Source organism: Amphiprion ocellaris, chromosome 21, assembly GCF_022539595.1.
Source record: "Amphiprion ocellaris isolate individual 3 ecotype Okinawa chromosome 21, ASM2253959v1, whole genome shotgun sequence".
Classification (NCBI taxonomy): Eukaryota; Metazoa; Chordata; class Actinopteri; family Pomacentridae; genus Amphiprion; species Amphiprion ocellaris.
Window position 1 is genome coordinate 22,428,984 of NC_072786.1, and position 133,551 is coordinate 22,562,534.

General features: G+C 40.1%; 3 protein-coding genes across 4 annotated transcripts; 1 reads left to right on the forward strand and 2 right to left on the reverse strand.

Annotated features, from left to right (window-relative positions):
* Positions 1–7,164: 7,164 nt before the first annotated feature.
* Positions 7,165–17,080, reverse strand: optn (optineurin). 2 transcript variants are annotated; one of them, XM_023299770.3, is made up of 13 exons: positions 16,938–17,080; positions 15,139–15,263; positions 14,644–14,852; positions 13,205–13,348; positions 12,866–13,050; positions 12,499–12,601; positions 12,237–12,352; positions 11,450–11,599; positions 10,658–10,742; positions 10,375–10,533; positions 10,037–10,179; positions 9,221–9,303; positions 7,165–8,124 (listed from the first exon to the last, which is right to left on the reverse strand). In XM_023299770.3, the coding sequence occupies exons 2-13, from the start codon at positions 15,257–15,259 to the stop codon at positions 8,012–8,014; spliced, it is 1,611 nt and encodes a 536-aa protein (XP_023155538.2). In that variant the 5' UTR covers positions 15,260–15,263; positions 16,938–17,080; the 3' UTR covers positions 7,165–8,011. The 2 variants fall into 2 exon arrangements, with proteins under 2 accessions (XP_023155538.2, XP_054862843.1); XM_055006868.1 differs by having other exon boundaries at positions 13,154–13,348.
* A 3,641-nt stretch (positions 17,081–20,721) lies between these two features.
* ccdc3a (coiled-coil domain containing 3a) lies at positions 20,722–32,857 on the forward strand. The gene is made up of 3 exons (XM_023299776.3): positions 20,722–21,474; positions 21,983–22,160; positions 29,926–32,857. Exons 1-3 carry the CDS (start codon positions 21,068–21,070, stop codon positions 30,229–30,231), a joined length of 891 nt encoding a protein of 296 aa, XP_023155544.1. The 5' UTR covers positions 20,722–21,067; the 3' UTR covers positions 30,232–32,857.
* A 4,470-nt stretch (positions 32,858–37,327) lies between these two features.
* Positions 37,328–119,502, reverse strand: camk1da (calcium/calmodulin-dependent protein kinase 1Da). Its single transcript, XM_023299756.3, has 11 exons — positions 119,179–119,502; positions 79,920–80,051; positions 75,116–75,190; positions 61,832–61,970; positions 61,320–61,446; positions 55,999–56,074; positions 48,554–48,666; positions 47,249–47,327; positions 47,022–47,109; positions 46,262–46,523; positions 37,328–44,883 (listed from the first exon to the last, which is right to left on the reverse strand). The coding sequence occupies exons 1-11, from the start codon at positions 119,274–119,276 to the stop codon at positions 44,759–44,761; spliced, it is 1,314 nt and encodes a 437-aa protein (XP_023155524.1). The 5' UTR covers positions 119,277–119,502; the 3' UTR covers positions 37,328–44,758.
* Between the last annotated feature and the right edge of the window lie 14,049 nt (positions 119,503–133,551).

Here is a 133,551-nt window from a genome sequence, read left to right on the forward strand (position 1 = left end):
AAGTCTACTAGTAGAAGGCATCGATCAAACTAATGTTACCTTCTGATCTCCACGAACTTTACTGTTCAGTGAAGAGAATCAAAGTTTGTTGAGGATTTCTAAAAAACCCACAGGTGAAGGTCTGAGAAGAACTCAGATGGATGGTCTAAATGTGAAATCAAGACTCATGGTCACAACTTTTAAGGCTTCTGTTAACCAGAAAGTTCAAACTAACAGAGAAGTACTGAGAAACTTTGAAGATTTCAGTCCTCAGACTGTCTGAAGGTTTAAACGAACAGAGAACTACTCAGGAACTTAGAAGATATCAGTCCTTGGACTGTCTGAAAGTTAAATCTAACAGAGAACTACTTTGGGACTGAGAAAATTTCAGCCCTCAGACTGTCTGAAGGTTCAAACTAACAGAGAACTACTCGGGAACTTAGAAGATATCAGTCCTTGGACTGTCTGAAGGTTCAAACTAACAGAGAACTACTGTGGGACTTAGAAATTTTCAGCCTTCAGACTGTGTGAAAGCTCAGGTCCTGAGGACTCGGGAGGTGTGGAGGCTTTGGAAAGTCTTTGGAAGTGAGGGTTCCACCCTCCAGCACAAAGGCTGAAGTCCAACCTCCTGAGAAAAATGTTCGACGAGACCCGGGTAAAAAAAAAAAACTCGAAAACGACAAAAATTAGATGACAAATGCGCAAAAAGAAGAAGAATTAGTATCTGAGCGAGTAGCTCAGGAGGATAAGAAGAAGACTACCAACTGGTAGGTTGCAGGTTCGAGACCCGCCACCGGCCTTTTTCTTTCTTTGTCTTTGTCAGGATTTTGATAAAACTTAAGAAGGGTCTGGTCTTGAACCAGCGACCTGCAGCTCCATAGGCAAATCCTTAACTCACTGAGCTACAGATCAGATGAAAAGAGATAAATTCGTCGTCCCTTTGGCATCGTAGTTACTGAAGTCACCACATGGGCTGGGCCAAGGCGGAGTCTGGGTGGAGTCAGGGCGGAGAGTAGGCGGGGAGGTGGGTGGCGGCCTCCCCCCTCTACTCCCCCACCTCCCACCACCACCCACCACACCTTCCCCCGCCCGACGAGTTCTTCGAGTCTCCACGAGTTCTTCGAGTCTCCACAGGTTTTCCCGAGTTTCTGGAGTTTCCACCAGGTCGGAGGCACAAGTTGTCATGAAGAGGTGTTGAAGTCGGCCAGGATGGACTGACTTTTTACAGCGACTAGAAGGAAGACGACCAGAAGAGCAGGTCTTTAACCACCATCCATAAAATCCATGGAGTCGGTTCCAGAGAAATGAAAGAAGGTCAACTTTTATCAGCCTCCATCCAGATGTTCAACTTCATATCTTTACTTGGAGATTTTTAGCACCACAAACCTTTAGTATCACATTTTATTATCATTTATTAGGACTTTAATGGAATCCACCAGCAGATTTAGACTTTGTTGACAAACTTTAGTCTGGTCATCGTGGGACTGCAGTATTTAAAACTGTTCCTTCTATTTGACCTCATGTTTATTAGTTTTAGTGGAGAAAGTTATTTTAATTGTCCATTAGTCTCTTAAAAACCTAATAATAAATTGGATTAGTCAAGAGGTTTAAATTTCTTACTTTTTCATATTTTAAATATGACAAAAAAGTATAAAAATAAAGCATCTTGGGACAATTTGACCTGTAATTGGTGTTATATAAATAAAATTGAATTAAAATTGTATGTATCTTGTAATGTTGGAGTAATTCAGCCATATGTGTTGGAAAACACATTTTCTTTGTCCATTAATCGGTTGATTGTTTTCTCCAGTAATTCATTTCTTGTTTTGGACTATAAAATGTCAAACCCAAATATATTCAGTTTACTGTCATAAAAACCAAAAAGATTTACATTCATGATGCAGGAATCAGGCAGTTTTTCACTTTTTATCTTAGTTTAGTCAGAAAGATAGTTGATAATGTGTGAATTGTTGCAGCTTGTGAGCTGTAGAAGGTTTTAATCTTTGGGGCCGAGTGTCAGAAAACATTTAGAAACCAACATCAACAAAACACTCAACAAAGATTTGAACATCATTAAAGGGAAATCCAACTTTTGCATGACAATGTCTAATTAAAGGACATTTATTTCCAATGTAAATGTGTGATATTCATCCTCTGGAGCTTTCTCTTCACATCGTCTTCCACCTGGACTGGTTTGGTCGGGAGCATGTGCAACAACATTTGAAAAACTGCACTTTAACATCAATGAATGACACTGAAGTTTAATCTCTACATAAATGAGACTGAGTCTGGATGTGCTGCTCTGTCATTAACTTCTAAATTTAGGGAAAGTTCAAGCAAAAGAGGACAGTTCAGATCAGACTTGAGAATGAGCTTATTTTGAACAAACATCTCAGACTTTCTGAGCTTCAGCACCTCTAGCAAGATATTTTAAGAACAAGCAACTCAAGAGATCCAGAAGTTGGTGAGATTTAGCTTTAGCTGAGCCAAAGAACATGTGGGACGCTAACCTAGCAAACATTTCAGACTTTTCTCTGTGAATTCTGAGAAATAATTTCCTATTTAATGAGAGAGGTACACATCTTAACTCAGTCTCATGAAAACAGACTCTAATTCAGTGTCATCCATCCATATTAAAGTGCAGTTACCCAAAATGTTTGTTGCATGAGCTCCAACAAAACCTGTCCAGGGAGAAGGCCACTTTGACAAACAGGAAGTGGAAGATTCCAAGCAGATTTATAGAAGGGGGAACCAGACTGTACTAAGTGTGGTCGAGTATAGAGGGGTGTTTTGTGGGTTTTTAAGGCTGACAATGATTATGAGTGAGACATTTGGAGAAGATATTTATTTGCGGTAAATGAAAGTATTTAAAATCTTGGAGTTAAACTTAGAAGAACACAAACTAACAGAAAACTTTGTTGTTACCGTGTTGTTTATTCATGTTTTACAGATGTTAAGGTAAAGGAGACTGTTTGTGACGTATAACCAATCATATCACTCCAGAAGACAGAGCGACCACAGGTAGATAAAGGTTCAGAGCCAAAGTAAATGTATTTATTACCGGTAAAAAATACCAATAATCAGAAAATCAGTCAGCCCACAATTACTACAATTCTACAGTGTATGTCTCTTTGCTTTGACTTGTTATTTATACAATATACTATGTATATTTTACACTATGCTACTATGTTTGTTTTCTCCTCCTCTGTTGTTTTCTGGATTGTACTCAGCTTCATGCCTTCGTCCACCAGGCCTCCGTTGACTCGTCCCGCCTGCCGTCTCTGGAGCTGAAGCTGGATTGGAACAGACCAAAGTACAGTCCAATCACGATGCCAGCTGCCTCTCAAAAGTTTCCTTCATCTGGCAGGTGGCGCCACTTCTTCTGAGGGGAAGCTGAGCTGGACCTGCAGAACTTTGGAGATGTATTCCAGTGGTTGGTGGATGTCTGGGGAGATAGAGAGGGACCTTTGAATTGTTCACAAAGGAAAACAGGGAATCCATTGGTAGTTTTAGTTTAGGTTGCTACTGCAGTTTGTTTTTGGGTTTTAAGAGGTGAACAGGAAGAGTTTTTTTTGTATTGATTGTCTTTTACTTTGTTCCTGGGTGGAATGCCCATCAATGTCAACATGAAGTTCACTTTTAGTTCTGGTTATTTATTTTTATTTTACTAACACCCATTTGCTTTTAACCCCCTCACATGTTGTGTTGTTGTAAACTTTTTCTTTCAAATAAATACTCGTCTAATCCTCTGGAAACCAGCGTTTGGACTGTTTTTGTGTTGCTCCTCACCTACTTCAGACAGCCGGGACATAACAACCTTTTGTGGACCAAAGGCTTTTCTACGACGTTTTTAGAGCGACATGCTATACTATGACGTTTTTTGGACAACATGCTATACTATGATGTTTTTAGAGCGACATGCTACACTATGACGTTTTTAGACCGAGATGCTATACTATGACGTTTTTAGAGCAACATGCTATACTATGACGTTTTTTGGACATGCTATACTATGATGTTTTTAGAGCGACGTGCTATACTCTGATGTTTTTAGAGCGACATGCTATACTATGATGTTTTTTGGACGACATGCTATACTATGATGTTTTTACAGTGACATGCTATACTATGGCGTTTTTTGGGCGACATGCTATACTATGACATTTTTTGGACGACATGCTATACTATGATGCTTTTAGAGCAACATGCTATACTATTGACGTTTTTTGGGTGACATGCTAAACTATGATGTTTTTAGAGCGACATGCTACACTATGACGTTTTTGGTTTGGTAATAAATTAAAAATCTGAATTTTATTTAATTTTTATTAGTAATAAAATACAATAATTTCACTCTTATATATTGTAGTGTCACCAAAATCACTGGAGCCATCAGTTGGCTTCTGCTGGTCATACTACAACTCTTGGTTTGATATAAAAACATTTTTTAAAATAATTTTAATGAATTTTGTTATTTTATTATTATTTTTATGAGTAATACAATTCAATAACTTCACTCTTATCTAGTGTACTGTCATCAAATTCACTGAAACTCTTCCTTGTCATACTACAACCCTTGGTTTGATATGAAAAAAAAAATCTGAATTTTAAGGAATATTTGTAGTAAATAAAATTCAATCACTTTACTCTTAAACACTGCAAAAAAAATTAACTCCATCCAACCATCAAAAGGTCGTACTGATCATACCTTCAGGTTTTTTCTTCCAAGTATTGTCCGTACAGTCCTTAACTTGGAAAATATTATTAGCTGTTTAACCTTATGGTTTAAATGAATCAGTTAACGCTGCAGCCTTGTAAGAAGGCATCTTATTGTCTTTCTTCCCAATCGTCAGTACTTGAGGAAACAGTCTAAACAGTTTAGTTTGGTATATTGGTGTTATCTGATCCTCTCTTTGGTGAGGATTCCAAGTTCCATTACTATTCAGTATCATGTATTTGGACAAACAGGTGCACTGTGGATCTAAAAATATAGCACCACATACATCAAGAGAAGAGCCATCAAAGCTAATTTACTCATAATCCTTAAACTTCACACACAAGCATGCACACTAAATAGTGTGCACAACTTCACATGGCAATAAACAACCCAAATAAAATAAAATTCACTTACTTTTGGTTATTAATGTTCCACAATCTACCAAAAAAAATGGATGAGCACTTTATCTGTTACAACAAAAAATATTTGAGATATATAACAACAATTTCAATACTAATAAAAAAAAATCCTTAAAATCATGAAAAATAGTTAAATATCAAACCAAGAGTTGTAGTATGATCAACAGGAGCCAACTGATAGTTAGACAGAGTTTAATCTTTCTGCAGTACATAAGAGGGAAGTTACTGAATTTTATTACTAATAAAATAATAAGAAAATAAGAAAAAAATCCTTAAAATTCAGATTTTTAATTTATTACCAAACCAAGAGTTGTAGCATGACCAGCAGGAGACAACTGATGGCTCCACTGATTTTGGTGACACTACAGTACATAAGAGTGAAGTTATTGAATTTTATGACTAATAAAATAATAAGAAAAAAAGAAAAATTCATTAAAATTCAGATTTTGTATTTAGTGTCAAACCAAGAGTTGTAGTATGACCAGCATGAGACAATTGATGGCTGCAGTAAATTTGGTGACACTACAGTGTATAAAAGTTAAGTAATTGAATATTTGTGTAGTGTCTCTTCGCTGTTGCAGCGGTTTTGCTATTTGCAGACGGTCCCTGTTCACTCGTTGCACAGCCAGCTGCTCATAGACATCAATGTTATTTCTGTAGCTTGAAAGACAGCGACTTTTGATAAAACTGGGCTTGTAGCACATTGTCTAGCTTACAACGATGGGAAAGAGGCATTGTTTATGTTATTACAACGTATATCTCATGAGTTATTGATGCCGGAAGTCCGAATCTGTGAATATCTTAACAATTTTATCTAACTTACATATTTTAATACCTAATAGCGATAAACTGCAGCCATTACAGGGTCGTTCACAGGACTAATATACGATAGCTAGCGAACTAGCATTAGCTTACCCTCATATCATAGTTCATATCCTCTTGTCTTCAGCTTGATGCTGCTGTATCGCCTCCCAAACTCTCCTGTGTGTCTCCTGAGTGTTTCGACTCGTCGCTCTCAGCTTTCTCCGACTCTTCTATTACCTTGAATCTGACAGAAAGCCACAGACCGAGCAGCAGGTGAACCATCGCCTCCATGTCTATTGTTGTGTTGCATTTGTGTCGCACACAAATGACGGTAAAGGACCTTCGGTCCGCCGTGCTATGACGACTCCACCCACGATGAGGTGGTACTCAATGTGATGGAAAAAACAACTAAACCGAGACGAGCCGAGTCCAGTACAGTAGTGGCGAGCCGTACCGCGCCGATAGGTGCTAAAGGAAACGCTAAAGGAAATTTTGTCTTGCACTGCGCTGTATCAACATTTGGGCCTTCAGCTGGCTCCTGTTGACACCAATGTTATTCCTGCAACTTGAAAGACAGCTACTTTTGATAAAACTGGGCTTGTAGCACATTGTCTACCTTATAATGATGGAAAAGAGGCATCATTTATGTTTTCACAACATATATCTAATGAATTATCGATGCTGGAAGTCTGAATCTGTGAATATCTTTCCGACTTTACTGAACTGTGGCCCCGAGGAGCCGTGGTGGGTGTCCTTTATTTTCATTTCTGAAAGGTGGCAACCCTAGCACATACCCAGTTTGGAAAAGCACTTGAATTTCTCTGCACAAGGTCAGCAGCAAAACATATTTTCGCCACTAAGTAATATTTTGTTGCTTAAGTTGCCATCAGACAACCTGTTCTGCCAGAAAGCACCAAAGTAACACGATGAGTGTGGGTCAGGACATACCCATTTTCCATTGGATTTGGGTCGCTTTTGACCCATGTTGCACATCAAGGTTAACATTGTTTAACCTCTGAACTGCTGAGCTGGTTCATACCAGCCATCATCTACTGGAGGTAAAACACTGATCATACAACCCCACTTGAAAAATAAACAAACTTCCCCTTTAATGTGCAAGATGTTTAGGCATCACTTTGTTGAAGTTTAGTTCAGGTTAATTTTATTGTCATTAGATAAAATATCAGTTAAATATTTTAGTAATACATCAAGGTTCTGTTGAATCACACTATGATTAAAATCAGACAAATTTGAAAAGACTTTTATTTACTTTCACAGATTTACAACATGGAATCAGAAAGACTCCACAACGAGCCTCCTGCACTACAATAACAGGTTGATTAACAAGTTAAATATATTGTGTACTAACTACTGGGTATCATTGCAGAGTTCAAACAAAATATAGATCTTCTTATTAAAGTGCCTACATGGTGCATGCTCCTTGTTTTCCCCACCAACACCAAAACCCCAATCAAGAGTTAAATATCCTTACTGAGAAAAAATATAGAAGGAATTTTCATCTTCATTTGAAAAGGAAACCTTCAAAAAATATAAAAAGCCTTCAGCAATCAAATACTTAGTAAACAAAAGCAACTGGGAAAGGCTTAACTTTGGTTGATTAATTAATGTGCAAGTGACAGACAGCACCGAACTGAAATCCTACCCAAGGGTTCGTGCAGTTGCTGTTCCAGACTTGTTTTGTCCTGAAGAATTTCATCCTTAGCTTGTTTCCAGTCACTACAGCATCAAAGAGACTGTGCCAGATGGCATGGACCCAAAACATACAAGAGGACGTGTCCTATGATATATTTTAGAATCTGTTCCAAATACAGTTTTCAAATGTACAACAAATTAGAACAGACAAACTCTTTTCACATGCATTTCCAGACTCCAGACTTTTGAAATCCATCTGCTTAAATGCCTTGAAAAGCGAAGTGTTCCCATCCTAGAATGAATATTACGGACCTTACATGGGATCTGTGGAGTGACGTCACAGGGATCAGATAGAAGAGGTACAGGTCAAAGCAGAGGAAGACTCAGATTAAGGTGCTAATGCAGCTGCTGTTGTTGTGATTGGTGTAATGATGGCGGTCTAGTTGATGCAGTCCATGATGTGGATCTGCAGGGAGTCCAGGTCGGGTAGGATCTCATTACATTTAGGACAAGCGTGTTCAGGAATATTCCCCTGATGCTGCCAGTCAGTACCTGAGAGACAGAGACACTGATCACAGCTCTGTTTTACACAACATGTTCCACCAGTCCTGTGTCTTATTTTATGCCCTATGGTTAAAGCTGCACCTGTCAACAGTTACACTAATGTTCACCAGTTTGGGGTCACTCAGAAATGTCCTTATTTTTGAAAGAAAAGCATTTTTTTCCCAATGAAAATAACATTAAATGAATGATAAATCCAGTGTAGACATTGTTAATGTGTAAATGACTATTCTAGCTGGAAACGGCTGATTTTTAATGGAATATCTCCATAGAGGTACAGAGGAACATTTCCAGCAACCATCACTCCTGTGTTCTAATGCTACATTGTGTTAGCTAATGGTGTTGAAAGGCTCACTGATGATTAGAAAACCCTTGTGCAGTTATGTTAGCACACGAATAAATGTGTGGGAACTGCCTGGGTGTCCCTAAACGTTTGAATGGTAGTGTATAAATACACAATGGGTCAAATAACTAAGTGTAATGTAAAAGTTGGCACTAGTATTGAGAAACCCACACACTCTACAGCTGCCCTCAACTCGATGGAGCATTTTAGTGTTTTTTAGGTCATTGTTTTGGTTTCACAGCCTGCAACTGTGCTGTTTTGGTTCACATTCACTGCCCTTTTTTTAAGATATCTTCAGTGAAACAAAGTTCTGATTAATCCTTGGTGCATGACCTGCCCAGCATTAAGCTGCTAAAGACACAAAGTGTTTTAAGGAGATAGTGGAAGCTAAATTACAAATTTGCAAAACAGGGAGTGAGGTTTCATTCAGATTAGTTAAATGTCAGAAATACAATTCAAAATAAATGCCAAACTACGTTTGTATCTGTTGGATGTATCAATAATTCACTGACAATTTATTAAAGATGCAGCTTATAGACCTAGAAATGTTTAATTTTCACTACATCAAGTTTGTAAGGTGATACCATGTCTTACTTCTCTGATGTACCCAGTGATCAAAAAAGTCCTCCCATCTAAGCTGATAGTCTTTCAATAAGGCAAAGAACATGGGATTTGTACGCTGCCTGGGAACCTAGAAGGTCAGCCTGTGGAGCCTACACTCAGGGCAAGAAAAACACACTATACCTCTTCCAACCAGACTTGCCCCTGCTCCGTGTGGATTTCCTGCTGGTGGCACGTGTCTCCTCTGCATCTCGTTCAGTGAGCGTCTGCAAAGAAACAAATGACTGATAAAACATTTCAGATAAGCCAAGGAGGACATTGTACTAATGTGCCACGTCACAGTTAGAATATAGTAGAATATGTACAGGGTAAAGTCTGGACACATAGGAGATTTCATTAACTATAATTTTTTGCCTCCATAGATTAAATATGGCTTTGTTGAAAGATTAAATTCATCCGCTATCTTTCTATATGTCCATCCTTCACGTCCACTGAGAAGAACCAGCTCAACTCTTTCTTCTTTCAACAAAGCCGTATTTAATCTGTGGAGTCAAAAAAAAATAATCATAGTTAATGAGATGTCCCATGTGTCCAGACTTTAGGGACACCCTGTATTTTCCAGTGTGCTCTGGGTGGCCATCATTGCTGTGTGCCACAGTGTCTTTGTGTCACGACCACTAGGAGTCAGAAATTTCTTTTTTTTCTGTTCTGCTTCTTTTGTTCTGGTGTGAAAGCCATCATTTGACGTACACTGTGGACAAAACTACTTATCTAATGCTAAAAAAGTTCGGTGTGAACTCTGGTACTGTTTGCAGGTGGTGTGAAAGCAAAACAAACCAAACACAGGTAATGTGTAGAATTTTTTTCCTTGCAGCCAATTTGTTGAAAAGTACGTACGACTTCAGTTGATTTTCTATGAACTATATAACAGCTTCTTCTTCAGTTCAGACCAACTGAAGTGAAAAGAAAGCAACCTCTGTCCTCTGTTTGACTGCATACCGGCCCAATGAGTCCATCTCCTCCTGCAGCTGGCTGTTCTGCTTCTTTATATACTCCAGCTGAGCAGCCAGACGCTCCTTCTCTTCGTGGAGCTTCTCCCTCGCTGCTCGCTCTGCATAGAAGTCTGAGGAGTAGACCTCGGCCTGCAGAGAGCACAACCAAGCACGATGAGGGGAGTCATGTTGTTATGCAAGGTCAGTAGGAGAGGAACTATGCAGATCCTTAACAAAAATAAAAGTACTAACTGGAAGTCCTATGGGAATTAAAAGTATGTCTGACTAATCAGGAATACTTACTGTAATAAAAATAAAAGTGCTCACACATTTATACCCACTAACCTGAGCCTGGAAGACAGATATGGTCTCCAGCTCCTTCTCCTTCTGGAACATCTCCTGCTTCATGTCATCAATCTTGTTCTGTTTAACAGCCAGAGCTTCTTCAGCAGCGGTCAGCCGTTGCTGCAGCTCATCCACCACGTCCTTCTCCACCAACTGAGCCTACAGGACCGGTTAGGAGAGGAAAGGTCAAATACATCCGGCTCACAGGTCTCATTTTTTATGATTTTATGGATACCAGTGTGATCTGTACCAAAAAATACAACATAACACAACATAAAGCTACCTCTCGCTTCTTCCTCTCATCCTTAAGCTCAGTGTAGTCTTCAAACAGCTTGGTGTAGGCGTCCTTCAGCTGTGCCAGGTTGTTCCTGTTAGGGAAGACATTAAGGATGTTGCCCATGACTCCATGTCTGTATATGTCTAAACATACACCGATCAGCCACAACATTATGACCACTGACAGGTGAAGTGAACAACATCGATCATCTTGTTATAATGCAACGTTCTGCTGGGAAACCTTGAGTCCTGACATTCATGTGGATGTTTGACATGAACCACCCACCTAAAGATAGTAGGTCTAGAAACTGCCCAACCCCCTATGACAACAGCAGTCCTTGATGCCAGTTTCCACCCTCAGCAGGACAATGCACCCGACACACCAAAAAAAGTGCTCAGGAGTGGGCTGGGGAACACGACAGAGCAACGGTGTTCACCCAGGTTCCACACTCCCAAGATTCAAATGTTATTGAGCATCTGTGGGATGTACCAGGATAAGCCTGATCTAGGCAGGTCCCACCCTGTAACCCACAGAATTCACTGCCACCATCCCGGTGCCACAGGACATCCCCAGAGGTCCTGTATCCATGCCCCACTGGATCAGAGGAGCTTTAGCAGCATAAAGTAGACCAACAGGTGGTCATCATGTTAAACCTGATTGGTGGATTGTAGCCTAATCACTGCTGGGACGTGGGGCTTTCCCAGTGTCAAACAGTTTCATACAATATGTTTCTGCACCCTGGAGAGCAAAAGCAGTAGTACATTAGCACATAATAAGTTTCTGTGTGTGTAATCTGACCTCTCCTCGCCAGCCTTCCTCTGCTCCATCAGGCTCTGGGCCTGCATGCTGCCCAGCTGCAGCTTCAGCCGGTCGTTCTCCGACTGAACGGCCTGTTTCTCCACCAGCTGAGCCTTCAGAGTCACAACATCCTGCTCCACCTCCCGACATCTACACAAGAAACACAGCACAGTAACTGAATGAATCAAAATGATGACATGTAGGAACAACAGATAAAAAAGGTGTATGTTTTTTCAAATATTCAAAATCTTCCTATGCTTTTTTATTAGTAGTAGTTCAAGGTCAAGGTTTACTTTATTGTCTCCTGTGGGAGAAATCTGTCATAGACGAGGCAAAAGCAAGCTGCACTGCACACATAAAACAGAACACATGCTACTAAAAACATATAGAATACGTGACATATAATAAATAAGATACAGTAAGTTAAAATAATACAAAAAAACAAACAAAAATATAAACATACCCCCATACATACATCCCTATGTACACAACCTCCTTTTGGTAGCTGCACCTAACTGCTCATTAATGAGATTGAGAGAGGGATAAAAGAGTTTTTAAAACGGTTGTGCTGCACAGCGGGATTCTGTACCTCCTGCCTGAATTCAACAGAACATAGTGAACAGGACATGTGATGGATCAGCAAGAATACTGTTTGCCTGCCTGATGGTGGCCTGTATAAACAAGTCTTGTGGCATGAGTGCACAGACTTAAAAACATCTAACGTTTGATTCAATTAAACTTTGGATGTTACGACTTCACAGTATGTTTGTGATGGTGTGAGCCTAACCTGTCCTGCAGGTTCTTCTTCATGCCTTCAGCTTCATCCAGCTTGCTTTGGGCCTGCTGCAGCTCTTTGAAGAGCGTCATCATCTGAGATTTCAGATTCTCCACCTCGGAAGCTGCCTGAAATATTTTATACAAACATTACAAAGAAAAGGAAGGAAACTATTCAACTTCGTTTCCTGTAAATCATAGCAACTACAAAAACAGTAAATAGCACTGCTGTTGGCACAATTAATACTACTACAGTTACTCAGCTAAAAAAATACCTTGTCCTCCTTCCTAGGATCCTCCTTGGTCTCTGTAGTCTCTGGCTCAGCCGTCTGGGTTGATTCCTCTGTACTAAGCTTCCTTTCTTCCAGCTCTCTAATTCTGTTGAATGAATCAAAAGAGGGTACATTAAAATGCAAACAAAAAAAATAAAGGAAAACACAGGAACATAACCAAAACCAAAAATGTAAAAGCAGCTGAATTTCCTCCTATTCAGGTCATTTAAACCACTAGTTTTGTTCACTTTCCAGAAAAAAAAGCACAGGGAACAACAGGCAGCCTGGCTTAAATGCAAGTCATTTCCACGTGCCTTGGTGAGAGCAGATCATTGAGTGATTAACTGTTCCTGTAAGTGCTGTCCTCTACCTGGCAGCGCACGCCTGCAGCTCTGCCTGCAGCCTCTCGCCTCTCTGCGTCTCGTTCCTCAGGGACTGCAGCAGCTGGCTGACCGTCACCTCCTCGCTGTCCATCCGGGACGACGTCATGCTCAGGTCTGGACGTCTGCTGCGTTCAGCACCACATGCTTCATTCAGACCATCTATGCCCCCATCCTAAGAGACAAAACACACTGTTACATCCCAAATGTCAGCGAATACACTGAGTTTTTATTTAGAGTCCAATCCATTTTACTTTGATATGGCACGTAATAATCACAGAATACTGCTGCGTTTCTTTTTTTCCCTCGCCGTTCGTAAATATCCTCACCGACACTTTAATGATTTCAATAAATGAGTCCTCTCGGGAGTCCTGCTCAGCTTTTAGCTGCAGCTCAGAGTTCAGGGCCACCAGGTCGTTCTTCTCTGCCTGCAGGCGAGCGAGCTGGGCACGCAGAGCATCCATCTCTGCACTCTGGAGAAGACATCACATCACAGACACAGAAGCAGCTGAAGTGTTAATGCACTCACAATGCATAATGGACAGAAGACTAAGTCTAGTACAGCTTACTGGACAACAGCCTTGAGCAGTAACATGTTGCTCAGTTTTTAAGTACTAAGCAGTGTTTCCAAGATACCAATTATATTCCAGTAAATAACTCAAGTAACACTGTATTTACACTACCGTTCAAAAGTTTGGGGTCACTTAGAAATGTCCTTATTTTTGAAAGAAAAGCAGTTTTTTCAATGAAGACAACATTAAATGAATAATAAATACAGTCTAGTTAATGTGAGAAATGACTATTCTAGCTGGAAACGGCTGATTGTTAATGGAATATCTACATGGGGTACAGAGGAACATTTCCAGCAACCATCACTCCTGTGTTCTAATGCTACATTGTGTTAGCTAATGGTGTTGAAAGGCTAATTGATGATTAGAAAACCCTTGTGCAATTATGTTAACACATGAATAAAAGTGTGAGTTTTCATGGAAAACATGAAATTGTCTGGGTGACTCCAAACTTTTGAATGGTAGTATATGTGATCAGCTTCATTGGTCCAGTTTGTTAACACATACAAAGAATATGACTCTTTGCTTTCTTAGTACTTACACAAAACAAAACACACATACATTTAAACAAGAGCAACAAGTTACATCAGGAAATGAGTGTTTAACTACAATGTATGAGAGATACGTGTAAAAGAGCACATTCAATTTGAAACTGAGTTTCAGTGACAAATTTCAGTGAACCAAACTATAGTTTTATTTATTGACACCTTATATACGTGAGGTAGATGGAAAATAGTGTAATGGAACAGAGAGCAGGAAGACATGCTCTCCAGCTAAATGAGAGGAACTGGATTCAGAGAGGACACAGAGGTGGAGGGATGTTAAGGGACAAGATGGGAAGAACTGCAGAGGAGATGTTACATGTAACACAGCTGGCTTACAATCACTTTAATACACTACAGAGAAAATATCCAGCAGAAAACAATGAGCGACGTTTGCTGGCCACCTTAATAGATACTGTAATACACGGTGATGGAAACTAACCTGAAGGCCGCTCTCACAGAATGTAGACTTTGATTCTACCACAGTTAACAACGAAAGCTGTATCAGTGTCTTTGCTTTGTAGGAAGGAGGACAGAGTTTGAAGTAAAGTCATATCACTACTTTTGAAAGAATGAATAAGTAAAAAGTAACTTATTACTCTTCCTGAGTGACACTGAGGGACAAAAAAGGAAGCTAATTCTCATAGGACACCCCACCTGCCGTCCTCCCGGGGCTCCTCCTGCCCTCTCTGACTCCTCCAGCCTCTTGCTCAGCTCCTGGTTTTGGAGGCTCAGCGTCTCCATTCGGCCCCGAGCCTCCTCCAGCCGACCCTCCAGGAAGTCTCGCTCTTGTTTCTGCTTCTCCCGCCACACAGAAAGTCCCTCGAAGCGCTCCTTCATTGTGAGGTTGGTCTGACGCAGAGCCTCTGACACGGAGAAACAGAAAGACTATTTGAATAAATGCACATTGAACAAGCCAGCTCATCTGAATTACACTTCTTTCTACTGCCATCTCATTTTTAGGGGCCTTCTGCCCCTCTGTGGCTGTTCTGACACACTACAACTCCTTTAGGTACACCACATTCGCAAACCTTTGACCTGAGACACTCTGACTGGACCTGATCAGGCCGAACAGCTGCAGCACCAACAAATGAAACCCCTACAGGGACAACATACTTCTTAGCCCTGACAATCCAGCAGACAACTGCTCACCTTTCAGGTCTCTGTTCTCCTGAATGAGGATGTTCATCTGCTGCAGGGTTTCCTCCAGAGTGCCGGACTGATTAGGAGAGCGAGAGATGTCGCCGTTCATCATCGGGCCTCCAGACGCCATGATGCTGAGAGGAAAGAGACGAGCTTTAAGAGGATGCCACCAATTTGGTTTGTCTTTCTAAGTACAGAAGTTCTTTTGAAGTCTTGTGTTAAACAATTCAACATACGTTTTAGGATTTGGACTACATTTAGAGTTAAAAAGCCTCCATCTGTGTCATATTTAGACCTCCTTTGAGGGAGTGGAAATAATTCTATTCACTACATGAGGAAAAAATGTACTTTGTCCTCCACTACATTTGTCTGACAGCTTTAGTCACTTTTCACGCCATTTTTGTCCAATGAAAAATTGATATTTCCAGATATTTGAGAAAGTGCAGACAGTTTGTGATAAACTAAAAGATAAAGTGTTCCTTTAAGAAGTGTCAAAATTCTCCTTTCTCTTAAACAAATTAACTGCTTAATAACCCTATTGGATTATCTGGAAAACGCATCGTCCCAAATGTGAAAACCAGCAGATTTTAAGATTTTAATGAAAAGTTGATTCTTGAAGAGATTGTCAAAAGATAGCAATGCTGTAAAGATACAGTGAGCTTATAGAATATGATGCATTGCTGCAGAGTAAACTACACAACAGTATATGAAGTAGTTGAAATTAGCTTAGTGTTAAACATGTATTGCAGTAAAATGCAACATCAATTATCATACTAAAACACTGACAGGGACCATTTCACTGCATGAATACTTTAACCATCATATGTAAAGCAAATTTTACTAAACATCCTTACATAGTTGCACTTCAGTATGGTTCCGAATACAGTAATTTTGCTGGTAGTTGAGTATTTTATTGGGTGGTATTGGTACTTTTAATTAAAGGTCCCATATTGTGCCCTTTTTCAACATATTATTTAAAGTCTCACAAGTCCCCACAGTTTGTTTGTCAGCTCAAAATACAGCAAAGATGGTTCATTCCAAGATGACTTTATAACTCCTGGTTTTAGTCTAAATGAGTCGTTTTGTTCTGAAAACCAATGAACTGCTGTTGTTCCTGCCCCCTTCAGGATGAAAACTCTCTCTGCAGAGCTGTCAGACAGTTTGAACTGGAATGCTATTGGTTAGTTAGGTGTCAAGGATATATATGTGTGTACAGAACATCTAGAAATGTTTGCCCGCTGTGTGGGAATAATCACAACATGAATTTTAACTTTAGATGGCATCTCCTTTCCTGCTCAGATCAGTGAGAAACTCCCCATGCTGACATCAGAGAGTGACTCATTGCTTCATCATGCAGCAGCAGAAAACAGCAGCAGGTCACGAGATAACTCAATTGCATTTCAATAAACCAGAGCTGTGTCTCCCCCTGCCTTTACATAACGACTTACTGCCCCAAATACACAATTCACCAACACATTCAGAGGCTTGTGTTAATAAATATCGAGGTTAATCTGCATCTCACTTAGCAAAGCTACAGTCACCACCGAGGGGATAAATGCTACTTTAAAATCACCGAGTAATGCTAGCTAATGTGATAACATCTCCGTGTAAAACTGTAAAAGAAACGTTTGTCTTTGGTTTCTGTTCGTATTGTGTTACTTTCACTTTCCTCCGGTGGGCCTGTCCGGTGTTTGACTCGGAGTAAACACTGAAAACTTAGCAGTAACTTAGAGAAAGGCGGCGGCGGTTGAACCTCAACAGAACTGCGTCACGTCAGCCGTTAAACCAGTTTAAAGGTTTTAACTCACCTGCTGCCAACCGGAGAACCGACCACAGTCTGACTGCTGGCTCAGAAAACGCACAGCAACACTCGGACACACTGAAAAATGTGTCGATCAACCTTCTTCTTCTGCTGCTGCTGGTTTATGTCACTGAACAGAAACTACCAGGAGGAAACGGAAGTAGTCCATTCAGCGCTTTCAAAATAGCGTACTAGCTTCAGGAACATGTTTAAAAGCATAGACTGTATACAGTCTATGGTGAAAAGTGGAAAAACAGCTGATTTACAGGCGATACCCTTCTTAAAATATCCTTTACTGATAATAATTAATTTTATTATTGGTCTTTAAAATCACCAATAGGCCCAAGTTATAATAGACTCCTGAGTACATCTTAAAGGTCCATAATTGTGCCACTTGCTAGCAAATTAATTAAAGTCACTGATGTCCCCACAGTGTGTCTTTCAGTTTTTTTCTAGCTTAAAATACTGCAAAGAAGCTTATTTCACCATGACTGTATAACTCCTGAGGCTGCACAGTGGCTTTGTGATTAGTAGCTAGAAGATCCCTGGCTTCTGTCCCGGCGTGGGATCTTTCTGCATGGAGTATGCATGTTCTCCCTGAGCATGTGTGGGTTTTTTCCGTGTTCTCCAGCTTCCTCCCACAGTCCAAAAACATGCTGAGGTTAACTGGTGATTCTAAATTATCCATAGGTGTGAATGTGAGTGTGATTGTTTGTCTCTATATGTAGTCCTGTGATAGTCCCTTGCCTTTGCCCTAATGGTACATGTCCACAGGATCTGTTTATCTCACATGGAAACGCATCGCATCCGAATATCACCTGCTTGGTGGGTGGGTCACTTGCAGGCCACTACATGGTCACATCACTCCAGTAGATGTGTTGGACCAACATGGTGGCTCAGTCCTAAGCTTTCTCTTTTATTACAAAAACAGTTCAACTAAAAGTATTTCTGAAAGCATTTGAAGGGGGAAATAAGTCATGCAGTTGCTGAATCTGTCCTCATTTTAGTTCAACGACAGGTTGTTTAGATGTTTGACGAAAGTTTTGCGATGCATCGGGCCTCTGCTCACGCATTGAATTTTCATAACCCTAACGAGGATTAAGCAGTGCATAAAAAATGGATAGATGTATAACTCCTGGTTTACTTTGAAAACCAGTGAGCTGCTGTTGTTCCTGCCTCCTTCAGGAATAAAACTCTCTCTGCAGGGCTGTCAGTCATAGTTCAAGCTGGGCAACTACTAGATAGTTAGGCGTTAGATGAAACCTGGGTCGATTTCTTACTGGCTTGTAAAACTCAGTGGTTGTCTAGGGGGTTGAATAACTATTTTCAAAGCTTTTATTTGACATCTTTAAGTTTATAGCACCACAAAACACAATAACAGTGGAGTTTCACCACATGGGACCTATGATGCAGTCCTCCCAGCACTGCACCATAAGGGATCTTTAAAATAATAATAAAGCACCAGAGTCTGAATCAGATATCTAATGAGCTAAAGGTAATTGAAAACTCATTGAAGTGGTCTTCAGAAGTAACAGTTCTCTGGCATGGATGTGGCAAAATGACTTAATGACAGCGGCCCCTACAAAACTTCAACTAGGAGTCCCTTATATCAGGTGTTATCAATGTGTACCAAGTTTGGTAGACACATTTATCACATACAGACATACAAAAAACAAACAAACAGAAAACTAGAGGTGCCATGATATAAATTCAATCGCCGCCATGATGTGTCTCCTATATATCATCACGTTAGGCAATATACAACTGTGTACTAAGGAGTTAGTGAAATCATTTTTGTATTATCCTAAGCCAAACAGTACTGTAATAATTCACTGGTTTTGCATGTCTGATGTTTAAACTTCCAACTGTCCATCCATCAGAAAATGTCTGGCTTTTATTTTGAAGGCCCATTTGCCTGTCTTTCAGTCTAGACCGGGCTGATTATCTGTAACTTGACGCAGCAGAGACCAGTGTGAATTTCACTGAGGTTTTCATTTCCTTGACGTGACGTCTCTGAGCAGAGAGCAGATCTGAATGCAGACAGCAGAGGAGCGGACAGCGCCGCGGTGCGGACGGATCCATCCGCATCTTTTATACAGCAGTGAGGCGCTGACAGCAGGGGGCGGGGCTACAGGTCAGCTGACGGCGGGAACTCCCTGCAGGAGTCACCTTGCACTACGAAACACTGGAGATCCCCCAAGCAGCACTGTCTGAAGGAGAAGACGGAAAGAACACCGCGATTGAATTACTCTGAGGGGATCTCTGTGCATATTGTTGCATAAAGACACATTTAACACCACTATGTTAGACTATAATGTCATGCAGGATCCCCACTTGTTCTAGCTGTTTCATTTCCATAGCAATTATAAAGGCGGGTGTTACAGATTAAAGCAATTGTTGTCATTTGTGACATAAAATCATATAGAATGCTGTTCAGAGCAGTGTCCACTAGATGGCAGTGCTGTTCAAGAAGTGACCTCACTTTAAAATGTTCAACTGATGGATCCATTCAGTCTATTTTTTCAGTTAGGTTGAAAGAATCACATGTAGAATCACAAAAGATGGCTGTTTAGATTTAGTACAGAACTACATACAAGACATTTACTGAACAACATCATCCATATCTGTTATGATCTCCTGTGGTCAAACACTGAGGTAGTGATGAAATATTACACAGTTGTGAGTCCTGGTACATTTTCATAATCCCCCTGAATCCAACCCAGACACTGGTGGCCCCTCGAGGCTTTAAACCCACTTCAGAAACTGCAGGGCCCCTGTCCAGTCCCCTTAATGTCTCCCAGGGGAGTGCTTCTCCATCCGTCAAAGGTCCTGTTGGTTAAGGTTTCAACCAATGATTTCCTCTCAATTGACTGATAAGTTGTTTGGTCAGAAAATGTTTTTTTTTAAAAAATAAATGTTGATTGGTGTTTCCCAAAGTCATAAATGTCTAGAAACATTCCGATTACTGATATAGAGGGGAAAGAAACAAGAAAATATTGACGTTTAAGAAGCAGAATTTTGACTCTAGGTGGTTAATTGATTATCAAAATAGTGAATTAATTAATAGCTCACAATGAATTGATGAATTTACTTTGGATCCTTCGCCATGCTTCTGTGAAATACCTGCTGGTCACTGACATCCCATCAGGGACTGAAAGCACCACTCCAACAGTCCCTACTCGAGTCCCCCTGAGAGGTCTGTAGAGCACAATGCCCCTTGAGCCACCAGGACAGAGCTTGAATAACATAAAAGACCCATGAAATCCCTCAGGACCCCCATAACCAATCCCAGGTACCCTGAAGCCTACACAGACACTTCACCATGGAGACTCTTTAGATCTCTCGATCCGAGAAACTCCTCTCAGAACCTCTGAATCCTCTCAAACACTCATGGAACTTCCTGGAGGAACCCCCAGAAGCACATGTGCCCCCACTTTAGTAATTTTTCCTTCTGTAATCTCCTTGAATACTTTCACTTGTTGAATTGGAGAAACTGATTTTAAATAGGAAGTAAGACAATAATTTAATCCAAAGCTGACACAGTTCACAGGACTATTATAAAAAGATGTTTTTGTTTAAACAGTGTTTGAAATAATAACTAGATTTGTCTAAATGCAGTTCTGTTATGTTGTGCTTTTATTCAAAAAATAAAACTATTATCAAGCACATTTTTAGGACAACAAGCTGGAAAAGCTTAACCATTTTTCCAGACACTTAAATGAATCGTCCAGCCCACATGAAGCCCTAAAATAACTGAGCTGCGCATCAGTCCTTAAACGCAGCACCGGTGCGCTCTGGTGCAGCTTCTCGTTCCCACAGCAGAGGAATAAACACAGCAACAGGTTGGAGTCGTGGAAGTTTCTGCACACTGATCTGATTTTATTCTTTGCAAAGGTTTACAAAAGTCAGAAGGTCTGATTGATGTAAAAAAAAAAAAAAACTCAGAGGCTCAGATAAGCATCGCAAATGTAGTTTTTTTAAGACTTGCATGCGCATTTGCAAGTTTAGTTTGCTTTGACTTGGATGCTTTGAAGGGACTCACCCTCCAGATAAATCAGTGACCAAAAAGACAAAAGAATCAGAACTTCATCACAGACTATACAACCTGCCACAGAGGATTATTTCGCGCTCTTCAGGATGTTTTCCACGACTCTCCTCCTGGCGACGCTCGGCGTTTACGCGCACTTGGACACTTTTACGCACGGCTGCCAGCTGCCCTCGGAGTGGCGGCCGCTGAGCGAGGGCTGCCGGGCGGAACTGGCGGAGATCATCGTGTACGCCCGGGTCCTGGCGATCCACCGGGAGCCGCTGGGAGCTGGGGCGGGCAGCCTGTATAACTCTCTGCCCTTTGGGTTCGGGTACGGGTACGAGGGCGCAGAGGAAGGGCTGCTGTACTCGGCAGAAGTGGAGCTGCTGTGTGACCAAGCCTGGGGCAGCATGTTGGAGGTGCCCACTGGTTCCAGACTCAACCTGACCGGGCTGGGCTACCTGTCCTGTCAGTCCCACACCGTGATGGAGAACTACTCCTACTTCTTTTTCCTCAGGTGAGCTCAGGGTATAGACACATTTCTGCAGAAACATGCATATCTAAATGTCAAATCAAATTCTAGTTGCAGTTATAGTGTAGTGTCTGATGTGCTACTTATCATATGGAATAGAAGATTAGAAACGTGTTCTTTTTTGAAACATAAAATCAATGTTATTGTCAGCATTTTGCAAAAACAGCACCTTTAAGTTATACTCCAACAACTCTTAAATCTGTCATTGTTTATGTTGGAGCAAACTGATTTACAGTTAGAGTTGCAATATAGATGTAGATAGGATTTTAAAGAACTGTAACCTCGGCATCAAGTTAGATGTTCTACACTGTCTACATTACAGAAGTTGGGAGTTAGTTTGCAGATGAGGATTTCTCCTGCAACACAGATCATAAGCTCACTCAATATGATGCATCTCTAATGAGTCTGCAAGTTGCAACCTGAAAACAGTGTCTTTAGGCAGTGCAGATGCAACATTTTCTCCTCAAATCTGTCCTGTTTCTCTCCTCTGCAGGATGGATGAGAACTACAACATCCTGCCTCATGGCGTCAACTTCCAGGATGCCATCTTCCCCGACACGTCAGAGAACAGACGCACATTCTCCAGCCTCTTCCAATTCTCCAACTGCACCCAAGGGAGCCAACCGTTCCACACGTTCAGCCCCGAGTGGGACACCCAGGAGGACAGCAGGGTGAGGCGTCGCTTTGTTTTTGACAACACACACACACACACACTCTTTAGTCTGTTAAAATGCCATGCACGAAGAGGAGAAACCGTCTGACTGAACCAAACATTTGTGACCCTGAGCACGGCCATGCTGCAGGATTGGATAGTTGGTTGCCATAGTGAGGCTTGTTGCTACCTTGAAAACAAAAACTAGTGAGGAGAATAAAGTTATAAATGCCCCCAGCTTCAGTCAGGTCAACCTTTTTGGTGTTTGCAGTGGATGTAAACAAACTTGACAGCATCTTGTTGCCATGGAGATAATAGATGAAGGGTAACAGCAGGGAGCTGGAGGTGGAGGGACTAACAACCCCACTGGTACTTTAACGTGTGTGTGTGTGTGTGTGTGTGTGTGTGTGTGTGTGTGTGTGTGTGTGTGTGTGTGTGTGTGTGTGTGTGTGTGTGTGTGTGTGTGTGTGTGGACTCCTAATCCAGAGCTGAGCTGTGACTCTGCTGACAGGAATGTGGTGAGGATCAGTAGAAACAGAGTCTAACTACCCTCTGGCACTGTGCAGAGCTACACACACACACGCACACACACAATGGATTGATCGTTGGAGGGATAAAAAAAAAAAAAAATACAAGAAAAACATACTCACACCCACCCACACAGTAGAGTTGATTGTACTTTTTATAGATTCCCTGCATGTGATTGGTCCCATGTGATGGAGTCCCAGCCAGTGGAAGATCAAAGCAGCCGCTGATCGGTGGAGGTCTGTCCGTCTGGCTCCTCAGGCAGACAGGATACTAGCCGTCCCGGGGTCAGAGATCAAATAGCAGAGATCCACCTCTCTGACAGGCAGCATGTTGAAAGGGAGTCAGTGTGCAGCATCGATCCGTATCAGTATGAAGCTAAACACCCTGCTGACCTGAGAGCAAAGATAAGCTGAACCCTGTGAGCAGAGGTCTGCTGCTGGGAGTCAGGCTTTCATTATCACATCTCGTCTGACTAAGCTGAGCAGGTCGTGCTTTAGACAAGATAGAACACGGAGATGGAGCTACGCACCTCTTTGCTCTTATTGTGAATGGATAAAGCTGACTGGATGCTGAATAGATTGTGTGGCACACAGTCAGATGTTTCAGTATGAACATTTCTGAGCCATAAAATCACATCAGCCTAATGTCATTTCCCTAATAAAGCTCACCCTTTCACGTTGCATCACAGCATCTTCAAACTCACTGTATTTATTAGAAAAAAGTGTTATAAACATGGTCTCAAGGACTTGAGTGTTAGGACTTCAGCACTGACTCCCTAAACACCTAAAATATTTCTAGGTCTTCAGTTGGAAGACACAATGAATACAGATTTAATAGGAAAATTTGCCAGTGTTTCAGTCACCAGAAAGTTTTCCAGCTGTTCTGCAATTTTCCACTCAAGATTAGTGGGACCTGATTTGAACTTATCTTAAATTAATTTAGATTCTGTACCTGTCTTAAGGACGTTAACTGATGACTTTTGACTCGACTACACTACCAGTCAACAGTTTGGACACACCTTCTCATTGAATGTTTTTTTTCTTTATTTTCATGATTATTTACATTGTAGATTCTCACTGAAGGCATCAAATCTATGAATGAACACAAATGAACCTTGACAAGGCACACCTGTGAAGTGAAAACCATTTCAGGAGACTACCTCATGAAGCTTATCCAGAGAATGTCAAGAGTGTACAAAGCAGTAATCAAAACAAAGGGTGGCTATTTTGAAGAATCTAAAATATAAAACATATTTTGACTTATTTCACTTTTTTTTGTTTACTACAAAATTCCATATGTGTTCATTCAAAGTTTTGATGCCTTCAGTGAGAATCTACAATATAATTAGTCATGAAAATAAAGAAAATCCATTAAATGAGAAGGTGTGTCCACTGTAAAACTTTTCTACGCTACACAAGTTTCAATAGTGAAGTAATTCAGTCAATGAAGAAAAATAATGATCCAGAATTTAGGATATGGCTCCTTATTTCACTCATGAGATGTCTTCTAACATATATATAAAAAAACACTATATGGATGTCAATAAGGTTAAAAAAAAAAAAAAACAACTAATTTTATTTTCACTAAAGAGGTTTTTAAGACATTCTCGGCTTGTCTCAGATGACAATTAGCTTGACTGGTCTGGATCTAATACTTACACTTGTTTCAAATCAGGTCTAATTTCTCTCAATTTATTTCCATCATGTCTTAAAACTGCCCCGAAACACTTGAAAACCTCTCAGATATCTATCAAGTAGCATTAATACTAATCATTCGACACTACATATGGACCTTAAGCCACATTTCCATTACTTTTAGCCTCTTTTAACAACATGAAGTATTTAAAATGTTCAGTAATGTTATTTTAAGTTAGGGGTTAAAGGTACATATCATCACAGTCATCATCCAAACTTTGCAGGATGTTGCATCTTGTTTCGGGCTGACACATGCGTTGCCTGCAGACTTCACAGCTAATAGTTTACAAAATGGATTTATGGTATTTTTATTTTCCACAGTTCACACCAAATCCATGAAGGTGTATGAGGAACAGTAGTGAGGTGACTATTGCTCTCTTTCTAGTCATGTTTGACTTACAGGGTCTGAACTCTGAGCTCTGAGGTCAGCAGTCTGTCTGACAGGGGTTGGAGGCATTTCTCATTTAGAGGACGAGCGCTCACATGCAGAGGCCACAACCTTAAGGCAAGGCAGGACAAAACAGGTGTTTTCCTTTGGGACTTTATGGAGGAGTATGAAATGGAAGGACTCCCTTCTTGTGCTTTTGTGTCTTTTCATATTTCAAGTGATCTTATGTCTAATTTCTCTATCTAGAGTTAGTTTCCATGGTTGCATCACTCTTTCAGTCTGTGCTTTGATGTTTTAAAACATCCTTCAGCTTGAGTTGAAACACAAAGGATGTCTAAAGCTGGAGCGGGGAGGAGGTTTACTTTCAGCTTCACGGGAACCAGATGCCCCACCACAAGGATGGACAACACTCATCCTCCACTATACTTTCCTGTCCAAACCCTCAATTAGCCTTTTTCAAAGCTTCCTCTTATCAGTGGAGCTGCTTTTACCATGAGCCAGGTCAGACACAGCTGTAAGCCTACTTAGTAGAGATTTATTTTGTCCTGGGAGATATCCTGTCTCCTTCTCCTCTTTAGCCTTCACTTCACAGGTCACAGTGAGATAGGCACAAATTCCCTGAATACTTTTTGTTCCTTTCTATTTTATCTGCACAGTAATGATTTGATTATAACCCCAGTGAGGGACTATCCAGCTGTATCTGTCCTGTAAACACCTTTAACAAGTTTTCTGACTCTCATTAACATTTTACGTGGACGCTCAGAGGGATAAAAGGAAGGCAGCACAGTTTGCCTGTTTCACCCAGCAGCGAAGCACTAAAGCTCAGGTTGAATACAAAGTGTGTGTGTCGGGGAAATAAAGGAGAAAAGTGCAGAAGCAGAGCAGAAATGCCTCCCCGTGGCTCCCATTTTCCCTGTCTCGTCTTTATTTTTCTTCCTCCCCCTTTGTTCTTTTTTATCTCCTCATCTCTCTCTCTCTCTCTCTGTTTTGTAACTTGCCTCAGAAACCAAATAAAACCTCTGGAAGAAGAGGAGAAACCGTGGCTTGTCTCTTTGACGTCAACAGCGAAGCTCTAAAGACTCTAAATGTGTGTTGGGGGCGTTGGGAACTCCTGCTGAGTCTCTATATAAAGTTAGAAAGAGAAATCAAAAGTCTGCAGAAATAAATGAGCAGTCAGGTCAGGCTGGGCACAGACACACAAAATCACACCTCCAAATAGCTTCTCCCTTTAGTATAGCCTCTGCTTTCTTCATTTTTTTTTACCTCTTTCTCTTCTTTTATTTCACATTGCATCTCAGTCAAACCACTGATGAATGAATGTGAATGCAGGAAGGTGTAGAACAATGCCTTAAGAAGACGCAACGACATCCTCAGTGACATTAAAGACACTGTTGTGGCTTCTTTCATATGTTCACCTCATGTGATTGGTCACACTATTCAGCCCATTTAATGGCCTTTATCGGTGCAGATCATTCCCATGGTCCCAGTAGGGAACTCCTCCACCTACTAGTAGGCCAGAAGACACATTATCATCAATTCTGATCAATAATAAACAAATAGTAAGCCTGATAATGCAGGCGACGGCTTGTGGTCGTGGGAATAAGCGCATGTCAAATCTACAGTGGAGCTATCACACAGAGAGTGTACAAAATGGAGCTATGCAACATTTCTTTTACCGTGATGCTTTTATGAACCTAACCAAGTAGTTTGGGCAGCTAAACCTAGCCAATCATTAACTGAAAACTCATGTAAAATAGTGAAAAATAGTGCGAGCGAAAGTCAGAATGAGACTTAGACTCAAGTCTCCAAGGTTTAGCCGCTAATTTCTCCACCAGTTCCCTTTGTTTAAGGCTGTATCCAAAATCAGTTACTATATAGTGTGTTCGCATGTTAAACTACACCCTATATAGTGACCTTAAAGTATCCCACAATGCACCGTGAAAAGCAGTGTAGCCAGTGGTCACTAATCAAATAATATGTAGCATCATGCATTGCGTCAAAGAAGAATGGCAGAGGGATGAGGGAGCCAAGTGAGGACTGGTGACATTTCCATTGATTTCTGACGGTTATTTTATGGTGTTAAGATGTATTTCTACGGTATATATACATTACTATTCAAAAGTTTGGACACATATTCTCATTTAATGGTACTTCAGGTGACTACCTCATGAAGCTCATCCAGAGACAGGCAAAAATATTTAAAGCAGTAATCAAAGCAAAGGGTTTCTATTTTGAAGAATCGAAAATATAAAACAGGTTTTGACTTTTTTCACACTTTTTTGTTTACTACATAATTCCATATGTGTTCATTCACAGTTTTGATGCCTTCAGTGAGAATCTACAATGTAAAAAGTGATGAAAATAAAGAAAAACCATTTAATGATGTGTCCATACTTTTGACCGGTAGTGTAAATATTTTCTGAATGTGGCTTGTAGCTTGTAGAAATGACAACAGACATGAGATAAATCCATGAGTTATGGCGGGGAAATGTTAAAATTAAAAATTATAATTCGTATTGATATGTTTAATGGAAGCAGAGCGATGTATCACAATACATACGAAGAAAAAAGTCATTTTCATTTATTAATTTTGCAAAATACGCTTAGTATAATATAAATTTAGCACAAAACTGCTGGTCGGTTTACCACCATAGCCGACATCAATCTGTCAGTACATTTTAATTGAGTGACAGCAGTTAAGAAATATTATTGCAGAGACTGGAGTAGTGTCCTGAAGCGTTACTTGTGCCTCCAGAGCTCCATACATAATTCTCTACATAGTGGTCCCTCTATAGGTAGTAGAGAATGAAAGGATGATTTCAGACACAACCTATATGTTGTCTGATGCTGTGCAGGTCGCTGAGTTGTCTACAGACTTATGATATATCAGAACTTTTTAAAACCACAGTGAGAGCAGTGAAAGTGAATCAATGCACTAAAGTAACCAAAACACAAGATAAAAGACACTAAAATGCTCCATTGATTTTAATTCAGTGTCAATGCTACATGTTAATGCTAAAATACTGTTAAATAAATGCTGAATATAAGACGATTTCTCCTCCCTAATTTCTCCCCCTAGAGGAGAATCTGTTTGTCTTTCAGTGCTCTGTGTTTCTGTGACTTTCCAATATTTCATTCTCTTGAATGTTGTGTCCATGTGTGTGTCTTTACATGTCCTCTAAATGCTGTTTATACAGATGATGCTAACCAGCAGGCAGGTAACACCCGGATGTTTTCACAGGTGGTGAGCATTTGTGTGTGCATGTGTGTGTTGTTGTGTCCCACTGAGAGGCTTCCTATAAGCCTGAGGACGAGTTTAAACTGTAAAATAGGACTCATGTTATGTAATCTGGACCACAGAGTCATAGTGAACAGGAAGCAAATGCTGCCTTGAAGTTTCACAACTTATTCTGCTACTTGGCTCTTCTGGTTGATGTCCATGCAGACAGCTGGTTTTATTTGCCCCAGTTTCTGCCTCCACCCACATGCAATATACTGTAAGTGAGTGGGATTTCATTTGCAATACTCAGTGGAGTGACAGAAACAATTCTTGATATCATGGTCTAATGCACATCCCATGCAATGACTGGTCCCTAATTTGATTATGGCTGGAGAACTTCAGCTCCATCACTCTATCATTGATCAGACCTCACTGTGAACACTTCCTCAGTAGATATTTATTCACAAAATTCACTTGGGTGAATTGACTGTTTAGAAATGAAATATTTACTAAATGTTGAAAATGGAGACAATTCGGTGATTGCAAACTGCTTCAAGTATGATTTACGTTAAATATAAGTTTAATATGGTGATATTTATTAGAAGATAGCACAACTGGCAGATTGTTTATTATGATAATTTCACCTCTATAATGTCACTTACTACTAGTGGAAAATCCAATTCAGGACAAAACACCTTTATGGAGTTTAGATAGAAAACTACTACTGAATATTTTAGTCAATTTTGCTTCAAATTTGCCCCTCAGTCATATTTTTATGTGCAGATTAGAATTGTGACAAACATGCAGTGGACATTCATCTAACCTAGTTTTCACACAGGAAACTTTTTGGAACTTGTACTGTGTTTGTAAAACTGACAAGCCAGAAGAACAACAGCCCTGACCTCGCCTGCCACCACTACACAGTGTATTTGTATGCAAAGTGTGACAAATACTGTATGCACAGAACATGGTATCCATTTATAGAATATTCTAGTTTGCATACACTACCGTTCAACAGTTTGGGTCACTTAGAAACGTCCTTATTTTTGAAAGAAACACATTTTTTTCAATGAATATAACATTAATCATAAATCCAGTCTAGACATTGTTAATGTGGTAAATGACTATTCTAGCTGGAAACAGCTGATTTTTAATGGAATATCTCCATAGGGGTACAGAGGAACATTTCCAGCAACCATCACTCCTGTGTTCTAATGCTACATTGTGTTAGCTAATGGTGGTGAAAGGCTAATTGATGATTAGAAAACCCTTGTGCAGTTATGTTAGCACATGAATAAAAGTGTGAGTTTTCATGGAAAACACGAAATTGTCTGGGTGACCCCAAACTTTTGAACGGTAGCATATGTTCCTTCTGGCAAAGTGCATTTATACACTGAGTGAAGCTAAACACTGACTCTGGGACTCTGAAGACGCTCACCCCTGTAGGCCTGTCGGTTCAGGTCAGCTCTGGTCCACCAACGACATGGAAAATCAGGGCCCCAGAAATATCAAAGTATGTGACCCTCACATTGTCAGAGAGGGATGGGAGGTTTTATGGGGTGATGCATTTATGTTAGACAGACAAACCTACACACACATATGTCTGGTGCTGTTGAACTGGGAGTAGGAAGCATGTGTGGATAAATGTAAATACTGAGGGTCAAGACCTCCACTTTGTTTCCTCCCCCTTCCTTCTAAACATGTTGGGTTTCTTAGAGGAAGAACAACACAAGCAAGAGAGAAATATCAGCACTGTTGACATCTAAAAACTAATGTTTTCTTCATTTTCTCACAGAAGCTGCTGGGAAAATCCCATTATCAGTACTCCCACACAACAAAACCAGCTGCCATCTTGTCAGCTGGTAGTTTACAACAGTCTGGTTATCCTGTAAAGAAAACAGCCCTCCCTTCATGCTAACTAACAGCACCGCTCTCCCCTCTCTGCTGCCTCCAGCTGCTGTGCTCCTCGGTGCAGGCGGCGCTGTTCGAGGAGGAGGAACAAGGCCGGAAGCTGCAGGAGCGTCTGGCCGCGGCCGAGAGGAGGAACCGGCAGCTGAAGGAGCGCGTTCGCAAAGTGAAGCGCTCCCTGAGGAACGCCAGAAAGGCAACACGCAAGGCCGAGCAGGAGGCCCAGGAGCTGCAGGAGAAGCTGAAGGCTGCAGAGAGGAGGGCAGGGCATCACCTCAACGCCATAACGCAGGAGGAACCCCCACGGGGGCGCTACACGAGTGCAGCAATACGCCAGAGGATGCAACTTTAACTCACCTGCTGGAAACTACAGCGCCCACCTGGACTGAAAACTGGCTGTGGAGATGGAGAGACTGCTGGGCGGTCTCTATGCAAAGGACAAACAAATGTTACACACAAGTACACACACTTTTAAGTAATAACCTACTTAGTTTTCATGTAAATAAACCACAATCTCTCTCTTGTATCCATAATGGTTATAATACACTGAGGGTGAGGTGATTCCTGGTCAACTGACAGAAGAACAGCAGTTTCCTGACAGGAAACGTTTATTTTCTGATTGATTTCTCTTGCGGGCCTTTATGACTGGATTCAGAACTTGTTCAGCTCCTGTCTGGCCGTGATCACATGCGATGTGTTTGTCTGCTCTGACACTGAGCAGGACTTACAGCAGCAACAGGGGCTTACTGGAGTACAAAGTGCAAATCATTCAGCTTCCAATTCAACTGTTAATCCTTTAAAGCAAAAACTAGCAAGATAACAAGAAGAAAGAATTTGGTTGAAGGAAGCATTATACCCATGCCTGTAGTTAATGATCAAATGTCAAGATATATCATCTCTATTTTTAAAAAAATATGGCAAAGTGGAGCTAGCTTTTGTAGCCTACAGACGCTGGCAAATAAAGAAGAAGGAAAAAGGACAGTTTTAAGTGGAATAATCATTTAAAGTTTTAACTTGTTAGAAATGACTGGGTGAAATAAAGCTTTAAAACTATCAGTAAATGGACAGAAAGTAGTATGTTGCGTGGAATAAACCTGAAAAACTGAAACTGCAGCCTCCACTACTGCAGACACAAGATATTGTTCCTCCGCCAAGGAATGCAGTGGAGTTATGTGACGATCAGCGTTTGTTTGTCTGTCTGTCTGTTAGCAACATTACTCAAAAATAGACAAACAAATTTTGATGAAATTTTCAGGGAAGGTCAGAAATGACACAAGGACCAAGTGATTAGATTTTGGCAGTGATGCAGTTTATAGTCTGGATCCATGGATTTGTTAAAGATTTCTTTATCATTGAGCGATAGCAGCACGGCGTCACTGTAACTATGACAACAAGTGAACACTACATCAGCTGCCTGCTGATGATCACATGATTGTGATCCTACTACAAATCCACCGCTGTGGACTTATCAGGACTTATCCATCAGAAATGATACAAGGAACAATTGATTAAATTGTGGGGGTGTTTCTGAGTCCCATCAATTCCCGCTGCCTGCTACATATTTAGGTCATGTGATTCGGTATCCATACATAACGTACACATGTATAACACAATCCTGTGCTCAGTGCAAGGTCATTTTGTTTGTGGGTACATCTATATTAAATGGACACAATCTATGTTGCCGTGATTTATGATCATTAATAACTGATAATCAAATGCTGCATTTCTACAAAAAAATGCTGCATTCTGACAATACCATATGGGGGAATGAACAGCCTTGGCGGAGTACTGCACTGTCTGAGTACTTTTCTTGTCTGTGAATGTGACGACACCAAGCATATGGTAGCAACCTGTCAGTCACAAGCCACGTCCTAACACATGCCCTGCTTTATCAGCTATTTTCATCTAATTGTGACCAGAGTTTGCAAAGTAAACATCTTGCGGTATTGAAATAGATTTGAAACCAGCGATCGAGGCCGTAAACTGTTATGGAAAATGCTTACTGAGGCAATAAATCTGAGAAGTAGGGCCATGTTTTTTCATAGACTTCGATACAACCTAACTTCTTTATGCAACCAGAGGAGTCGCCCCCTGCTGGATGTTTGAAAGAATGCATGTTTAAGGCATTTCTGCTTTGGGTTCACTTTTTAGCCCTGGAGGCCACATCCATCTTTTATATACAGTCTATGTCATTGGCAGATCCGAATGACAAACAATGTTAAGATTCTTTTGGAGTCATGTTTCTGGTCACCTGCTGAGTATAACTGAAAAACAAGGCTCTTTCATAAATAAATTCTGCTCGATGTTTATCTGCTAGTTACAAACTTTCCACGCTGTCTGTTGCTGTAAAGCTATGCAAACAGTATATTTTCTGAGCTTTGTACCGCCTGCTGCTTTTGCAAGCAATATTGGTGATGGGAGCTGTAAGACTGAACTGAAACATTAAACTGAAACATTAGCAGACGCTTTTATCCAAAGTGACGTGCATCTGAGAGTAGATATAACACAGCAAGGATCTAGTCAGGAGAAAACAACCTGGATAAGAGCCATAAAACAAGTTCAAGTGTGATAATAGGACCATGGCGTCCACAGGCAGTGCAGACGTAGACTACAGACTACATGTTCATCGTTGTCTTTCACAATATATGTTGCCATTTGATCCAGAATTAATACATTGATCAGAGCAGCTTTAAAAAAAATGGCAGTCTTTTAGTTTAGTCTTTTAGTTTCTGCAACTTTCGCCACCACATAACAATAACCAAGCAGCTGAACTTAGAAAAGACACATTCAAAAACATGTGATCACGGCCGAGTGGATCGATGATGAGAGTTCAAAGGTTTGTGTGACTGAGAAGTCTGGGATGTTTGAGATGGTTCATTTATCACTGATTCAAAGTATTTTAATGTCTGGAGCATCAGCTTGTATGTGAATATTTTTATAGGAATGTTTCTCTGCATATAAAATTTGATTTGGATGAACATCAGTGTGAAGGTGATGATGTTTTGAAGAAGAGTATTAACATCTGGGTCAGTGGAGTACAGAAAAACAAATAGTCACACACACACACACACACACACACACACACACACACACACACACACACACACACACACACACACACACACACACACACACACACACACACACACAGTGGGTCAGTGAAGCTCTACAGCGTCACACAGAGTGTAAAGAGAGGTTGAGGTCAGTACTGTATGTGTTTAGTGTAGTATTTGTGTGTGTGTGTGTGTGTGTGTGTGTGTGTGTGTGTGTGTGTGTGTGTCTGGTCCATCAAGTGACTGGAATGTGTTTGTGTGGGCAGCAGTGTTCTGAACAGCAGGACGTCGCTGAAATATTCCTCCGAATCAGTCTGGAAAACTGTGGAGGGAGGCGAGCGGCCGTCACATCATGAGACCTCATTGAATGGAAGGAAAACAAATCACCAAAGCACCACATAATGAGAGGCAGGCTGGACGGGATGCAGAGCAGAAGAGATTTGCCCATCAAAAGCTGATCCGCACTTTCTGTCATGTAGTACATGCACGATGAAACGCTGTGAGATGAGGAGGTGAGGAACGAAGCAGGAGCTGAGCTGTGAGCTGCAGTCGGTGATCAATGAGATGCTGAAACAACAGAGAATTACAAACATGTTCCTTTGTTTTCACATCCTGTCAGAGACACTTAAGGCCAGGAAATACGCAGTCAGAGCAAATGGTAGCACAGTTTGATTTGGCAGAAAACAGTTTGCTGTTGGAGGAAGATTTCAAAGACTCTGAACAGCATCAGGGATGCAGCTGCAATCCCTAAAAAACAAAACATACACACCAGTCAAAAGTTTGGACACACCTTCTCATTTTCTTTATTTTCATGACTATTTACATTGTAGATTCTCACTGAAGGCATCAAAACTATGAATGAACACATATGGAATTATGTAGTAAACAAAAAGTGTGAGGATGCTGTGTGTCTTCAATTTTGGACAAATCCTCAACAGTGTCACCCCCACACCATCATAACTCCTCCTCCATGCTTCACGGTGGGAACCATGCATGCAGAGACCATCCATTCATCTTTTCTGGTCTCGCAACGACACGGCAGGTGGAACCAAAGATATCAGATTTGGACTCATCAGACCAAAGCACAGATTTCCACTGGTTTTCTCCAGGTTCTCCAGCTTCCTCTCACAGTCCAAAAACATGCTGAGGTTAATTGATAATCCTAAACTGTCTGTAGGTGTGAATGTGAGTGTGATTGCTTGCCTCTATGTGTAGCCCTGTGACAGACTGGTGACCTGTCCAGGTGTCCCCTGTCTTCACCCTAAGTCAGCTGGGATAGACTCCAGCTCCTGGCAACCCTAAGAGGATTAAGAGGTGTATAGATGATGAATGGATGGAAAGAATTTTGTGTGTGATTACCAGTAATCCATTTATCTTTCAATTATTGATACTTAAACTGTCCAGTCAGGTACAACATTAAAACCACCTCATTAATACTGAGCTGGTCCCTCTTGTAATGCAAAACACCTCTTTTCTGTCGAGGTCTGGACTCCGCAGACTTCTGAAGGCGTCCTGCGCTATCAAGCACTAAGATGTCAGCAGCAGATCCTTCAAGTTTTGCAAGTTAGGTGGGTCCTCCATGGATTGGACTTGTTTTCCAGAACAACCCAGAGACACTCTAGACACTCTAGATTGATTGTGTTCATTTTTTCATCTTTACATTAATGTTTTTTTTTTAACTGACAACTTAGTTAAGGATGTTTTTACCGTGACATGTTTTGACTCAGAAGTTTCTCAGAAGCGTCATCTGACTTGTTGATGATGTGTCGTTTATCAGGTGACTGGTTGACAGATCTGTCAGTATCTGTCAGACCAGCCACGCCCCCTGCTGCCTGATGGTCTCTGTAGGATGGAATCTCAGGTGTGTTAGAGGGTGTAAGCCCCTTCATCCCAGTTCATGGAATTGTTCACTTGCTTTCTGATCTTAATGGCCTCTTTTATCCACCATTTATATTTGTTTGTTTATTATTTGTTGGCCTCTGACATTATGATTCTTCCCTTGTCCCAGTCCATGATGTTACTGTTTCTTTTACAGATGACCGGCCTGATATATTCTGACAGATCTGTCAGGCCAGTCACCTGACATAAGACACATCATCAACATGTCAGATGATGCTTCTGAGGGAGACTACAGTCGTAGTCAAAACATGTCAAGGTAAAAACTTCCTTAATAATCCTCACTAAGGTATCGGTAGACTGAGCTCTGGGGAATTCAGAGGCCAAGTAATCACCTTTAACTCTTGGTCATGTTCCTCAAACATTCATGAACAATATTTGTACTGTGGCAGGCAGCAATATTGAGCTAAAGAAACCATCAGGTAATGCTGCTGCCATGCAGAGTTTATGTGGTCTGAAACAGTTTTAAAGTCGTGCGTAGGTGTCAAAGTGATATCCACATGAATGCAGGACCCATTGCTCAGAGCATCAGACTACCTCTTTGTTGAATGTGTGAGCTTCTTCCATTGCTCTGTGGTCCAGTTCTGAAGCTCCTGTGCACATTGTTGGCACTTTTGGCAGTGACTAGCCGTCACCACACACCTTTCTATCATAACAGCATTAATGTTTTCAGCAGTTTGTACAGCAGCCTTTCTCTGGGATCAAACACCTGGACCAGTCTTCACCCCCATGTGCATCCATGACCCGGTAGTTCTTCTTAGCACCGCTTTTGTTGGGTACTAACTACAACATACCAGGAACACCACACAAGACCTGCTATTTTGGAGTTGTCAGAGCAGGTGACAGTTTTGTGTTCAGTTTGCAGCCAGAAAAAAGCAGCAGAAGTGTTTTTCAGGGATTAAAGAAGAATTAGGACATAATCTTGCACCAAAAACCTGTTTCGTTCAAAGTGAAATGCCTTTTGAAGTAATCACTGGTGTAATTGTGGAGCTGCAAGACATTTTCCAGCACAGTTTCTAGGCAGCACAGGGAAACATCCCATCACCCCCCGCTGTTCACATTCAGAGCTGTCTGTCCAAATGACATGGATGATCTTTGCACACTTCATACACAGCAACATGTCACAATCCCTCCTCCATTTCCTGTGACTCTGTGTGTTATCTCAGCGCTTCAGATGATCAGCCTGTGTGTAGTTTTGTGGAATATGTGTGCTGCTGAGTGAAGAACAAAACAACATGTCTCTGCAGGGGGGGAGGAGAGTGGAGAGGAGGGGAGGAAACCCTGCAGCGAGAGGAGGGATGAAGAAGAGGATGGGCCACAGAGTAGAGGGGAGGAGGAGGAGGAGGAGGGTGAAGTAGTGAATTCAAGATGAGGAGGAATCAGTTTGAGAGGCACTGAGATAGATCGGTGACTCCGAGTACAATCACACGTAGAGAGCTGTAAGCGTGTTTAGAGCCAGTCTGACAGCCAATGTCAACAAGCTGTGTTTATATATGTGTGTGTTTGTGTGCATGTTATTGGACGTGAGTGTCAAAGAGATGAGGAATACGTTTGACTTTTACAGTTATGCTTTCAGAGCTTTGGTTGCGTGCATCAGAGGGATTAGTGGTTCTGAATGAGCCAACACATTAGTTCCTGTGTACTCAGATACTCAGGGATGGAAGGACATTTGGGAGGAAACTCTCCAACTGTGACGGAGGAACCACAGGAAGCTTCAACCGGCCAAACTCTGCTAATAAAGGACCAATATTAACTCAGCTTATCTGCAAGGGGCAAATACAGACCTTCAGCTTAATGCTGCTCAGTGGGGAAAAGCCAATATTATCTCAAGCAGCCACTTTATTTGACAATGATTTAAACAAAAGAAAATCGAAAATGAGATGATTTTTAAACAAAGGAAATGTATGCTAGCTAATTAACTGTAGCACTGTAGCATTAACTGTAGCTGTAAAGTGTCAGATAAGTTTAGACAACGCTGCAAAGAACACAATCAATACTGAAAAAAAGCAGAATGAATGGTTGAGTTTTTTTTATCTGACCTCTTAGTGAACTCTTAGCTGCAACCACACAATCATTTAAATGGACATACTCAAGTGTCAACCACTCAAACCTGCGCTTTTATACAGGGCAGTAACATCTGTCCACAATGTGTTTTCAAGATTTTAACCCTAATAATGTTCTCCAGCATGTGCTAGTAAGAGCAACATGTGCCTCCAGTGGTTGCAACATCTGTCTTCTGTCGGCTAAGCATCTGCTGAACAGCACATTTAGGCTAAATGTTGGTTGAAGTGGTCAAGAGCGTCTGGTGTCTGCTTCGTATCATGTATGGATTTTGGAGTGTTGAAATGCTGAGAACACACACACACACACACACACACACACACACACACACGCACACGTGTTTTTAGGAATGTAGTCCTTATTGTGAGACCTAGTGGCGCTAATGACCAGGCTTGTTTAGTCACACATGCATGCACGCACAAAAACAGCGAGACTTGATACGATCATTCAGGATTTATTCCAGGAGAAAAGACAAACAAAACACAATCAGTCGCTCCGGCCTGTGTCGTCATGGTAACTCTGATATGTGCACATGATTGTCGAAGGCATCTGATATACAAGCCCCATTAACAGAAAGTCATCATCATCATCATCACACCACAATAAGTGCGGCAGGCGGTGCCCGCTCTGAGACGTGGGCGTCGCCAACCTGACGACGGTGCACAGGATGGGAGTTCTGTGGTCACATGCAGAGAGTAAATACAGCCGGCTGACTCAGCAGGCTCTGGACGAGGACACCCGCAGGGAGACACCCGAGTCCAACAGGCGGCATGGACACAGTTTCAGTTCAACAAACACATCTCAAAGGCTGCGCAAAGTTTCAGAGCGTAAAACTTTGCTCCAAGTTTAAATTCAGTTGGTGACAATCATAAACACTTGCATGTAAGGAAAGTCCTCGTCTGTCATATGGTGCCTTCAAATGGGAGTCGAGTTCACTGTGTTCGAGGGAAAAGTCCACATGACTGCAAACCTCCTGTGGTATTCACTGAAGTGAACTTTTTCTAACAAGTTCTGAGTTCATGGGTTGTGACATGTTTATGTTTTTATAACTGGGGAGGCTATGGAAGTTGATTTTTCAATAGATGTATATAATAAGTTATAATTTTATCTGTTGTTTTTTGTCTGAGAAAATTATAATATTCCCAATAGCCTCATCTTTTCATTTTACCTTTGAAGTTTGTATATTACATTACTGGCTTGTTGTTTGATAAATGGACTTTCTGTTTTGTGGTGTTGGATCCAACAGATTCGACCACCAAGTTTACTCTGAGTGTCCAACAACAAACAATCGCTTCTTTACGCAACTCCAGTGCTGTGAGCGCACAGGAAATAGAACAATGGAGGGTCAGCTATGTGGTGGATGTTATGTTGCAATGTTATAGAGAAGACTGCTACTCAGAGAGGACATCAAGAAGGCAGAAAGATGGGATTTGTTGTCCTCTTGGAGTTTAACCAATCACCATTTAGCTTATTTGACTTTAACCAATCAGTGTCAAGATGGGACCAAGAGTGTTTCAGGGCCATTCAGAAGTAACTAACCAAGAGCAGGTACTTTATCTCCCATGAACACAGCAGTGGCAGATCTCGTGGGTTGGAACGTGCACAAAGTTTTGCTGTTGTAGTGTAGCAGAAGTAATGTTCCTACAACATACGGGAACTGTTACCACTTGAACATGACTTTCTATGTAATAATCATGAGCTCATGAGTTCCATTTGAAGGCAGCAGTGGACCATGAGATATAGAACTTAGCCAGTGTAGGTAAAATTAGCCATGACATATCCCGCTGACTCAGTAGCTTACTTAAAATACATGGCAATTCACTACAGGTGCTATACTTCATAGTCGTTGTCTTTTTGGGATAAGAATAGCCATGACAAAATATCGTTAGCTACGTAAACGCTAAATTTACTAGCAATAAAAGGCCACAGCTAACTCGGTAAGCTAATGCAATTGATTTTAAGATCATAAATGAAGGAAAATGTGTAAGTCCTTAAAAGTCAGATTTTGCCACATTTTTGGCCACATTGGCCGTAGGAATGTGCTAGCTATGTATCCATTTAGTCCTGGTGGCGGCAGCTAGGAATGCAAGTACCTGCATGCTAAAGGAAATCAACTCCTATACAGTTGTTACTAGAAACAACTTTAAAAAATACAGTTCTTTCATAGATTACTTTTTGTATTATCTCAACTTGGGACAATAAAAGCCTTTAACGGCCACAAACAAATATTAATAAATCCTGTTTATGCCATTAATGTGTGTAGAGAATCAGCAGATACTCCCTCCACAGACTTTTTAAGGCCTACGAGGACTTTAGCTACTCTTAAATTAGCACTAGAATTTTTTTTTCATAGTGATACATACAGTACTATCTTGGAACACAGTATTTTTTAATGCATCCATGTCGGGTAGCTAGTAACAGATGATTCTGCCTGTTTGTACAACTGAAACTCTGCCAGGCAGCTGTTTGAGGACTCGGGCATCTCAACCTGTGTACGTCTTTACATAATACAGAGATACTAACATCATACAAGGGCATATAAGATTATGCAAACACTCATGGTGAAATTGAATTCTTGTAGCACTTTTTTCAACATGCTTGCGTTTTTTTTGTGACAGTGCACTTTAGCGGCATCTTCATTAAAAAAAGGTCAGAGGAGTGTGAGCTCAAAGGGGAAGCAGCGGACGAGAGCGGCCCGTCGTTCCCCCTACGTCCATAACAGTGTGTTTCTGAGTCGGTCACAGCTTTGGATTTCTTCCTTTAGAATGGCAAAAACGTAAGCCTGAGTTCAGTAAACGATGCTTTCACTTGTAGTCGGACTGACACTGAAGTGGAGGTGGAACACTGATGGTATTAAACCGCACTGAGCAGCTCTGTAATTGACAGTCACATGCTGCTGGACAGTTTCTGAAAGCAGTCGGGGAGTAAAGGGGACTTTAGCTTTTTCTTTTCTGTTTTACTTTTTTTTTTATACATTAAACATTCCATAGAGAATACAATCAACTTCCCTCAACACACTCACTCACTTGCTCACTCACACATGCCTGAACAGCAAAACATTCGTAAATATTATCTTGAAAATGATCATTCATATTCACAATCTATTTACAGTAGCGACTTTAACATGGAAAGATTCATTTGGATAACGTAAATTCTCTGTCTCTTCAGCAAACAAAAACAGCAGACGTTAAACCACAGAGGAGCATGAACCTGAACCCTCTGTCTGCCTCACAGCAAATTCGTAAACCCAAGCGTCCAGACCGACGTGGACGACATCACATTTAATGATTCTTACAGTGGTGGCTTCATTAACATCTCTACCTGTTGCACTACGTTCACAATGTAGCTGAGTCAGTGATAGCAAACATAATCAGTAAGTGTTTGGAATCTTCATAGATGAGACAGAGTTTCAGAGTTTGCACTTGCTGCTGATGGTTCCTTTGAATTTCCTGATCACACTTTCACGAAAAGCATTGACAACGCACTTAAAAATGCTTAAAAAATGCATAGCAATCAATGGGTACACGGTTACAGTGAATAATCAGATTAAGGTGATCACTGGAAAAAAGCCCTTACATGATTGAAAGTTCCCTTCACGGTACATGGACTGACCTCAGAGTTAGGTTCGTTTCCTCTCAGACAACTGTAACACAAGAGCCCACTGTAAAAACGTCAGCATATATATAAATTTTCTGAAAGCTTAACTATGCACTCATGCAGAGACATGTGGGTGCTGCGGTTCAGTAAGAAACACAGAGTTTTCACTGCTTTGACACGCGCACAGCTGAAATTAAATAAATCAGGCTAACTGGCCCCTTTTTAAAAAAAAAAAAAACACTAAAGTCTACCCTATTTATTTAATTTAAAGTCTGCTAAGACTGAATTTGTTGCTGGGACAACATGCATAAAGAGTTTTCAGTCAGTGGATCTGAAATCTGCTGTCCATAAGAACCAAAAGCTCCATGTTAGCAGGTTCAGGATTTCTGTGTGGAGTCTATAAATATGTTTGAGTTGACTGCATATGAATGATGTGTTCTGTTAAAGGACAGCTCCAGCGTAAATAGAGACATTTTTTAAGGTTATCCATCCCTTAAAGGAGTATTCCAACACTTAAACATTGCACTGTCATAAAGCTAGGGCATTCCCACGAAATTGAAAAACAAAAAAACTGGTCAAAATCAAAAGCAGACAAGTCTCTAGTTTTTCGAGATTTAGTTTAGAGTTTTGTCTCTAGTGTGACTCAAGCTCCAAAAATGCTGGATCCTACATATCTCATAATCCAATTCAGTAGCATCTTTCACATCAACTGTATATTAAAGAAACGGAGCCTCCTGGTCTAAAAAGTGACCTAAAATCTATATTGTTTCTAACAGCCATCAGGGGGCGCCTGCTCTGGATGCAAAAAGAAGTCAGAGTGTATGAAATTCTGTGAGAAAAAGACCTTAATTCTCAACTGATTTGCTACATCAGTAAACATTTTCCTAATGACTTTATGGTCTCAGTCACTAGTTTCAAATCTCCTTTAATGCAGCATGATGCTCATTTTGAAAATCAGGATCTTGATCAGCAGAAAAAGGACAATGAAGTGTTGTATGTTTTGGGGCGTGACCTTGTGATTGACAGTTGCTACCATATGGGCCTGTGTAGTGTCCTCAAGTTCTCAGTCAGATATTTACAACTTGATGTTCATCATGTTTATTTTCAAAGGCCCAAGATGGCAACGGTCTAAATGACAAACGCAAGGATTTCAATCAGTACTCTACAAACCAAACGGTGGCTATGTCCATCTTTTATATACAGTCTGTGGTCTTTAAGTCAACAGTACATTTTTCTTCTTCAAAGTATAACTTTAGCAATGGCTACAAATCTTGCGGTAAATTAGACCATGTGCTATAAAACTTTGCTGGATATTTATCATATTATTCAATACAGCTTTTGAAAACCAACCAATAAAATCTCTTCAAAGGATAGGTCTGTTGATATTCCACATTTTTCTTCTCGAGAACAATCTCAAGCAATTTCAATATTGTCCGACTAGCAAATGTTCTTTATGTAAACAAAACCTGATATCTTATTCAGCAAAGCCACAAAACTCAACCTTTTCATCAGTCTCACATTCACCATCCTGCTGCTGTAAATACTTTATCAAGCACAAAATGTGTATCCACCGCTGACAATAGTACCAAACAAATACATGATTTACTTCTATTTCAGTACTGTTTGCTGAAGACTACAATGCCCAGCTGAAAATGATTTTGCCATTTGTAGTTTCCATGAGATTACCTGACATTAAGAACAATATAGAATATTTCTGAACATGAATTCTTTTCAACGCTGCAATTGTTCTCTAAGAACTGATTGAAGAAAATGCTGCTTTTCATGACCAAAGATGCAGACAAGAGAGATGAAAATAGGAAACGAGTTTACAAATGTCTCATCATGATTTGTTTTAGTCAACTTCAGTGCCAGGTAAGTGGAGCTTAACACACCAAGTGAAGCCATGAGCCAAAAGTGAGTTCCAGAAAGCTTAGGTCAGTGATGATTTACTGTCGTTTTTACCTTCATGCCACACAGAATAAAACAAGCACTGTGAATAATACTTCTTCAGCAGCACACTGCATACATAAAAAGGTAAATGGCAACAGACCAGGAAGGGATGAAAAGTCAGTAACTTTCTCTCCAGATTAGTTAGCAGCTGGAGTTCAGCCCTTAGTCTTAGTTTGTTTCTACAACAGCTTCACATCTGACTAGTTTTGTTCTAATTCACCAAGTAATGCAGAATGAACCAAATTGTCTTCATAAGTCTTTGGCTACACTTCACAATAAAGGGATTAGTAGAATTGCATCTAATAAAGGTGTGACAATCTGATATGTGTGAGTGAGCACCCCGACGCTGTACAGTTCTGCTTGTGTGTGAAAGGCCATAAGCATCAGAGACAACGGTGACGTTCAAGGAAAGTCAGAGTTCTATTAAGAACAAAAAAAAAAAGGACAGTCAATGGAACAGTTGCATTAAAGTAACTGAGTGGTTAAGAATGGGACACTAATCTGTAGATCTATACATGTGTGTCTAAACGAAAACCCAAAGAAGCAAAAATGACATGGTGATCCTACAGATGTTTCGACAGAAACCAGGTGATTAGCTGAAACTTTCAAGTAGTCAAAATCTCATAAGACTACTTGGTCATCTATGTTCTCGTCTGAGCGTCCTCACTGCTCAAGTCACTTCAACACTGTGACAAGGACACGACTAACGTCCTACATCATTAACTGTGATGCCGCCTGCAACACCTGGACCATGACAGGCCTAAGAAATCAAACAAAAAGTGTTGTTTGCCAGCGCACCGTGCAGCTGCAGTTTTCCCTGAGCACGTCTGGACTGGGTGCAGCGTGACACAACGAGGAGGTGAGCTCATGGCTTCATTAGAGGGGGAAGGAACAGCGGCAGGAACAGCTTCTCCAGCTTGGATTGTGACTCTGAAGACCCACTTGGCAGGCTGATAAATATTTCAAACTACATTGCGCTGCTTGGAGCTCCTTAGTTTGGGAAGTCAAATGGCAATCTATCTTTAGTCGCCAACATTCTCAACGGGAGGCAGTTTTCCAGTAAATACACATATCCATCTTCTCTATCCTAAACTTGCTGCATGTTTCATAGTAACCATTATGTGTGTCCTGTGAATGGCGATTGTTAGAAAAGTCTCATAAAGTAAGAAAATAATAAAATCAAGAACTTTCAGACAATAAACAAGTTGTACAATGCCGCTGACATCCGTATAAAGGTTTACAATCTCTACTCTCTGTCTGATAAATGTATGTGGATGGCAGCTACTCTGTGTGAGACAACATATCTGACCCTCTCTGTGCAAAATAGATAAAAGCGCTTACTCACGTTTCCACATCTCAACAGTCATATGGTACTTTTAAAGCACTTCTTAAAGCACAAACAAACAGACGAACAAGCCCAGTAAGGGCACAGAGAAGATCTTAAAGGTGCTGTGTGTTGCATTTATACATGGATAAATCATTGCCACTTCAAGCTGCAACATTAGTAAAATTTGTGTAAACAACTGAAGTCACATTTGACACAGTTATAAGGAGAAGTTAAAAGAAATCCTCTCAATCGCAGTACGAGACGTAAAAGGATGAGGGTTCTGTTTTCCCAGAGCAAACAGAGAATGATGACGGTGGAAACATGAAGAAACTAAAAGGATTATGGGACACTGGGTTGTAATTTAGAGAAATATCACGCCAGAATAGAGGTGACCCATCATCTTGGCTGTGGTCTTATTTATTTACAATAACTATACTAAAGTAGTACTATTAATTTGTCAATATTTGTTAAAAGTTACACACAGCACCTTTAAAATTAACAGTAATAATAACAAATAAAACAATCCAGTTGCCAACAGTCAAACCTAAGTTGGAAAAAGCTAAATAAAGTGGTGCAGGAAAGACCAGATTCAAGAGGGAAGCTGATGCTGACTGACACTGAATAATATGACACCACCGGCTCCACCGTGAACCACCAGCTGCTGCTCGGACCAGGATCCACCCACTGATCAATGAACAGCTCAGAATCACAGCTGAAGGTGTGCTGCTGCTGGGGTCCTCCACGTCATCCTGGTGGGCGGCGGGCGAAAAGAATGGTAATGGTGGCTGGAGTCGGTGGGGTGGAGGTAAAGTCCTCTGCTCTCCCGGGAGCAGGGCGGGGTACTGGCTGGGGGGGGGGCGCATCCAAGACGGAGTACAGTGAAAAGAGGGAGGGACGAAGAAGATCCTCTTCCTCTCTAGTCGTCCTCCGTCTCTTTCCGTCCCTCTGCCTCACAGCGCTGTGGCCTCCCAGCTGGTTCCCCGCGGGACCTGGCGTCACTTGGTTTCCGTGAGCACCGGGGCGGGAACCGCTGAGGGATGTGGCCGGTTCAGCTCCGTCCCCGCGGCGGGAGAAGAGGCTGCAGACGCCAGACTGCAGGGAGTGACCGGCGCAGTGACACCTGAAACAGAGGAGTCAGTCGGTGGATCGTAGTGACAGTTCTGCAACCACCACTGACAGCTCGATGAGTCGTTGCTCCCAAGAGTTACTGTTCTTTCACCTTTTGGTTTCTGGACACAGTGCCGTTTACACTGATAGCCAGATAGCTCCACATGAGCAGGACACTGAAATATAACCTCTCTCATTTCAGAAGTATCAGAAACTTACGTTTGAAGGTGCAAAACTCTTTTTTTATGCTTCAATCATGTCACATTTCACATATTGTATCTCATGCTGGTCACAAGCCAACAGAACAACTTTAAAACCTCTCGAATCCCTGTATAAACAAGCCATTAAAATCCTGGATAAGAAGACACAACAGTATCATTACTGTCATATATTGGATAAGCATGGGATGCTAAATTTTGAAAACATGATTGTGTATGCAAATGTACGATTCGTTTTCAAAGTTGTTGACAGTTTTGCGCCCTCACCTCTCAAGTTTTTTATTCATTGCAATTCTGGAAATATTACCAGGACAACAAGAGCTTCTTCTAGATGGCAGTGTCACGTCCCTTTATGTAAAACTGTCTTTGGACAATTGGCTTTTTCCTACAAAGCAATAATGGACTGGAACAAACTCCCCAATGAACCAAAGACAATAACTGATTTTAAAGACTTTTCTATAGAGACAAAAACATGGATCCAGAGAAACCAAACCTGTCAGCATTTACAGTCCTTGCAATGACTTTTTAACTGTGTGAATGTATTATCTTTCTAAATGTGATGCACTTCTTTTTCTGCTTTTTCTGGTGTCTTTCTTTCCTGATCCAGGGACTGCAGATGGAAACTAGCGAGTACCTTATAATGTGGTACAGAGCATCTCTACCTTGCCTTTAATGTTCTTCTGTTCATGGTCTCTGTCAAATAAACTAATTAAATTAATTTTTTAATTTTAAGAATTCTTGAAACTGCTACAAAATTTGCACTTGATGACTGAGGCTAAAGCTAGCCGGCTCCATGAAGGATGTTGTGAAAGAGTAGAAGACATGGAAACAGCACAGTTTCTGTACTGCAGTGTAGAGCTGAGTGTGATAAGAAAAAATGTAAGATGAGTCTACTGTTTTATTCTAACATAATACTGTTTTGCTGCTTAGTTGACATATTTCAATTTATGATTTTTATTTGTGAATACAACACTATCTCAGATGACGAGTTTTGCTGGAATACAAACTTCCCCAAACCCCGCTGCAGCACAGAATTGCTAACATTAACTAAACCCATGCTCCAACACAGTTACCTACAGTGTTGCATTATCATTCTCACTATAATCCCATAAACACCCCACCTACATACATTCTTTTCTCTTTCTGCTGCCACTGATACTACACTATACTCACATTCCTTGCGGGGAGCTGCTATGTTGTTGTCTATGGAAGTGTTTTTGCTGGCGGTGGTGCTGGTGCTCTGGCCCTGGGCCGCCTGGCCCGTATTTTGGCTCTGAGCTGGCTGGTTCTGGCCTGCCTGGTTCTGGCTTTGTCCCGGCTTCTGCGTCTGATTCGGCCTAGTTAGGGGGTTGGAGGAGTCCATGCTGGCCCCCATGCTGCTGCCAAGCTGCAGCCGTCTCATGTGCCGAACCACGGCGGTGGCATTGAACGCTTGCTGAGGAGAGGAAGGAAATACAAAGACGTGAAAAACAAAAATCATATTATTATTTGTACGTTGTGTTGAACTTGGATATTCTGTGTGACACAACAGTGAGAGATCATTCAAAAATCTAAGTCAAGTGGATATCAGTTAGAGGGAGAGTTGGAGAGACAGACAAAGCACAAGTGTTTAAAATCTTCTGATGGTTTTACTAATTAACACACTGTGTTACCGGCTAAAGGTGGATTTCATTTTTATTATGCCTTTAAATAGACCCACAATTTGAAGTCGTGGAAAGTGTAAACTGTCAGGTTTGCAGATTATTCTCCTTTCTTTTAAAGGCTTTAGGGGAAACATAGATGATGAGAGGTAACTTCTGACCACATGGTGGACCAGTCTTTACTGCTGTGAGTGATTCACCTTCTAAAAACAGACAATCACCTAAGGAGCTGTAATAGAGCAATGCAGTCTGCTGCAAACCACAGAGAATGAAATGCAGTAAACAAAATTTACCCTCCACTTGCTCTTGGCGAAGTTCTTTCTGATCTGCCGGCTGACTGACTCATGAATGTTCTTGCAGAGAGCTGTATCCCCAGCGATCCTAATATAAATACGTAGACACACACATGCAAGCACAAGTTCACTGTTATCACTTCTGACTGTACGTCAATATCCACATTGATTTGATGCCTTTTTTGTCCTGCCTATTTTGAGGGTGTGCGTATGTGTGTGCTTATCACCAGGGATGTCTGAGTGCCTGCTCGCAGGTGAAACGCTTGGCTGGATCTTTTTCCATCAGACTGCTGATGAAATCCTTGGCTGGGAGGAAAAACACAAACATCAAAAAGGCCTTAGAATGTCAGTAACTGTGGACACACAAGCACCACATTGTACTGACTTAAAACAGTAGTTTGGAAACAATTCCTGGTACTAATCCAGTTAGAAAAGCATCTTGTGACCCAAATAACACTGACAATCTGTGACATTTTAGTTTTACCATCTGTTACGTCATTCCCAGTTTCACTCCTGTGTTTCATGCCTTTCTGTACACTGTCCTTTTAAAAATGCAATGGTAACATGTTCACTAATCTGTTGTAATGCCTGTCTGAATAAAGTACTATAGCTTCTTAGTAAAATCTCATAACTGAGACAATCTCTGTAATGTCTTCAGCCAAACTAGCAGGTCTGTCAGGTTAAGGTGTAAGACAGTGTTTTATGTCAGCACAACGTCTGCCATCTTGCTAATTAGCAAACAACATACAAATTGAGGATGACAGAAATACCATTAGGTTATGCAGGAACTTGGTCATGAACAAAAGAATCAGACAAATTAATGAAACAAATTAAAATGTAGACCATTATATAAATTCAAGTACAGAGGAAACCACACGTCACCCTCATGGGGTGCCAGAGGAAAAAGTCAAACATCACTAAAGTCGGTGAAATTCATCGTCGGGAACCATGAACGTCTGTACCAAATGCCATGTCAGTCCATCCTCAAGGTTCTGACATACTTCAGGTGGTAGATGAACCAACAGACATTGGAGCTATGTTGCTAGCATTTATGAGGATCTTAACAAAACACCAAAAAGCTGCAAAAATGTAAGTACCAGTTGCCTGGTTCTGATTTACGTGATTTCTGTTAGTCCTGAGGAGACCTGACAGGTCTAAAAAAAATAAGTCTGTACCTGACAGCAATGTTATTTTATCCCATTGACTCACACACTAAACTGGAATCTCAAATGGATCTCCAGCCAACACAAAGCTGGTTTTACTGCCAGGTTTGTAGCGGTGATGAACACACACATGCACACACGCGCACGCACACGCACACGCACACACACACACACACACACACACACACACACACACACACACACACACACACACACACACACACACACACACACACACACACACGCACACACTCAGTCATTCCAGGCAGATGAGGTCAGAGGCTGTGATGGAGAGCTGGTGTGTGTCGCCCATATGTGGCACATGGTGGACAGAGCAGGAGGAAGAGGAGGAGGATGATGAAGGCTCACCTGAGTCTGAGATGTCGTCCCAGTACGGTGCATCAAACTCGTAGTCGGCTTTAAGGATCTGCTCGAACAGCTTGGAGTCGTTTTCATCGTAGAACGGAGGATAACCACACAGCCTGCAGACGACAGAGTCACTCTGTCAATGAGTCGTTCACTGCTTCATTCTTTGGGTTGATGTTTCAATCAGGCATTGAATGAATCACTCTGGGTTGAAATGATCAGTCAGGTAATGTATTTATGAAAGTGACAGGTGCAGTTCTGCATTCATTTTCTCATTCTGATGACATGACTGAATTTTTGTCGGAAACACAGCACAACAATATTTGATGAGAACATTTTTGGCAAATTTGATACATAACAGTGAGAACACTTAACTGAAAATATACTTCTAATAACTGGAATGAGTATGTAAAGCAAATATCTTTAAAAATCTTTAGAAGCATGTCCCTGAACCTGAACCCGGGGGTTGTAGTAAGTTCTGCCTATCCATGCAATGTTCTCATTTTGTGCAAAACTTTTTCTCTTCCACAATTGACCATTCTCTTTAATTGGCTCTTTAATTAGTAAAACTTCCATGCAGCTGATAAAAATGCTGCTGCCGGGCGTTTATGAAGTACGAGAAGAAGCAACCACATAACACCAAACCTTGCTGCCCTTCAATGGCTACCTGTGAGTATTACAGTCATGGACGAAAATATTGGCACCCATGGAATATTTCCAGAAAATACACTCTTTCTCACAGAAATTGTTGCAATTACAAATGTTTTTGGTATGCACGTGTTTATTTCCTTGATGTGTATTGGAAAAACACAAAAAAGCAGAAGAACAAAGCCAAAATTGACATAATTTTACACAAAACTCAAAAAATGGGCCAGACAAAATTGTTGGCACCCTTAACTCAGTATTTGGTTGCCACCCTTTGGAAGAAATAACTGAAACCAATCACTTCCTATAACCATCAACAAGCTTCTTACACCTCTCAGATGGATTTTTGGACCACTCTTCTTTTGCAAACTGCTCCAGGTCTCTCAGATTTGAAGGGTGCATTCTTGCAACAGCAATTTTCAGATCTCTCCATAGGTGGTCAATGGGATTTAGATCCGGACTCATTGCTGGCCACTTCAGAACTCTCCAGCACTTTGTCTCCAACCATTTCTTGGTGTTATTTGAGGTATGTTTCGGGTCATTGTCCTGCTAGAACACCCATGACCTCTGATGCAGACCCAGCTTTCTGACACTAGGCCCTACATTGCGGCCCCAAATCTTTTGATAGTCTCGAGATTCCGTGATTCCTTCACACCGTCAAGTCACCCAGTGCCAGAGGCAGCAAAACAACCCCAAAACATCTGTGAACCTCCACCATGTTTGACTGTAAGTACTGTGTTCTTTTCTTAGTAGGCCTCATTCCGTTTTCTGTAAACAGTAGAATGATGTGCTTTTCCAAAAAGCTCTACCTTAATCTCATCTGTCCACAAAATGTTCTCCCAAAAGGATTGAGGCTTACTCAGGTACATTTTTGCAAACTCCTGTCTGGCTTTTTTATGTCTCTTTGTCAGCAGTAGGGTTCTCCTTGGTCTCCTGCCATAGCGCTTCTTCTCATTCAGATGATGACGTATGATCCGAGCTGACACTTTTGCACCCTGAGTCTGCAGGACAACCTGAATTTGTGTGGAAGTTGACTGAGGATATTTATCCACCATTCGAACTATCCTGCATTGCATTCTTTCGTCAGTTTTTCTCTTCTGTCTCCGTCCAGGGAGATTAGCCACAGTTCCATGGGTTATAAACTTCTTGATTATTTTATGCACAGTGGTCAAAGGAACATCAGAATTTCTGGAGAAGGTCTTGTAACCTTCAGATTGTTCATATTTTTCCATAATTTTGCTTCTTAAGTCCTCAAACCCTTCCCGGCTCTTCTTTCTCTTCATGCTTGTTGTGACACACATAGGCACACAACACAAAGGCTGAGTCAATATTTATACATTCTAACTGGCTTCAGGCATGATTTCTATATTGCCAGCACCTGTTACTTGCCACAGGTGAGTTTAAATGAGCATCACATGCTTGAAATAAAATGATTTACCCACAGTTTTAAAAGGGTGCCAACAATTTTGTCCGGCCCATTTTTTGAGTTTTGTGTAAAATTATGTCAATTTTGGCTTTTTTCTTCTGCTTTTTTGTGTTTTTCCAATGCATATCAAGGAAATAAACATGTGTATACCAAAAATATTTGTAATTGCAACAATTTCTGGGAGAAATGGTGTATTTTCTGGAAAAATTCCAGGGGTGCCAATACTTTCGTCCATGACTGTAGAGTTTATTTTGGGATTTTATTGCTTCCTTTTCAAGCCAGGAATGACCTGGCTCCTGTTTACAGATGCAATCTGCAGATGCAAACTCCATTTCAGCCCACTCATTAATGGAGATTATTATTACTATTTTGCCCTGGACATCTCTGGATATAAAGGGCTTCAGTGTAAATGTGCTAATAGTGTCACATCCTGAATGCTATTCCCGTGTTTATGGCACTGGTCTGGGGCTGAAACGATTCCTGGAGTTACTCCAGTAATTTGACTGCTAAAATTTCTCAAGGCAAAATTCTCTGAATCAAGGCTTCATTTACTCCACTACATACTAGACCCCAGGTCACTAACTGGTGGACTGCAGTCTGAGGCTGGACCCAGACTTCATCCCATACATACCGTGATCTATTTAATTAAATTTGACGGGACACTTCTATTTTAACCGCCACAGCTTTGACATAGTGTGAGTCGGCTCAACAAAAACTAAAATCTCAGTCAGAGTTAACAGTTATGAAGGTGGTTTTCAACTTTCTTTGTTAACAGACTTTCTGTTTCAAGTTTGTCCACACAAACAGGAGCGTTTAACCATCATTTGACTTGTTTTCTGCACAAAATGAATCAATCACGGACAGGTTGTTTTAATGGAGAACAATGAGGAACATAAAATTTGTGACACTAAAAAGCTGTGACTGGAAATGATGTAAGACAGGAATGCTCACTTCCACTTCTGATGCTGTAAAGTGCATACCTAGCGCAGAATCCGATTACTTGATTAATTGTCAGAAAAATCTATAGAATACTCGATTTCTAAAATAATCGATAGCTGCGGCCCTACGCTGGATCATCTGATTCTGGTCACAGCAGTGTTTAATGTCCCTTTACTCTGTGAGCAGTAGTTGGCTGTATCACCTTAATCACGTTAACATGAGATTACTGGTTCCCAGTGCTGGTGAACACAAATGAACTCAAGTCCCTATCTGATTCTTCATAATGAGCCGACTCAACCAACAGCAGAGCTGCTGCTCAACCAAAAACATCATCTGCACCTCATTAAAGCTCAAGTTCTGGATGCGCCGAGAGATTTTCATAAAAACTCATTAAAATGCCGTTCTCCATCGATACACACCGAAAAAAAGGACTAAAAGCAGAACACACCGGGAGGAAAGGAAGGAGGATTCTGCCTGCCGTGAGGAAACAAAGGCTTTCTGATTGTTTTGCTGCGTTCTCATTTGCTTAAAGAGTCACCTGCCGCAGTTAACCCTCACTCCATCAAACACACACACACACACACACACACACACACACACACACACACACACACACACACACACACTAGGACAGAGTGAAAGAGTGATAAAGGCAAAGGCAGTCATCCGCGTTCTGTCTCCTGAACACACACACACACACACACACACACACACACACACACACACACACAGGATTCTGGGTGATTATCATGGTTGATTACCTGATGTGATCTTTCCACCTGAGCGGCGGCTAAAAGCTAACAAGGTCTGAATCCCAACGCTAATTGTGCTAATTGCCAGCAGGGAGCCGCTCATCGTCTCTCTCTGCAAGCAGGCACACACACACACACACACACACACACACACACACTGCATTGCCACCTGCACTAAACCCTCAAAACAAAGACTCGCACAAACATGTGACACATAAACACACCGGTCTTCACAACAGGAGAAGAGAGGAGTGGTGCTCAGAGAGACAGAGGGTAATATACATTCACTTAGGTCACTTCAAACATGTTAGATACACAAAACTTGGTAAAGTGTGCATGCCCTCATCTCTGCTGACTCCAACACTGTGGAGCCCATTAACCTGCTGCTGACTTCTGATCCCTCATCTGATCCCCAGTGAGGAAAATAATGTCTGTCAGGTGGAACACACACATAAACCCAGACAGACGCAGAAACACCTCCAAGTAACTAAAGTGAGGACATTAACAGCACTGTACACACGCTTGGGCCCCTTTTAAACCATGACAAGTCAGACATTGTTTGCATTGTTCACACACTCTTCAACACGTGCACTTATACATGCACACTAGTGAGTGTTAGAAGTGGGGGTGACGCAGCAGAAGAAAAACAAAAAGCAGAGAAAATGAAATCGAGTCTGCAGCTCCATGTCCATATAAGGCCACTCAGCAGAGCTCCATCTGGCACTGGTGATGGCACACGAGCGACATCATCATCATCATCATCATCATCATCATCATCATCATCTCATGCAATACACACAGAGGGTCAAATTAACAAACACGCACCCAAAGCAACAACTGCAGCGGCGCAATACAAGCTACATGGACTGTTACACCATTTGATAGTGACAACAAATCATGGCTAACTGGCTTAGGAGAAATGTGACGGTGCTTTTAAATGATGGAGTGTGTAATGAGTTAGTAATACATCACAGCTCAAACAGTGGCTTTGTGTGTGTGTGTGTGTGTGTGTGTGTGTGTGTACAAGCTAAGATGGATGTGAGTCATCCTGTGTAATATGCGAGTCTGTTTTCTGTTCACTAGTACTGTAGTGGTGTTATTGGGATTATGGGATGCCAGTGTGAATCATACACCCGCTTAAAAATATATTATCCAGTTGAAGTTGTGTTCATTTTGTGGTTCATACAAAACTGAGCCAGACCAACATACAGAGACAATTAACAGAAAGTCAATGATACGATCTGAGGTGGTGAATTTGTATCTGAAGTAGCCAGTTGTTGCTGAGCAATTAATTGATTTCAAGTCAAACTTCCATCCATTCATCCATCCTTCCATCCATCCATCCATCCATCCATCCATCCATCCATCCATCCATTTCATGTGTGAAAGTCACACTTTTGATGATTTCTCATGTGCTACTGCTCCATCACGTTTTTAAATCTATCACACAGGGAAAATTCAAATGAAGCAAGACTCTAACAAAAAGAAATTGCAAATTAAACTGCAGTCTGCATCTGTTTGAAAGATGGGGATTAGATACTTTCCCCGACTTGTTCAGCTCTTGTCAGTAGTGCAATTAAAGATGAGACAGGCACATGTACAGAACAATCCAACTGAATGGAATCACAAAGGCAACATGGAAGTAAACAGAAAAAAATGTTTGAGATGAAAACATGGGTCAAATTCATTAGAAATGTGTCACTGCAGGAAAGGCCCAAGTGGAAATAAAACACAGCACAGAAAACATGACATAGCCTGTCATATATCATATCCAGATATATGATGGTCTTTAAAACACAACCATGCAGGTGTTTCCACTTGTTTTCACTGATTAGACTTCAACTCAGGTTACAGAGAATGGTGAACAGATTTTTTTTTTCACAGCAGATATTTTGCCTTAGAAAAGACATGAATAATAACTTTAACAAGGGTCTTACAACATTAAGCCACTGACAGGTGAAGTTGATAACACTGATCATTCTGTTACAAAGCAATGTTCTGCTGGAAAAAAAACTTTAGTTCTGGGATTTAAGTAGATGTTACTTTGAGAAGTATCATCAACCTCAACTCTGTCTCAGACCAAGCACACCTCAATGGCAGAGGCGCTCCAACCCCACAACCTCCAGAACCCAAACAGATCGGACTGGGATGTCCAACGTTCAACGTCTCAGTAACAGACACTGCAGGAAGCCTCAGAGGTTCTCTGTCCTATAGGGTCCAAGCTGTTATGGCAGCATGAAGGACCTACACAATATTAGGAGTCTGGTTTAATAATGTGGCTTTTGGTCTAAGTATCCCAGGAAGCTGTGACAGTGAGTCAACATCCACAATACCAGGGAAAAGCACCTGAAGCAGCTAAACAGAATTCAGTCATCATTAATTTTAATACTTACACTCATGATTTTCTCACTGTGACATATCCTAATGTTGTTTGTGTAAAAGGTTGAATTTCTTCAAGAACTACTAAGAGCAACATTTATCCCACACTGACAAAGAGTGTGAGGGATGTGTCTGCTAACCCTCTGAACCTAAAGTCATTCAAAGTGTTTTTTGCTCCTGCCCAATTTTTACTTACAGTGGGTCATATTTCACTGCAATATAAAGTCCTGCATCTCTGTGGAAGCAGCACAAACCATGACTAGAAGGAGAGAGAACTCTGAGGTATGACACAGTTTATAATGCCATAAATCACAGAAAAAGTCAAAACAAAAGTTGAACTTGTTTTTCGTCATTTTAGAAAAATTGCAAGGAACATGTACAACATGTTCCAAGTGCCCACAGGTGTTACTGGCACAGGTAAAAACAGTGTCTCTACATACTGTAGGCGTTTAACGACTTGTATTTGTAATTTGTCTCGACACATGTGGCCTTTCTGCTCTGTATAAACACAGCATGCAGCTCATCCAAAAAGTGCTACCTAGCAGATGAGTCACTTGTAGCTTCTCAGTTGCTCTGAGGAACAGATCATTTTTTGTGTTTTTACAGAATCCTGTTCAGGTACACTACCGTTGAGAAGTTTGAGGTCAATTAGAAATGTCCTAATTTTTGAAAGAAACTCTTTTTTTTTTTTTTCAATGAAGATACAATACAATACAATGACTTTATTAACCCCCAAAGGGAAATTCAATTGTCTGGGGTCTCATCTGTTTACTTTTGAATTAAACTGTCTGATTAAACATAACATTAAATGAATGATAAACCCAGTGTAGACATTGTTAATGTGGTAAATGACTATTCTAGCTGGAAACGGCTGATTTTTAATGGAATATCTCCATAGAGGTACAGAGGAACATTTCCAGCAACCATCACTCCTGTGTTCTAATGCTACATTGTGTTAGCTAATGGTGTTGAAAGGCTAATTGATGATTAGAAAACCCCAAACTTTTGAATGGTAATGTCAATGGTATATTTATGGCAGAACTCCAAACTGAGCCAGTAAATAATTTTTGCGACTTCGATATGTTTCCCACAATGATGACGCTATCACACCTTATGTGGTATAAATGGCATCAAGAATGCAGATTCCCCCACTTGATTATGTGACATAAGGTGTTAATGCTGAGGTTCGTGGTGAGAAACTCTTGTAAACTGTGAAACCAACTGCAACTGTGGCGATGCCAGTCAGGCTGCTTGAATAACACACCAACACTTGTGATGTAACGCAAAAGAGACGAGCTGGTACTTACAGGATGTAGGCGATCACTCCGATGGACCAGCAGTCCACTGCTTTACTGTAGGGCTTCTGGGCGAGAACCTCTGGAGCTGAGAGACACACAGACAGTTGGTATTAATGTTCCTTCATTTTGCAGTAGCCTGCTAGTAAACCTAACTATACTGAAATTTGGCCTGTGTTTTTGCTTTCTTTTCAGCTTGAGGCCCAGTAAAAAGAGTTTTACGTGAAAATGTAGCTGTTTAATGAGCCTGAATACAGAAAAAAATGTGCAGACTCTCCATCTCCATCAAAATGAAAATCACATGGCAGTTTGGTTAATGGTGGGAAATTCTGTGCAGCAGGTACAGGTTCTCACAGCTCCAGAGACTTATACCTGACACGAAAAGGACCTGAAACTATTTACCCCAAGTTATTTTTCCTGTACTTCAACACAAAGCTAACTGCTAGTTAGCCCGAGAGCCATTTTCTGTGTTGTTGCTGATTGTAAGGGAGACTGGTCTGGCCTGACCTTCCTCTGCAGCTCGTTACTGAAGGCCCCGAACAGAGCAAATTACTGACGACAGTGAGCTCAACATAACATCACCTCACACAAAGCTGCCTCAAAATAGATTTGGCACGCTTACACACACACAGAGCCAGATATGAAGAAATACCAGACATTTCTAGGGCAAAAACTAAACTTTGCACACTTGCGCTGAATCAGAGTACTTAAGTTTGTTTATTGGTGGACTGTGACTCAGGGTGAAGGTGTGCGTGTGTTCTTGTTTTGCTGGATTTAGAATTAGGACATTTTTACACACTGAAGTCATTGTGTCTGGTACTACTTCAAAAACACAATTCAGACTCAGATATGTTCCTTAGGTTCCAAGCTGGTGTAGAACAGTGTCTCTACTATTAATGTGAATAGAATTTTGACTGTAAAAGTCTTGGAATGCCTGTTCTGCGTGCGCTACGTATTAGCTGAGTGGGATTTCACAAGTCTGGATGTTTAGTTGGTGAAGTTACTGATTCTCTCAGCTCATGACACCTACTCAGTCGTTTTCACTGATTTCCTAACCTCTCCTAGGTGTTGATTGTGTTATGAGGAAATGTGCATCTTGTTAAAACGGGTCTTTTAGTGTTTTTTCTTACTTTCCTGTGGAAGAAAACTGTTGACAATGTGTATCGATACGTTTTAAACAGTAAACTCTGCCACTTGTGTAAACAAAAAGGAGTTTTACCAGAAAGTTTTCACCTAATGCACAGTGGCTTGGTGGTTAGCACTGTCGCTTTGCAGCTAGAAGATCCCCGGTTCGCGTCCTGGGTCTGGGATCTTTATGCATGGAGTTTGCATGTTCTGTGTGGGGCTTTTCCAGCTTCCTAAATTGTCTGTCTGTTTGTCTCTATGTGTAGTCCTGTGATAGACTGGTGACCTGTCCAGGTGTCTCCTGTCTTCACTCTAAGTCAGCTGGGATAGACTCCAGCCCCCCCATGACCCTAATGAGGATTAAGCAGTGTATAGATAATGGATGAATGGATAGTTTGTCAAGCAGAATGGCTCTGACTACATTTATTACAATATAGCTGAGCAGACAGCAGAATAGAATAAGTAGCGTCTTCACAGCAAGTTGCTAAACTCAAGTTGGATTTTGGACCATGTTACTCTTTTGAAATCGGATGTAAGCAAGGGGTAGATCTGACCGAGGACTCGAAGTCAGTAAGTCAGATGATACGGTAGAGAGCTGTAAAGGTCATAAGGTAGCTCTACCCTGGAACATACACTGTTTTGTGGTTTATTTTCGTCTAAGTAGGATTATAATGTACAAAATGAACATCATGTTGTATCCAGAAAGTCTTAAAACTAGATCAAGCTCTTAAATACATCAGGAAAATATTGAGGTAACAAATCATGTGAGAAAAAGGGTCATTTTCTCAGAGCCTTCTTTACAATCAAACTTCTTTTACAACCAGAGGAGTCGCCCCCTGCTGGCTGTGAGAAAGAATGCAGCTTTAAGGCTCTAAGCTTTGGTTTCACTTCACAAAACTGGAAGCTACATTTATCTTATACATACACAGTCTACACATCAGTCCAAAAACTCCACATTCAACAGTCGCTCTGCAGCCTCCAACAAAACAGCACATTTAACCGTTCTTAAATGTAGTTAAACAAAGAGAAAATGTGCTGTTCTCATGCTTATAATTAAGATCTGGTTTTCATTTGGAGCTTTCTCCAGTTATTTATTCTTTGGTTAAATTTAGATACAGATAGTCTGGAGTGGAAATGCCCCACAGCCCAGTAAACCTCTGCAGGAGAGCAAGAAAGGTGGGAGTCAGGGGTGACGCTCTGAAGGAGCTGGACTGGAAGTAGATGGATGAGAACAATAAAAAGAGACTTATAATGAAAGGGAGAAGGGAATGTGAGCACAACTGATGCAAGGTACTGACCAATAAAAGTGAAATGCCCACTGATGTAATTTCTTTCTGATTTTTTGAGTGCTCCTGTGTGTGTGTGTATATTTGGATCATTGGTATTTGAAGTTTCATAAAGGTCCAGTTTCAGAGTTATCACATCAAGATCAGAGAAAATAGCAGCAGCAAAGTTTGTGAGGGGCTGGTAAAAAATGGAAAACCTCTGAATATTCAGAGCGGTTACACAATGTGAAGACCAGCTGTGTTGAGTAAAGCTGGCCTGATGGGAATAGCTTTAAATTAAATTAAAATGTGCCTGTCTGTCTGCATTTCTCTGATAGATCTGTTTATGTGAGAGTTTGAATGATCTAGTCAGAAACACAAGCAGAGCCACCGGTCTTGTGTTCAAACACGGAAGTGTGTGTTCTGTCACTGAACATCTGTCTCCTATAACAACACACTACACACACACAGAAATGCTTACACACAAGAACCTGAAATACCGTCTAGACATATACATGCACACAGGACTACACACACCCACACAGCAGGTTTCATCCATGTGGACTCTGCAGAAAGGACTTGTCTGTCAGGTGGTGATAAGAGCGACTGGTGTGTGTGAATGCAAGGCGCACACATTGTCTGAACACTACACACACACAAACGGTGCTCCAGATGACACAAAATGAACAAAGACGAAACATAAATGGTGTCAGATGGGAACAAGATGTGCTCATTGAAGTTTTCAGCTCAGTTCCTATTTACTCAACCAAGTAGGGACGTAAAAAATGATAATAACAAACACTGAGCAATGATTAATGAACCAAATCTGCTGAACTTAGTTTTAAAGCATTTTGACAGGATAAAGAGACTAAAAGTAAGGAATGATTTGCTGCAGAAATTACAATCTCTAGGTGACTTTGTATGACTTTTACGGTAGATTTATCTAAACCTTCTGTCTCCCCCTTCTGGCTGTGACAGTAATTAAACAAACACTGTCAATGCTCGCTTCTGTCTTGCTGTTGATCTTTTAAAAAAATAATAATTATAATGCCTCTCTGAGCGCTGAGTAAGTTTTTTTTACCTGGAACATCGGGGACTTTTCTTGGCTGCTTCCCATGTCCTTCCATGTCCACATCCTAGTGGCTGCAATCTACTCTGTCCCTCTTCAATATTGAGGTACAATGTATTGTTACCAGTGCACCAGCACAAGAACATTGCCTGAGAAATTAGCTGTAAAACTCTAACACACTGTGAAATACAGAGAGATTCACCTGGCATGGATAGGCTTAATCAACACTGTGTGAACTTTGTTAGTAAAGCCATTTATATCCAAACTCCAGCTTTAAAGGGATGATGATCCATTTTGTACTTCACTATTTTGTCGGATTACAATAAAGCCTTGTTCACAACAGCACATTTACTGTGTTGTAGGAGTCCATCCTGGATGCTATCAGAGTTTCTTCAAACTTTATCCATGTTCAGTGCCTTTGGAATTTGGAGACATTTAAACTCAGTAATTCAAAGATAGCACTATGTTCACTAACATGGGCTTTTCTCTTGTAAAGGTAAAAGTGAAAACTTACTGTTTGAAAACAGAAAAATTTAACACATATCTAACTTCTTGTCCCCTTGTCCAAGTATTTAAGCTAATCAGCTAAACAAGGCTGTTTTACAATGAAATACACTAATAAGCCACAACAATAAACCACTGACTGGTGAATTTGTATATGTACACTACTGATCAAAAGTTTTAGAATGCCTGAATCTTTCCAGTTTTTCATAGAAATTCAAGCAGTTCAAGTCCAATGAAAGGCTTGAAATGGTACAAAGGTAAGTGGTGAACTGCCACAGGTTAAAAAAAGGTAAAGTTACCCAAAACTGACAAATAATGTACATTTCAGAATTATACAAAAAGGCCTTTTTCAGGAAACAAGAAATGTGTTAACAACTTAAAGCTGTTCTGCAGCAATGGAGGTTGATCAAGCCTTGAAAGTTGGTGCTACCAAATCCTACAGGTGTCCCAACTTTTCTAGATTCCTCACAACCCGGTGAAGAAAAAGAACCAGAGGGTGAGCTTGAAAACATGGAGTGGCAGCACAGTCTCCAGACTGAAACCCCATGGAGCTGGTTTGGGATGAACTGGACAGAAGACTGAGAGCAAAGCAACCTACAAGTGCCACACATTTATAGGAACTTCTGCAACAGAGTTGGGAAGAACTTTGTGGAGAATATTTGACTTCCATTGTGGAAAGAATTCCACGAGTGTGTTCAGCTGTTGTATCTGCCAAAGATGGTTACTTTGATGAGTCAAAAGTTTAGAATACATTTTCGGTTTCTAAATAGATTATTTTTTTTACTTCGTGTTTATTGTGCTATGCTTTCATTTCAGAGTACAATGAGACATTAACATGCATAATTTCCAATAAAAAACTGGAAAAATTGGGATGTTCTAAAACTTTTGGGCGGTAGTGTAACTTTAGCTTCAGTGATTTAGCACAGCATCATGCATGTGTCCATCATGTGCATGAGCAAAACCTTCTCCCTCGGTTCTGGTTTTAAAACCAGTCAGATTTTAAATGTAATGAAGACAGCTAGAGACTATTTTCAACCAACTTCTGGAGCTAATCGTACCTTGATTAGCCAGGTCGCTAAAGCTGATAAAACCTTCCAGCATTGTTTGTGAGTGAGGTTGGATTTTTAGCCTTCCAGCCATTTTTCTACTCCTTCTACAGTGATGTGAATCAAAGACACACACATTTCAAAAATGACTTTTCAGAGGCAAATCTGCACCCCTTGTCATCATATACTGCTTGTGGTATGTGGGTTGGAAAGTCTGACAGTAAGAACAGTAACTCAGAGGGTATGTGGTGACTTTTACAGGAAAAGATAAAAACTAGAGGAAAGATTAGACTGTTGGAGGTGAGGAAAATCTGACTTTCTTACCCACATATCCCGGCGTGCCGCAGGCAGTGGACATGACGTCACCGCTGCCCTCCATCTTGGAAAGGCCGAAGTCACTGATCATGATTTTGGACTCGTCTTGAGGATTAAAATACAACAAGTTCTCTGGCTGCAGAAAGAAAACAAGAAAGACACCAAGAAAGAAGTGTATCAGATTTCTGACTCTCATATGGGTTATGATTTATTATTTTGGTCACATTTTTGTCAAGGTCAGAGTGGCAGGAAAGAAAAAAAAAGCATATTTAAACAGTAAAACCTTCCTTTCATCGTCATTTTACGCAGCACTGGTTTATGGAGCTCACTCTGACCAATCACGCCGACCCACAATGCAATGTGTCAGGACACTACCCTTACTGCAGCAGTAAATCACTGGCTGTCAAGTGAGAATGAACCGTCGTGTGGATTGAAAGTGTATGTGTGTGTGTGTGTGTGTGTGTGTGTGTGTGTGTGTGTGTGTGTGTGTGTGTGTGTGTGTGTGTGTGTGTGTGTGTTACCTTCAGGTCTCGGTGTACGATCCCCATCTTGTGCAGGTAGTGAACAGCATCCAGGACTTGCCGGATCAGCGTGCTCGCATCCTTCTCCGTGTAGAAACCCTTTTCCACAATTCGGTCGAACAGCTCGCCGCCGGACACCCTGCAGGACGGAATAAAGTGTGTGTGAAAAACATTAACATGCACATGTTCCCGTTACCACACACACACACACACACACACGGCAGTAACTGGCAACAGGCCGGGGGGTCGCTGGGGTGAGATTTCTGGTAATTTATGAGCTGTAGATGTTTCCAGCCAGGACTGTGTGGAAGCTGTGAGCCATGTGCTACCATACACACAAACACATGCATTCATATGCCTCACAGCATTTACTGTATCTTCTAATGTGTACATGTGTTTAAGTCTGGAAACCACACGATCCCCATTCCTTACGCTGATTCACAACTGATTTTACTCATTTTCCAAATCATCTCTCACTAGACTGCAGCTCTAAAAATTCTATGATATGTCAGGAATATTTTTTCATGTATTTTTTTTTTTATTTAGCAACAGCAGCAAATGAAGAAGCTCAAGTTTAATGAGCACAGTGGAGTAATGAGAAAGAAGTCAGGACAAGAAGAAACAGGAAAGACTGAAGGGTGTGTATTTGTAAGCTTTAAAATGAATATCATTTTGCATTTTAGTGCAGTAACACGTGATTACAGATGAGTTCCAAACTTACAGCAAGGAAACTCCACCCAATTCCTGTTCTTATCCTATAATAGGTTTGCTGTTTTTGGAAATTAATAAAATTCCAAAAATATTAGCGCATCACAAGTCGGAGAAAAACTGTAACAGTCACATTGTAAATCAAAAAACAAGTTGGTTAAACTCCAGTATAAAAATCTGGTTCTGAAACAGGTTAAAGGTAATAAAATATTCCTAAATATCTGCAGTGCAGGTCTGTGTGTGCAGAAAGAATGATACCAGCCAATAAAAGAAGTCACGTCTGACCCAAGAAAAACACTTAAAGAAGTTAATCTGCAAGTTTCTCCCCTCTGGCAGATTCTTTCAATAGTTAGTTTTATGTTTTATGACTCCAGACCACATGAAATAACTTGTCCAGGCGTACACAACATACAGTTAATAAAGGTGAAACCTCGCTAATCACACAGCAGACACACAGCTCCCCCTGCTGGAGGACAACCTCTACCTTCACCTCACTGTATAATCACAGCATAAACACCTGTATGTTAATGTGGATTGTTTGCAAAAAATACCGCAGTAGAATGGCCACTATATGGAAGCAGCATGTGAGTAGTTTTAATAATAGCACTATAGTACTTAAATAAAAATAGTGATAACAGTAGCAGTGACACAAGTCGTAACAGTAAGCAGCCTTGTAGTTTCTTATGTATACACTATGTTTATACTTCATGCTTTAAACAATTATGAAAGACAAACTACACACAACCATAAAGTGCACCAGTGTCCACAACAACACATAAGTATTCACAAGGGCAAACACGCACAACGCAGATGCCCGGTGTGACTGTGGGGCGTCGTCACGGCGACAGATCAGATTAGAGCCTGTGGAAGTTAAACTCTAATGAAGTTTCTGAAAAAAGAGATCAGAATTAATTGCTAATCCTCTCTCCCTCTCTCTTCAAAGAGGGCAGCCACTCGTTCAGTTTCAGAGGAAGTCATGTCTGGGAACGACAAGAAAGGGCTAAACACACACACACACACACAGACACACCAACACACACACACACACATGGCAAAAGGGAGATCAGCCACCAGGCTGCATGGTTGCATAAGCGTTTGCGTAAGGAGACCATGGCAATCAGACAGGAGCTCCCACACAAGAACAGATATACAGATGCAAGGGCACGACCACAAACACACACACAGATAAAAACATAAAAAGCAAATGCACAGACATGATCAAAGACAAGCACGGAAAACACAAAGACACAAGGTCACACACACCAAAGGCCAACACATACAGCACGCACCCAATTAACACAATGTCACACATATTCGCCATAAGCACACAGCAGGAACAGGCTTGCCAAGCTGCCACTCATCTTCTACCATTTCATAAATCTTAATAAACACCATCTTCAAGGATCTAACAGTGAGGAGGTCAAAGATCACAGCACCTGACAACAACATCTCCTACTGGGTTCAATGTCGGTTTAGCTGGTATTTCATCTATAACAAAATAAATAATTTTCACCACCTGCTGTTGTTTATCATATGCTTAGAGGTTCAGCGTCATATTTCTGCCTCATGTGGCCTTTGCTCCATTTAAGCAGGATTTCCCAGCTGGAGCAGTCACTGACTTCGCCCTCACTCACCTGGAAGTTCTGATTCAGCTGTTAGATTTGTTAGATTGAAGTGCGGGGATTTTAACAGAACACCTACTAATAACAGTAATGACAGAACCTTAAGAAGCTCAACATATTTATCAGAAACTAGTTGTTTCAAATTCTGGCTGAACTTTAATCTGTTGAAAGGCTTCTGTTGGATAACTGCTTTTAGTCATTATACATGACTTCCACTTCAACTTCAAAGAAAAAAATCAAGAGAAGTCAGATTTTAGAACTGAAGAACTTGCAACTGACAATTTAAATGCAAACCTAGACTGTGTGTGTATTTAGGATAAACTGATAACTGGTTTGGGCAACTATCAGATCAGATATTCTTTCTGATGCCCCTGAAACATCACAAGCAGCAACCTATCAACAATGAGGGATAAATGTTAGAAATTCTATTTTGATCAGAGATCTGACTGAAAATTATAGGGCACTACGCACACCCATGTGGGGTCAATGGTCAGGTAAGGGAGCCTTTACACTGCTTTATTATTCTGTCAAGGAATGTGGCGTACGCTTGTCCGTGAATCTGTGAATCTATCTGTCCATCTGCAACATTACTCAAAAACGGAATAACGGATTTGCATGAAATTTTCAGGGAAGGTCAGAAATTACACAAGGACCACCTCATTAGATTTTGGCAGTGATACGGCTTATAGTCTGGATCCACAGATTTGTTTCCATTGCGAGATATAGTGGCCGGAACGGCGTCACTGCAACCATGACAACAGTGAACGCTGTTTCAGTTACCTGCATCAATTCACTCAACCCACTACATATTTCGGTCACGCAATTCGGTATCTGTACATAACGTACGCATGCACAACGAATGCCTGTGCTCACGCAAGACAATTATTTATTTATTCAGTTAGTTTGTGGGTCGATCTGTATTAAATGACCAGATTCTATGTTGCTGTGATTCCTGAATGCACAAATTGAGGAATGAACAGTCTTGGTGGAGTATTGCGCTCTCTGAGTGCTTTTCTTGTTGTATTTTTTTGTTCTAAATGGGACCATAATTTCCTAAATGAACAAAATGCTGCAATAAAGGAGACGCTAGTGTTTGACTTCTTTTTGCAACCAGAGGTGTCGCCCCCTGCTGGTTATTAGAAAGAATGCAGGTCACTTCAGCACTGGCTTCGCTCTCAAACCCAGTCTGTGGGTGGTTCCAACCCAGCGGTGCAAAGGACGAAGTCACTGCCTACGCTGGACAGGTAGACAAATTACAGATTTCGTATGGGATATATTGATCACTAAAATTTCACAACCCCATATGCTCACATTTCACTTCACTTTAGTCGTACATTGACAACCAGCTGATATGTGATCAATGAAGCTTTCTGCTTTGCAAGTGTGTTGGACAGTGATACACTAAAAACAGTTTACAGAATCAAAACTTCACAACTGTCTATTTTTGTCAGTCCTTCACTGGTGTCTCCCTCCAAATGAAGCTGGAACTCTGCATTTTTAATTATAATCCAAGTAGACATGTTGACCTGGCATGATGTGGTTGTTTGGGTTAAATGTTAAAGGGTGACATCAGACACACACAAAAAAAATTCTTAGTCAACAGTTGCTTTTGCATGTAGAAGGTCAATAACTAAATGGAATTTGATTAATAATTCCAGAAATAAATTCTATTTTCAGTTCATACATGGCACTTCAATGGCATTTGAAGGCAGATGGGTATTTATAGATTGTTATCATGACAAATAAAATCATGTTTCATGACCACAGGATCTTCAGTATGTCCAGACAGGTGAATTTAGCTGTAAAAGAGTCATTACCTGCACTTGGCAGTCAGCCATGTGCTGCTTCTCAGGAAAACGCTACTCAAACTGTCAGTGCATCGTGATGCAGAGAGATTGTGTTTAAAAGGGCTGAAAGTATTGAATGTCACTGACAATGCCTGTGACCACCTCGAACACACTCACAGGTAATGTACGTTTTCGGATCACACTCAATATCCAAGTGTGGATGTTTAGTTTAGCACTTGCCAACCTTTAACACAACGCGCACACTGAAATCTGTGATGTGCTGCCAGGTTCTGCCGATCATCAGAGTCGTGCTAGCGGGACAAAAACCTTTTTGCAGAGTAAAAGTTGAAACACTCTTGCCTCCAACCTTTTCCGTGTTCCTCCATCCATTTCCTCTCTGTCAGCTCGTTCATTTATAGAGAGACAATCTTATTGCCCTCTCAAGACAGTGGTTGTGCATCATAGCTGACAGCGAGCCTTATTCTCAAGTGTGTGTTTGTGTGTGTGTGTGTGTGTGTGTGTACTAATCACAGCAGTCAGAGATGTGAGCTATTGAGCTGCAATCATGGAAGGAAAACCCCACTGCAGCACTGATACCTCCAGTTTCCTTTCATTCGATCTACACCTTGTTTATTCCCATGATCACTTCAATCAGATTACAGCAACAGTGTGCAAACTCTCACGTAAACACTATAATTACTGTAATTATATTAAACTTCTAATCTGTGTAAACATAACCTTATTAACACAGCTAGACAGCTATTAAGCAATGACACAATAATTAGGTCTTATTTGGGCATATTTCTCGCTTTGAATTTGTGTATGCGGCAAATAATCTCGCAATATAAGTCTAACCAGTTTCTGTTTCCTATTTTAGAGAATTGTTTTTAAAAAAAAACAACTGCAGGCTAACACATATATTTCAGGATGTGGTCAAAGTTATCTTTAACATAAATTAAACTGGTTTCCACTGTCAGGACTCAGACAAAGCTCTTAATCTTAAAAACATCTCCAGCAGCCACATTAATGGGAAACACACCAGGCTGAGATAAACCAGAATTATCCTTTAAAGGCTCTGCAGACCCACACAGATAATCTGATTAGATCTGTAATCAGGTTAAGGTACCAATAAAAATGAAAAGGGGTAAATTGTCTGGCCTCAGACAGACGCAATGAGACTAAAAGGAGAGAAGAATGTCAGTTCAGCTCAGTTTGCACAGAAAAACACTACAGAGGAGCTTTAATCTCCCAGAAGCTTCTAACAGAAGTGTGATGGCCCATGAAGGATGCTTAAATGACTTGTTCTGTTAATTACTACAGCAAGAAATGGCGGAGTTATGTGACAATTGGTGTACGTTTGTCCGTCTGTTTGTCTGTCTGTTCGCAACATTACTCAAAAATGGACTAACAGATTTGGATGAAACTTTCAGAGAAGGTCAGAAATGACACAAGGACCGATTGATTAGATTTTGGCAGTGATGTGGCTTATAGTCTGGGTCCACGGATGTGTTAAAGATTTCTGTATAATTGCAAGATAGTGGGATGGTGTCACTGTAACTATAACAACAAGTGAACACTACATCAGCTGCCTACTGATGATCACATGATTGTGATCCTACTACAAATCCACCACTGTGGACTTACAGGGACTTATCCGTCAGAAATGAAACAAGGAACAATTGATTAAATTGTGGGGATGTTTCCGAGTCCCATCAATTCCTACTACATATTTAGGTCACATGACTCAGTATCCGTACATAATGTACACATGTATAACACACGCCTGTGCTCAGCGCAAAGTCATTTTGTTTGTGGGTACATCTATATTCTGAACACATTCTAAGTTACTGTGAGTTCTGCCATGAATTTTTTCAAGATTTCAGCATTTGGAAATCATACAACTGAGCAGCTTTGGTGGAGTACTGCGCTCTCTGAGTCTTTTCTTGTTTACAAGTGCAACTGAATTGTAATTTCACTAGAATGACAGTTTTTGCAAAAAAATACAACCACACTATCACTCCACCAAAAAGTCAACAATAATTATTCATGGGCTTCACAATTACTCAAATGTCAATCACCATGAGGACTTCCCACAATTCAATGAACTTGATCAACTGCAGCGTTGACTTCAAAAATGCAACACGCTGCTAACAGAAAACAACCAATGTACATAACAGCATTTAGTTTAAACTTGAGTATATCTGACATTAGAACACCTTATTTCACTCTTTTCTAAGTTATTTTTTGTTACACAGATGTCTGAGTAGCTGCAGTAACTGAGCGGAAACGAGAGGCTTCTCTGTGCGCAGCTACCCAGTTAGCATCTACTGTAGGCTGCATATGAGGCGTTTAAGGAACAGTGGTAAATTGCACTGTCTGTCCATTGGCAGATAAGTACAGGGAGGTGTTTTAGGTCAAACTGAACTTATATTTTGCCTCTAGGAGATGCACTGAATTCAGGAGAAGAACCTTTCTTAAAGTCTTATTTAAAATGACTGTTACTGGTCATAATTGTGCATCTCTACCTTCTACTTATAAACACCCGCATTATTTACCGAACACCTAAATGCCTCCTATCAACCAACAAGAAACTGAAAAGAAGGTAGTATTCCAAAAGCCTGTTTAAAACTGCATCTATGAACTCACAAGTAATTTCACTAGTTAAATACATTTTGCATTTGTTTAATGCCAAACTCTCCCTTTGCCTAATGTGTTTTTATTTTCTTACCAATATGCAATTCACAATACAAACAGCATCAATATAAAACCCTCGTTGCACTCGGTTGCATCGATTTTCATAGCAGCGCGGACTGATTGCCTCCCTGCGGTCGAGGTTATGTAAGACAAGCTGTGATGAAGGGGAGCGAAGGAAACGCTGTCGCACTGCATCGATCTGCCACACTGCAATTACACAGAAAATATTCAAAAATCCTTTTTACCTAAATGAGATTTCTGTCCGCTGAAAAAAAAGAAGTGACATTTCAGTAAATGCACATAATGATAACAAATGAGGTTGCTTACTGATTGGTACCAAAACAGCTGTTACACAAGCTTCACTCTCTGCCACATGTTTGCAGAAGCACTGCAGAGCTAGTGCTTGGAAAACAAGATTTTGTGGCCACCATATATAAAGAAGAGTGGACATAAATGTATTACGCTAAAACAGATCTCATGCATAGCGATAAAGAGACAGCGCTAAGTATTGCCTGCAGATGAACAGTCTGCAGCACTGATGCCTGATGAAAAGGGTGTTTGAACTACTCTCCCCTCTGATGCTTTTATGCTTTTCATGTCTTTTATATTTTAACATTTTTTCCACAGTGATGCTTGTTGGTCTCAGTTCTCTGCACATAAAACATGCAGGTGCGTAGAAGAGGGCTGTGAAAAAAGTAAAAGAGCAGAATAAAACAAGCAGTGCTTAAGCAAAATATAAAAAATGTTGTATAAGAATGAGTCAAGAAAGTCAAAGGTTCTGGATGATTTTCTCAGATTAGCTTAAGGCCTCTCTATGAGTTACAGCCTGATTAAAGCTGCAGTTATGTATTTTTTCCTAACATCAAGCTAAAACATACTGAAAAGTACTTCAGAGCTGATGAGGACTTCATAATCCAAAGAGAATTATCTGGAGGTCATCACTAAAATAAAAAGAAAAGCACTCAGGGAGTGAAATACTCCACCAAGGCTGCTCAGTCGTTGTATGATTCCCGATGGATGAAATCTTTAAAAAATTCATGGTCCGCAGCAGTCGGTTAGTAGTAGGATCACAATCATGTGATCATCAGCAGGCAGCTGACGTAGTGTTCACTTGTTGTCATGGTTACAGTGACGCTGTGCCGCTATCTGGCAATGATACAGAAATCTTTAACTAATCTGTGGATCCAGACTATAAGCTGCATCACTGCAAAAATCTAATCACTTAGTCCTTGTGTCATTTCTGACCTTCCCTGAAAATTTCATACAAATCCGTTTGTCAGTTTTTGAGTAATGTTGCTAACAGACAAAACAACACCGATCGTCACATAACTCTGCCGTGTTCCTTGGTGGAGTAACTATTAACTATACTCATCCAATCTGTTCTTATGTCAATATAAATATCTTATTAGCGCAGGTTTAAATCTGAATTCAGTTATTTTTTGGTGACTTTAGGGTAAAACAAGTGAAACGTTTCACTGACATGTAATCTTATTAACTTGATATGGTGAACATGTTAGCAGAGCAACATTAGCGATCACGTTTTGGCCACCCAGCAAATTTAAGTCCAATGTTCACTTGCTTTTTACGTCTGATGGTTCTCGACCAAGTCCTTGGGGAAATATCAGACTCTTGACCTGCTAAATGTCCCATTATCACTGGGGAGGTCATGTACGGTGGCTTTATTAGAGCTTTTTTTTTAAAAAACTGAAAACAGGAACAAGTTCAATAGCATTCATTGTGTATTTAAAAATCCATGTATCTACTCCATAATGACATATAGCTCACATAAATGCTGTAACAGCTTCAGCTCTGGTTCATCTGTGAAGTATTTATTATTGACATATTCACTCAGTTCAACTCACTGAATAGAGCTGCAGCTACTTCACATTTTATGTTTTGGGGCATTGCATTATGCTGATAATGCCACCTGCTGTAAATCTTGAGGTTATCCTGAAATGTTATAACCCATGTGCTACCTTTGACCCTGTAACTATGGAAACAGATCAGTGTTCCATGAACAGATGGCACCTGGAAAAAAAAGGATGGGAAGAAAGAAAAACCTGAAAGTGAGTAGGAGGAAGGCAAAAAGGTGAAGGTGATGGAAATAAGGTGTGAGAAGAAAGAAAGCAATGAAGCGAAAGAAGCAGAAGGCAGATGGTGAGAGAGGAGAGAAATAAGATGGATGAAGGATAGAGGGAGGTGTGGGGGAGGATGAGGGGGCAAAGGTGGGGTCTTTCCTGTTACTGTCTGTCAGAATATTTTGCTTTCAAGATTAAATTGCAGGTACAGTTAGAGCCATCTGGTTAATGTGCTATTGATGGTATAAAACCTGCATTACAAAGCCTGAGATATCAAGTACAAGTACAAATCAAGCCAGTCTTGATTCTCAACTTTCACCTGGTTAATGTGTTGCTATTTTCTGTTCTGTATGTCTAACGAGAACATTTCGATGATTAACCTTAATGCCCCAGACATAATTAATAATTCTAAATGTTTGAACCTGTAATGCAACTTATTCCTCAGGAAAGTCAACAGGGACCATCCTTTCCTTCTCCTGTAACAAACAGTAGTAAACAAACACACCAGTGGCAGCAGCTGGCCATGAAACAGAAATACTCTTAACGGGTTTATTCATGACAACAGGAAACTTAATCAGAAGGGTATTGTAGGTAAACAGCTTAATCTGCGTTAAGGCCTCAGACTGGAGGATTTCCAGCAGGGTATTTGAAGTGATGTAACAGCAGACATGGGGAAGGAATTTAGCTCTGTGAAAGGCTGAATTTGTTTCTCAATTTACCATTTGAATGCCAGAGAAGACCTGACCACATGTGACTTGGATGAGATGATTTCTTCAAGCAGCTATTACCATTATTTTAGCTTCCTAGCGAGCTAAGCAGGAAGCAGAGATTAAAATTTGAAATGGAAACGTCACAAAGCTGAAATAACACATTCTTCCTAACAGATGAAAAGTGAAATTAAGGGGCAAAAAACCCCCCAAAACTATGTATTTGCTTTTTTTAAATACACTGAGTGGTTTCAATGCTACATCCACATTTGGTATGATACAACCAGTAGCTAATGGTAGCTTTTGTTTGAAAACTCTACATAGATTATGCTGTAAAACTGAGTCAAATCACTGCCTTCATGTTGCAGTTACATTTGAACATTTAGAATTATATCATGGTTACAAATGTGTGTCTTCAGTTCCTGATTGTAGTTTGTAACATTGCTGATAGTTTACTAGTTCTCCTTCATGGTATCATTGTTACTGTAACATTTCTGATATGCTGTATGTCTTTATAGCCAGTGGCTGTGAATTAATTTGCCCCTCTTTTCGTTATATAGATAAATATATCACACTTAGTTTGATGTAAACCTGTGACAGGCTTGAAGCTTAAATCTCACTCCTATCTGCAGGTTTAACCTCTTCCAGCTGGGAGGCTCCTGTTCTGGGATCATGGCCATATCTGTAATAAAAACGCAACCAGAGCCATTTTTGAAGGTTGCCACTTGTGCTACTATGAGAAAAATGGATGCAGCATTTGTTCTGCTTCATTTCTGTTTGGTGTAGTTGTGGGTGTCAAATTCAAGTGTCCCTGACTCATTGTTATAAGGCTGTTAAGTAGAAATGTCAATATTTACTTTTAGTTTTTCAAATCTCACTTTGGCCTGGTGATACGGATAAGAAAACTTACTGCATTTCAAATCTCTCAAGTGTCTCTTATCCACAGAGCCCAAGGTTGTTCAGCTGGGCCTTGCAATGCTGCAGCTGTTGTCGACTAAATTCGGGGGATGTTTTGCCAGGTGAAAGTTTTGAAAAATAGTCCAGGGCCTAAACAGTTGAACATCATCCAGTGTTTTAATAGATTATGTCAGAGCTCCTACATGAGGTAAATGTAAGACACCAGTTCAACCTGTAAGTAATAGAACAAGTGTTTTTGTTTTCCGTTTTTTAATCTTAATTCAATTATTTCAAATGCATGCAGTAAATGATGGTTGTACATCACTGATCGATATAGTGGAGCAGTGCTTGTCTCTGTAAGTAGGTCATGAAGGTTTTAACATGAGTCAGTAAGTCTAGCTCTGGGTCTTTGCTGGGAATTGTCTCGTTTCCAAAAGCAACGCTGCAGTTCTTCTGGTAATAATAACAACATAGTAAAAGAGAAACACAAAGCTATGATCTACACTGCGATCTGACACAGTGCAAAATGACCAAACAGTTATGGCTTATCGCTGCATGATCTTGTGCAGTATCTGCTTAATGTCATTCCAAAGAAATAAAATTTACTTACAAATTCATTCCCTAAATCACACGTTAAAAAACGTTTTCGTTTTATAGTAGTGGATGAGCAAACATGTAGCTTCCTGTTTTTTGGTATAGAAGCGGAAGCATTTAAACATACACTACTGTTCAAAAGTTTGGGGTCACTTAGAAATCTCCTTATTTTTGAAAGAAAAGGAGTATTTTTCAATGAAGATAACATTAAATGAATGATAAATCCAGTGCAGACATTGTTAATGTGGTAAATGACTACTGTAGCTGGAAACAGCTGATTTTTAATGGAATATCTCCATAGGGGTACAGAGGAACATTTCCAGCAACCATCACTCCTGTGTTCTAATGCTACATTGTGTTAGCTAATGCTGTTGAAAGGCTCATTGATGATTAGAAAACCCTTGTGCAGTTATGTTAGCACATGAATAAAAGTGTGAGTTTTCATGGAAAACATAAAATTGTCTGGGTGACTCCAAGCCTTTGAACAGTACTGTATATAGTTGATGAACAGATAATCTGCTGAGTTGTTTAATCTGCAGCCACGACTTCCACCTGAAACGCACCACAATGTTTCCAGCACGAGTGCCAAACTTCCAGACCAACTTCTACGCTTATGTAAGCAGCTCTAACCTTGAAGAGGAGGTTAGTAGGGCACCCATGGGTGAACCACAGGCAATCCAGCTTCCCTGTACTGCTGACCATCAAAGCAAGGACGGCACTGATGTAACAGCGACCTTGTACAGTAGCTGTGTGCTTTGTTTGTGTGCGTGGGAGGACGGGTGGGCTTTTCATGTGCACGTTTGTGTTGATGGGTGGGTGGGCAGAAAAATGAGATTAAAAGTGAGAAAAACAGAGGATGAGGTATTATGAATTTTTGGCACATACTGTACATGGTGTTTTATGAATTAGTCATTCAATTTTAACAAATCCCTATGTAAATTATTAACCATTATTAATCAGAAATATGCACCCTGACTGGGCAAAAGCTCCTATTTTCTTACAGTTTTATTACTATTTTATTTATTAAACAATACCAAAAATACAACTGAAAACAATCAGAGTTGGTATTGCTGTTCCTGAACATAAAATAAAAAATAGCTGCATAAAAGTAAAAATGGGGATTCACAAGACACCGATTTTAAAAAAGAAAAAGTGGCAGCAGAGGCCAAAATACTAATACAAGTTAAACAAAACAACTATAAAAAAAAAAAATTCCCATAATGCAACTATATTTGTTACTCTTTTTACTAGGTGTCCCAAAGTGAAATTTCCAGAGGAGCCAGTAGTTTGGTTGCTCTCTCTTATGTCAGACCACTTGAACACACACTTAAATAAACCGCTGACAAAAAAACACGTCAACACACTGTAAAACTTCATATGGTCGGACGTGGAGTCACACTGCAGTACAGGTGTACACGTTGACCTGTGCAGTAAATGATAAATGCTCCAGTGTTGCAAAGCTTTTGGAGAATGAAAAATGAAACATTAAAAACATAGTCATTTGTGGGCCAAATTGAACAAGAAATTTTAAACATAAAATTGGCTGGAGGGTTAGTAATTTTGAGAACCCTGTATTAGTCTCAAGTAAGAATGACATTCAAAGGAATATTTCATAAAGCAGGACTTTGGAAATGTTATAGAGGCACAAAAATGATGATTTTGTACCTTCAACTAGCAGCGTTGCTTGAATAAATTTCTCTACAGCTAAAAAAACAGCAACAACTCATCAGTGTGGTAGAATAAAAGCACTAAACTAACTTCAGGTGAAGCTGGGCTCCATGCAGTTTAACCCAGACCTGGTGGTCTCTAAGGCAATTAATACTGCAAAGGTGCCTCCTAGTGTTCGCTTCTTCCATACACCATACCTCTAGCTTATATGCTTAAAGTATGATAAATAGGGCTTATTTCTTGTCATCTCTCCCCTGCTGACTCATTAATTAGGAGCATAAATACTTGTAGAGCTACAGAAGACAATATGCAACTGAGAGCCTTGCTTTGTGCCACGAAAACTGAGTTTCAATGTGTAAACCTGGTGCGATAACCTTTCAGTTAAGGTTGAAGCATGCAGCTCACTATCACTGGATCACCTGATTATATGGTCTCTGAGAGACACAGGGATGATTCAGGGCTCTCTGTTCTCATCACTTACTCTGATGAACACACAAATGTCCCAAATACACAAAGAGTATTGACTCACAGCTGCATAATCAGGTAGAGGTGGTCGGGACTCTCATAGATGTCCTCCAATGCCACAATGTTCTCGTGCTTGATCCTGCAAAGCAAAGAGAAACCATCAGTTAAGCTGGTTTCAAAGCTGCACCCTCTGTAAAGACACACAACGGCCCCTTAAGAGAACAAAATGGCTTTTAATCCTAATCGCCGCTCTTTAAATGCAGAAATGTTGCTTCTCCATTAAGTTTCTGTCACGATTTCATAATACACAGTATTACCCTGACAGTAGTTTACCCAATGTAGCCTCATAATCCAGACATTAATATGTTTTAACTTCATTTTCAACTATCCGAATAGCCTCACCTCAAGGGCCCTTTAGTGGCTGTTTTGGAGCTATTGATCAGATTACATTATCTTTACATGCGGATGGATATTACCTAGTTGTTACAGAGAACTTCACCATTTTTGTTTTGCACTTGTTTACTGATGAATATCATGTGATGTGATTGAAAGCTCCAGAGCTGCTTTGCTCTCCAGAAAGACAACAATAAACAGTAAATTACCCTGAATTTTGATCGTTTTACAATGTCAAAAATTGCAAAACATTTATTCAAACCTCTGTCTGTTCTCCCATCACATTTTCTGCTCATGTCTGTTGCTTCTCTCCTGATTTCTCCATGGTTACAGCAGCGTGAGGAGGGAGTTTCCATGCTTTTTTGTGCGTGTGTGTGTGCCTTTGTGTGTGCTCATCCCTCATACCTTGCAGAAACACAATTGACTTTGTGTGTGGGTGTGTGGGTTAATCATCTTTTGCATTGTAAACCGAGGTAATTCCCGCTGGACGAACTCAGACACACACACACACACACACACACACACACACACACACACACACACACACACACACACACACACACAGCTGTGCACAGCAGGTGCACAGGTGAGCATCTAACACTTATTATGGAGCGTGTGATCTGTGCGACGGCAGGCAGGCGATGAACCACAGAGCTGCGACATGACTCACACACACATACATATGAGTACAGGTTGAAAAGGGATAATGTGTGTGTATTTAAGCCCTGTCTGGGATAATGAAGGGCTGCCAGAAAACAGCCTGAGTGTAATGGCAGAGGAGAGCCGGGCTGCATTCAGAAAAACCCGCTCATGCATTACAGGTTTCATGCTGCAGTTAGTTGTTCTCATTCATGGATTGCTGCTGCATGTGTTCTCTGTTAGTGCTGTACCCAGCAGGAACACGTGTGGGAATACAATGCATACTAAAACATGTGATATGTGCAAAGTATTTGTACCTTTTTTATTCCTTTACAATACATTAAGCTCAGATAACGTTTGCTCTGACTTCTGTTTAAATGAGGATTTGTCTTTTTTAGGAATTAATAAAGCAAAATTTTCATTTCATATTTGCTGCTTTTCTTGGTTTTACATTACTAAAAACAAGAGAAGCACTCATAGAGTGCAGTACTCCGCTAAGGCTGCTCAGTCGTATCGTTTGATTTGAAGAAATATTTAATAAAGACTGACCTTGCGCTGAGCACAGGCGTGAGTTCTGCATGTGTGTGTTATGTACAGATACTGAAATATATAGACCTAAATATGTGATCAAAATGCACAACTGCAACATCCTTTGTTTGATTCCATCCAGGGGTGTGTTGCCTGTTATACACCTTCTCTCTCTAAGCTTTCCTGTCTGTTGCTACTCTCTCAAATGCCAAATAAAGGCAACACAAGGCTTGGTTAAAGGAGCAGCTGATGATGTTCCCCTACTTTTTTCCCCTTTAATGTCAATAACAATCAGCCACAACTTTAAAACAGGTAAAGTGAATAAAACTGACTGTATCAATTTCAATGGAACCTGCCAAAATGACCAAGTGTAGGGATCTGAGCAATTGTGGCAAGGACCAAATTGTGATGGCTAGATGACTGGGTCAGAGCATCTCCAAGACAGCAGGTTTTGTGGGGTGTTCCCAGTATGCAGTGCATGTAGCTACCGCAAATTCTTCAAGTAAGGACAATTGGTGAACCGCTGACAAACTCACACACACATCAAAAACAAAACCTTTAACTAAGTGAAAAACACACCTCCACCATCCTTCTCCAGAATGCCAAATTTGTCATGATCAGCTTCATAGTCATAGTCAGGCATTTCATGCAGGTTAGGGGCATGCAGCAGTGAGCGTGCAGTTGGTAGCTCCTGGAATAACACAATTTTTTTTCCCCCAAATACCTGGACCAAGTTGTTGGTGTGTCAAATGAGTCACCCGCTGGTCTGATAAGGAAAGTTTCCTCAGCTCTGTACAGTACCCAGCCATGTATACTGAAATGGCCCAGGCTGAAATGTAGATCCCCCCCCAGCGAATCCAGACATGCAGAAGGCAACGTTATCACTTTGCTCGTTCACCTGAAACTAGTTGTGGATCTTAACAGCCTGGGCCATTGTGGCACCACTAAAGTTGGGACTGACAGTACACTGGTAGTTTTATGTTAATGCCACTAGTTTTGCTTTTTTCAGCTTTGTGATTTGGCATGCTAGATAGCTCAAAATGCAAAATGAGCCTCAGCTGCCGTTGCTTTGGAAAAGAATCAAGTCAAAGGCGTGAATCAAAGTGGCAGCTGTGAACTACATATGTCGCCTCAGCGGTTCCAGAATCCAAAACTGTTTGCATACAGGCTGGGATACTCCCTAGAAATGTTGTAGCAGGGTAAAAGAGCATAAAATGTTCACAATCAAGATGATGCTGCTGGCCTTCATCTCATATAATAAAAGTAGGACTGTTTGTGTTTGAAACCAAATTTACAATTCTTTCCCCCATCTGCAGCTAGCAAAATCTCTGAAATCTTCAGCTGCTTTTTTTTTTTTTTTTTTTCTGGCATAACAGCAACATCGTGTTGTGTTGTATCATGAAGTGATCCGGCAGATTTCCCTCCAAAGCCGACCTGGTGTCCCGCACTGGTAGAGACTGCCAGTCCGCTCAGCGATGCTCTCAGTCGTTTACAGTAATGACACTCATTTGTCTGAATGAATGTCTGCGTCTCTCCCTCATTACTGGAGGCAATTCTCATTTTCCCTAATGTTACACTGTATGGCCAAATTAGAAAACTTATTGTATTTGATAGAACAATACATTTGTGTTGTCACAGCGTACTAAGCCCAGCAGTTTGACATTTCAATCTAACTGTGTGGTTACATGCTCGTGTGTAAGAGAATCCTTTTAATTATTTTGAAACTTTACTGCGCATTTTACTCCTCTTGCATGTTAACAAGCAGCCTGATACATCTTAACATGGCAGCTTATCCATTCTAATAATATCTGCTCACCTGCAGCACACATGCTGGAAAAGTTTTGATTGCTTCCAGCAAACACAGCATGCAGCATTATTGTACTAACAGTTTGACACACCAACAAATGATTCTTAAACATATATGCCATGTACAGGCTGTTTCTTCTGGGAATGAAGGTGCTGTTTCTGGGGGCTTGTATATTCTAAATAAAGCAGAAATCTCCAATCCTCCAGAGTTAATCCACACTCAAAAGAGTAACACTTAGTGGCAGCATATGACGTGTCAAAACACCAGTTCCTCTCATATCCATATGGCTTTCTATGTCAACACACTGATGAAGAAAATCGCACACCTTTTGCTACAGATACCTTCCAGTGTCACGTGTTACTCCTTCATTCCATTTCCCACTGTAACCCACAATTTTTTTTCATCTTTTGTTGTTTGTTACTGCCTATCAGACCACCTCTTTCCTTTTGTTGTCGCACCTTTGTTATTTGTAACTGTTTGCCAGACCTCTCATCTCTTACCCTTTGTTGGTCTGCCAGAACACTTGTTACAACTACTTGTGGTCTTTGCTGTATTATCCTCTGTCACTGATTGGCAATAATACACAAATGAACCACTATTCCCCCTTGTATTTACATGCAGCCCCCTCCCTACCCTCTGACCCACTCTCTGACCGTCCCTATAGACATCTGAACTCTGCAAATGTTCTGGGTCGGCTTCACAGACCTTCACAGACTCATTCTCTGTGTTGGTGAAAATACCGATAAACACTAAACTACAGCAAACTTCAAAGGACTAAGAGTGAAATTTCTTCAACAATACACACTGGTGACATCATATACACATGAACACTGCTTGATATGAGTTACTGCATTCAGACATGCAGCTTTCCCTTTTTCATCCGCTTCAGAAAAGCTGTAATTACACATGACATTTGTGCCTCCTATTGGCGCATTCTACAGCTATACTTTGACTTCTTCTGTCTTTATGATGCCTCCAGGATGTGAAAATGATGAAACACAATGAAACTGGTGTATACTGTCTTTAAGTGTTTAGAGCAGCAAATGGAAAAAAAAAATGAGCAGCTCGTTGTCCAGTGAAGACCCACGTTATTAAAATCCATAACTAATGTCAGAACTGCACTAGAAAAAGGCATCTAGCAAGCATTATTGCCTTCTCCACTCAGAAATGCAACCACAAAATGTAAAAATTGTGTTTGCTGAGTAGAAAACATTTCTGGTACAATAAAGACGTATGAAACCACACACCAACAAGCAACACAGCGCACCAAACAGTACTCCCAGCCTGATTCCTGTTATTATTGTGCAGCTGTTCTGTGCTCAGACAGACCGACTGTGTATCTTTATGTATGTGTTCATATGTGTGGTAGGTGGGCTGTGGATCGTGACCTGGGGGTGGGGGTTGATGGGGGGGTGCCATGCGTTGAAGAGGAGATGCACAGTTGCCCCGGTAACCGGGAATTAGCAGGCTTATGCGTGTGTGTTTGTGCCACAGCACTCACTTCCTCAGCACGGCGATCTCGTTCTCGATGCTGCTCTCCTTTCCCTTCAGAGCCTTCTTGGGGATGCACTTCACTGCAAACATCCGGCCGGTCAGCTTCTCCTGGGCCAGGACCACCTCTGAAAACGCCCCTCTGTGAACACATGATGAAGTCACATGATTGACTGGCAACTTGATGGATAATGTAAACTTGGAAACCCCGGCGTCCAATGGTTTTTGCATTAAGTTTTTGCCGTACAGAGCTGAGAAACAAACTTTGTACCCGGCACTGTCAAGCCTACAAAACAAAACAATCTGAAAAAGAGAAACTAATCCGTAAAGCTTAAATAAAAACAGCATGATAAAGACAGACAGATTAGAAAATACTCATATATTTGAGGGAATAGAGAAATCAGAGATCCTTGTCAGAAATATGCTGTGGAAGCTTGCGCTTCCATTTCACAACATATTTGTTGTGTGACACATTCAGCACATACATCAAGTCTGCAGTTTATCAAGTCAAGTCAGGCCACTGTTTTTTTAAGTGCTTTCCAGAAAAAAAAGATTATGATTGACGTTGTTTAATGTTTATATATGGGGGCTAAGAGTCTTTAGTGTTGACAGATTAAACTCCTACAATTAAAAAAAAGATTAGCTACTGCAATGACTGTCACTCTTAAATGCTTTCAACACAACTCATTCATGTGAGGACACAACTGCTTTGCATCTTGTCAGTGCAACTCATGCACTGAGATGTATTCCTCACAGAGGCACGTATTCAGTGACATTCTATGTCTGTCTGTATGCAAAAACTGCCAAGTACGTATTTTCATAACTTTCATTAAAACTGCAGAACAGCACGTCAGGGGAATGTGTGCTTCGAGTGCCTATCTAGTTACTTTAAAAGGCAACATCACGGACCCACACTTGTCATTATTGATCAACATACGACTGCAGAAAACTGTATTTAGTTGCATTCTGATTGCAAATTAGTTACAAGCAACCAAATGTCAGCATGCAGTCTGATTGCAACAAATCAATGTTGTGACTAATTTAAGTAACAATAATTGTACAGAACAATATCAGTTCCACTTAAAAAAGAGTTAATCACAAATTATTTGTAACTGCTCAGGAACAAGATTTCAGGATTTGAAGGTACACTTTAACTCTATATCATTTGCACCATTGGCAGCAATGCAAACACAAACAATGAAACACTCCCTTATTCAATTTTAGATAAAGGAAGAGTCAGTCTCTGTAAAGTTCACATTTAACACTATGTGATTTCACTTATTTTGCCTTAAAATCCCATTTGCAACAGGTACAGTGTGTATCTGACAATCTTAATGTGCAGAAAATTACACCGCAATGGAAATGTGATTGGATCTGCCAAGCGTAACATTAAAACATTAGCAATTTTATTATTTATTCACTTAGAACAACCGTGACGACTGTAAATCATTGCAAATTTTTGCTTCTCGCATCATAAAAACTGATGAGCCTCAATCACAATTACGACATCAGTATTAGGCAAAATAATTGGAAGTTTAAATTCAGCTATTGCTTTCAGTCTTGAATAAGTGTGTGTTTGTGTGTGTGCGTGTGCTTCATGAAGACAAGCAGGGTGATGAATGAAGATGAGCCTATTGTGAGCTAATATGCCTGAACCGAGTTGTGACTCCTGTGTCGATATGCTTTCAGCTTCACCCGTCTATTAGAATAAACACGTCTCTATCCTTATCTCTGCTCTCCTCTGTTTGTTTTCCTTCTGTCCTCTCTTCCTGTCCATCATGCAGACAACCTGCACAAATCCAGACTTTATAAAACCAGTTAAATGTACAATACTATTACATTTCAGACCACAAACCTCTAAAGGCTCTTAAGGCCTAACGCCTTGCTTTGTATCTGAACATTTAGTCCAGTATAGGCCTCCAGGTAGCTTAGCATCCTCAGCCAGCAGCTTTTCACTGTTCAGCCCATCTGTACATGGAAACACGACTGGCTGAGTCAGAATCAGGGGTTTTTACTGCATAGAGGAATTTTTGAAACCTTCTGAAGAAGTCTTTGCTCGGTCAAATTGTATTAAATGGTCAGAATTAAGAGGAAAATGCACAGAGTTCTGTCAAATAGGACACAACAGACTGATTGCCTTTACTGTATGAGGACCAATTATGCTTACTGCTGTGCATAGTCACCCCCCCAAACATCCTTTCTGATCCAGGTGCCATGTTTAAAATCTTTTAAAAATACACTTTTAAATAACAGATTATCCTCAGTTTTACTTGAACTTGTATTAAATGTTTGTTGCCCATTTGTGGTCAGAAGGACAGTCTTAAATGACACATTATCGCCCTCTGAAGTTACACTCTGCTCCAGCAATTCCTCAGTAAAATATCTGACTGTTTAGCTACTGAATGTTCTGCCAGCTGGCTACTGACTTTACAGCTCACAGGATGAATTGGAATACATCTAAAACAACCCTAGTGAACTTCCCATCTGCTTCAATGTAAAGTGGAAAATATTAGCATGCCACCAAACTGTCTGATTCACAGCCTTTCAGAAACATCCACCGGAGACCGGTGTGTTTCTTCTGCGTTCGAGTAATGCTACCGCCTGCATAGCAAATCACATACATACAGTAGTCTGACTGGAGCCGTACGAGAGTCTACTAGCTGCTGTCGAAGCATCAGTCAATGCATACGAATGCAGAAACCATAAATCAGCCTTTTGTCTTGGTAATCTGTTTCCTTGTGCACTATGTAACTTCAATTTTTAAAAACACATTTTTCAATTATTACTAAAAGAAAAAAGATTGGCTAAAACAGTAATGTTCCGCACGCACGTTCTCTGGGCTACCTGGTTGATCCTGCCAGCAGCATATGCTTGTCTCAAAGATTAAGAACTCTAAATCTAAGTACACAGTAATGAATCCAAAACTACATTACACTGCTGTGAGTCGTAAAAAGATAATGCGGATGCAAAGTCAAATCATGCTCTAAGTCTATTAACCTTGTTCTGTTGATTAAACAACTCATTTATATACATTAACATTATTTACATTAACATCAGTCAAGACTCAATCAGAGGTTTCAAGAACCCACAGGTCAATTCAATTTCATTTCCCTATGTAACACACCTGCCTGCTTGGAAAATGAATCTCACATCAGGTTGCTTTTCACACTGATGACCACAACATTAAACCTTCATTACACCTTCTTTCTATTTTACCTGAGGTTTTCATTCATCTGCTGTTTCACTTGTGTGTATCCCGGTGAGTGTATTTGCGCTGTAAGTGTGCTTAAAGCTCCTCATTCACGGAGCAAGAGGCTGTTGTGAATGAGCTCTCTATCGCATCAGTATGTGTGTGTCGCGGTGCAGAAAGCCCTCAAGCCCTTTAGAAGGAAGCCCACTTGACAAGTCGTCCATCAGCCACAAGGCCGCCTTGTCTTGAAAGCAGCATCGTACCAACACGGTTTGTCGCTGCTGTTTGCGCAGTTTTTTTTTTTTTGTTTTACTCCTCTCAGCAAGAATCTCGTTTCCTTCTCACCTTCACCACTTCCTGTCCCTCCCTCTATCATTCTCTCTCTCATCTCATGCTCCACACATCTTTTACAGTGACAAGGGACCATACTGCTGGTTGCCCCTGGCGATCGAGGTGGACCGTTTGGCAGCCAATCAGATCACTTCACTTGGCTCACGCGCACACACAACAGAGACATGTGTGCACTGATAATGGCTGTTGTGGGTTTTGGTGACGTCAAAGCCAGACAAAACAATTGGGCCGTGCTGTTTGTATTGTTGCCTCGCTCAATCTCATGCACAAAGGCGCACACATAAACACACACATAAACACACACATACACACACACATACACACACAGGCTTGGAGCGCTTCATTCATTACAGACACATACATGAATGAAAATCCTCCATGGAGAAAAAACCCCACAGATACATTGATAAGCTCTCGGCCATATGTGTGTTTATGTCTATAGGGGGTGTCTTCCCATCTGAGAGTGCATAAACTCAACTTTTACCTACACTAACACCCTGCTATAATCCTAATAATCCCATAATAATATGAGAACAAACACAGTGTGTCTTCACACGTAAACAAGAGTATGATATCAGTATCATCGCTATGGGAGTTAATATGAAGATTTTCTTCTTCCAGGGTCAACATAAAATGATTACACTGGTGCAATAAACAAACATTTCCATTCCATTAGTGACAAGAGTTCAGCTCAACCTTGCAACAGTAGCGTTTGTAATTATGGCACAGTGTCTCTTCACAGCTGCAGTTGTTATTAGTCATCACAGGAGCAGTTACACCTGCAGTTTATTGTTTTGCTGTGTATTGTGATCTTTTTCAACTGAATATGTAAAATAATGGAGGAGAAAACAATAAAACTGGTATATTCAATATTTTATGATAGCAGTGGATCAAATGATTGTGTGTCATGTTAAACAGGCACAGAACCACCACCCATCTCAGCTCCATGAAGCATTTCAGCATCTGTCATTTGTCAGCAGTATTATTTTTGGCAGAAATAACAACGTTTAGTTATATACATAATAGGAAGGAATTAAAGCATGCAAACTGTACAGTACCTGCTCAGCACTAGACACAGCTAGCAGGGGTACATAGAGTACGGTAGGATTTAGCAGCTGAAGAGCTTGATATAACAATACATGAAAAGATATAAAGATAATGAATGCAGGTATTTTCGAAGTTCTGAGGGAAGAATTATATGCCATGCACTAAAGCTGAACACTTAGAATTTAAAACTTATCTATTTCTTTATATATACATACATACATATATATGGCTTTATTGACAGGACAGCAGTGAGAGACAGACAGGAAAGTGGGGAGAGGAACCTGCAGCAAAGGGTCATGAGCTGGATTTGAACTCATGGTTGCTGTATCGGAGACTATAGTCCCTGTTTCTGGGTCCTCTGCTCAACTAGTTGAGCTACCGTGGCGTCCAAATCTCACAATGTCTAAGAAATTCCTTGCTAAATCCTGGTTTCATTTCCTGAGCAAGTTGGTTGCACCAGCTCATGATTTGGTCGCCAAAACAACCTAAAGATCATCATGAACACGATCACTTAAAGCTGTATACTTGCTTTTCAGGTTTTCCAGCTCAAAAATAGAGCGCTTGCCATTCTATTAACAAGATTGTCACAAACACAGATGGAGGTTAACTGGTGATTCTAAACTGTCCAGAGGTGTGAATGTGAGTGTGATTGTTTGTCTCTATGTGTAGTCCTGTGATAGACTGGTGACCTGTCCAGGTGTCCCCTGTCTTCACCCTAAGTCAGCTGGGATATACTCCAACCCCCCATGACCCTCATGAAGATTAGGAACTGTGTAGATAATGGATGTATAAATATTAGCACAATTTATTTTCTTAACAACAAACTTTATTTACTTTTAAAATTACAGGTAAACCTTTTACCCTGCTGTGGCCTTCATAGTCTAGCTGTCCACCAAACACAAAACCAATGGAAGTCATCATCTAAACACTAAATGGGATGGTTTATGGTTCTCATCCCACCAGTGGAGTTTAAAACTTGAAAGCTCAATGCTGAGGGGCAGCTAGTCTGACATCTTCTTAAGAGAGAAAATCTTCTTTTTCTGAGGGGTCGACCGATTAGCAGTTTTTCCCAATTAGGAGATCCAATATATTAATTACTTTAAGACTTTCATTTTTCAGATTATTGATATTGTTATTTTTTAGACCAATTTCTGATAAAATATATTAATTGATATAAGTACCACCTTGGCTCAGATGTAACCAGATCTTTCTCCATGTCTGCAAACACTCTGTGATTTCGTGAAATATGTTAGGATAAATGTTGCTCTCTTTTAATTAAATTGATGTAAAATATAAGTAAAGAAATGTATTTTAACAGAGTTTTGTGTTAGAGTTATTACTATTCTAAATTTTGACAAAGATTTTTATTTATTTATTTATTTATTTATTTTTACAGGTAATCTCATTGAGAAACGGGGTCTCATTCTCAAGAGAGACCTGCACCTAAATAACATCGAGTCACTGACAAACAGCAACGATTTGAATTTTACTGCAAATCTCAGCAGTTCCCTGTATAGATTATTGGTTTTCTTTATTTCTAATAATCACTGTCTGTAGCAGCCCTGAAAAAATCCTACCCCTAGAAGCGACTATAGTAAAAGAATTGATGTGCTAGTGATCGGCAGTGATGTGATGAGAAGAAAATGTGAACAGGCTCTGACTGACGATAATGCAACAAATACTGATTGCTACATCAGCAGAGAAAAATTTTTAGAAAGTCATCATTTGCATTCATACAATGAAACACTGGTAAGTGCTGTGTTTGAAGAGGCCAAAAAAATGAAGCGGAACTGCAGTGAAATAAAGAAAAAGGTCAGAAGAGAGAGAAGCAAGCTAAAAATGTGAATGGAGCCAGAATGAACCTGCATCTTCCCATGGACACACGCACGCACGCACGCACGCACGCACGCACACACACACACACACACACACACAGTAAAGCACCAGTGGGGTTCATTTGATCGGAGGAGGGGAACTTGTATAACATCTGGCGACTGAGTTCACACAATGGGTTGTGCTTGTGTGTATCGGGGATTGACTGGCTGGCGGTCACCGCTTACCGTTACCCGCGGCAACAGTGATTGCATTTCCTACTGTATGAACCTGTGTAATTGTGTCAGCCGAGCTCTGCTGCCGCTATCAGCGCACCGAGCAGGAAATGTATTGGCAGCGACAGCGTGTGCAGTGGGTGTTTCTCTATCAAGCACATGTCCAACAGGGAAACAGTCCGTCTTCCGCGCACACACACACACGCACGCAAACACACACACACATCATGTAAGATAGAGATAGAGACGAAGAGACAAGAATAGGCTGACAAGGTGACAGTGACACATTTAACGTGGAGACTGACAGCAGCCATCAGTGATCTCAATGTCAAGCTGAAAATACACTGCTCTCATAAAGTTGTTCAGTCATCACATTCTTCTGTGTTTTACTGAAAGCAAAAATGCACAATGGTAACACTGCTAACACCACATGACAGATTTCCTTTCTTTGATAGGAAAGTGACCTGGCACTATTTCTAGCTGCAGCTTTACACTGTGATAGCAGGTGATGTTTCAAAGGTTTCAGGTATATGATAGAGCAGTGGTATAAAACGTCAGGTTTTGGAGTGGAGCCCTCTGGGTCAAAGAGTAACAGCCTCTTTGTGGCGGCAACCATAAAACAATTATACACTGAGGAATCCATTATAAAGGAGGCTACTGTGGGAAATCGGATCACAACGCAGCGCAGCAGAAACATGATTATGGGTGTGACTCAAACAAAGTGTGATTTAAGACTGCTCACGGTGGCAACGCTCACTGATGCCGATACTGGGCAGGTATAGCGTTTCGCATGTTCTTTATCCAAGTTTACCCGAACAGGATGCTAATCAATGAATTGGCACAAAATACATGAAGTACAAATCAAAGTACAGCTGAGGTTGATCCGATTGACACTGGATGAAAAATTGAGGGATCACCAGAGTTTTTAAAGTGTCGGAAAAATCCTTGAATTTAATCATTTTTTTCTATTTCTCAGGGTACATAACACTAACTTTACACTTCACATACATGCACACATATAAATAAAAACAAAGGAATGATCTCACCTTGACACACATTAAATAAAGAAAGCAATTAAATCCTTGAGGTTCACAGAGGGTGATCAGGGTGAAGCTCCTGCACCACACTGAGGTTAATGTTCTGAGTGGGTGGCCACCGTCACCAGACAAGGACCCTGCAATGGGCTCTACGTCCATCAGCCATTAAAGAAGGTCTGCGAAAGCCCATCAATTAGGTTGATAGTTGCTAGTGTTACTTGACCTCCAAGCCTGTGTTGCAAGGATAACCACCGGTTCCAGGCAACAAGAGGCCCAGGCAGCCGTGCAGAGCTGATCTCAATTCTCCAAAGATATAATAGGCTGTAAAGAGCCAGGGAGAGAACGCGCTTAGGGTTTGTTAATGCAACCAAACTTTACGCTTTCATTATGTGCTTTCATGATGGTGTGAAACTATGACTCTATCGATCAATATTCTTAGTATTGATGAAGTGTCTATCATTGGTTAATGGTACTATTGTTCTATTTGCTAGGCCTATTTTATACCTACTGTTTTGCATCTAGTCAGCTTTCAAACTCCTCTTTTATTCAATTAATTTTCCTGGGTTGTGTTTCCACCGCGCTTTCCACTAGTACCTTAATCCACATCTCCACCAACGATGCAGCAACTTCCATCTCAGAGAGGAGGTCTGTTTATTCACTGTGTTCATAGACGTAAGTATCCCAATTCATCATATCCCGATTTCACAAATGTGATTAGTTCTTCTTCTGGTTTTGAGAAATCTGATTATCCTAGCTGGAGTAATATGAAAAAAAACAGGATAGTTTGATGTTATGTCTTTCCGGGTGTCTAACCGCTGTCTGGATGGCTTCTTCTGGGCTTAGGACTTTTATGAAGTGGCTATTAGCTTTGTCTATCATAGAAACACAGAACATATATGAAGATTTTTTTTGGCAAAGTGGTTAGCAACCAAGTGATATTCCTCACAACCACCCAGTTTGTACAACATCATGGTCACTCCCTGGTGCTTGTACTGTAGTCTGGTTAAACTTTATCACACAGCCAGTAAAGAATCCTCTGCTCATATGTGCATGTCTCTCAGAGCCACTAAACTCCATAATGACTATCTTATCCCACCAGTTATTGTTGCATATCTTCTTTCATGGCTCCTAGAGGAGGAGGACATGTTTAAAATTTTCTGTCACTCTCATCTCCCACTGCTGGCAATAAAGTGGATGAATCTGCAACTTCACATTGTCATTTAACAATGCTAAACCCACGATAAGCCAAAGACAAAGTTTAGGCCAACAGCTGCAGGAATGTCAGATTAAATTGCTGGTTTAGCTTATAAACATCACAGGCAACTACACAAACAGAACACCATAATCAGTAACTGGAAAACTAGTATTTATCATGCATACGGGAATATGAATAACAAGATTTCTCTGTGCTCCAGCCATGCAAACATCTTATCCCAATCATGACCAGTGCAAGTCTCATAACTGGTGGCACTGGTGTACATGTAAACACAATGTGGGAGCTTAATGTGTTTAGGTTAATGTGCAACAGTTAAAGAGCGGTAACTTGAGTTATGGGAATAGTGGGTGTGTTTAGGTAGTCAGCTGTCAGGCATGGAGAGAGGAGCCACAGTTTTTTGACCTCTAAAAATAAAAACAGAATTGATGCTCTGTAATGTCACCAATTGTGCATAATACTTTGACAGAGAAATGTTAATGCACATCTACAAAAATCAGGAGCAAACACAAGCCGTTTCCTGCACAATCTAATCTGCAGTCCTTTGTTAACTCCCTTTTGTTCAGTGTTCGGAAAACATTTCTCCTGTCTACACTTTACAAACCATTTATCAGCTTCCTACCAACATCCTTATCTTTCCAAAGATTCTCTTTCCTCCTCTTGTCACTGCTCAATCTGTAGAATTGAATCTCATTTTTACAAGTTTGAGTTTCACAGTAAGAACATTATTTGAGGCATAAATGCAACTGGGTATGAGAAGCACTGCTAGTCAAAGTACAGACTCAATAAACATTTATTTAACCGATGAGAACGGGAGCTGAATGACAAAAACCTTACAAGAAAAGGCAGCTGAAAATGAAGCAGTTAGCTTCCTGGATTCATATGTCTCTGTCATAACAGCACACACACACACACACACACACACACACACACACACACACACACACACACACACACACACACACACACACACACACACACACACACACGCATGCAGAGAGGGATAATGTCGGCTCTGTAGGGCTGTAGGCTGCCTTTCAATGGACTCATGCTCACACACACACTCACATAGCAAAAGGCCTGATAATGACAGAGCATGAACAAGTACAATTATACAGCGCAAAGCTAATGTCAGCCGGACAGACCACATACACACGCATTAAAACCCACGCACCATTATTTCCATGTGCTTTGAATACAAAGTAATCTGCTTGAATTGTGTGCCATTGTCGTGACGCCAATGAAAAGATAGGCCATTTCCCTGAACACGCACACAGAGGCAACTGATGGGATGTAAATGAGAAAAAGAAGCAAGGAAAACCCAACTCAGAGAGAAAAGGAAGAGACCAGGAGGAAGAATAACAGTGAAGTAATTGGAGGGTCTGTGTGAAGTCGATTGGAAGGAGAGGACACAAAGAAAGAGAAAGAAATCGATGTAGCTGGCAAGTAGGTGGGGTTTTTGGACAAGCCATTTGGTTGTCCTATGGAAAAATATTATCTCAACCATCTTTCATTAGCCAGCAGGCTGAAGAGTTTTGGTGCATGGGAAACACATGACCTCGATAATGGCTAGCCACTGACTGGACATAAAGATGGACAAACACCTCACCACAAAAAAAGCGAATTAGACACTTAGTTTGACTCCTTCTAATTCCAAAATATTCTAAAAATGAGCAAAGAGGGTGCAGCATGAGTGGAGCTGAGGTGGGCCATGCAAACATCTCTGGGTCATACATGGTCTGAAGATGGCAACCACCCCTCAGTCAAAGTGGCCACGACCTAAATTATGTTTAACTTTAAGCCTTAGTACAAGTTAAACAGGTGAAAATATACCCCTGGACTGTTGTCAAGAATGAGGAAATTAGCTATAGGGACATAAAAACATTTTTGTACAGGGCTGGAAGCACGTTTACTTTTGTTGTAAAGTTGGGCATTTTAACATGGTGGTCTAAGGGGATTGACCCACTCTGGAGCCAACCTCCAGTGGCCATTCAAGGAACTGCAGTTTTTTTTTGACTTGCCATGTTGGTGTCATTTTCAGGCACAGAGGTTGCAACTTATTTTCAGCCCAATCATGCTCAATGAACCATGAGGAAGAGGACAAGAAAGGTGTGAGGACAGGGTGTGATCACAAATTGTTCACTTAATAATGTTGATTCTGTGGTATTTGGTTATTTAAGGCTCAATTTGCACAATCCAAGGTCATCAAAGTTTAAATGTCAGTAATAGCTGTAGTAATCTCTCATTGTTTAAACATAATCCCATGCGTGCTTGCAACATTTCTGTTTCTTTTTTGAAGTCTAAGTGTTGCTTTTTGGTGCCACCACAGTTCAGATGGCATCTGCAGAGTTCAAACAAACATGCTGGCAGTGACTGCATCCAGTTATTACACACTGAACAGTGAGTCTTTCTCCAGCGTGCGGGGAAATCTCTGTAGAGGTGAACTTGGTGGCAAGAAAAAGGTTGGGATTCATTGAAGCCGAGTTGCCATAGCAACATTAACAAAGCATAACATAGCCTGCTACTATAAAACAAATTTAATACGTTTTCAAGTGTAGAGGAGAGTGACAGATGAAAGAAAGACACTCAATATGTCAAGCTACATTACAGATAAATGCATGAAGTGATGCACAACACAGTGAGGGTTTTCATCTCTCATTTATCTTGACTTTGGTGGTTTAATTCATTAAACGCATGTTATGTGGTAGCTTCAATGACTCACTAGAATAAGATGATATAGAGCCTGCAGTATGAAGTGTGTAAAACTGGTTGAATCAACAGCCTTTTAAAAAACTATTTACAGAAAGGGAGGCAAGATTTAACTCTTTCTCTCTCATACCGTTTATGATATCACATGGGAACCCCACAGTAGCAATCAAAGTAGTAAAGAATCTCTTTATAGCATGGATGCGTATCATGAACGACAATCCATTTGCTTGTTTTTATGTCCCATTAGATTTAACAATGTTGTCATGTTTCGAGCACTTTGCCATTTATTGATTGAGGTCAACCTCAAGATTAAGAGTTACTCTTCATGTTCTGAAGCCTCATCTCAAACCTCTCAAACCTCTCAAACAAGACCTCCCAGTGCCTGAAGCAGTTTCAAACAAGAATTTCCCAAAAGACGAAAACACATTTCTTTCCTTCTCTGGCCTACCAGAAGAAAATTCCACCTTTATCTCAGTTAGAATGGCATCTACTATTAATATTTATTGTATTTTGGGGGCATTTTTATGCTTTTATTGCAGACAATAGAGAGACAACAGGTAGAGGAAGCAAAATAAGACACAGCACTGAACAGTAACAGTCACATAAAGCTACTTAACTGGTCTTTCATGTTTAGTGGATTGAATTGGATTAAAATTCAAATGAGGCCACGGGACCAGCAACAGCAAATGCAACTTTACCATAAAAGAGTGCAACTGTTTCATCATCTCAAACCCCCTCCCCAAAACTGTCTCAGGACCTGCTGTAGGGTTCCTGCCCACAGGTGGAAAGCTGCTGATCTGAATCACTATGGCAACAGCAAGTACGGCGTGATGGATGCGGATTTTATTACTGCCATGTAAATGCAACAGAGCAAAAAAAAAAACAGGTCGGGGGAACTATTAACACACACAAGAGTATACAGACACACACACAAACAGCTTTCAGTAAAACCACACTACCCTAACTAGCCTCCATATGCTAACAACATAAACAATGTGAAATGAGGGAAAACGAACTAAACATCTCCTTCCTTCCCTTTTTTTTGTGTGTACACGCTATATGCCTTTGTTGCAGTGCGCGTAGGCTTAAATAGCACTGTTGCCACGGCAGCAATTAAGTGCCAATTATAGTCTGTATTCTCACTGTAGCTCCAGCAGCAGAAGATGAAGACGAGAGACGGGAGAGCACTGAAAGAAAATGCCTGTACAGTCTTCTGTGCAATTAAGACAAAACCCCACAAAATAGATACTTCAACCACAGTTTTCAGTGAAGGCCCTGACAGTGTAATCCATCCCATTGTCCATATGGGTGTGAAGAATGGGCTCCGCTCCACCACCATAACAGATGGAATGTGCATGCGGAGCTCTGTAGGACAAAATTAAACATTTACAGGAAAATATGAACCAACGCATTCGAGGCAAGATTACTTAAGGCCACTATCTGCTGAAAATAAATCATCAAAATGGTTGAATAATTCATTCAACCATTTTGATTGGATGGACGTAAATGACATTCCCAAGAACTGACATATGAAACGCGATTCAGTGGAAATCAAAATAGAGATTCAAGAGAAAAACAGATCTCTAACACGATAATGGATGTCTCCAACTTGCAGACACAATAAAATGTTATCAAGATTGGACCTAAACTGTGAGGTATTAGATTACCGAGTACCGCTTTTACACAGGAGTAGTGCCAATGCCTGGACCTGCACCTTAAACCACTTGTAAACTAAAGTCTACAGCCATACTGCAAAAATCTCCAATTTAATAGAATTTTTTGGTTTTATATCACAAAATGTTATATATTTTTGAAATACATTCATCCTGTAACTATGAATAACAATAAAATTTCCATTTTAATTTCACATACAATATTTACTTTTTAACAATTACATGAAACTGTTAAATTCAAGTTTAATATGAGCGCAGATGTCAACACTTGTATCCTTCTTCATGGTATTGTCGATGAGGTTGGAGAAGTTGGAGGGATGGCAATTGTACTCACACACAGTAAAGATCAATCCTACCTAAATTGAAACCCTTAACCAATAAAATCAATGTAGATACTAAAACGTGACTGACTAGAACCAAGGAACAAGTAATGTCCATTTTCTTCCGCCTGTCTAGAATCAGACTGTAATGGCAGCAGGTTAAGCTACCATTCCAGACATCCCTCTTCCAAGCAACGTTCTCCAGTCCCTCTTAGGGGGTCCTGAGGCATGTCTAGGCCAGATGCAATATGCAATCCCTCTAGCAAGCTCTGGGTCTCCCCTTCCACCTGGATGTGCCCAGAAAACCTCCAAAAGAAAGGCATCCAGGAGGCATCTTTATCAGATGTTTGAACCACCTCAGCAACCTCCTTTCAACACGAAGAAGCAGCGACTCTACTCCACGCTTCCCTCTGATTCATCTTACATTTCATAATATCTAAGCAGCTCTGCTCAGAAACAATGACTATCATCAACAGGCTGAAGAAGTTCCATCATACTACAGAAAAAACAACACTCACAAAATAGTAACGTTATGAAATCTTTGTTGTCAATTTTAAAGTTAGTCCCTGATCGCATTGTGAAACATGGAGGATCAACAGCTTTAATTATTTTTTTGTTTTAAGGCATTTCAGTTATGTTAAAGGTAGTTGCAGTTTCATCAAGAAACATCTCAAATCTGATACAATACAGACTGACAGACTGTTACTAACATTTCTGTCAGCTCCATTGCACAGACTGTGACATGCAAGACCTTACAAGACTGTGTTAAAAGAGGCACTGCATGCTGACGGTATTGGATATCATTAACTAGTAATGGTATTGTTGTATTTGAATAATGTCTATCAATACTTTTCCCTAAGTGTAGTGAAATGAACTGATTCATTCATTTTACTTGCTTATAGCTCATTATTCTCTGACACTTGTCTGAAGAAATGAACTCCCCAGAATGTGTGTGAGTAGAACTCAGTGGAAAAAGGGAGTGACTGCACAGGAAAGAAAGATGATGCTTCATATCATACACACACACACTCATGGACAGACACGCACAAATCCAGCCACAGAGGGATGGATTTGCCATGGCAACAGCCTCGACCACTACTGGGATGTCAGAAGACTTCCCCTATGTTTACATTAATTACCATGGAAACAGCTTCAGCTTGCGTGTGAGGAAACACGCGGAATCTGGTTAATTCAATGTGGCATGAGAAAGCAAGATGATAGTTATCATACGTAGAAGTAAAAAGTTTATGAGAATGTGATTATTATCCCCTTGACATCTGAATTTATTTACAATTAAATCATGTTTTTGCTTTCCAGCTGATGCTAAAATAAGTGGACATTGTTAATTTATCTATTACACATAGAACATAGAAACATAAATATATAATAATAATATCAGATATATAATAATTAGGTCCCACTCCGGCTGGTCCTACGAGAAACCAGTGCTTGCAAAAGGTTCTGAGGTATGTATTGAATATGCACAAACCAGCACTGGGGGAATGGATAAAGCTATCTCGGCTGCAGTCTGAATGAAAGTGGGATGTTGCGAATTCGCGACAAGGGGTTATTTCTTCTCACATTTTTCATTTTTCAAAGACAAACATTATCTCAAATACAAAGCAAGCATATAGTTGTTGCTGTGCTAGCTGACTGTACATTAGCTGAATGTACCACAGTGTAAAAGGTCACACAATGACTAGTGGGCATTGCTGACTTAGTTTAGAAATTTTTTTCTTAATTGATATGTGGCATTTTCAAAGCATTATTGTTCCTTTATATTAATACTATATTCAAGAAGTCTACGATAAAAGCAGCCAAACACGAAATGGAAGGCCTATAACAGCATTAATGTGGCAAAAAGGTACGAGGCTGACTGTGGTGACAGAACCACAAACACTGCCAGCTCAGCGTCAGAGGCTCCCAGTCAGCACATGCTGAGAGGGAGACATATGGAGGGATGGAAAGAGAGCGAGGGAGGGCAGCGAGAGAATTGGAATGGCAGAAAGAGGTTCGAAGACGAGTGAGGCAGCGAGGGTTGAAGATAAAATGATGCGGCCTGACACGTTAAAGGCCACGCTGGAGGTCATCAGCTCTTGTACCTGGTCTTTGAGTAGTGATGGTCGAAATGGGTAGGAAGAATCTTTCATGCTGTCTGTATGATCCGTTACCGTTTCTAGGCTTGGTTATTATATTTACCCATGGGTTTATCCAGACACTTGGTTTCTGCTGAGTTGTAACATGAAATATGACTTTTATTTGTTACCTTTGTAGTAACAACCAAAGTCCTGAAAAGCCTGTAAAGTCAGTACAATCTGATTTACATGTTGTGATGTGAAAAGCTGCAAATAAGGCAAAATATCATTGCCTGTAGTTTGTTCTATACCTCCTGTTAGGTTGATGGAGATTTTATTGACATGTATAGCATGATGAGAGTAGCAGAGGGTACCAGAACAGAACCTGGGGTTAAATTAGCAAAGACCTAAGAATATATGAGCTCTAATGTTCTACTGCCTGTACTGGAGAAATTATGAAACATAATTATAATTGCTACATAAACGCTATTTTGCACGTTTCATTGCACCAACTTCATTTCTAATTTGCGCATTTTCACTATTACTATTCCAGAACAAACATCTGTCTTAGTGCCCATGTTCTGTTGTCACAGCAAGTCATTTAATGTAAGAAAGAAAAACATAATAAATCAGTGAAAACGTCCAGTGAAAGTTCATTACATACACATAGAGAAATGCACAGTTTGAATGCATAGTTACGAATTTCATCTTGTGGCCAGCCAGCTAGCGGTTTACAGTATGGGAGCATTTAAAAATTCAGTCTGAAATGGTCAAATCATCATCTGAGCTGTCACTTATAAATTCACTGTTTCAATTTCAGAGCGCTTAGAACAGAAAGGATTTAATTATTTGAGGGCTGCTGGCAATCTCTTTACTTTATACTTTCACCCTTTCTATAACTGGATGTTGGTGTTGGCTTGTTTGTTTGTTTTTTAAATATATCTATTTACCGCTTACTGTCAGAGAAAAAGTCCGGCCTTAGATTTTGCATTTAAAGAAGTCAAAGAGAGGAAATTTAACAGAGTGAAAATAGAGAAAAGTTAATTTGATTTTTAATATAAGTCACTTTTTTTCTGGAAAAAAAAATGACAGAGTACTGTTAAAGTACCATATCAATAAGCAGTATTGGTAAAAGTAGTGGTACAATTAAAATCTTTACAGTACCAATCCTAACTGTGGTAACCATTACCATGTTTATCCAAAATTCTGACCTTTCATGTTTCTGTTGTCTTTATTTTACCAGAGCGGAGTCTAGTTCAGAAGCCCAACATGTAAGCTGCTGAACATATGAATTTCCTTCAGGATTAATAAAGTATCTATCTATCTATCTATCTATCTATCTATCTATCTATCTATCTATCTATCTATCTATCTATCTATCTATCTATCTGTCTACTGATGTACTCAGACTTCTACCTTATCAAGTGCAATCTACCTACCATTAAAATCCAGAAGGTATCAAAACTGCAGCAGAGATCTGCACAGCTGATGTCGCTCTGTTATGTTTCATTCATGCTCCACCATCACTGGTTCATTCACCAGCTGTATGGCTGACTACCGACACCCAGAAACATTTATTGAAGTGTGCAGCGCGGCCAAATATAATCTGACCTTTAACTGAGCTTTCATGTGCCTTTCTATGTGTTTATTAAAGGGGGATTAGTTCACCCAGCAGACTCCTTGTCACTGTCTGGATTCTTTAAGAGCCCCCTAAAAAGAGCAGAGCCTTATTTTATTGGACAAATGCTTGTTGTGAATGGTCAGTCCCCTAATATATGTATGTGAATTATAATGAACTGCACAGATGACTCTTCTCTGGAACAGACTGGCACACATCTGCTGACAGAATTATAAAATCTCTTCAAAACCTTGTCAACGAAAATGTGATTAAAAATGAATGGTTTTATAGTCTCGCCATAGCCAGCTTGTGACATGTTATTTTCTGTCTGTTGATTCTAGACAAAGAAATGAGTAATTAACAAGCAAACCTTTCTCACCGCCTGCAATCATGTAATATGAATGGTTGCGTCACTAAAAACAAGCCTATTGCAAATATTTAAAGTATTTTTTTTTACAACCTATTATTTGCGCTACAGTTTCCATTACTAACACACACATACAGGCACTAACTTGTTTTTCCTCAGCAGCACAGCTTTATCACTCTGACACACACACAAACCTGCCCAGATATTCACACCCACACACAGTGAAACACAAGGACAACAGGTGTTAACAAGACTGTTACAGCCAAACAGTTATTCACTGAGCTTTATCTCGGCTTCGTTCGATAGATTGCAAACGTATTTAATCACCGCTAACTTCACAAAAGCAGAAGCTAAACTCACACGAACACAACAAGGGAGGAGTGTAAACAGTAGCAGAAGGCAGCTCAGGGTGCGGCTGGCCTTCAGGTTACAGAAGGTGACATGTAGCCACCATCAGCGGTGCCAGCTCGCTTATTAAGACTGACTGTGGTGTCAGTCTCATGCCTGAAATGTGAATGCTTTGTTGGCGCTAAAGCGGGACTGAACAACGTTACTTAAAAATGATGTCAGCCCCCAAATGGCTCCATGAGTCAACTGTGAGCCACTTTCACCCATCTGTTTGGTTTTGTGTGTAAAGGAGTGCTGCGTGATACATCATTTCAGCATTGACAACATGCTAGAACTTTATTTCTGCTTGATGCAGTTCTCTGAACTTCATTTAGTCCGATTTAAGGGTCCTTGACATTGAGTTTTGTTTTCAAATTATTTATTACAGAGAAGGTTGAACAGAAATGTGCACGTTACTATACAAACTGAGGCAAAACTAAGGAAGAGGGCTGGTGGGTGCTGCTCAAATCAAAGAAAATAGCAAAACACAAGAAGAGTTCTCATAAGGAGAACTTAACACTACAATCGCGGTGGACAAAAGAAAAACGGAACAAAAGGCTCACTAAATGGGAACTGACAAAACAAAACTTACACAGGAGTCAGCACCCCTAATCCTGGTGAAACTAGACAATAAGGAACTACCTGTAATGAAATGAGGCTGTATCAGTATTTAATTCTAACCCTGGCCCAATTCCTTTCACACAGACAATCTTGCCTCAACCACACAGGAACACAGAATGACACGCTGAAAGTCAGTTCAGTTGAACTGACAACTCTTTTAAAGGAGTTGGCAGTTTTCGGTTGGTCGGCCTGGGGAGCGCCGCACCAATCACTGGGCTCCTGGTCGCAGCCACGCCTCTGCTGTCACGGTCCAACCAGGGAGTGGGGATCACACAGCCCTATTTGCATAGACACAATATTGTTAAAACACACACACACACAGGGTAGGAGGCGCTGGCCGTAACACCACTGAAGAAAAGAAAAAAGAGATATTATCATCCCTGACAGGAGATACTTCAAAAATCAGAAGAGAAGAGCTGAAAAATACACTGGCAAAGGATTTCAACGCCTTGAAAGCTGAATTAAAAGCAGTCCGGTCAGAGCTTATGAACAATAAAACATCAAGTGTATGTGGAACTATTACAGTTTTCGGTAACAGAAAGGATGATGTTGGTCAAAAACTGGTTCTCTGTCATGCAGTTACTGTCACCACATGTGACAACACCACTAACGTGTTTGACTATTTAAATCAGCATCACAAAGCTCTGTATGACAATTGCAAACTCAGATCTGAATGCCACCCAAAGCAAAAAAAAAAAAAACATTTCAAAAGCTTTTACCAGTGTTACACCATATGACTGAGGTTCCAAACATCAGCGAGAACTTGCTGATAACTTTTCACCTCAACCGAGTGTGCAGTTACAAAAGACGTTTTTAAAACATGACAAGCAGTATGTAACACCATCATGCACCTATTTTTCTGAAGTTGTCATCCCAGAGCTGTCTGAAAAATGCCCAACGCAAGTTAAAACAGAGCTGTCACAAGTGGAATATCATGTAGCTACAACTGATTTGTGTTTGAGTCTTACATAAGTCAGACTGTCAACTTTATTAGTGAGGACTAATAACTGAAAAGTTGCAAATGGATTTTACCCACGTGATAATACAAGTGAGGAACTCAGAGCAGGGGATGTCAGGTTGATAGCCTGAGCTCTAGATGCCAGGACTGAATGAATTTTTCAAGTCATCTGATGAAAATCCCTGTTTTTTGAAAACAATGCAATATACACCCACTGACCACTTTGTTAGGTTCACCTTGCTAGTAAAAGGTTGGACCCCCCTTTTGCCTTCAGAACTGCCTTAATTCTTTGTGGTATAGTTCTAACAAGGTGTTGGAAACATTCCTCACAGATTTTGGTCCATATTGACATGATAGCATCACACAGCTGAACATCCATGATGCCAATCTCCCGTTCCACCACATCCCAAAGGTTCTATTGGATTTAGATCTGGTGACTGTGGAGGCCGTTGGAGTACAATGAACTCATTGTCATGTTCAAGAAACCAGTCTGAGATGATTTGAGCTTTGTGACGTGGAGCATTATCATGTTGGAAGTAGCATCAGATGATGGTCCACTGTGGTCATGAAGGGATGGACATGGTTAGCAACAATCTGAATGTCAAGGCTGAAATGGAGGCTCATCAGACCAGGCAACATTTTTAAAATCTTCTATTGTCCAATTTTGGTGAGCCTGTGTGAATTGTAGCCTCAGTTTCCTGTTCTTAGCTGACAGGAGTGGCACCTGGTGTGGTCTTCTGCTGCTGTAGTCCATCTTCTTCAAGGTTGGACGTGTTGTGGTTCAGAGATGGTGTTCTGCATTCCTTGGTTGTAACCAGTGGTTATTTGAATTACTGTTGTCTTTCTACCATCTCCAACCAGTCTGTCCATTCTCCTCTGACCTCTCATATCAACAAGGCATTTTCATTCACACAACAGCGGCTCACTGGATATTTTCTCTTTTTCAGACCATTCTCTGTAAACCCCAGAGATGGTTGTGTGTGAAAATCCCAGTAGATCAGCAGTTTGTGAAACGCTCAGACCAGTCCGTCTGGCACCAACAACCATGCCATGTTCAAAGTCACTTAAATCCCCTTTCTTCCCCGTTCTGATGCTCAGTTTGAACTCCAGCAAGTTGTCTTGACCACATCTACATGAATAAATGCATTGAGTTGCAGCCATATGATTGGCTGATTAGCTATTTGTGTTAACAAGCAATTGAACAGGTGTACCTAATAAAGTGACCGGTGAGTGTATATCTCAGAAAAAGAAAACACTGCAATGTTTCTTTCTAATTTCATAGCCTCAGTAATCACATTAAACTCTGTTGAAAGTTACATCAAAGTCTACATCAGAGATATTCAGCAAGTTTAAATGCAGTCAAGAAACCAGGCTTGTAAGAAAAATAAGATTTGCAATGAATTTTCATAAGGCATGGTGTTATTTTTTGCCTGTCTTTATGCTAACTTATGCTTCTCCTTGTGATCTGGAAATTGTTCCTCATCCCTAATCATGGAAGAACAGGAACGTGCCGCACCTTTGCGGATATATGCGTGTTTTGACAGGTGTTCCAGCTGTGCAGAACGTCATAAGTAGCTGCCATCACTAAAGGCTGACACCATGGAACAAATGATTTCTCATTTGGCCGCTTCAGCTCCCACAACCTCACGTCTGTTCCTCACATCTCTCATCCCTCATTTAACTCTCAGCAAGAAAGCATTTAGCCTTCCCTGGATGACGACGTTTGAGAGACAAAAAGGAAATACGGGAGAAGAAGGGTATGACATTGTTTCTATGTTGAAAGCCTTTCGGAACATGATTACCCAGATATGGGGTCAAGAAATCGATGTTTCCCGGCAGAAATCTATCTCGGGTTTCTCTAATTGCCTTCTCATTCTCACTGATGCTTGGAATTCCTATTTATATGATATGTACAAAATAAGGCTACTGCAGAAAGCAAACCTAGATACTTAAGTCCAGGTAAACACATTGATTCATACACACAAAATAAGTAAATACTCCCTTTTGGCCAGTCTGTGCAGTTCTATAATCAGAAAGGACCTGATATGTTTCTGTTCCCAACCAAAACCTGATCAGTGCAGTCTGAGATATTGAGCATAAAGATCTGAGCTAATTTATATTCACTCCCTACTGTGAGAGACAATTAAACCTCATCTAGACTGATCAGGGTAACATCCCACATAATTTTATTATTTGGCAATCCTGTGAGCGTCTACTGAGATACAGCACATGAGAAACAGATGGTTTTGCCCACTACAGACGAGACATGATCAACTGTCATGTTACAATGACGCCATCACATCAGCATGCAAATTGCGTGGTGCAACACACACTGTTAAGGAGTGTTTTGCGTATGAGTGCAGCTCTGAAGTGTCATTCAAACAAAGACTCAAAGCCAGACAGTACTGTGAGTTAACAGTCTGGACCAGTGACGCATGCAACATTCTCTTGCACACACACCAACACACACAGCTGTGTGTTATCAAATGATAAAGCAGTTTTTGCATACAGATATCACCTCAACTGTCACGCAGCCTCTCTCTGTCTGTATCCTTAAACCGGGTTACAGAGTTTGAGACATTTTAAAACTCTGACACTTCAAGATTTGTGTTTGTACATTTTCGTTATGTGTCTGTGGCATTGTGTTCTGTTCAAGGACAACTTGAGTGTAACTGGGCCAAGCTGAGCCAGATAAACACACACACACGCACACACACATGCACGCACACGCACACGCACACACACACACGCACACACGCACACACACACACACACACACACACACACACACACACACAAGCACACTCACTCATCTGCACCTAGGAGGCTTTTTCTGTATTATAGCAGACCTACTTTCACTGAGTCCCACTACTGTACTTAGATCTCTCTCTCTTTCTCTCTTTGTCTCTTTCTCTGTGTGTGTGTGTGTGTGTGTGTGTGTGTGTGTGTGTGTGTGGGTTAGTTTTGGTTTGTTTTCAGGAAAACATGGATAAACATATGTGTGTGTGCATGTGTGTGGTTCTCTGACATTTTTTGACATTTTTTTTGTCTGTGGGTTGTTTTCGTGACTTGACTCATGTTTTTGTGTGTGTGTGCGTGTGTGTGTGTGTGTGTGTGTGTGTGTGTGTGTGTGTGCGTGTGTGCCTCTTCTGTGTTTGTGTTTTTGTGCGTTTTCTGTGAGCGTGTGTGCGTAGTCGGCCCTAAGTTACCTGTCCAGAAGATAGAGTGTGTGCTGGCCAGCAGCGGAGCTGCTGCAGTGCTGCTTCCATTAACGGCAGCGATCATTCACAATCTGATGGGCAACAGCTAACTGTTACCACGGCAACCCTGCTGCATGCCTGCCAAATATTATTTGGGTACATGTTGTTATGCTCTGGCTAATCTGACTCATCTGATTGCTATATGATAGGGCCCTAAAAAGGTTATTATGTTAAAATTAATGTTAAATGAAGACAAGAGCAATTGAGTTATTAACAAATAAACAAAATATAAATAACAGTACACTGTCAGTCACACTGATCATGCATCAAGGCTGGACAATTTAAAACTGTATTTAAAGCCATGTAAAATGTCTGATGGTGACTTCAATTTAAGTTAATTATGCTGTTGTAGCATCACCCACAGAGAAATCCAAAATGTAGTAAACATGTAGCGTTCTGCAGGCGACTCTCACTTGTAAACACGTGCAATAACACTGTAAAGCCTTGATCATAATCCAGGACAAACAGGCAGAGCAGGTGTGCACAGGCTTCTACACATCCTACAGCTGGGAGTCTGATGCAGACATGTACTTGAAAACATGATGGTGACCTCCTGACAGCAAGAGGAGCACCACTGTCTGTTGTACTTGGCTGAACAACACGGAAAAGGCGAAAAGGGAAAACAGTTCGCACAACTATTTAAAACAACAGAACCAAGGACATGGACCAGATTACAGCAATATAGAACACAGTGTCCAGTCTGCAGTCAGCTCACTTGTAGCACAATCTTAAACTCTGGACTCCACACAGGAGCCCACGAAGATCCCGCCAAAATCATGTTAGACACAAACTTCCATCATATGTTGTCACACTCATGTGGAATCCAGGAATTCATGTTTATCACCCTTTGACAAAAATAAGTCCCTTAATTGTGATCATTGTCTCATAATAACTGTCTAAAATCTAGCAAATGCTACAAAATGCAGTATATTGTGACATTATTTTACTCATGTATTTGTGTGAAAGGAAGATTGTACTCTTGTAGTAAATGTAGTCTCCTGCCCCTAAAAGAAACAGATTCCACAACGCTGAGCAAAACATGGTGATACAGTGTAATTTACTGATGCTGAGCTGTTTGGGAAAGCAGCTGAATGCAACCACTTTACCCAGCTGTTTGACTGGTATTTTGGGAGATGTAAAATAACACAAAACTGTAGCATACAGATCAAGTATGGGGAACATGAATTTACTGAACATGTAAATTGTGGTGCTTTGCCATATAAACAAAACATTGGACTTCTGTGGAATGAACCTGCTCATTTATAGCAATATTTGACACAATAAGCAAAGATTTTCAATTCAAATAAATCTTGGTTGACGAGTAAATCGATGGATGGACATACACTACTAGTCAACAGTTTGGACACATCTTCTCATTCAATGGTTTTTATTTAATTATTTTCTATATTGTAGATTAATACTGAAGACATCAAAACTATAAAAGAATACATACGGAATTATGTTGTAAACAAAAAAGTGTTAATCTTCAGTATTAATCTACAATGTAGAAAATAATACAAATAAATAAAAAGCTTTGAATGAGAAGGTGTGTCCAAACTGTTGACTGGTAGTGTATACGTGAACTTAAACAAATGTTCATGTTTCATTTATATTTATCTGCATTTTTCATCTCTCTACTACATTCACAGATTACTGCAAACTTAAAGTCCAATTATAGCGATTATATTCAACATTTAAAGAATTTTTGTAAACTCAAGCACTTTTAATGTCTTGAAAAGTGGTCTATTATGGGATGGCTACACTGTTAGCCAGTACCAGGACTATCATAGCTAACGTTAGCTCTGGTGCTAACAGCAACATGTTTTGCATTGAAGCGATTTTTTTTTTTTTTTTTTAAGCCTTTATTTAACCAGGTCGGTCCCTTTAAGATACAATAACCTCTTTTTCAAAGGAAGCCTGGCCAAGACAGCAGCCAGAGAAACATTAAAAGTACAACAATTAAACAAACAACACTCACTCAACAAAATAAATAAAATGCATGCTAGATTAAAGCACAGGATTAAGAAATTACATTAAAACAAAAACAAGTGTGAAAAGTAGCTGCTGCAAGATCTTTCATATGGTTTTTAAAAGTTCCAGTGGTGATGAGACCCTTCAAATTCAGTGATACTGTCGGCTTAAAGTGTTGCGGCGGTAAGAAAACTCATTGATGCACAACTTGCACACAACCAGGCTTTTATCCAAGCTGCCATCGGGAAGATTTTTAAAAGAAAACTTTGCGCCCAACAAGCTCAATGTGGTCTCGTCTTCCTTCACTGTTCACCAAACTTTCATGTGGCTGACGTCACTCAGTGAGTCCTGTGTATCTCCTTCACGGCTGAAAAACAGACTTTAGGTTCATTACTGCCACCTACTGGGCTGGAGTGTTCATCAGTGTTACCGGTGTGCCAGAAATTAGAGAACTGAGAAAGGTGCAAATAAATGTGCAATTTTTTTAACACGTTATTTTCTGTAATTAATTCATCGAAATTAACGTGTTAAAGTCCCAGCTCTAGTTTGCACTAATTTAGGAGCAAATATTGTTTTCACATTAAACTACATCTACTGGTGAGTACCTTTGACATTTCAGCCAACACCTTCTCATACAACCAAAACCAAAAAAAAAAAAAAAAAAAAGTTTGGCAGACTGACTTATCTACCAGGAATCTCTCTCATACATCAGCGTTTTGAAACTGATATTAGTTTCCTGAGAGGTAATAGAGTTCTGGTAATATGACTGAACGTGTGCCTCTGGTGATTGCCAGAGGTCACACATTTTTATTCACCACTGCATCACTGGAGGGGGATGAATATATCTCTTCTGCGGTTTCCTCATTTCACTCACAGAATCAATCCTAGTTCTCTCGCTTTCTGCCATCGCAGCAGGAGGCCGGCAGTAAAGAAAGGAAAGCGCTGATCTCTGTGTTGGAGCAGACAGGGAGGATGGACAGACTCAGACAGCCTGATGGATGATTCTCTCTGCTTTCTGAACGGTGCCACACAATCTCTCAGTTGTTCCTGAGGTGAGCCTAACGCTGCTGCAGTTAACCAATAATTCATTACTACTGTGATCACGATCATTAGCTCCTACTCTGCTACAACTCAGAGCAAAAAGCTTTCTGTGTTCCGAGCGACAGCAGATGGTGGATGGAGGCCGATTGAAAAATCACTTCCAGCGTATAGATCCTTTAGCAGTGGAACAGGACACCAGGAGGGACCCCTGGGGCCATCCCTCCTTAGGCTTATATTTGTCTCTAGTCCCTTCCCTCATTGCTTTTCATTACCATTCCTCATTCTCATTCTGTTATCTCTTCTTCTTCCTCCTCCTCCACTGCTCCAGTATTTTGTTATATTTTTCATTGGCTCTGTCAGAAGCAGTAGAGCCTTAAGGGAAAATATGCTAAGCTGCTTTTCTGACTTGCCTTTCTGCTCAGGTAGAGGCAGCCTCTCTGGTCAGAGTCAGCTGCTATCACAGCCATCAGGTCTTACCGTTCAAGTTTAGTAAAAATGTAAAACTGTTGTCTGGGTATATTTTCATACTTAGTTCCTCGGTGTGTCTGCTCTGACAGGGAGTCATTAAGCATACACTGTAAAAATAGTCTTTAATTTTTCAAACAATTCACTGTTATTTTGCAGATTGTCATTGTTGTCTTAGAGTAAAACCACAGAAAAAAGGATTAATTTAAATGTTAACTATTATAAAAAAAAAACTGGTGAAACTGTACATAATGTCTCTATTAAAAATCTGTATATTTACTCTGCCAAGGAATGCGGACAGTCAGGGTGTTGGTTTGTCTGTCCGTCTGTCTGTTAGCAACATTACTCAAAAGCAGACTAACGGATTTGGATGAAATTTACAGGGAAGGTCAGAAATGACACAAGGACCAAGTGATTAGATTTTGGCAGTGATGTAGCTTATAGTCTGGATCCATGGATTTGTTAAATATTTCTGTATCATTGCTAGATAGCGGCACGGCATCACTGTAACTATGACAACAAGTGAACACTACATCAGCTGCCTGCTGATGATCACATGATTGTGATCCTACTACAAATCCACTGCTGTGGACTTATTGGGACTTATCTGTCAGAAATGATAGAAGGAACAGTCGATTAAATTGTGGGGTTGTTTCTGAGTTCCATCAAGGTCATGCAATTCAGTATACGTATTGCTATTTTACATTTACATGTTGACTGTAAAAAAAAAAAAAAGGCCAAAACTGTGCAAAATGTCCACATTAAAACTCTGTATATTTACAAATATTAATTCATTCTTTTACCATGTGTAACTAAAAAAAATACACTGTTATACTGTATTTAAATAAGCTAAAATATTATCATTTTATTTTCTGATGTTTTCACAGTTTTTACAATTTTTCAATCTTACAGTACTCCACTGTTTAAAACTTAATTTTTATGTCACCCTTGCCGCCAGATTTTTAATTTTTTTTATATTTGTATTTTTTCAAAAAATACCTCTGTTATGTTGATCTGCAAAAGCATTTCCATTTGGTGCTCTGAACATTTTGTGCTGTAGAAATAGTACTAAGAAGCTACAACGTCTCACCATGTAATGCAGTGCATTATGGGAAATCTGAAAATGCAGCACCAAACTGAAACCTAGATGTGTGATATAGTGTGACACTTGAGTTGATTACTGCTGTGGTGTGTAAACAGAGGCTGTTTGGATGCTTTGTGGGAGTGCTGGCTGTGTTTGAGCAGTTTGAACAAAAAAAGCAGGTCAGGTTTGGAAGATTAAAGTAAAAGTACAAGCAATATAGTTCCAACACACAGCGTGGTCTGAAAGCATTTCCCTGAGGGTAAACACAGCACTTGCTGACAGACACTTAATTTTGATTTATCAAGGAAACAGGGTCTGTTCTTATTCAGCGACAGTCTGCCTCACAGTCCCATTTCAAATGTGACCACAGGCTGAGGAGATACTGTTTCAATGCTTTGATCAAAGACGTGAGTTCATTTTCAGGTTTGCCCAACTGGGTCAACACGCTTGTCTCTCACTGCTTTTATTTTGCCAAAATAGATGTTGCAGTGTTCTGAGCAAACAGCACAGACCTGGTATAAAGGCCTGCAGCCAGGATTTTAGAAACACTGAAGTCTTGAGACTAATTTCTGCCAACATGACACGACACACTAAAGACAGTTTTGACTAACCACCACAAACACCATTATACATTCATCTATTACACTTTCTGTCATATCTATAATACTTAATGGTCTAAATGCAATGGGATTTCTCTGTTAGCTTCTTTCTGAGTAACTACAGAAAGTAACACAGTTTTGTTGGTTTCCATTCAAAGATGTCCATGTGTTCTCTTATGGTTCAGTGCTTTTAGCTGTTTTGAAGTGGCTGGGCAGGGTAAGAGAACTGGGATGTCATATGCTTCCATGCACAAATCAGGATTTGCCAGTGTTTCCTAATAGAGCTGCAATGCTTAATCAATTTGTTGCCGACTATTAAATCAATCCTCAACTGTTTTGATAATCAGTCGATCGGTTTGGGTAATTTATTTTGAAGGCCAAATTAAATATTTCATTTCATTAATTTTATTTTTTTTCCTATTTTGTAACAGTAAACTGAATATATTTGGGTTGAAGACAAAACATAAGGACATCTTCTTGCTCTTTAGAAAATGCTGATCAAACATTTTTCATTATTTTCTGACATTTTTGCTAAATGAGTCTGTCTGCTGAAAGCTGCTAAGTGTGCAGCTTGCAGAGGATCAGTTAAAAATGTTTTTTTTTTTTTTTTTTTTTTTTTACTAAAAACTCCTGCTGCAACTGGAAACACGGCTGGTAAGATCAGTTACACCAAACATTTAAGGTGCAGACCAGAAGACATCACCGATGAATGTAAAAATGCTAAAGTGCTCCATAAAAATAAGAGGATCTGCAAAAATGGGATTGTGTGTTACAAGTGGTACCTTTTTAGATTCCAAATAATTATAAATATTTTTTTAGATTTGCTTGAAAAATAGCAGTTAGTGCAGCTTTAAACTTTTACTTCAACGATAAACTTGTAAAAAATGTATATATCAACAGTAAAGCTGAAATAATTAAGCAATGAGTTGATTAGCTGTCAGTTAGTCAACTAACACATTTTAATAGCTGACTAAGTAGCTTTTAATGTAAAAAGTCTAATTTCACTGATTCTTAAATGTCAATATTTTCTGGTTTCATTCCTTCTCTATGACAGTAAATTTATATTTAGGTTATGGACAAATCTACATTTTGCACATTTCTCTGAAATTTTAGAGACCAAACAACTAATTGATTCATTGATAACATTTGACAGGGAAAATAATCACTGGTTGCTGCCCTAGCAATCATACGCATTATCTTCTTTTCTTCAAATTCAAACAGTTATGTGAGACAGAGTAGAGCTGTGACAAATACATGTTGGTAAAAAATGACCACAGAATGTCCTCCATTGACTTCTAATGATGTTTCCAGAGGCCAATAGCCTGGTGGAAAACAGTTAGGAACACTTTTCATGCTGCTGCACCTCTCCACCACCAATCCAGTTGTCCTTGATGACTAAAATATGGTCCACCACCAACTGCTAAATTCATCATAACAAGCATTTGTGTCCCGGCAGGCTGCATTCCTGATTTCCCTCTCGAACAGCAGATGTTGTTGTCAAGACCCCTTAGGATTGCGCAACAGGAATGAAACCAAATCCACTGCCACTGAGCTCCTCACACCACCTGCATTCATTTAGTCTCCATGCAGAGATCACACACCACATCATGGAGATCATGCAGAGCAAAGGAAGGGAAATGTGCTTTATGACAAAAGTGTGTGCGTTCAGTGTAGCATCTCCATCTCTCATTGCGTTCCTTGAAAGGACTGTCATTTAACAGGTCACAAGGAAACAAGATTTCATCTTCCATCACTGAGTCACAACGGGATATCAGGGCAAGATGCCCTAGACAAAAATGAAAGTTTTTCTGATGTTTAACGCCTCAAAAATATCCCATTTTTATGTGCAACAAATGGTAGAGAATGTGATGAATGCCACTGCAATAAAGTGAAGAAGACAGAGGTTATGCTAAAAAATGCTTTAAATGTCAAAATTCCATTAACTAAACCAAAACGTGTATTATTGTATAGAAAATTGGCTAACCATTTAGTTAGAGAAGGATTTTTCAGCAGTGTTGTTTTCATTACCTTTTACTTAATGACTGGAAAACTTAATTAAGACATTCCTTTAACACTAACCTAACAAATATTCTGACGTGAACTTTCTCCATACTCTTCACTTTTAGAATATGGCTGCATTTCCACAGATGAACACAGCTGTCCAACTGAGCTGTGTATCACAACAACACAAAGACAACAGGCTTTCAGCATGGGGCCATTATAAGCTGGATGTGGTCACACAGAGGCTTAAAATAGAGAGTTGATCCGATAATGGACTAAAGTTTATGATCATTAATACTCAGAGGTCTGGACACACGTGTCAATCTGTGCAGAGAGATGCATGCTACCCCCTCCCCCCCACGCACCCATGACCACACACACACACACACACACACACACACACACACACACACACACACACACACACACACACACACACACACACACACACACACACACACACACACACACACACAATATCACATCGCATGCATTTCGTGATGAGAAAAGTCACGACAGCTGGCAAACACAAGAGGTTTTTTTGCTCTGTACAAAAAAGTGACTTTTTATCCCCTGACTGCTGCTTTTAAATGCACTGATCAGTGTGTGTTTGTGTGTGATAGTGTGTGGGCGGGGTGTGTGACATGACTGTAGCACAAATTTAGTAGCACTGAGATGTCAAACTGAGATCAGCATATTCAGAGCTAATCCGTGTGGGAAACGCTCAGCTCATCCATAATTAGAAGACAGGCAAAACAAACACCAACAACAGTGAGGTCAATTACAATAGCATCATAGATAGGGTCATGTTTAAAGTGACAACAACAACAACAACAATACAACACAATAAAGGGCAACTTGAGCTTATTACAACTTAGATCTTGGTAATTCCTCTCAGGAATAATAACACTACACTCACTACGATAACTGCAGATCTGTCTGTGAAATTTACCCAAATTTGCTTTGATTTCTTTAAATCCATCTTTCCTTAAATCCCAGATCCCCCCTTGTCCTCCAGCAAACTGGTTTGGAAGCTATTTAACGCAAATTTGCTTAATTCATGATCAACTGGAGACAGACCTCCAGCCAAATGGAATACTATCTAATGAATAATTAGGCAGGTAAACCTCCTTTTGCTGCATCTTTTGCTGCAACTGGAGACATCATACTGTATCTACCAGTCTAGAGTCTGTCTTTTATGTGCTTTGAAGACAAAAGAGGAGGCTCTCCATGTGTCCCTCCAGAGCAGAACACAGACAATACATGGCACAATTTCTGCTGTCGCCTGTGTAAAAGAAACTTTTGGCCAAAAACATAGTCCATAGAGTTTAGACCAAAGCAACAAAGATGTGTGAAACACTTCATCTCACTCCAATTATTTCTCCACGTTCCCAGAAGCCACCTCAGGCCTCAGGCTGTGCTCCCTCACATGTACATGCACCTCCTCTGAGGAGGACAGAACTGAATTCTGCCTTGATGTTCTGGATATGCAGTTTAGACGAGGACTTGATCAGGAGGGAATGCAAGTGAAATCTGGAACAAGTCCTTGTGAGAGGCACATGAGCTCCTGTCAGAGCGCCTGCAAATGCAACCAGCGATGTTTAGGATGAAGCAGAATTTCCAGTGGAGCAGTGAAGTTGTGGGTATTCTTAAGGGGATGAGCCCAGACACCCGTGGCCTCTTAGATCAACTTGAAATGCTTGTCAGACTGCATGTTGACGCTCTTGTGTCGTCAGCTGAAACCGAATGATGTTTCAGCAGTCTCTGGAGGCTGAAAACATGTCCCCAATGCACTATGTCGCACAAACATCGTAATAGTGTAGCTGTGTGTCACATAACAATAGAACAGCTAGACAAGTTGGACAGTAAAATGAAATCCTGAAAAATTTGCGTCTTTTAAACGAAAAGAAGGAGCATGGGCAGGGTAAACTGAGGTGAATAGTCAGGCTTAGAGAAGGTTCATATATAAGATCAAAGACTTGGGTTTTAACGCTTTACTGACAAAGTTGACAGTGATTAATAAGAACTACTACTCTTGTGTTTTCAACATCTGATTCTTATTTTGATCAGAACATTAAAGCTTGATGTTGTTTTAGTATCAGGCCAACTTGATCAGCCTATTGATTCATTTCATTTTTATGTTTTTAACTTCACTTTTTGAAAACGTCATCCTTTGTATGAGCATTCTGACAGCAAATAAAATGTAACAAATCATAAATGTAACATAAAACATTAAAAATAACATTTAGGTCTTGTGTTGAATAGGTATGAAAACAAGTCCGACGTCAAGCCAACCAAAGATTTACTAGTTAAGTATGAGTTGTTAATTCAAGCCATTAAGCAACTTGTCATCACACATGTATGATATTAATATAATCATCTAAATATTTACACTACTGTTCAAAAGTTTGGGGTCACTTAGAAATGTCCTTATTTTTGAAAGAAAAACATTTTTTTCCAATGAAAATAACATTAAATGAATCATAAATCCAGTCTAGACATGGTTAATGTGGTAAATGACTATTCTAGCTGGAAACAGCTGATTTTTAATGGAATATCTCCATAGGGGTACAGAGGAACATTTCCAGCAACCATCACTCCTGTGTTCTAATGCTACATTGTGTTAGCTAATGGTGTTGAAAGGCTAATTGATGATTAGAAAACCCTTGTGCAGTTATGTTAGCACATGAATAAAAGTGTGAGTTTTCATGGAAAACATGAAATTGCCTGAGTGACCCTAAACTTTTGAATGTATGTACTCTACAAAATAGACAGAAAACTACAAAATTCATTACAAAACATTAGACAACGCTACAAATTTTACCTTAGAACACACACAAAGCTCCAAAATTTATCGCAAAACAACCAAAATCTACAAAATTCACTACAAAACAGGAAAAAAAACTACAACATTCATTACAAAACAGACACAAAGCTACAAAATTCATGACAAAACAGACACAATGTTAGAAAATTCCCTACAAAACTACCACAGTGTGACCTAAATCTGCTAAAAACAATTAATTTGCTGTTATTTTCACATCTTTTCAGGCCTTCTTGCTGCCAAACTATCATTTTTTTTATACAGATTTTTTTTCATGCTATTTTATTTAGAATTTTTAAAAATCTAGTCCATATTTTAAAAACTGTGTATTTTACCTTTTTGGAACGCATCAAAAGATGACGCCTGCAGGAGTGGTAACGCTTCTGAAAGTGTTAAAACCAGCAAGGAGACTGAACATTTTGTTAATAACCTGGTAACATATGATGGGCTTGTGGTTGCCAAAGCACAACCAGCGAGCCCCTCGACTTCACTAAACTGTCACAGAAACTTCAGCACCCCACTTTAACGCTGCCATCACTCTGTCACTGGTCCCCGTTGAAAATGACATCTGGCAGCTGCTTTGGTGGCCTGGGGGACCGTGAAGAAATCCATGAAGTTTTTACCCACCCCTTCTGTCCGTTTATGTGTCATTCAGGGTGTGCACAAAAGCATGCTGCAGACCTGGACCAGTGAGACCCACCCAGACCCCTAGAGCCACCACGCCTGACAGGTTTTCTGGTGTAAACCCTTGAGTTTGAATGTCAGTTTCTTGGAGTGGTCTTCCACCCTCCTACCAATCAAAATACTCCTCTAATAGATTAATGTTTGGTCGACTGTTTGTCGGCAGCCCTCACTTATAGCAGGACATGCTGATGAATTTAGCATGTTATGGTGTGGCAGCAAAATTGTACGTATTATTACTGACATACTATTGACATAAAAGACATGTTGAACAACAAGAAGTTTATTATGATTTATGACCTAACGCAGACTTTTTATGAAGGTGGATTCGTCCTTACTAACAGCTCACAGTGTAAAAGCCTGAGAAAAGGACTCAATGGAAGAAAAACTGCCAGAAGCCAGAATAGAACCGACAAAAGGATGAACAGAGGAAAAGCCTGGCGACATACTGTGAGATTTCATATCACTAGAATGTGGAAAAACTTGTGTTTGTAATTGTGCACACGCATCATTAAAATTAGAAACACATACACATATGCTTGTGCATCTAACAGCACTACGCATCTCGGCACAAACACACTTGTACACGCATTGTTAAAAACGTAGGCTGGCAGGCCACTGCTGAAGTTGGTTTTGTCACATAGCAAACAATCGCCTTTTGTTCTATTTTTAAGATGCTATTTATAACAAGGACAAAAGAAACTTTGAAATCTACATCAATTACGCTGGCATTGCAATAGTAGATTGTCAAGAGAAGCAAAGCAGGGATGCAGACGAAAGGACAGAGAGCTGTATGACAGACTTGATATAGAAAGACGTTAAAGGACTAGGAGGGGGAGGAGGGACTCTGAAGTCCCAGAAACAGTGGAGAGAACGGTGCCAGCAGCAGGGAACTAGAGCATCAATTAAGGGCAGCGTGCCCTAGATGGCATAGTGATGTTCCCACAATGCACCACCATCACAGCCACCGCTTAACTTTGTGTCTCTCTCTCTCACCCACGCACATTTAGGCTTTCTATAGGTCTCCTTGGAAAGACCTTCCACTGTGTCCTTCTAGTGCCTGAAACCTCAGTTAACCCCAGATCGAAAAACATTGAGTTAATCCAACACTGAGCATCTACCGTATCAGGAGATACTTAGACAAAAATTCAAGAAGACACACACGTGTTGGCTCTATAGCAAGAAATGTGGCTCATAAACCATCCCACTTCAACTAAATTACTATCTAAGCCTGTAAAAATAAATCAAATAGTAATTACAACCATGATCTTTGCTTCCCACAGCTTAATGGACATGATCAATTGCAGTATTGATGTTTAAATTGCACCACTGATTGAAAACTTCACACAGAAAAAACAGCTCCTGTACATAAAATCACTTAGTTTCAGTAAATCTGATATTAGAAACCTTATTTTACTCTTTTTAAAGTTTTTTTCTGTTCACACATATATGAGCTGCTGCACTGCAGTAACTAAGTGGAGACTAGAGGCTTCTATGTGCACTGCTGCTGATCCAGCATCTACTGTAGCCTGCATCTGAGGTGTTTAGGAAACATCTGTAAAACGTAATGTCTACTGATTGATGGTATGTTCAGCAACAGATGTGTTTTAGGTACAGTTCAGATTATATTTTGCCTCCAATAGATACTGTACAATTCAGGTGAACAAGAACCTTATCCTAAGTAGGTCTAGGACTTTGGCACGTTAATTTCGATTAATTAATTACAAAAAAAATAACGTGTTAAAAAAAATAACGCATTTAATCGAACCAGTTCCCTAATTTCTGGCACACCGGTAACACTGATGAACACTCCAGCCCAGTAGGTGGCGGTAATGAACCTAAAGTCTGTTTGCAGCTGTGAAAAAGATACACAGGACTCACTGAGTGATGTCAGCCACATGAAAGTTTGGTGAACAGTGAAGGAAGATGAGACCACATTGAGCTTGTTGGGCGCAAAGTTTTCTTTAAAAAATCTTCCCGATGGCAGCTTGGATAAAAGCCTGGTTGTTTGCAAATTGTGCAACAAAGAGTTTCCTGATCACCGCATCACTTCAAGCCGACGGTATCACCTCAATGTAAAACATGTTGCTGTTAGCACCAGAGCTAATGTTAGCTACGACAGTCCTGGTGCTGGCAAACGGTGTAGCCATCCCATAATAGACCACTTTATAAGACACTAAAAATGCTTGAGTTTACTAAAAGTCTTAAAATGTTGAATATAATCGCTATAATTGGACTTTGAGTTTGCAGTAATCTGTGAATGTAGTAAAGAGATGAAAAATGCAGATAAATAGAAATGAAACAAACATTTTTGTTGCTTAAGTTCACATAAATGTCTTTTCATCGATTCAGTCGCCAACTAAAATTTACTTGAATTGAAAAACTTTGCTTATTGTGTCAAATATTGCTATTCGACAAAATGTGATGAATTGAAATTAATTAATTACAAAGCCTCAAATTAATTAGATTAATTTTTTTTTATTGCGTCCCACCACTAATCTTAAGTCATTCTGCTATAAAACTTCCAAAGCACAATATGATTGTTGAAGCAGCTGATTAAAAAGTTAAATAGCAATAAAAATATGTGGTCCCTGTGGATCTGTGAGCAATTGTGACAAATAATCATGATCACAATCTCTATCAAAATAATCATGTTGATCGTATTAGCCATAATAGTGCAGCCCTATTAATATCTATTCATAACACATGAGCTAGAAAGTGGCTTGCAAAGAAATGTAATTTGCCTCTAAAATCACAATTTGCACTTCCTTTCTCTTATTTGATTTGTGACTCACATTTCTTTCTTTTCATGTCTCAGTTTGCCTCCTCAGTTTTTTTGGAGTTGGTCAATACTGCAAATGAACAAAGAGTGGGGGACTGCATTAAACTATGCTAAATGACCAAGGTTTTGGCCAGTAACACTCCCTAAAAATTGTTTTTATTCAGTGATTTATAAAATCTTATTGCTGACAACTTAATGGAAATTCTGCTATGTTCTCTACAGCACTCTATGTTATAACAAGCCCGTTAGCTGCATTCACGCTAAACTAACTAAATCTGAAAGAAAAGTTTTAAAGTGTATTTCGGTAGACATGACCGCCAGAAAAATCGTCTTAGCCTTTTCTAGTTCCTCCTCAGTTCGCTGTGATCCCTCCTGCTGAGAGCTGCAGCCTACCTGAGGTGCACACACACAAACACACACGTGCACACACAAAGAACACACTCCTGTTAGTATTGAATTATTGAGCAGGGAGCAACAGGGCACACAGCACACACACCAGGGGGGTAATAAGACACCAAGGAGATCCTCATGTACATGATTGCACACAGCTGCCAGCATAAGCTAATCCTAATGAGGTTTATCCAGAGTTAGGGGGCTGAAAAATATGTCACACACTGGAAAACGGCATGAGGACCCAGAGCAGAAGAGGTGTTTAAGTGCACACACACACACACACATATGCACACAAATGCACCCGCACATCTTTATGCAGATGCACACACTGGCCCAAAGAGACGAGGATGACCCACAGTGAGGAGGCAAAGCTCGGTGTCAGGTCTGTGACATCTCATTCTGTCAGCACAGATACAGCTCAAAAACGCTGACAACACTCTAACGCTGCAGTAATATTCTGAAAATTACATTTTCCCCACATGTGATGCTACACCCGAACACAGCACCGCCGTTAGCGAAAGCGACTTGTCTCCCCTGCGAACATTTTTTTTGCTTCACGGTTACTGCTGACAGTCTTTCACTGGCTGATCATTCAGTCAGCGAATACGTTTCGAACAATTTTATGATTGGTTCCAGGCTGCAGATTTCATTCCTACTCTTGTCTGCTTCATCACACCCAACAGAATTCATCTGTTTGGGATTCAGTCAACACAGCCACCTCTCCTCTTCCTCCTCTCCTACACAGACACACACTCCTCGCTTCCCCCTTTCTGCTGATGCGTCAGGTTCAAAGATCCGTCAGCAGCTCTGGTTAATGTGTGCCTGCAACGTGGCCGACTCGGATCACTGAGTCCCGCAACAGTCTGCATCCAAACTGAGAGAGTGTGTGTCCTTCACATCCGCTCTGAATTTCACGTTTTGGGGTGACAACTCACACGCTGCCTAGCCTTCCATCCATCCATCCTCATTGTGTCATTACGCAACGTGACACAACTTCTTTCTAGTCATGGGAAGTTTTCCTAATCTGTGTGCAGTTAATCCCAATCTGCATCCTTCTGCCCTGCATGTTCCCCTCCAGGCTGTCAACAAGAAAATCCCCACCATCAGTACAGCGTAAGCTCACTTTAAAGCACCACAGTCATTCTGAGTCATTATACACCTCCTATATAAACACCACACATAGCAGAACACCACGACCAACGGAATACAGTGAAGGTAACTATGAAAATACCATAAATTCATGATGGAGTGCAGAATATATTAGCCAAACAGGAGCGCTACTGCATGGAGTTTGTAGGAAAACTGAATCATATGCATGTATGTTTTAGCAATTCTATAATATAGCTGCTGTGCCAGTGATTATAGCAACAGTGAATATGCTTATTTAACAAGCCCTAAAACACATTAAACATTACATAAATACTGCATCTTATATGATGATAACATAAAGCACTGATTGACATCTACAGGAAAATAAGTAGCCACATATCAAGTTAGCTGTAATCCCTGTATTCTAGGTGTATCCATATAAATGAATTACAAGTAGTCTAAAGTAATGAAAAAATATTTAACAAATAATTAAAATTAATAATTGTAAAACTGGAAAAAGTAACAGTAACAAGTTGAAATAGATAAAAGTAACGGATGATGAGATCAATTAGCGAAAACTGATCGATGACGAGTTGAAATGTGGAAAAAGTAACAGATGACCAGTTAAAACAGCCAAAAGACACAGTAAACGAGCTGTAAAAGCTAAAAGCAACAGCTGAAACAGTTAGCTAAAAGTAAAGGATAACGAGTTGAAACAGTTAAAGGTAACAGTTAAGGAGTTCAGTTAACTAAGACTAAGGGATAACGAGTTGAATTAATGACAAATTAACACTGCCAAAAGACACGGTTAACCAGCTAAAACAGTTAGAAGCATCAGATAAGTTAAAACAGAGAAAAAGTAATAGACAGCGGGTTGCTAAAAGTCATGGACAAAACAGAAGTCAGGAATAAATACTTGAAATAGTGAAAAGTAACAAATAACAACTTGAAATAACGTAATGAATGACAAGCTGAAATATCCAAAAGTAACACATGACACACTTTAACAGCTAAAAATAAAGGATAACAAGCTGAAACAGCAGGTTTAAATGACTGAGATAGAAGATAAACTTGCTGTCATTGTAATACTGTTATGAATAAATACTATAAATACGCATAAAGAGGCTGTAATTTCACTCAGCAACACAAACCAGTGTAGGAATATTACAGAAACATGATCCTCTGTTTTACACAAATAAGGCATTTTTACTGTGATATGATGGCAGAAAACAAACATTATGTGGTCAGATGAGAAAAGCACACATGCAGACAGCTGCAGGAGAACTACAGTGACACTAATGAAGAGGACCACTGTGTGAACCAGTCAGTAGAAGTGAGCCTCAGTACTAATATGATTGGAACTCTGTAAAGTCACACAGCTCCAAACACAGGAGCAGCCCGGCGGGAATACAGCCGAATATCTCACATATCTGACGGGAAGTTAGTCAGAGGAGCTGGCACTTACGTCCCGAGGACTTCTTTGAAATCAAAAATCTTCTTAATATCGTCGACTTGTTTTTTCCACGTCTCTCCTCTGCCGGTGTCTCCGTTCTCCCGAGCCATGGCGCTGCTTTACCGGCCCCAGTCCGACCGACACTGGGCTGCGGGGAGGAGGGATGTGAGGGAAGGAGGAAATAAAGCGCTGGAGGACGACAAGACTGAAGCCGAGGCTGGGTGTCAGACGTTCGGAGAGTCCCGGTGCTCTGTGCTCCGCTGCTGCAGGACCATGTGAGTCCTCCTGCAGGTTACCGTGTCCCCTGCTGCCTCCCTCCTCCTCTCTCCTCCTCTCTCCTCCCCCCTCCTCCCCTCCGGCCGTCTGGACAGCAGCTGTCAAAGGAACGACGAGACAACAGCACTGCAACACGGGGATTTCAAAATAAGGGCTTCCAAAAATAACATCCTATTTGGGTATATATATATATATATATATATATATATATATATATATATATATATATATATATATATATATATATATATATATATATAGTTCTGTCCTCACCAGATGTAATGATATCTAGCTACGACAGACAGTGCACATGAGATTTCAGTTGCTCCAAAATCTCTTTATTTTAAACTGTAAAACTGCAACACACAAAAACACAGCAGTCAGAGTGTGAATTACAAATACATGACTTGAACAAAAAGACATCCACACGCCACACCCCTCAACAAACCATCATCAGGGCTTCCCCAACTCTGAATTTGTTGGCCAATTTAACTATTGGAATTAGCCTGACTAGCATCAGAAAAGTCCGCTAGCTTAAATGCTAAAAAATGCTAACACTTCCAAACTGTCACCATAAAACTCGCATTTACTTAAAATAACTTCTTAAAACTGAAATTTCTGACTTTTAACTTACTTATAGGTTCCTATGTGAGATTGTATTCAACTTAAACTTAAACTTAAAGCCTTATGTGGGCCAAGACGATGCGGGAACGACTGCTCTTCGGCCATGACAGTTACACTGAACTTCCTGTACTGAGCTTCCTGGAGTGAACATAAAACTCGCCACAAGGGGGCACTGCAAGCCCACACAAAGGAAACTTATCTTCATATTACACTAGTCATCACATATATATATATATATATATATATATATATATATATTCATACATATATTAATTATTAATGTCTTGTGTGTTTTTATTCTTATTATTACTCTGCCAAGGAACAGCGGAGATATGTCACAATTGGCGTTGGTTTGTCTGTCTGTCTCTGTGCAACATTACTCAAAAACGGACTAACGACGATTGGCGGAAATTTTCAGGGAAGGTCAGAAATGACACAGGGATCAAGTGACTAGATTTTGCCAGTGATGCAGCTTATAGTCTGGATCCACTGATTTGTTAAAGATTTCTGTATCATTGTGAGATGGCGACACGTCACTGTAACTATGACAACAAGTGAACACTACGTCAGCTGCCTGCTGATGATCACATGATTGCAATCCTACTACAAATCAACTGCTGCGGACCACAAATTTTTTAAAGATTCCATCTGTCAGAAATCATACAACAACTGAGCAGCCTAGGCAGAGTACAACGCTCTCTGAGTGCTTTTCTTGCTGTTATTGTTATTATTGTTGCTGTGGCCTGAAACAGGTGCTCAGTACATTTCACTGCGTGTTATACTGTGTATAATTGTGTTTGTGACAAATAAAGGTCTTGAATCTTGAATCCTGAATCTTGCAGCTTGACAAAGTAACAAATGAACAAATAAAAACAAATAACAAGTAACAGAGGTAAAAACAAAAAAAAGATAGCCAGATTAAAATTAGTTACCTTAAATTATGAGATAAAGAGCTAAACAAGCTAAAAAAAATAGTTAACAAGTTAAAATAGTTCCTTATATGTAACACAAAACATGCTAAAATAGCTTGTCAAAAAGCAGATGAGTTAAAATATCTAAAAATGTAACAGTTAACAAGTTAAAATAGTTACCTTGAAGTAACAGCTAACCAGCTATATAACTGTAAATGATTTGATGTAGTTTGCTAAAAGTAGCCAACTAGCACATAAAAATCTGAAACAGGTAAAAGTAACTGATAATGAGCTGAAATAACTTATGTTAGTAGATAATCTGTTGAAAAAGTTGCTGAAATAGCTAACAGAAACTGACAACATGAAACTGTGAACTTAAAGTAACAGATAACGAGCTGAAATAGTTGACAGAAACATTTAACATGGTGAAACAGTTTGCTAAAAGTGACACAGAACAAGCTATAACAGGTAAAGGTAACTAGTAACACATTCGAATAGCTAAAAGTATCAGATAATGTAGTGGATTCTTTCGCATAAAATAACAAGTAACAAGAAGAAATTGCTAGGAAATGAAAAAAACGATTTTTTTTTCAGAAACTAAAGTAACAATTTTTAGCGAAAAGCTACAACACAATTTGTGAGATTTTTGAGAGCATTTAATTGATGTTATCTACATAAAGATTCTTAGTAGGTGTTGGTGGTTTCATTGGTTTTGAAAGAGAATATTAAGCTCAAATAGAAAGCTCAAGGGAAACAACTACAAGTAAGACTTGTAATTACAACAATAAATTAATGCACAAATATGGCCCACATACAAAACAAGATGTTTTTTGGGGGGTTTCATTCTCATTTAAACTAATAAATAAATTTGCACTTGTTCTATTTGCTATCTGCCATGAGCAATTTCAGCATTTCAGCAACTTGTGTTGTGCTTTTATTTTGAAATCAGTGGCCACAGTTTGTCGTATTAGGCTGGTTATGAGTGTCTAACTTGACAGCAGATCAGCTGCCACCTGCAATTGTCTAAACGTGGTTAATTGATGCGCTTTGGGCACGTTTTCAGGATTTCCTCTCTTTTACAAAACCCTCAGTGAGTTTCAAACGCCGCTGCTTCTTTCTCTGTTGGGATCATTTAGTTTATAATTACATCCAGGTCTGATGTTGTGGCCGTGCGTCTTGTTATGACAGTAAAGGCAGGTGAAGGGATGGTGCACATGCATCCTGTCCGACACACACAGTGAGTGTGTGTGTGTGTGTGTGTGTGTGTGTGTGTGTGTGTGTGTGTGTGTGTGTGTGTGTGTGTGTGTGTGTGTGCAGGACGTGGGAGCAGTAAATTCGCAATGCGCCAACTTGCTGACAGCAGCCATCAAGCATCCATCAGTGTTTGGGATCCCTAAAGGAGTCTGGGGGGATCATTGTGGGGGGGCCTCCGGCTGCAGCAGCACATTCACCTGGGTTTAAGTGGCCGCATAACACCTGGATTACACAGATCCAGTCTGCAGAGGAGCGGTGATCCCCGGACTCTGACAGCTGTAGAGGTCAGCTCAGGCCATAATACACAAACACACACATTAGATTGAGTGTGAAATACTGTAGGGAGACGGACAGACAGACAGGGAGGGAGGGAGGGGGAGGACAATGTGTTGCAGCCTCCACCGCTCATGAGTATTCCGGCTGCAAACTACTGCAGCTCTTCCTCAGCAGCAGCCGAGGAAAACTCCCCTCTCCTCCCCTCCTCCTCCCTTCCTCATCCTCATCCTTTACTCTGAGTCAGCAAATCTGACCTCCCAGTGATGAAAGATGATTACCCAACTGCAAAGGAAGGAGGCGGAGGGGAGGAGGGCACGGTTTAAAAAGAGGATGAAGGTCAAGGATGGAGGGGGCAGACTTCTTGCTCGCAGCTTTGAACGCACACATTTTAATCATACATCCAAACAGATTTATTCAGTAGGCTGTGTTAATAAGTGGAGCCAAATAACTAATGAGAGGGGGCTTTGGCTTTTATGTATGACTGAGGGACTAATGTGCCTGTCACATCAAAAGTTCAAATCATTTGACAGTACAAATTACGCATTAGTCTGTTAAATGACCCACTTAATCCCATAATGCAGCTTCCAGTGCAGTGATACGCTGCCACGGCCGACCACACATCTCCACTGATGTAATGGATGAAAGCTTTAAGCTCAGTTCATGCAGATTTCCATTAGCTGCAGATGAAATATTGTTAAGCTCAGAAATGTATTTACGACAGTAAAGAGCTGGGGTTTGTCACAGTAGCTCATCCCAGTGCAGCTCAGGTCACAGCCACAAACCACAGGCCTTTTACCTCTAGGGATACCTCAGCATTAAGGATGGCAGAATTCCATTTACAGTGCCATAAAAACTATTCACCCCGCTCAGACGTTTTACCCTTTTATTGCTTTTCAACACTAACTCATTGCCAATATTTTTGGCCATCTTTGCCAAGAAATTACAAAAAGATTCTTTCATGTCAAAGTGAAAACAGAGAAATGACATTTTATTAAAAATATAAAACATAAAGTAGATAATTGCGTATGTATTCACCCGCTGAAGGTCAGTATTTACAATTCTACAATTTCATTTAGCAGATGCTTTTGTCCAAAGCGACATGTATCTGAGAACACAAACAAGGATCTAGTCAGGAGAAAACAACCTGGATAAGAGCCAGAAAACAAGTTCAAGTGATAATAGGACGGTGGTGTCTATGGGCAGTACAAATGAAACAGGATTTTAATTTTGTTTTTTGCATTCTGTCAAGTGTAAAGGTGTTCAGTGAAGACTTGGATTTCAGTCTTTTCTTAAAGACTGAGAGGAGTTTGGTAACTTGTTCCACCACCAGGGAACCACAGAGGAGAAGAGTCTAGCTATGGACCGGCCCTGTTTTGGTGGTTGGATCAGGAACCTTTTGTTGGCTGAGTGTAGTGAGTGGGAGGGAGTGTAGACCTGAATGAGAGAGTTCAGGTAGGACCACTGTTCCCTCTAAGCTGCGCGCTTGTGCAATTGCGCCCTGCTGACACGGTCTCCACACACAGAAAATCTGCTGCGCACAAAAAAAAAATCCAACCTAAATTGTAAATAAAATAAACACGTAACAATTCATTCTGTGCTATTTTTCAGTGTGAGTCAGTGAGTTACCGGTGACTGGCTGCTGCAGCCAATGATGCGATTCACATACGTATTTACCATAGACTGTATATAATGGTATTTACGCAGCTAATCAACGTCATTGACAGGCGTCCTTATGTGCAGCCATCGTTGTTGTCATAGATATGAATGAGGAGATAGGACACGCCCCTTTGAGCTGCGTGCTACAGCGAGGCTAAGCTAGTGGGAGCAAAGTTTCAGTGCATTCCGTTGATGTAGACGGCGTGAAAATGGAAACAAGAAGTATGCCGGCTCACTGTGCTGCATACAATTACACACTGCGTTGTACGATTGAGACAGTCTGAGGACTGAAATCTTCTAAGTTCCTGAGTAGTTCTCTGTTAGTTTGAACCTTCAGACAGTCTGAGGACTGAAAACCTAAAAGTTCTTCAGTAGTTCTCTGTTAGTTTGAACCTTCAGACAGTCTGAGGACTGAAATTTTAAAAGTTTCTCAGTACTTCTCTGTTAGTTTGAACTTTCTGGTTAACAGAAGCCTTAAAACTTGTGACCATGAGTCTTGATTTCACATTTAGACCATCCATCTCAGTTCTTCTCAGACCTTCACCTGCAGATTTTTTAGAAATCCTCAACAAACTTTGATTCTCTTCACTGAACAGTAAAGTTTGTGGAGATCAGAAGGTAACATTAGTTTGATCAATGCCTTCAACTACTAGTAGACTTTATCTAGAAAGCAGTTTTCTGAAATGAGTTCTTAGTAAATCTGTCCACAATCAAACCAAGAACATAGAAAGAGGAAATGTTTGAAGAAACAACTTGATGTTTTCATTTCAGACTAGAAAACGCTTTAATACTTTTATCTGTTTTTGCTCTTTTTGATCGTTTTATTGTCTCTTCTGTTTAATTTGATCTTCTAAAGTCTAACTGGTGTCTTTTGAAATGTTTCGTCTTTAGTTTGATTCTTCTTAAACATTTAGTTTTGCTCTTTTCTCACCTTTTATTCTTTTCTAATGTCTGATTTGATTTCCAAATGTTTTGTCTTTTTAATGTTTAATTGTTTTTTCAAATGTTTTATCGGCTTGTTTGAGTTTTTTTTCCTTTCCCAATATTTAATGTTTCGATTAAATCTTCAAGGTTTTTCTTTTTAAATGTTTTACCATCTTTTAATGTTTAATTTTCTTTTTAAATGCTTCATTGTATTTTCTGTATAATTCCTATCAGAAGTTTTATTGTCTTTAAGATGTAATTGTCTAATTAAACATTTAACTTTTTAATTACATGTTTTGTCTTCTTTTTTGGCCTTTTTCAGCTTTTTATTGGATAGGCGTAGTGAGAGACAGACAGGAAATGGGGGAGAAGAGTCGGGGGAACAACATGCAGTAAAAAGCCACAAGTGGGAATTGAACCCAGGACGCTGCATCAGGGACCAGCCCCTGTACATGGATCACCCGCTTAACCCACTGAGCTATACAGGCACCCATGTTTTGTCTTTTTAAAGGTTTATTAATCCAATTAAATGTTTTGCATTTTTAAAAATGTTTGATATCCTTCTTGTTTAATTGTATTTTTTAAATGTTTAATTCTGGAAAATATTTTATCTGTACTTTTGAATATTTGTATTTTAAAAATTGTGTTTAATTTCATAATGACATGTATTGTATCGTGTTGAATTATCTCATTCGATATTTTGTCTGTTTAATAGAATTTAATGTAATTTAATGTTTAACTGTATTAAACAGACAAAATATCGAATGAGATAATTCAACACGATACAATACATGTCATTATGAAATTAAACACAATTTTTAAAATACAAATATTCAAAAGTACAGATAAAATATTTTCCAGAATTAAACATTTAAAAAATACAATTAAACAAGAAGGATATCAAACATTTTTAAAAATGCAAAACATTTAATTGGATTAATAAACCTTTAAAAAGACAAAACATTTAATTACAAAATTAAATGTTTAATTAGAAAATTACATCTTGAAGACAATAAAACTTTAAATAGGAATTTAACAGAAAATACAATGAAGCATTTAAAAAGAAAACAAAACAATAAAAGGTGGTATATGTATATATAATTTAATTGTATTTAATGTTTAACTCTATTTAACAGACAAAATATTGAATGAGATAATTCAACAAGATACAATACATGTCATTATGAAATTAAATAAAATTTTTAAAACACAACTATTAAAAATTACAGATAAAATATTTTCCATCGTTAAACATTTAGAAAATACAATTAAACAAGTAGGATATTAAACATTTTTAAAAAATGCAAAATATTTAATTAGATTATTAAACCTTTGAAAAGACAAAACATTTAATTAAAAAATTAAATGTTTAATTAGAAAATTACATCTTAAATTTCTTAAATCTTTTTGATAAAAAAACTTTTTAAAAGTTTTATTGTATAAATTTTTTTTCCTTTGATTTAATTGCTTTTTGTTATGTAGTTTATTTCTTTAATCTTCTTTTTCTGTCAAGATTTTAACCCCAACCTTAAAAATGAAATAAACCCTTAAATCACAATGAAAACACTTCTGTTGTCACAATCATGAGTTAGTCAATTATTCAGTTTATCAATTCAACTTTATTTGTTTAGCACCTTTTACACAGATGACAAAACTAAACAAGCAAAGAGAAAAAAATATGCTAAAACATTAAAAAAAAAAAAAAAAAAAAAACATTTAACATGGTAATAAAATATGTTGTGTCCAGGGGATGGAGGGAGTTTATTGAAGTCTTCTTGGGCTCACATGGTAAATCATTTAAAATATAAACTTGATATTCAGTCTAAGGAAACTGCAGAGCGACAGAAGAACCAACAATATCTCCTGTTTTCTCCTTTAATGAGTCGACTCTTCTTGTGCTTTCAGACCAAAGAACTACAGACTCTTCACAACCTGCTCAAACTCTTGGTACAGGACCTCACCACATGGGTCAAGAAGGTTTCTGTCTCATTTCTACTCTGAAGCTCACCTTCTCCTGCTCAAACTGCTGACAAATGTTTCTGCTGCTCTAAAGTCTGGTCTCCAGAACTTCCTAAAAACTCTCAAAGTCTCTTCTGCTGCAGGTTGCTTTGTAGAACTGTTCCAGAAAACCTCACTAAACCACATGGAGGAGCCTCAAGATAGTCGTCCAAATGAAACCGTACAAAAACCAAACTACTACAACCCAAATGCTAAAGTCTCCTGCTGCCTACCAGAGAACCTCTGAGAACAGAGAATCAGGACAGGAACTCTTACCTTCTGGACAACCAACGTTGGTTCACAAACAAGAATACAGAATGTGTCTGACCAAAAACCTCTAAAGACTCACTACAGCCAAGATACAGACACAACTCAGCTGTACCAAATCCACTAATCACTGCACACATTAGTACCATGTGCTAACTGTGGCTAAAGAACCACATTTACCAAGACAACTATCCAGTACAAAGCCCTAAAACACACCAAGAAACACATTAAAGATGATTTTACTGCTGGAAGCTGCAAGCCAACGCCTAAAGAACAAACTAAAGCTTCTTCTGTGGTGAAGAGAAGCAGAGGAAATGTTTGTCTGCAGCTAAACAAAGCAGGAAGACACTGAGCTGCTCAGGTGTTCCTGATAACACCAAGCAGCCACCTGGACAGCCAATAGGAACACAGCTTCCTGGAAGTCCAGAGGGCGGGGTTAGTGAAGGAAATTTAATTTAAAGTTGAAGCAGAAAGTTAACAAAGAAAGTTGAAAACCACCTTCTGATCCCTGAAATCTCTGAGTTTTCACACAAAGAATGCCTGAACATGTTAAACTGGTTCCATAGTAGAACCATCATTGTAAAAACGTCATAGTATGGTGTGTTGCTCAAAAAACATTAGGACCCGGCTGTCAGGGGACAAACATGTAAGAAACATGAGAACAGAGAGAACCCAACCAGTAGGTCACAGTTTATCATCCCCCAGTCATCTCCTGAAGTCCATATGGTGAGAGACATCAGTATCTGGTTGTTCATTTACCAGAGGATGCTTAGAATCATGCTGATGTGGTCTGTACTCTACAGTATTTTAGTGACTCAATAAATGCCTAAGTTGTTTTTTTTTTTTTTTAATGCTTTTTAGTTTTTAATAAACATTTAAGAGCCTATATGTAATCAATAAATGGCCTTTGCCTATCTTAAGAAAAATTCACTCAGAACTCTGATATGTTAACAGTACTAAATAAATCAATAAATACATGCATACACACAAAAATAAGTTCATACATTAACTGTGTTAAGATAAGATTTAGATTTTTTTTTAAAAGTTGTTTATGTTTGTGCAGAATCCAGTATTGCTCACTGGTTGGTCATTACATTTTATTAGTTTGATTTCACTGTTTAAAATGATGCCACCTCTTTTCAGACAGAACCTGTGATAATAAAACAATACAAAATTTTTAGTTCCATGTTAATAAAGCACTTAAAGCTTTAAGTATGGCTAAATGCTTTTTTCAAAATTAAATATATCACTCCTTAGGTGGTAGTGGCCCCAAGTTCAGTAAAGTTGGAAAGATATTCACAGATTCGGACTTCCAGCATCAATAACTCATTAGATATAGGTTGTCAAAACATAAACGGTGCCTCTTTCCCATTGTTGCAAGGCAGACAATATGCTACAAGCCCAGTTTTATCAAAAGTAGCTGTCTTTCAAGCTACAGGAATAACATTGGTGTCTATGGAGTGAACAGGGTCCGTCTGCAATTTGCAAAACCGCTGCAACAGTAAAGAGAGACAAATATTCAATAACTTCACTCTTATACATTGTAGTGTCACTAAAATCACTGCAGCCTTCAACTGGCTCCTGTTGACAAAGTGTTTTAACAGAATTGTAAATGCTGTAATTTGATTCTTTTAATGAACCATGTAACTTGAATGGATGTGATGCTGGTGTGACCACAGTGAACACGTCTGATGTTGCTCACAGTGGTCCAAGGGACGCTCAGGGAGTTTGTGTTTGCTCACACTCAGGAAAAATTACAGGGAACATTGGGTAGGAGGGAGCTGTTTTCATTCTAGTTTTAAGTGCAAATGTCAGAGTTTTGAATTTTATGTGAGCAGCAACTGGAAGCCAGTGACGTGATCTGAACAGTGGGGTGACATGAGCTGTTTTTGGCTGATTTAAAGCCAGACTCTGGATCATCTGCAGAGGTTAGACCATACATATGGGGAGGCCTACCAGTAAGGAGCTGCAGTAGTTGATGCGTGATATTATGAGAACCTGGACCAGGAGTTGTGCTGCATGTTCAGACAGGAATGGTCTGATCTTCCTGATCTTGTACAGGGCGAATCAACACGACCACGCAACAAAGGTCACATGAGCCTTGAAGGTTAGTTGGTCATCAATCTTCACATCCTTTAATAAATACACCTGCAGCCACAATTACAGCATTGAGCCTGTGAGGATAGGTCTCAGTCAGCTTTGCACATCTGGACTCTGCTGTTTTACCCCATTCATCTGTGCAAAGCTGTCAGTTTATACAACGATCATGAGTGGACAGCCTTTTCCAAGTTCAAACACAAATTCTCTCAGCTGGATTGAGGTCTGGGCTCTGAATTGGCCACTCCAGAACAGTCACCTTGTTGTCTTTACACCATTTCTGTGCATTTTTGTTTGTATGCTTTGAGTCATTGTCTTGCAGGAAAATAAATCTTCTCATAAGTTGCAGTTCTCTTGCAGACTGCATCAGGTTGTCCTCCAGGATTTACCGATACTTCGCTGCATTCACCTTTACAAGCCGTCCAGGGCCTGCTGCTGGTAAGCTGTCTGACATCATGATGCTGCCACCACCATGCTTCACAGTGGGGATGGTGTACAGCGTTTAGTGTCCACTAGCAAAGCATCTAGTCTGATGGCAAAAAAAAAAAAGAATAAAGATTTTTGGTGTTAACAAACCACAGAACCTTCTAGTTGATTTGAGAATCTCCTCTTAGCATCTTAGCAGAGATACAAGCTTAAATGGTGAGAAACAGATATGAAGAGAGAGGAGTCAAGACAACAGATATTAAACAAAATTAGATATTCTGCCCCCAAAGCATTTTTTTTATGTGACGTCAAATAAACATGACTTGTGGCACAGCTGCATCACGTGTCTGTTGTTTTGTGACCACTGGATTCTATGAAGGGCTGCACAGTGACTTGTGGTTAGAACTGTCGCCTTGCAGCTAGAAGGATTTTTCTGCATGGAGTTTGCATGTTCTCCCTGTACATGTGTGGGTTTTCTCCAGGTTCTCCAGCTTCCTCCCACAGTCCAAAAACATGCTGAGGTTAACTGGTGATTCTAAATTGTCCGTAGGTGTGAATGTGAGTGTGATTGTTTGTCTCTATGTGTAGTCCTGTGACAGACTGTTACCTGTCCAGGTGTCAGCTGGGATAGACTCCAGCTCCCTGCCACCCTAATGAGGATTATTCTGTGATCTCTGTTACATTAGCAGAACAGTGTTCATGATAAATTACAGTATTTATTCACTTGAGATCAGAATGTGAAGAAAATGTGCCGATGTGATTAAAAAAAATATTTAACACACATGCAGCGAATTATAAAAGAGTTGTGGCACTCAAAACAGTACTGTACAAATTGAGAGTGACTTATGAGTCCTGCTCCTGATATGATTTGTATATTCCAGCTGTGTGTCAAACCTCTTTTATGTTATGGTCGTAGACAAGATTTAATCGATGATACAGTGAGGAAACGTGTGCTTCCTCACTAATAGCTCATCCAGCAGGCTTCTGCAATCCTCTCTCCTGGAGTTGCATTTTAGCTATTGAGATGTCCTTAGTAATGGTGCACCAAGATTCGTTTCCAGGTCAAGGGCAGAAGGATGAGGAAGCTGAAATTAGTGAGAAACATGAGCCTTTTCTTTTCGTCACTCTCCTATAAAGCCTTAACCCGTGAAGAACAGGCCCTAGTTGTTTGCACAGTCTCTCCCATCTCAGCCGCTAAAGCTTGTGGCTCTTTCAGGGGACTCATAGATGTCTTGGTGGCACTTATCTGTTTCTTACAGTCACTCAGTTTGTGGACGACCTGTTCTAGACAGATTTATGCGTTTGCCATATTCCTTCCATTGCTTAATGTTGGATTTAACTGTACTCCAAGAGATATTCTTGCGTTTCAATAACCTCTTCACAGACTTGCTTGAAGTGTTCTTTTGTCCTCACGGCATAGTCAGGAGTACTTATTCATCAGTGACTGGACCTTCCAGACACAGGAGCTTATATACAACAATCACTTGAGACACATTCACTGCACTCAGGTGATCTGTATTTCACTAATTGTGTGACTTCTAGCACAACTGGTGTTGAATTACACGAGTAACTTTAAATGGCGTGCATAGTTTTGCAATCACTTACACTACCGGTCAAAAGTTTGGGGTCACTCAGACAATTTCATGTTTTCCATGAAAACTCACACTTTTATTCATGTGCTAACATAACTGCACAAGGGTTTTCTAATCATCAGTTAGCCTTTCAACACCATTAGCTAACACAATGTAGCATTAGAACACAGGAGTGATGGTTGCTGGAAATGTTCCTCTGTACCTCTATGGAGATATTCCATTAAAAATCATCTGTTTCCAGCTAGAATAGTCATTTACCACATTAACAATGTCTAGACTGGATTCATCATTCATCTAATGTTATCTTCATTAAAAAAATGTTTTTCTTTCAAAAATAAGGAGATTTCTACGTGACCCCAAACTTTTGAAAAGTGATGTAGTTTACTTATTTTGTATTTTTATTATTTTGGCATTACTTTGTAAAAATCTGTTCTCACTTTGATACGAAAGCATCTTTTTTTATTATTATTATGATTCAGCGTTGAAAAGCAATAAACAAGACATTTGCTTTTTATAGACACTGTAGCTGCTTCAGCTTCAAGGTCCTGGTATCAACACCTGTGTTTTTCCATCTGTGAGAAGTCTAAATGTCTGCTGTAAAAAGGTCAGATAAATAACTTTCAACACGGTCCTAGTGGTTGACTTGCAGAAGAAGCATTTGTCCTACGTTTAGTCTTACATTTAGGACAACCAGCCTTGTTTTCTTAACCTCCTAGGTTTACTTTACTCAGCCTCTCTTGTTTTTGCGAAAAGTTTTATTCAGCTGAAATATACCTGTGATCCATACTCAGGTTGTTTAAGTAAGAAAATTCTAATTTTAAACCAGAATTAAGTGATTTTTGGTCATTTGTGGCTGAGCAGCAACACTGCATGTTGACAGTTGCCTCCAATAGCATTTGTTTGTGTATTGACTCTCCTTTTTCCTGTCTCCTTAGCAGCTAAATGTTCCACTAAAGGGTGGACAACGAGGAATGTTCAACATAGCCAAAATTATTGGTTTTTTAGCTGGTTTGACAAAACCTAATATCCCTCTCAGAGATAATGGGTATCAAATGAGAGACTATTGTTGCTTTAGTTAAACAGATTTTCCTCATCAGGCTTTTAATTAATTCCAAATAATTTAATTAAACTTTCATTCATTTAAACTTGGTGTTGAAGAAGTGCATTTAAGTTTGGATCTGTCACATAATGAAAAATATTTGGAAATCACGTGGTTTTTGACCAGATCAAGGTGTAATTACTGTTATTGAGCTAATATTCACTATAATAAATATGAATTCAATATCAGTTTTCTAATCTTTGTTCTATTAGCTGCAACACTTGCAGTGCAAAAATGACTTAGCAGCAAATTAAGACCAAGCATTAAAGCAGATTTATGAATTTTCTGCATCGCCAACTGGATGCATTTAGTTTAGCTGCTGTAACTGTACGACTTCATTCAGTTGGATCACTAATAAATGGCTGAATCTACGTTGCTCAGAGAGAATATGGTCGAGAAAAGAACTGCTAAAGGACCGGGTGGCGTTTCATACAGCTGACTTAAATCCCAAACAGACCCTCCTCCAGAGCAGGTTAGCTGTTTGATATGTTACCATGGTGATCCGGCAGGTTAAAAGAAAGTCACCTTCAGACACTGAACACTACACTCTGGCTTGAGGGTCAACATACCTCGCTAACACATTAACCAACTGGAAACACACCCCTCTGTTAGTTAGCAGCCTACTGTGTGTAATGGACATGGATGACAACGGTGAGAAGAAACCAGACTGAAAAGGCAAAACAATGTGCTGAAAGTCCCTTCATGTAGATGACCAACACTGCAGAGTTGTATTATAATTTTCAGTGGTTTTGTCACTATGAGCGACCCCTTTCATATGCATATGCTCATTGGATGTGTTACTGGGAAAACACTGATTTGTGCAGCCTTAAGTTAGGTACATAAAAATACACCGATCAGATATAACATTCTGACCACTGACAGGTGAAGTGAATAACACTGATTATCTCTTCATCATGGCACCTGGTAGTGGGTTGGATATATTAAGCAGCAAGTGAACATTTTGTCCTCAAAGTTGATGTTAGAA

Coding starts and splice junctions, on each gene's coding strand:
- optn (XM_055006868.1), bottom strand. CDS start 15,259: ATGGCGTCTGGAGGCCCGATGATGAACGGCGACATCTCTCGCTCTCCT. Junction 14,853..15,138: donor GGAGAACAGAGACCTGAAAG/GTGAGCAGTTGT, acceptor TCTCCGTGTCAG/AGGCTCTGCGTCAGACCAAC. Junction 10,180..10,374: donor TATCTGTCTTCCAGGCTCAG/GTTAGTGGGTAT, acceptor TGCTCTCTGCAG/GCCGAGGTCTACTCCTCAGA.
- camk1da (XM_023299756.3), bottom strand. CDS start 119,276: ATGGCTCGGGAGAACGGAGACACCGGCAGAGGAGAGACGTGGAAAAAA. Junction 80,052..119,178: donor TTCAAAGAAGTCCTCGGGAC/GTAAGTGCCAGC, acceptor ATGTGTTCACAG/AGGGGCGTTTTCAGAGGTGG. Junction 48,667..55,998: donor GGAGTGATCGCCTACATCCT/GTAAGTACCAGC, acceptor TGTCGTCTGCAG/GCTGTGTGGTTATCCTCCGT.
- ccdc3a (XM_023299776.3), top strand. CDS start 21,068: ATGTTTTCCACGACTCTCCTCCTGGCGACGCTCGGCGTTTACGCGCAC. Junction 21,475..21,982: donor TCCTACTTCTTTTTCCTCAG/GTGAGCTCAGGG, acceptor TCTCCTCTGCAG/GATGGATGAGAACTACAACA. Junction 22,161..29,925: donor ACACCCAGGAGGACAGCAGG/GTGAGGCGTCGC, acceptor TGCTGCCTCCAG/CTGCTGTGCTCCTCGGTGCA.